The following is a 142,720-nucleotide window of genomic DNA, read 5'->3' on the forward strand; positions in this document are numbered from 1 at the left end:
CATCCTAAAGACAGCAAAAAGCCGGACACAACTTAAATTTCCACAATATCAGGAAAATAAATGTTTAATAAGGATAGTCAACTCTCAAATAGCACGTGTCCTGTACCATGAATACTTTTAATGTTTTACACCTATTAGATCCCTTAATCTTCTCATCAAGTCTAAAGGTAGGGAATAACCTCCATTTAATAACTGGAGAAACCAAAGCTCAGGAGATGAAGTCATTTTGCCCAAGGTCATAGAGGTAGGAAGAGGCCGAGCTGGAGTTTGAACCAAGGCAGTCTGGCACCAGGGCTGTGCTCTTAAATCCTACATCTGCGGGATGTGGAAGGAGCTGCCCTGAGAGGACCCATTTCTTCTGTCAGTATCTGGGACATTTCCAGAGAGTACATGACTTCCTGAAGCAGGTGGGAGGCAAGCCGACCCTAGGTGTGTTCTTGGGAATATGAGACAACATAACTCTGGACAGGACTCTCCTCGGATTCCTGGCCCTGGCTCTGGGACCAGAGGCAATGGACACTCCATCAAGGCCTGCTACAAGGTCAGAATAGGAAGGCCAGGGCCATAGCTACAGCCCTGGGATCTGAGGGAATCCACTGTTTAGTGATTCTTGGGATCACTCTAACTTCTCAAAGAACCTTTGCTTTAAAGTACTTCAAAAAATAGGGCCAGGGATGTGGCTCAGTGTCAGAGGGTTTGTTTAATATATGCAAGGCCCTGTGTTCAATCCATGGCAGCAGCATGCGTGCATGTGCGTGTACACACACACACACACACACACACACACACATATGCAAATACTTCAACAAAAAAAATAAATACTTCAGAAATATACAGATATATAAATATTGATGAGAAAACAAAATAGTTACAACTACAGGCTAAACATATGGAAAATCATCATACTTTTCTCTCTACCTTTGAGTGTTCGTTCCCTTAATCAAATTTTTAAAGTGCAAAGATTTTGTTATTTTTATTTACTAAGTCTTGGAACATTCTTGTTCTCCCAATCTTTGCAGTGCTTCTTGGACTTGCAGACTCCCAAAAGACAAGCTCTTATAGCTAGACAATTTAATTTAATTTTTAAATTGCTTTTATTTTTTAAATACATGACAGTGGAATGCATCACTATTCTCATTACACATGCAGAACACAATTTTTCATATCTCTATTTGTATATAAAGTATGTTCACACCAGTTCATGTCTTCATTCATGTACTTTGGATAATGATGTCCATCACATTCCACCATCATTGCTTACGCCTGCCCCCTCCTTTTTCCTCTCACACTTCTGCCCTATCTAGAATTCATATGTTCCTCCCATGCTCCCTCTCCCTACCCCACTATGAGTCAGTCACTTTAATCAAAGAAAACATTCACCATTTGTTGTTTTTTTGGATTGGCTAACTTCACTTAGCATTATCTTCTCTAACTCCATCCATTTACCTGCAAATGCCATGATTTTATTCTCTTTTATTGCTGAGTAATAAATATTCTATTGTGTATATATGCCACATTTTTTTTATCTATTCATCTACTGAAGGGCATCTAGGTTGGCTCCACAGTTTAGCTATTGTGAATTGTGCTGCTATAAACATTGATGTGGCTGTGTCCCTGTACTATGCTGTTTTTAAGTCCTTTGGGTATAGATCGAGGAGAGGGATAGCTGCGTCAAATGGTTAGACAACCTAATTTTACAAGCAGCCAATAAAGTATAGCCAATTAGTGGATGAGTGGGGGCCTGGACCCTCATGCAACATCCCAGCTACTGCTTCATTTTGGACTAAAGGAGTTATTTTTAAATGTCAACGAGTAACAGTGGCACACCCAGTTCAGTTCCTTTTTTGGTTTTTGGCTGGTTTAAGGCAGACATTGCCCATGGGTCATTGGGTTCTCATATAAGAAATCTGGTCAGGTGAAGTGGTGGACACCTGGAATAGGAGCTACTTGGGAGGCTGGGGCAGGAGGATTGCAAGCTGGAGGCCAAACTGGGCAATTTAGAGATACCTTGTCTCAACAAATAAAAAGGGCTGGGGATATATATCAGTGGTAGAGCACTCCTGGATGCAATCTCTGTACTACAAAAAAAGAAAAAAATTATTTAAGAAATCTTGATTATACCCAGAAAGTTTTATTCTCTTCAACATAACTACCAAGTACATGCAAATCCTTTAGATCTTAAAATAACCCCTTTGGGGTTTGGCAATACATGTCAGCTAAACAATAAATTTGTCAACGATCTTTCATTAATATTAATTATAAATAGCCAATGGCTCAGAGGACCTAAGCCCTACAGATGAGATTTTCCTAAATTTGAACTTCGTAGAATTCACAGGTGTTCAAAGTGATTCTTTTAAGAAGTCAGTCTAGCGACTTCATTAATAAATAGAGAAGAAATAAAACAGTTCCAGCCCTGAGAACATGCTGTGTTGGATTTTGGGTTGCTTAGCAGGCCAGGAATGACACTACTGGAATGTCACAGGACAGGGCATCCTTCAGGCACCCTTTGCCTGCCTGGAACTCAGGTTAGCTGACCCCCTTCTGCTCATCTGGCCTTTGTCCCTCAGCCTCTTTTTCTTCTCTCACATCCTAAAGTAAGTCAATTAGAATGGCACAGAGCTGCCAAAGACAAGCTTTACCTTCTTAGGATTTGAATTGGAGTTTTTCAGGGATGAAGCCGGCTGCCTCTTGCTCCAGCCTCAGGGAACCCATCACTGGGAGATGTGGCCAGACCCACTGAGGGGAACCAGCCCTGGGCACTGAGTGTGAAGATGGAGATTCTGCCCTTGCTATGTGAGATGGCCTGGGGCGCCTGGCAGTAATGTCAAAGTAAGTCCATTGTCCCTGACATTGCATCCTTAGAGGGCTGGAAGCCTTGAGGAGCCAGAGGGATATCCATGCCAGGCAGGTTCAAGGCAGGAAGCCGGGCCTGAGGAAGGGGATGAGCTCCAGGAGGCTGAAGGAGGCCACGGGCAGCTGGGAGGATGGAGATGCAGCAGGGCTTTTGCCTCTCACAGCAGGAACCAGAGGAAGCTGGTGATAAAGCTCTGGATCTCCTATGGAGGCAATTAATATTCAAGAGATAACCCTGAGCATGCTGGGGTTTTAAATGGGGCACCCCAGAGAGAGTCTGAAGAGCAATAGGCCTTTCCTGCAGAATTCCTTAGTAGATAGAGACCCGAAAGCCAAGCCGATGTTCTCACCACTGGGCCCTGGCTCACCCCACTGGTCCACCTCTCCCAGGCCTCCATCCTGCATCCTGTCCCATCACCATCAGCTCCATGGCATTTTCTTCTTCCTCACGTCTTTAGGTTTAGAAGTCTTAGGAGTTCACAAAGCTCTGCTGCAGCCAGTATCTTGTGCCGGTTTGTACCCCAAAATATACTTGTGATGACACTATCATCCCCCTAATAAAGATGGGGAGCCAATCATTTGTTCATTTATTCACTAAGTAAATGAACTTCAAGAATCTTTTAGGTGCACCCTGGCATGATGGTTCATACCTGTCATCCCAGCGGCTTGGGAGGCTGAGGCAGGAAGATCAAGAGTTCAAAGCCAGCCTCAGAACTTAGTGAGGCCCTAAACAACTTTGTGAACCCTGTCTCAAATTTTCTAAAATTATTTTTAAAAAGTGCTAGGGAGGAGGCTGGGGTTGTGGCTCAGCAGTAGAGCGCTCACTTAGCATGCAGAAGGCCTAGAGTTCAATCCTCAGCACCACATAAAAATAAATAAATAAAATAAAGGTTTTTAAAAAAAAGTACTAGATATGTGGTTCAGTGATTAAGCATCCCTGGGTTCAATCCCTAGTACCACCACCACTTTAAAAAAAAAAAAAGAAAAAGAAAAGAAAAAAAAATCTATTTGCTTCTACATGCTGTGCTGGAACTGAAGGACTAAGGCTCAGAATAACTGACTTGTTCAAAGTCACAGCCACACAGTACCAGCATCAGGAATCAAACCAAGCTCTTTCAACTAAGATTTACAGAAGAGGCCCGAACTCTCCCTTTAAGTGGTAGGAACCACTTGAACCAGCCTAGCAAGTAAGGTCACCCCTCTAAATGATACCCATAGCTCTTGTGCTCCTATGGCCTAGCATCCCAGGTAACTGGTCAGAAGGTACTACCACCCACCTGCAGGTCAACCAGGGTAAAATGGAGGAAGAAGGGTAGGAGATAATGGGAAGAATAAGAATACACCTTTCTGAGGCAAATATGAGACAAAAAGTTAAATGCTGTCCAGTGGTTGCCAGGGGCCAGAGGTGGGCTCTAGAGATCTTATTGGAATGCTAAAATGCTATAAAGCTAGTTATGTAGGTATTTACACAATGTAGTAAATGAATTAAAAATTGTACATTTAGAAGGAGTGAATCTTATGGTATGTAAATTATATTTCAATAAAGCTGTTAAAAAAATACAATAGACCTTTCTGGGCATTCAGGCCTCACCCCCACCCTGCCTACCACTTCAGCCCTGGTATCCCATGGCCTCCTCATTCCCTTCATCAGCAGAATGATCAGAGGGGGTTCCAGAAATTCCTGCCTCAATTGCTGACCAGCTCTAGGCCCTCAGGCTAGACCCACTTTCCTCAGCTAGGCCTCTAGGTAGTGACCTTCCAGCTTTCCTCCATAATCTGGGGAGTAGGGTAGGGAGTGAAATAAAAAAAAGGGTATACCAATATGGAGGGGGGAGAATTATAAGAAAGTAAAGGAAGGGCGAGGGAGTGCCACTAAGATATTGATGTCTACACATGTAATCTAAGAAATAACTAAGTAAAAGTAAAACCCACCAGTATTGGGTAAGTTCCAAAAGTAGACAAGTTCCTAAGATGTTTGATTTTTCTCCTTTGTTCTTTTTGCTTTTCATCTTTTAAAACATTAATTAATTAATGTATTTATTTATTATTTGGTGCTAGAAGGAGATAGTAACTGCTACAATGGGGGATTGAGAGAGTGGCTGGTGAAAGGGGACAAAGTGCCATTTTTGTTTTTCTCTCCATGTTAATCTAATGCCTGGTCCTCCCCCATGAAGCAGGATCACAGTTTCTGAGAGCCTTTGGGGCATGGAGAGCAAAGACTGACGACTGCCAAGAACTCAGTTCATGTTCTCATCAGATTCTTACAACTTGATGAGACAGATATTATTATTCCTATCTTAGATAAGCACATTGAGGCTCAGGTTTTTCACTAACTCCCCAATATCACAAGACAAAGCACTAATGAGGGTTTCTGTTCCTCCCAGGCCTGGTTTTTTTCCGCTGCTCCTCACTGCACTGTTCTCTCCCATCATCCTCCACTGCAAATTCGCAGATGTGTCATTGACTGGAGGTTAGGAAACACTGCTCTGGGCAGAGTCTCCAGGGGCTCAGCACAGTTAGTTCCTTCCTCTCCTGTTCCTATTATGGTACAAGAGCAAGAGTACTGATACCACCTGCCCTCACCACACACACACCAGCAGGCCTTTGTCATTTGTCCTATGGCCTGTCCCCTCCAACTTACCCCATCTCAAAAACACCCCAGGACCTCAGCTTCCTAAATCTCAGCCAGAATGTTATTTTACAAGGACACTCGCCAACCTTGAAAGGCAAGGTACCCTGAGGCAAGGAAATAAAATACTAGTTGAACAGCAGGAGTACAGCGCCATCTAGTGGTGCTGGAGCTGGATGCTCCCAGGCCGTGATATTCTCAGACAATCAATACCTCATTATTAACCATAATCACAACCTGATGTTTACTTTTGGAGAAATGTTCAGCAGCAAGGGATGCACATGCACTTTTCTGCATGTTTCCAAGGCCTTCGATCCTAAATGCCACAAATGACTATTAAACAGTGTCCTGCCCGTGAGCAAACAGGAGGGAGCTGAGATTGATTGTATATCTTTTTCATCTAAACTGCTCACCAAAAACAAAGCATCCATTGAAGCCACTGACCTTTCACTAACTGCTGGAAGGAAAATGCTTGATAAATAATAAATAGACCACTACTTGATGTTGCTTAGAATCATCTTTTAATTAAAAGAACTGAGCAATTAGAAGGTCAGGGGACTGATGTTTACTTAAGTTAAAGTCCAGGAAAAGCGTCAATCAAGGGTAAAAAACTACACTCGAAATGTAGTTTCATTGTCAGCTAGCAATGAAACTCTCTTTATTCATGGAAGAAAGGTGGAGATGGTGGTGACATTTTTAGGGGACATAACACCTTGTTTCCTGTTTCCTTCGCCCTCCCCTAGCAACCTTCTCATTATTGGGCCACAGTAACCACCTGCCTGGTTCAGCATCTCCACACAAACTGCCTCAGTGCAGGACTCATCCAATCAGAGACCTGCCTGCCACACTGAGGGCCACCCTAGGAGTGACATGAATGCCATTTCCTGTCTTTTCCACAGGAGGGCAGGTGCCCTTCCTCTGCCAGCCAAGGTGACCTCAAGCAAGTTGCTCTGAACCTGCTCAGAGCCTTCATCTCACTGAGCAGTCAGAGGCTGGAAACATGACTCACCAAGCCAGAGCCAGTCTTCCACCTTTGGTTATTCTGGAATAGAGCTCGGAACATAGTAAAGGCCCCACTTCCCTGCCCCACCCTGACCTGACTCACCTTTCCTTGTTCCTAGCTCCACAGTGCTCTGTGCTCTGGATGCCAGTTCACTTTCACTTTTATGTCTTACGTCCCAACCCGCATGGAATCAGCTGCCATCCCGGCTCTGAGTCAGGCAGCAGGCTTGGTATATAGCCTAGAGCTGAGGAGGATGCACGAGGCCCAAGGACTCCTGTGTGCCACATCTGGACCCTCAGGAGCAGAGGCAGGTACCAGTACTAACCTCAGATACTTTTATCATCCTTCTTGAATTTGTTTCAAAACAGGAAATCTGCTTTTAAGGGGGCAAGTCATCATTTATTTAAAAAGAAAGGCATCATTTTAACAAAATCAAATCCTCTGGATGCAAAGAGTACAACACAAAGAAAACCAAACTACATGGGCTGGGGTTGTGGCTCAGTGGCAGAGTGCTTGCCTAGCACATGTGAGGCACTGGGTTCTATCTTCAACACCACATAAAAATAAATAAAGTTATCAAAAAAGAAAGAAAACTATAAAAAGGGCCTGGGGATGTGGCTCAGCAGTAATGTTTACCTGCATGCACAAGACCCTAGGATCAAGCCCCAGTCCTGGAGGGAAATTTTTTCTTCTTTAATTGGGCTAGTTTTCTAAGGACCCCAAGCAAGAATCAAGTCTTCCCAACAAAAGCAAAGGCAGAACTCTGTGCAACCCAGTGGATCCAGAACCACTTAAACAAGCCTTGGTATTGGGATGATGGAAGATGTAGGAGTCATTTTCTTTTGCTATTTTTCTCCTTCCTGTCATTTAATTAAGAGCACTCACCTGGCCAGTCCCTATATCCTGTGTCTTTCCATCCTCCTTAGAGAGTTCAATCATTCTCCTTGCTCCAAACCTGACCCCCATATGGGAATTTCCTCCCTGTCTCCAGACACCTGTCCCACAGCCCGTCTGTCACTTGGACACTGCTGCATTATCACCTCCAACTTAGCAGAACTGAAGCTCTCTTCCTGAAACTCAGATTCCTCTTCCCTCTCTATTAGTGACACTGCTAGATTTCTAATCATTTGGGTTTGTAACTTGGAATAGCTGTCTCCTCCTCGGCCTCCCTGCCCACTCCCACAACTGCATTCTTTATCCCAACTGAACTCCTCTGATCCCACCTTATCCATCAAACCCATTTTCCACTACTCAAAATACTAATGTAAGCACCAGTTACACGTGATGGGTGAACTTCGTACCCCTTATCTCAACCCTCACAACACTAACTGGTCACCAACAAAGCAATCACTCTCCTTATTTCATAGGCTGAAGACTGACAGGGGCTACACCAGTAAAAACTGGATATCCACAAATACCCAGATTTTCTGACTTGTGCAAAATTCACTATAACCTGGATACACACTTCCTCTGCTTGGAAGAGGGTGTATTCCTAAAAGACTGGCTGAGAATCTCTGCCCCTATTTATGCTCTTGATATGGAATGAAGGCCACAGCACATCAGGCAGGAGTAGAGATAGCAGACCAGGTCTACTAAGGGAAGTGCCTATGAGTGCTGTCTGTGTGGGAGTTCAACAGGGACTTGACATTGGATACAAATAAGAGAAGGTTCTGAGCAGACACCAACTGAAACACCACTTAAGTTGCCCCCTGAAGACCTTGGTGGCAAGGAGAGTGCCTCTGGCAGAAGAGACAGTGCACACACTTCATCCCCGCCCACCCTTCCCGGCTTACATGCAGGACGCCTGGACTAGTGCAGGGCTGGTCTCTCGCCCAGGAGCCTCTGCAGTATATTTATATCATGATTCAAAAGGTTCTTGCTGTTCTCAAGTCACCCTTGTCTTCCCAACTTCATTTTCAGCTTTTTAAAGGCAAGAATGTCACACTTCCATTCCCTTCAAGAACACTGTAGGGACCAGATAATGGCTTTTGCCCAAACTGTGGAAAAGGTTCTCAAAGCTTCATACCTTTCACACATTTCCACCACTGAGACTCCACGGGAAGAAGGCAGTGTGTGACAGCAGCCTTCTTCCCCTCCAGAGGTTTGCTGCCAGTCAGCCTCTCACCCCTCTATAGGCCCAGGCCTGCCACATTGAGCCCATCTCATTTAACAAGATCAAAATGTGGGGTGAATGAGCATTCTCTTAAATTGCTGGTAAGGACAGAACTGAGCAGAGTTTCTACGAGAGAGATTACAAAAATTGAAGATGGGCTTTTCCTTGACCCCTGCACACTATACTATGCTGGCCCATTTCCAGCTCAGTAAAACAGAAACGATTATTCTCATCAATTGGGCACTGGCTGAATCACAAAACATCAGGGCAAAGGATCTCTAAGACATAGTAACTGCAAAAAATAACGTACAAAATAGTGTGCATAGTGACTCCATATATACACTCAAATATTTCTGCAAGGTCATGGTAGCCTGGGGTGAGGATGGGTGACTGAGCAATAGGGATGGGACTTTTTACCTTTAAATTCTATATCCTGATAATGTATAAGTTCTTAAAGAATTACATAACAACTTTTTTTTAAAAAAGTTTTCAGCTGGGTGCAGTAGTGCAAACCTGGAATCCCAGCAACTAGAGAGGCTGAGGCAGGAGGATTGCAAGTTCAAAGTCAGCCTCAGCAATGTAGTGACTACCCTAATCAACTTAGTGACACCCTGTCTCAAAATAAAATAAAATTTAAAAGGGTTGGGGATGTGGCTGAGTGGCTAAGCTCCTCTGAGTTCAATCAATCCCTGGTAGCAAAAGTCTTTATCATTGTGGTAAAGAAACTGCTTTTTCAAAAACCCCGAAACATGGGCTGGAGTTATAGCTCAGTGGTAGAGTGCTTGGTTAACACATGTGAGGCACTGGGTTCAATCCTCAGAACCACATAAAAATAAATAAAATAAAGGTATGGTGTCCATCTACAACTTAAAAATAAAAGCAAAAAAAAACCCAGAATCATGAGTTTTAGAGACATAGTATGACTTCCCCTACTCCCCCAAGTGTTACTACCTTGTTCACCTGCTTATTAGATCCTCTTCCCAAGGTCTGGCCAGATATTCAGTACTCAACTGCTCAGTCTTTGAATGAATGAAATTTACTCCCCCATCTAAAAGTGAAGTATTCCTTAAACACAAGGAATTGTAAAACAGTGACAAATGTTGTGGGGTGAGGGGAACCCAGCTGAGAATTGCTTTTGCCTCATGGACTCAATGGCCTTCATGCACTGAGCACCCGTGAGAGGTGCTGTGAGAGGCAGACCCTCTTTCAGCCTACCAGAAGACCACACACAGAACAATCGGGGGAAATGCTACACCGGTTTTAAATCAAGAAATTTTGGAAGCAACTTATTCACAAATAACAGAGGAATGTTTCATTTATTTAGTAAAATCCAGGGAAATGAGAAAGTCAATTCATATGTCCAGCCAGTGAGGATGAGGGAGGGAAGATGTTCATGGAGTACATCTGAATTAGATGTCCCCCACCACCCGGGCGATCCAGTGATCTCCAGAGACATCATTTAAATTCAGTCTTGAGTTGGGTGTAATCATTCATTTATTCACTCATTCAACAGACATTTTCCAAGCAGTCTACTATGTGCAGGCTTAAGCCAATTGTCTCCAACACACTTAATCCATGAAATTCAAGTTCTGACCTTTGTCTAAAGACAGGTCCTCACTCTCCCCACAAAGCACAGGTCAGCTCAGACTCTGGAGCTGAAGTTAACAGTTTTACGGCAAAAAGTACCAAGATTATCTGCCAACAGAAACAGCTGTCAAGGGAGCACGCTACGTGTGCAAGTAAAAACCTGAAGGATCCAGACAAGATTCATGTCAGAGAATCAAATGTAGCCAGCCACATGCTAACACACACCTCTGAGCAAACCTATTCAGAACAAGGCCTGTTCAAACAATCTTTATGAAGGTTTCTTCATGTTATTTACAAATTCAAAGTAAATTTACTTTATAAGCAGCCAGGGAATCCTTTATTTAGTAATGTCCTGAAAGTTCACAAAACTGCTTCTTTCAAACCATGATACTGAGCTTATAACAATCCGGAAAAAGGAACTAAAACAAGGCAAACACAGTGCCTTAGAGATCAAGAAACATTTACATAGTTCAACTGTTAAAAATAGCTCAGCACTCATCCAGTGAGCACAGTTGTCCGTCAATGTTCACAGTACACCAGTCCTTCAGGGAGAGGAGAGACCTTTAGACTGCACTTCAGGTGTCTCCAAATTCGGGTCCTGGGCAACGTCTTTCTGAGGCTGGTTTCCTTCCAATGCAGTTTGAGGTGTGACACTTGCATGTTCAGATTTCCAGGAAATGTGACTACCTTCCTGCTGCTTAAAAGACCAGATATAAGTAACGCAGATGTTATCATTTCCACTCAATTAACTGGCTAGAGCCATATGACTAGACACATTCTGAAAAATTTAGCACTAACAAATTCTGTAATGACAAATAGTAAATATGATAAAAATCGATACAGAATCATAATTTCAAGAGTCCTAATGACAACTCACTTGTTCTAAATGGCAGTCATTACCACAAAATTCCAGTACATTCAATCTAACAGTATTTGCTCTTAAGTTTTAGAATATGAGCCAAGGTTGCAAAAAAGAAAACAAACAAACTCTCCTTTAATTTCTGTCAAAGAGGAACAAAACCCATTTTAACACCAGCTTCTTTTTTTCAGTGCAGAGGGTAGAACCCCGGGTCTCACAAAGGTTGGGCAAGTGCTCCACCACTGAGCTACACCCCAGCCCAACAGTAACACTCTTATAATAAAGTACTCACAGTCTTTGTTTCTCCTACTCGTCTTAAAATGACACCTTCTGCCAATAAAGCCTTCCCCGTTTCCACAAATAATTTCTCTTCATCTATTTCTCCAAGCTTCTGCAGCTCAAGGTACTTCTCCACAAACCTGGAATCCCAAGCAACCACACCTGAGGTCTGTGTGCAGGGCACTCAGGATATGTGCTACACAGCACCAAGCACTACATCTTTTTCTAAAGTAAAGTTCAACAAAACTCCTCAGACTGATGACTAAATCCTTGTAGGGAGTAATTCACAGCTTGAAAATGGCTTACCGTTGACAGTTTGACTTGAAGTTTGGGTTGAACAGATCAAAAGCTTTTTGGCCAGACCCATAGGCAGAATAAAATTTCCTGGAAAATACGAACAATATGATATAAATCTCCAATTATAGATTGTGGACAGCAGGGCGGAAGGAATACAGAATAATTTCTAGGCCATGGGAAGTAAAGAGTTAATATCCCTCTCCCTTCTGCACCCCAATTTCCCAGTTCCTCTCTCAGGAAGCAATATGAACCAATTTCTTGCACATCCACCCAGAAATATCCCACACCAGCATCTATCATTCCCTGTCATAGTCACAATCCCAAAGAATGGGAGATCCTGCTCTATATCTTATTTTTTTTAATTGCAGTAAAGTTCACATAAAAATTTACTCAACTGAGCGACATTTAGTATAATCACTATGACCGCTTTCTAATTTCAAAACATTTTCATCATCCTCAAAAGAGACCCTGTAACCATTATGCAGTTATTCATTTCCCACTCCTAATGTCTTGTCTTATTAACAATTATCTCAAATCAGTACATACAGAATGTTTCCAGTTCTTTGCTGCTCTAGACAGTGCTACAAGAATTATCTGTATCTATAGTTCCTCCTTCACTGTGCACATAAGTCTGTGAATTAAATTTACACAAAAATGGTATTATTGGATCGAGATATATGCATTTGTAAATTAGCCTTCCAAACTGCCAAATGCTTTCCAAAGCAGCTGTACCAATTTACAGTCACACCAGTCGTGTAGGAGTGCCTGTCTCCCTGTATCCAAACCAAGCTATTATATTCCAACTTTTTGATCTTTGCCAACTTAATAGCTGAGAAATCATACCTCACTCTAGTTGTTTGTTGCAGTAGGGAAGACTGAACCCTGGGCTCTGTACTTCCTAGGAAGCACTCCACCACACTCCATCCTCCAGGCTTGCTCTTCATTCCTTCTCTATTTTTTCTCTCTCTCTCTTTCTAGACAGGGTCTTGTTAATTTACCCAGGCTGACCCCAAACTTGTGATTCTCCTGCCTTAGACTCTCAAGTAGCAGGAATTATTAGTTTTTGTTTTTGTTTTTTAGTGATCTTTTCAAGTGTAAAGGCAAATTGAATTTCCTTTTCTGTGAACTATCTATGCTCTTTTCTATTTAGTGGTTGCCGTGGACTGAATGTTTGTGTCCCCTAAAATTCCTAGGATAAAACCCTAATCCCCAAGGTTTAATGATGGGACCACTGAGAGGTTATCAGGCCACGGGTACAACCCGCATGACAGGATTAGTGCCCTTAGAGAAGAGGAGAGGGTTTGCTTCCTCACCCTGCTTGCCTCCATGTGAGGACAGCAAGAAGACCCTCTTCAAATTGGGAAGAGGGGTCCTACCGGAACTCTGATCTCAGACTTTCTAATCTCCAAAACTATGAGTAATAAATTTCAGTTGTCTACAAGCCACCCAGGCCACAGAATTTCTTATAGCAACCCAAACTAAAATAGTGGTCTTTTGCTTACTGGTCTATGAGCAAACCCTGTCGTTACGTAAATAGAAAATTAGTCCTTTGTCATGTGCTACTAAAATGTAGCCTGTAATGAGGTGCCCCTGGATTCAATCCCTAGTACAAAAAAAGAAAGGAAAGAAAAGCCTAGATCCCAATTAAGTAAAGACTTGATCAATCCATTTTCTTGCACTCAGGAATAATGATTAAGAATAAAGGATGTGTATTAACTTCAATTAGGCACAATCACCAATCTCAACATTTAAAATAAACTGTAGGTTTAAAACTGACGTCAGTGTTTGAGGGGAAGGGCTGTGTCAGTAAATTCTCAGTGAGTGGTGCAGTGCAGATCTATGTCCGGGAAAGCTGAATGTGGCCACAGAAGTGGCTTCTGATCCACTGTTCCAGGAGATGCTTCAGAGAGCTCACAAAACTCTGTTGGCTATTCTCCAAACAATTCTAATCTTGTTCCTTCACTCTTCCTCTTCAAGGATTTTCTTTTTTATTTACTTAGGTTATTTAGGTTTGAAGGGAAAGGAGAGGGAAGGAGGAATGGAGATTAATGAATAACACCTAATATGCACTTTGAAAGTAACTCTACTAGAGTGATTCTAATTAATCTATTATTTCATTCATTAATCTATTAATTTCTTCATCTGGGCAAAACTAATGAGCAACTTCCATGTCAAGTACTGGGCACTAATTACAAGGATAAATCAGATAGTAACTGGCCCATGGTAGTGCTTAATAAATGTGTATTGTTGCCAGGCACAGAAGCACATGCCTGTAATCCAGCGGCATGGGAAGCTGAGATGGGAGGACTGCAAGTTCAAAGCCAGCCTCAGCCTGAGCGAAGCACTAAGCAACTCAGTGAGATCCTGTTTCTAAATAAAATACGAAATAGGACTGGGGGTGTAGCTCAGTGGTTGAGTACCCCTGAGTTCAATCCCTGGTAGCCCACCCCTCACCTCCCACAAAACAAACCTAAATGTGTATTGTTGGATAAAGATGGTACTTGGCATGCAGAACTATTAAAGACAGGCTTCAGACTCTCACAGGGTCAATATGAATAAAGTACTCAGAATATTCTGGAAGACACTAACATGAGGAGGCAGCAGAGAGCAACCTCTAAGAGTATGACATCTGAATTGTTCTTTACTGAGAAAAAATAGAGGACTTTAAAGTCATTTTTAAGAGGGTTGATGACAAACCATTAACAAGTACATGTTATTTAAGCTATTCAAGCTGCAGGGGGAAGGTGATACTCTAGCTTCATTTGCTTTTAGTTACTTAGGTTATTTAGGGTTTTGGGGTTTTTTAAGTTTATTTTTTTTAAGATACACACAATATCTTTATTTTATTTTATTTATTTTTAATTGGTGCTGAGGATCAAACCCAGTGCCTAATATGTGCAAGGCAAGCGCTCTGCCACTGAGTATAACCCCAACCCCAGTTATTTAGGTTTGAGGGGAAAGGAGAGGAAAGGAGAAATGGAGATTAAAGAACAAATATTTTTACTACTTTCAACACCTAATTTGCACTTTGAAAGTAACTCAGAAAAAGATAATTGAATTTACTGAAAAAGATCTTCCTAAACACTCTAAAACTAACGGCAATGAGGCCAACAGAAAGAAAAAAATTGGTATATTTGAATACATAAAATATTCCAGTGCTCAGCACAATGTCTGGCACAATAGTTGGCACATAGAAAGCACCACAGAAAACATTCATGGAATAAAATAATCAATTTCTATGCACTAAAAAAAGCATTATGGATAACAAATGTTTGCAATATTTATCTTTGATTCTATAAAGAACTCTAATTGAAAGCTGAGTGTGGTTGCATGCACCTATGGTACCAGCTACTTGGGAGGCTGAGGCAGGAGGATCCCTTGAGCCTAAGAGTTAGAGGCCAGTCTGGGCAACAAAGCAAGACCTCACCTCAAAAACAAAATTAAAATGATAAAAAAAAAACCTCTTACTGATAAGTATTTACAATTATTGCTGGACATGGTAGATCATGACTATAATTCTAGCTACTCAGTAAGTTGAAAGAGAACAAGTTTGAAGCCAGCCTCAGCAAAAGAAGAATAAAATAAATAGACTAATAGTAATAATTATTACAACAGATTAAAAAAAAGATATTTCAAACAAAAATATAATGGCAAATTAACACCAAAGTGGGGAAACTTACTAATCAAGGAAACAAATTAAAATCTCTAGACAGTATTTTAAAAATAATCTAGATCAGAAAAAAACTTTTAAAAATAATTGTCAGTGCTGGCAGGTAGAAAGAAAAAACTCTCAGATACTACTAACTCTCCATCCTATAGAGTGAAAGTAGGACACCCTTTTTAAAACAAACTGGGTATTAGCAGCAAAAACTTTAAAATTTTCACAATGTTTGACCTAATCAACTCTAGTGGTAGAAACACACCTTAAGGAAACAATCAGTGTTATAAAGATATATATTAAAAAATACTGCTATTTATTATAGCTAATAATATATAAACACCATAAATATCCAACTCTAAGGAAATGTTTATAGAATATTCACAATAAGCTATGTTTTTGAAAATGTGTAATATAAGAAATCGCTCACAATATTAAGTAAAAGGACACAACTTATTTGTATCACATTACTGATTAAATATACAGACTCCACATACACAAAGAAAACACAAGGAAAGGGCTGGGGTTGTGGCTTAGTAGTAGAGAACTTGCGACATGTGTGAGGCACTGGGTTCAATTCTCAGCACCGCATATAAATAAATAAAGGTTCATTGACAACTAAAAAATATATTTAAAAAACACAAGGAAAGACCCAAATGTTCTTAATAACAACAATCATTTATTAAAGGCTTACTTTGTGTCAGGTAATGAACTAAAAAACTTTTATGCATTATCTTAATTCACCTTTTTACTCCAGAAGTACTACTATTATATTTTACTGTATGGAAACTGAAGCTTACGGGGATAATTTACCCAGGCCACATAGCTGAGTCAAGTAACAGGGCTTGCCTTCAAATCACTGTCTCTAGATGGTGGGATTTTGGGTAATTTGTGCTTTCTTTTTTATGCTTCTCTTTTGTCTTTAAATTTTCCATAATAAGCATGTTTTTACTTTTTTATTAAAAAGGAAACAGAGGCCAAGTAAATAAAACAAGTAAAAACTTTCTTTCAAATTTAGTGATGATTGTTTTAAATCCCTTGGACTTTTTTTTTTAATACATATATTTTCAGTTGTAGATGGACATAATATCTTTATTTTATTTGTTTATTTTTATGTGGTGCCAAGATAGAACCCAGTGCCTCGCCAAGCACTCTACCACTAAGTCACACCCCGGCCCCAATCCCTTGGACTTTTAAGCATCATTCTGAATGACTTCAAAGATCCCAACTACTAGATCCACAGACCACATATCCCCTATCTCCACTCCCGGAGAAGCAGACACAATGACCAACATGAGCTTGGAGTCAGAGATGTGATTCCCAGAGCTGCTGCCCTCCTGTATAACCACAGGAAGTTAACCTCCTTGACTCTCACAGTCCTCTTGGATAAAATGGAGATAAGAATACCCACCTTACAGGTATAGAGTGAGGCCTACAAGAAACTAATTGAAAAGAGTTTACCTGTGTCTGGAGCACAGCAAATTGGCACAAAACAGGCCGCTACAACTGCAATTGATCTGTCAGTTGCTAGGCTCCACTTCTAAGAACTTCTGTTTCTTCTCACCATAGGGAAGGGAGGGTTGCTGATGCCCTAATTTGACTTTGATATACAAGATCACCTCCACAACTAATTTTCGTTACCAGACTGCTACCTAAATCCTCCCTTTTTAACTTCTGGTGTGTTCTGATCACCACATAGGCTGCACACTCACGCTCTTATCCGATCCTCGTGGTACCAGATGTCCTGAATGGGAGCTTTGGCTTTGCCATATCGCAAGCGGGGTCTTTGGAAGACCGGCTCCCTCAACGGTGGGAAGGCCTCGTATACGTCATACCAGAGGGGCTTCTCCTTCAACACCCCAGCCCGAAGCAGATCCCGAGTCCTTAGAGAGGGAAGAGAATCAAGGTCAGTAGATTACAACAGCCTGCCAAAGACCTTGATCAGTCTAGCAATGCCTGAACACCAAAGGCACCAGGCAGTCCACAGCATGTAAGGTGGGAAGGACAAAGCAGCAGGTGTTCCCCACCTACAGGGAACTGCCACAGACCACATCAACCTAGCAACACCCAGGGGTTAAATCCCTTTCGCGCGTCCCACCGGGTCCATCACGGAAAATGCAAGGACGGTACAGTCAGGCCCATCAGCCTCGATCTTCCTCCCTTCCTCTTCCTAGAGACCTCTACTGGGAAGGGAGGCAGTTTATAAAGTCAGTTAAAAATACTCCGAACCAGGAGACAGCATTAGAGCTTCCCCTTACTTAGACTTTCTGTCTTCTCGTGTAGGGACTTTGCCCTGCTCAAGCCCATCCAAGGACGGGGATGGCCCACCGAGACCCGTGCAGAGGTCCGCATCCTCTGCCCACGCCCAGCTGCAAGTACGCACCGCGAAAAGACGCTTCCTACGGTTTCCAGCCGGCTCCCAGCCATGACCCGATCCTGGGAGAGAGTACGACTGGCCACTACCGGAACCGGAAGCGGCGCCTGCGCCGGCGACGGCAGATAAAGGGGACATAAGTTGCTGGCCGAAAAGAGGATCGAAAGCCTTCGCCACGGCCCCAACCGCGGGGCGGAGCCAGGCGGAAGCAAATGACGGTCCGAAGCTGCGCGCTCGGAGTTTTCACCGGATTCAGACAGGAGCACTCGATAGCCGAACCAAAAAGAGAGGGAGTGAACCAAAGACGAGTAGAAGTAATAAATGAGTGATCCAGGGAGGGATTAAGTATGGTGTTTGCTTTAGCTTTTCTGGCCTTCGGAGCCAGGTTTCCACCAGAAGTTCGGGCGCAGAGGGAATATGGTGGGGGAGAGTAGGAATGAGAAGCCCCCCAATGGAATAATAAAGAGACGAAATCACTAGCTCTAGGGCGGACTGAGCCCACTCTAGGTCAGAGGGACAGGCTTCGCAGAAAGAAACCCAGTCTGGGACGGGCAGTCACTTTCCTAGGTTACTTAGACCCCAGCCCTCATTCAGCGCACGGCACCTAAGCCCTTCCTCCCTGCAGTGCTGCCCGCGTCCGCAGTAACCGGGATGCTGCTTGCACGGGGTGTGTCCTCCGCTGGAGGCGTCACCGGCTTGCAATGGGAACCTGAAAAGTGAAAGTGTCAAGCATAACACATTCTGGGAAGGAAACTCGAAAATCCGGGGGAACTAACTTCTCCGTGTTAAACTGTCAACAAATATGTGGTCGGGTGTGTAGCTCAGTTATCAGACTTCAGTACTCCCTAGAAATTAAAGCATACTTAATCTGGATGTTTGTACAAAAATCATCATTACGGTATTTTTGTAGTGGCAAAAAAAAAAAAAGTCGTCAAATGGAAAGTAGATGGAAAACTTTGTTTCATAAATTGTATGGACACTTATGCAGCTATTGAAATAAAAAAGCTAGATCCGTATGTATTTATATTAATTCTTGTGGCTTATGATTAAATAAAAAAGGAAGTTGCAGAAACACGTGGGGTTTAGTGGGATTACAACCTGTTAGAGAAAAAAGAAAACATCTATCTGTGTGCTTGTGTTGTTTATATGAGGAGAGAAACTCTGAGAGGACACAACCAGGCTGTGAACATTGGGTGTCTTGGAACAAAATTGGAAGAGGGGGATAGAGACTTTTTCCTTTAGGAATGTCTTAGAGTTTGACTTGTAAAGAGTTTGAATTTATGTGTGAACTTTTTAATCCAATGAATGTCTTGAATCACACAACTCTCTCTCTCTCTCTCTCTCTCTCTCTCTCTCTCTCTCTCTCTCTCTCTCTCTCTCTCTCTCCCCCATTATCTTTGTCAGCAAGAAAGACCAATAAGTCATCCCAAAGTCCTCCCACTCTAAGGGAGGCCCCTGAGGGGAAGGCAGAGACTTTTTGTTGAGCAGTTACTACTTGGTTGTGTTATCTCACTGAATCCACAGTCCTACTCACAAGGTAACTATTGTCATCCTCATTATAGATGAGAAGCAAGGCTGCGGGAGGTTAAGTAATCTGTATGATAAGCAACTGATAGAAGCAAGATCCAGGGCCTGGGCCCTTTCCAGGATGCTACTTAAACTATCTTAATTCTAGACACTGGAGAACTGAGGGGGGTGGAACAAAACTGGCCCCAGAGTCAGGGGGTACAGTGACTAAGGGCTAGGTCCCAACTGAGAAGTGGACTTCACTGCTGCCTCGGGACCTGCAGAAAAAGCAAAGCTCTGGCCTCTGGGCCAATTGTGGAGGCTCCAGTCTCCTAATCCTAAGGAGGTCTAGGATATGTTGCTCTGGGGACAGCAAACATGCTCCTAGCTAAATATAGTTTTCCTGGGCCTCATAACTTTCTAATTCTGTCTAAGCCAGAGCTATCTGCCAGCCAGTAGTACAGACACACTTCCCTTCTCCCACCAGAGCTTGACCCTGGAGGCTAGCACAGTCTTTGCTGCTAAAGAATTAGAAGAGTTTATTTATTCCAAATTTGGGAAGGGGAGCCAAAGACCCAAACCCTCAATGGGAGAGAAATTACAAAGCAGGAATTTTCTCTCTGAATTATCCTGGGGTGATCTCTTCCTCTTTTGAGTCTTTGAGGTTACCCTTTCCAGCTTCATATTTAATGCTTCTGCAACTCAGAGAGCAGAATATTGGTGGGCAGAATGGGGAGACCAGGGGCCTGTGGGAGCATGACTGATTGGAATCCCTCTGATTTGGTTCATAAACTGTATGGACACTTATGCAACTTATGTAATACTCCTGAAGGTGTACCCAAGAAATGTTCACACATAATGCAGTGGGAAGTTGTTGGGCAGCTGGGGACAGAAAAAAATAGGCATTTGAAGCTTTCTGTCTTCTTGAGTAGGGACCATAGTCTCTCAAGGCTGAAAAAAGCTGGGGCACATAATGAGTGCCTGTGTGAGCAATAGGCTGATGATATTCCATAGATTACCTGATTGTTTTATTTTATTTTTTTGAGAAATGTTCCATTCTTCTCACAAGCATTTAAATGACTCTGTGCTGAGTCCTAGAGATATCAGCTGACCAATAAGAGAGTTGAAGAGGCAGAGACATAATTGATAAGTGGTGCACTGAATCACTTGTTGATTGTGTTAGGTTTTCCAGGGCTGCCATAACAAAGTATCACAGAACAGGTGGCTAAAACAGCACTAATGCATTTTTCACAATTCCAGAGGCTAGAAATCCAAGATCAAGGTGTCAGCAAGACTGGTTTCTTCTGAGGCCTTGCTCCTTGCCTTGTAGATCTCCCTGTGTCTGTTCATGGTCTTTCTTCTGTGAGCAAAAATATATCCTATGGGGAACCAGTCATGTTGTATTAAGTTTCACCGGTATGATCCTACTTCAACTTAATTATCTTTTTAAAGACCATATTTCCATATACAATCACATTTTGTGGTATTGGGGGTTAGCCCTTCAAAATATGAATGGGAGGTTAACCCCTAACATTGATTGGAAAGTGTTTGTGCTGAGCAGCCCACATTTGTCCTCAAATCCACACCCACCCTCTGCCATTCTTCACCTTGCTCTATGCCAGAGGAGGCTGACTTCTATGATAGCATCCTCTAACCCCTTGCTGTTGGACTGGGGATGTAGCTCAGATACAGTGCTTGCCTAGCGCACATGAGGCCCTGGGTTCAATCTTCAGTGCTGCAAAAAAAAAAAAGAAAAAGAAAAAGTGCTGATCCAACTGTTTGCTCCCTGCTTCCAGATGGACTCCAGTTGGTACTGCCAATGGGAGGAGCTGGCAGAGGGCTGGAAAGGTAGGAGGAGGATGCAGTCAGCCTGTATTCCCCCGACTCCCTCCCTGCACTGTCCAGGAACATAAAGTCTCAGCCCCTCTGGGTAGTTCTTTATGCAGAGCTCTCTCACATCAGGTACAGCTCATGCACTGTGCCCTCCATCATTAGCCATGGGGTCTCAGCCATCTCTCCCTTCTGGCTTCCCACATCTTTGTAAATAGCGCCCTATTTAAGTAGTGCATGCTAATTTATCAAACAAAAAGAAGAGCATCCCCAGTAGTGGAAAACCTTTGAGAAGTCAAAATTCCAGCATATTGAGGAAATCTTGGATACTGGTACTCACCTATCGTAGAGAGCTAGGATCCGGGAGCAATTAACTCATTGCTTTAAAAGGGAGGAAGCAATAGTATATACGTAATACATAGTGTAAAATTATGGGTCTGATTACAGGTCTGCTGAGTCCCGGGACAAAGAGGGCAAAAGAGGTAGAAGTGCCTTTTCTTTATATATAGATATAGATATATAGATATAGATATAGATGGACAGCATGCCTTTATTCTTTATTTATTTTTTTATGTGGTGCTGAGGATGGAACCCAGTGTCTCACACATGCTAGGCAAGTGCTCTGCCACTGAGCTACAGCCCCAGTCCAGAAGTGCCTTCTCTTTTCTCCAAGCTGTTGAGCTCCGCTCCCTCTCGTGGATGAGCACTCCCTGTGAGACACTCACTTCTACAGCCCTCTACATATTCAGCCAAGCTGCATGAATGCCCTGACCTGCTACCTCCTTCCCTAGGCTTCATTCCCCCACAACTCTGTTTCTTGTCTGAGTCTGTCTAACTGAGTCTCTTTGAAAATGCAAACTAGGGCCTTTATCTCTGCCTGCCTTAACCCAGCCTGCTGGTTGGCCTGGAGCTGGCTCTTAGAGTTGCCCATTGAACAGCAGGGATGCATCAAGCCAAGTTAGGACCAATGAGGATGCAATGATCCCAACTCTGACTTGGTGCCTGCCCACAGCTGGCTCACCCTCTTAGGTCCAGTTTTCCTTTAAGGGCTTCCCCAGATGCACTGCCAGAGAGAAAGCTGTGGTTGGGTGGAAATAGTCACCCACCCCACCTTGCACTGGATATCAAGGTCTGGGTCTTCTCCACTTCTCCCTGTCCTCTGTGCCTCACTGACAGATCTTTTTGACAATCCTCTAAGCCTCGGCCTTGCCGTCTGTAAAATGGAGATAATCATAGCACTCACATCTCTGAGCCTCAGAGAAAAGAAAGCCTTATTACAAGAAGACAGTGGGTTAACACCTGCAAAGTGCTTAGAACAGTGCCTGGTGTCTAATAACAGCTCAATAAATAGAAGGGATGATAACAATTCTGACTATGAGCAACAGTGTCCTACAGTTAAATCGCATATAACAATTTGCAAGGTATTTTTACTTGGCTGCACACTCTTTTCTTCACCAAACAGGGGCTTGCCTCCAAGGAGAATTCAGTTAAGAGCTCAACACTTTAAGTCAACACGTGCCCTGTAAGGTCTGTATCACCTTGGCTCCTTTCTGTATCCAAGGAACCAGCTGGGCATGGAGCAACCATCTGACCTTTTACTGTTAGAATTAAAAGTCAATTAGAATCACTCTGTGGTCTTTTGCATCCCACTAAGGATGAAACCCTCTAAGACAGATAATTTGGGGATGCTGTGGACCCCTTTTTTTTTCCTGCAGAAGTTAGATCTTTAGGGTGCATGTGAGCCCTCTTGATATCCTGCGAAACACAGAGTCTGATTCAATAGGTATGGAGTGAGGCCTGGAACTCATTTCTAACAAGCATCCAGGTTGACACCAGTGCTGCTAGTCTGCATAAGGATACCAATTCACCTAAGTTTGCATTGAAAGTTTTAAGAGACTTTTTTTCATTTTAGCATTGAAAGTTGTGCAACTGGACCACACTAGGTAGGCTGCTTACACCGAGTCTATAGTGAGCTTCACAACTACTCACTCCAGATTCCCTGGAATAATCCTCTTGACATGACAGTGACTCTTAGGGTTGAGGTGTAGCTCAATGGGATAGCACTTACCTGGTATGCCCGAAGACCTGAGTTTGGTCCCCAGAGCCATTAAGGAAAACAATAAGGTAAATAAAAAGTATTTTTAAAAAAGAATAGCAACGTTGGGAGCTGGGGATGTGGCTCAAGCAGTAGCGCGCTCGCCTGGCATGCGTGCGGCCTGGGTTCAATCCTCAGCACCACATACCAACAAAGATGTTGTGTCTGCTGAGAACTAAAAAATAAATATTAAAAATTCTCTCTCTCTCTCTCTCTCTCTCTCTCTCTCTCTCTCTCTCTCTCTCTTTGTCTCCTCTCTCACTCTCTCTTTATAAAAAAAAAAAAAAAAAAAGAATAGCAACGCTTTACTACCTAAAAATGATAGCCAACTCCAGGCTTCAGCCTTCCTGCCAGGGTAGACACTGGTTTTGTGGGGCCTAAATAATATTAGTCTTATTTAACCTCTTAAGTTTAAACAAATCTTTGTTTTGCAAATTTTACAAAACATGACCATGTGAACAAATTCCCTTCTGTTTGGCCTAAGGCTAAAGGGGTGCTCACATCTTCCTTCTGGAAAAACGGTTTTCTTTCATTGGCTAGTGACTGCCATTTCTGCAAAGTGACCTCCAGGTGGCAGTAGATTTACACAGCCGCTTTTAATCCCCACAGTCTCCAGAAATTTCCACCGTTCCCCAGCTGGCCCAGCCTGTTAATCCAACAAATTAATCTATGCTGTGATAATGGGCATAAGGAGTTCATGTGCTTCTCTCTCAATAGCATATTTTCCATTTAGTGGAAATGCTAAGAGATTGTTTTTCAAACCAGATAAAGAATGCTAATGGGGGAGTTCCAGGCACACTGTTGGATCACAGATCACTGTGGAGCTGTTTTTGAGCAGATGGATCCTTTTTCTGCTCCACAAATTGAATCCATGCCGGGCTTCTGGGTCTTATCACCTGCTCCCCACTTACCCGCAACATACAGCATAGTATTTGAACATCAATTTTGGAACTCAACTGCCTGGGTTCAAATCCAGGTACTAGAACTTACTGAAGATAGATGTTGAACCTGAACAGGACTTAAACATCTCTGAGCCTCAGTTGCCTGACTTGGGTGTATGAAAGGTAATACTGATTTAATATAATTGTTGTGGATATTATGAAAAAAAATAATAATGCATGTGAAACCCCCAAAGGATGATTGGCATGCCACAAACTCTCGCTAAGTTATTATCTTCATCATCCCATACCTTGCCTGCCTCCTTTTTCTTCACACCAAATTCTCCTGTTTTTTCTCTAATCCCTATCCCGTACTCCCAAATAAGGTGCTTCTAGAGAAACAAGGGAGGGTTAAGACCCCAGCATTGTAATAGCCAGGCCAGTTCTTCTGGGCATAGTGTTTTCCAGACCCATGATCTCCTTGGGGCTGAATCCTGGGGACACCAAAACCTATAAAGGACCAGCCTGCAGAGAACTTGGCTCAGAATTTTTGCAGAAGGTAAACACCTTGTGGCTACCAGGAGCCCAGTAATTCAGATGCATGTAGGGTGCAAAGGCAGGTCATAGGCAGTCATCTGGCCTAGACTGTCTACTCCTGCATCCTATTCCACACCTTTGAACCTAGTAATCTCTTTTTCCTTCTCTCCATCTGTGTGGTTACCATTACCTTCAGTCTCATCTATAGTAACAGGCAAAATGGCATATGTTCCTCAAACTTTTCAGTCACCTGAGATTTTACAACTGGATTCTCAGGCTAAATTCCAAATCAATTGGATCAAGAACTCTGGGAATGCAACCAGTGCATCCAAATGATTGTACTGTGCATAGAGGTCATCTGAAGAGTTGTTCAAATGCACATTTCTGGTTCAATAGGTCTGGGACAGAGTCAGAGATTCTGTCTCTCACAAGCTTCCAGGTAATACTGCTGCTGCTGGACCACAAACCAAATATGAGTAGCCAAGTTGTGGAACTGTAGTTCTCAGAATTGTTCATGTATCAGAATCATTGGGAGGACTCGTTACACTGCACCCAAGTTGCAGGTTCAGCAGATGTGGAGAAGGCCTGATAATAAGTGGTTTTTTGTTTTGTTTTTTGAGGTAGAGATTGAACCCAGGGGTGCTCTACCACTCACTACACACTCAGCTCTTTTTTCTTTCTTTCTTTTATCTCCCCACCCTCATTTTGAAACAAGGTCTCACTAAATTAGCTGAAGCTGCAGTTGAATTTGTGATCCTTCTGTCTCAGCCTTTTGAGTAGCTAGGATTATAGATATGCACCACCACAACCAGTGATTAACACACTCCCAGATGATGCTACACTTTGAGCAACAGAGGAATAGAAGGTGCTACACAAGCTCTGGCAAAAACAAAAACTTAAATTAAAAAAAAATAAAAAGGGTTAGAGGCATAGGTCAGTGGTAGAGCACTACTGGGTTCAATCCCTAATACCACAAAACACACACACTCCCTATCAGCTTTGGGATCAATCAAGCAAGCCCTTGGTCTCCTTTTCTGGCCTAATGCAGTACTAGCTCTGTAATCGTAAAGGAGTTACTTAAGCTTTCTAAATTGTTATTTCAACATCTGTAGCTGTTTGGGGCAAGCTCAATTGGGCTAATATAAACACCTAACAGAAGGGCTGGTCTTTCAGTCCTCAGATTTGAATTTCCTGGGGGAATTTATTTTTTAAAAAAAAATGAATTTAAAATAATCCCAAGTCATTGATTTAACTGCTCTGGGGTACTGAGCATTGGAATTTTTTAAAAAGCATTATATGTGGCCAGTACTAGGACTGGCCTAGTACTGCAGCCTAATCTGCTTTGGTGTTCATAAGGATCATGGCTGGGCTCCAGGCCCCTGGTATTTCTGACTCAGTAGGTCTGGAATTAGACTGAGATTTGGCATTTCTAACAAGATTCCAGGTGGTTCTGGGATATGCTCCGGGTATTACACTAGTCCATGGCAATCAGCAAACAATGTGCAAAATTAGATTGTCAGAGAATCTTGTTTTGCTTAGGACACAACACAGGCAGCACCACCAGTTGTCCCAGGTATGCTATTATTCAAGCCCACCTTGCATAGTGGGTCTAATGGGGTGCAGACAGATGCTCATGGGGAACTTCTTTGTAGGAAGGGCAGGAGGAACAGTTTGTTTGTCCTGGAACATGGCATCATGAGAAAGAGGAGCCACATTGGCCCAGGTGACCCAGAACTCGAGAACAAGATATGTGCGTGGAAGTTACAAAGAGGCCTTTGGCTCAACACAAGGAAGCATTTTTAACCTTGAGAACTGCCCTGTCTGAAAATGGCATCAGCTTCCTCTTTTGGCAACCAGGTTTCCTGTCCCTGTGTGGGAGGTATTCCAGCTGAACTGGGGAGCTGGGGTAAGCTAGAGATGCATAAACTGGAAGGCCCCTGCATTCCTTTTTAAGTCTGAGATTGCACTCCAGTCTGCGTCTCTGTTAATCCACAAACTTTCTATTTAGGAAGGTGACCCTCCGGAGCTTTCCCAGCAGACTAGCTTTCCCCATGGTGTTTCTGCCACTTATCAGCAAGCGGTTTGCTTTCCCAGGGGAAACCCGAAGGCTACAATGCTGGATAGAGCGGGCAGCAGGTGTCACCTCCTAAGCACTGTGGGGAAAGTGCTGGAGCCCTTTGGGCCCTAGATAATGGGGTTAATGGGGGCAGGTGAAGCAGGTGGGCTGCAGACGCGACACAGATCTCCAGAGGCCAACCCCTGTCCCCAAGGGAGAAGAGCGGATAAGGGGTGGGGGGGTCCAGCCTACGCAGCTGGCCACATCAGAGCACCAAGAGAACACGAAGTCTTTATTACAGGAATTCCTATGAAACCGCTCCAAGAAAAAAACCCACACATAGGAGGAGAAAAAAAACAACAAAGCAACACACACACACACACACACACACACACACACACACACACACACACACACGGAGTTGCGGCTTCCTTGCGTGCACTTGGCCCCCGCGTGGGGAGGGGTCAGGGTCATAGCCCAGACCTCTTCCTCGGCTGGCCGCTCAGGGTCAGACCCATCTGGGCATCCCGCTGACAGCAGGCGGACTGGGGAGGGTTGCTCTTCCTCCCCAAGAGAGGGCGGGCGGCCCCAGGCCAGGGCCCCTGGCACCGTGCGCTGCTTCCAAACTTGGTCACCCTCCGCGCGGTGCTGGCTGTTCTCGGGAGTTAGGGAAGCTCAGCGCCAGGAGTCGCGTAGCGGGCAGGCAGGACGAGGAGCTATCAAGCCCTCGCCATGCACACACTGTCTCTCGGTCCCTGGATGCCACCAGGGCCCAGCCAAAGATCAAAGCTCATTCCCAAACTTCCAAACCCGCGTCCCTCCTCCAATAACAGATGGCAACTCTGAAGTTCTAAGAGTCTCGTGCCTGCCCAGGCTTCCCAGCTCTCCGGAAAGGTCAGCGCGTTCCCATGTCCAGGGAGGGGCCAAAGAGACTCACGGCCTCTTTCCCCTTGGCAGTGGTTGGTGCCGGTTAAGCATTCGTAGAATCGGAGTTTCCTTCTTAGGTCACCTTCTGGACTTTAGCAAAGGGCACCCCGTGAGCCCTTCAGTCCTATAAGCTCCCACCCAGGCTGGCAGCCTCTTTGCCAACTTCATCCCTGCACATTGTCAAAGGGGGTTCACTCCTGACCACTCCCTCCCACCACTGCCACCCACCCTAAGAGTCCAGCTGGGAAGGCAGGGTCCCAGGGAGCCACCACTGTGGTGTGTGACTCCAGACTGGCTTTTATCTTCTGCCAAACTAAAGACTCTGCCCACCAAGAGTCCTCCAGCTCCGGGGGGAACCACCCTCCCCATCCCTGCTGGGTGAAGACAAGGCTGCGGGTGGTGAGGTGGGGGTGGGGGTGGGGACCCTGCCAGCCCTCAACAGAAGCAGCTTGATGAGCCAGGCCTGGGCAGGTGACAGATTCCTCCTTGTGGTGACCCAGCACTCCTCAGACGGTGCCTGAGTGACTGTCCAGGGCTCTCCTACACCAAACTCTGTACAAGAGTTGTATAGAGGATCAGGAAAAGGATGGGATGCAGGAGACCTTGGGAAGAAAGGGCATGAGTGCCCAAAGGGAGCAGGAGATGGGGATAAACCAGGCAGCCCGTGGCCTGGTAGGAGAAATGGGAAAGAGAGAGAGGCAGAAGCTCTACCTGCAGGCCAGAGAGCCTCTGGTAGGATTATCCTGCCCTTTCCCAAACTCCAACCTAGGCCACCTGCTGGGATTTTTTTTTTTTTTTTTTAAGGAAAGGTTGGTTCCTGCATTCCCCATTGCCCAGAGAAAAGCCTGGCCACAAAAGGGTCTGTGACCAGCTGCTGGCTTAAAGGGCCCCAGGTCCCTCCCCCAATAACAGATGGCAACTCCGAAGTTCTAAGTCCCATGAAAAGTGGCAGTGGCTGAGCTGGACTGTGGCCGGAGAACCACTGGGCCTCGGTATGCAAGCACCATCTGTCCGGCTGCAGCTGGGCCCTTCAGCTGGGTGCCGGTGTTGCTCTCGCTGTCCCCACCGGGTCAGAGCATCTCTGGCAAGGAGGAGCTGCTGGCATCTGGCAGGGAAAAAGGATGGATAAAGTTTCTTTCAAAGACGCCCCCTGGTCTTTCTTGGTCTCTAGTTCCTGAGGAGTGAGTCTGGGGTAGAAACAACCAAACACAGCAGCTCCTTTCTTTCTCCAGGGCCTCTGGATCGACCTGGAACTCTGCCTGGGGTCATTCCCGCACCCAAATTCCTAGAAATTGCACAACTTTAGCTAGTAATTGGGTGGAAATATGGGACAGGGAGGACAGAGCTGTTATGGGAAAGGCTCAGAGGTAGGAAACTGACTCATTGATACACTGGTAGCTCGGGTGAGCTAGACCATAGGGTCCTGGAGGGGCAGAAATGTAAACTGGAGTCAGAATTTGGTGGGCCCCAGACATTGGGCTGAGGAGGTGCCCAGAAGATCCACTCAAAGGCAAGGGAGAAATGGAACCAAAGGGATTTTTGGTGATGGGATGAAGAGAGGTGGAGCAGCAAAGAGACCAGGGCTGCTAAGTAGATGATGTGTCTAGCAGAGCAGTGATGGGAGGAACGGGGAAGAGAAATGGGATGGCCAGGTCAGGAGGAGAGACTCTAGCTTTCAGAGAGTTGACATCCAGGGCTGGAAAGATAATCAAGGGTGCAGCTGAGGATACAGAGCAGATCTGGAGGAGTAACTGTGCTGGAGATTCCGATTTTGAAGCCAACTGCACACAAGTATTGCTGATGCTGTAAAAGAGGACAGTGGTGCTGCCAGAGAGTGGGGAGGGAGAAGGCTGAAGAGGGTCAAGGACAGAGCAACAAGTGGGTATTTAGGGAGTGGGAGGAGCAACAGAAGCCTGGCAGGGAGGAATGAGAGCCAGGGCTCCCCAGGGTTACCAGAGCCCAGGGAAGGTTTCAGGAAGGACTGTGGGCACATAGTGTAGACGTGGACACACAGTGTAGATGTGTGCACACCAGAAGAATGCAGGACAGGATGGGGAAAGGGTGGAGGGGGCAGAAGTAAATGAATGCAGGATGAGGGGCTGAAAGAGGGGCAGATGTGCTCAAGTCCTGCAGGAGGGGTCTGCCTTCTCTGTTCATTCCCAGAGAGGCGCACAGGGAGACAGGAAAAACAGTCTGGGACCAGTGGCGGCAGCCACCACAGACCCCAGATCATCCAACCCAAGCAGGGGACTGGACATAGTTAGGGCAGAGGGGGGTGGCACCTAGATTTTCTTCAACTGTCTTCTAAGTGTGCCACGTGTGTCCTGGTCTATCTTCTCAACTGGGCTAGAAACTATTCGAGGTCAAAAGCTGATTTTGTTTTCCTAGCATCTGTCAAAAGCAGGTATGATTACCTTTTGTCAAATGAATAAAGAGCTAAATAAAAGAAATGCAAAAGATGGGTTTGTATGCAGAAGCCCATATCCCCTGCCACCACACGAGGGAAGAGACCCAGGATCTGCACTACCCAGCTACTTGAACCCAGCACCTCTGGACCCCTGGGAAGACAGGGGGTGTGGGGTGTGGTGGGTTCTGCCCTTGGGCAGTCCCAGGCGGCTGTGGCTCCAGGACTTACCTCTTACTGTCCTTCTCTCAGGGCTTCTTCCACCTTGGGCACCTCCTGCCGCTTTCCGCGGAAGTCTTCATCTAAAATGCAGAGGGACTGCCTCATCGTCCACCCTGCAGGCCTCACTCAGGATGTCCCCAGGATGCACAAGAGAGCGACCCTGACTCATTCTGCCCCCTCTGTCTGATGGGACCCGTGCTAATTCCCGGGTGGCCAGTGCTTGGGTCTGATGAAAGAGGCAACGGGACATCGGGGGTTGGTCTGACTCATCACTGAGCTCAGACTTTGGACAAGTTCTTTCCTCTTCTTTGGGCCTCACTTTCCTTATCCATAAAATGGGATGGGGAAGTTGGACTATCTAGATGACCTCTAAGGTCCTCTAGTCCTTCTTTCTAAGCCCCAATGGCATGGGGTTCAGCTATGTGCAGCCTGGTAGAGTCTGAGCAGGGTCCTCTGGCCCCTGTGGCATTTGGAAGGGACTTAGTAAAAGCTGAAAAGTCTGTGGGCCCTCAGACAAAAGCTGCCTAGTGCTCGGTTCTTCATGTGGGCAGTCCTGTCTGTTCCCTCACACTCTGGAAATACTGCCCAGAATATTCCAGTGCCTGGTGCTTTGTGCTATAGGTAGAGACAGGTGGAAGAGGGGCTGGATCCCCTTTCAGGGACTGTAACAAGGGGCAGGCATTGTGCACCACCCTTCTTTGGATCACCTGCCCACCAACTTTTGATGTGTCTGTCCCCTGGTTGGGTGCCCCCTCCCTGACATGGAACACCCAGGCTCCTCTTGTAGGGTCACCCAGCACAGGCAAGACAGAGCTTAAGGGTCCCCTCCCTGCCTCACCACAAGCATGGCCCTCCACGTCTTCCAGAAGATTAGCTGTTGATGCAGCAGCCCCCAGCCTGTCCAGCTGTTCAGGAACACAGTCCCAGAGATGACAAGTACTGCCACACCCCATCCCATCCCCAAACCCCAGAGGCTTATACCTATCTCTCCTACCCCACAACACCCCAATACTGCTAGTTCCTTTCTTGGGCATCAGCTGAGCAACCAGGCCCCAACCCTCTCATTTTGTTCCCATCTCTGGGAACAGGAGAGCAACTTTCTCTTTGCTCCCCTTTTGCTGTTTAGCTTTTAATATCCTGGGCCCTGTTTCACAAGAAAGGATGGGAGTTTAGGTAAAAATGTGGAAAAAAATTTTTCTTTTCCCCTAGTACTAGGGATTGAACCCAGGGACACTTCACCACTGTGCTACCTCCCTGCTCCTTTTAGACAAGGTCTATGTTAAGTTGCCCAGACTGAGCTTGAACTTGTGATCCTCCTGACTCAGCTTCCCAATTCATTGGGATTGCAGGTATGCGCCATCATGCCTGGCTTGAATTACTTAATTTCTACTCAAGGAACCAAAAGTGAGAAGGCAACTAAGATGAGGACACAGGAAGACTGTGGACCAGTTCAACTAGAGAAATTAGGAAAAGGTTTGCTCATTTCAAATGAACTCAGTGATTCAATTTTTCTCCCAAGGAGAACTTTCCACAGAGGGAAGCCCAAAGCCACTCCCCCACTCCCCACGTCTGGCCCCTGGTGTTCCAAGTGATGGGCAGCCAGCTGGCGGCCTGGCCCCCAGAGCTAAAGGGAGGCTACAAAGCCAGGGCCCACTCCTGGGGAGGGCAGAGCCTGGGGGAGTCCAGCTGGGGTCTCAATCAGGGCCTTTGGCATCCACCACACCACCCAGAGCCAGGCTGGAAGGATACGATGGATGCTTCGGCAAGTGCTTCCTCTTGGACTTCCTCATTTTGGTCTTCTCGGAGAAGGCCCGGGCCAGTTCAAACAGCTTCCTCCGGGTGGCTGGGGCAGAGAGACTTGTGAGCTGTCTTTTTCTCTTGGCATCCAGACCACCATATGGTCTCCCCCCAGGCCTGAGGGAGGCCAGGCAACACCAGCCCCCCTCCCTCCCACTGGGGTGGAAGCTGGAGAGAGGGAGGTGACAAGAATCCCAGACAGGAATGCCACCTCAGGAGCAAGGCTGCCATCCCAGGTCTGCCTGCAGGGGCAGCACAGGCCACCAAGAAACAGGCCCGGGCCAGCCAGCAGTCCAAGATCCGGGTATTCCTGCCCTGGCTTTGACAGACAGCCACGCATCTTGGCTTTCTTTTCTGCCCACGGCCCCTGCGCCTGCCTTTCCACCCTCCCCTAGCCATCACCAGAGTCAGTCCTGGAATTTCCATGACTAATCCGAGATTTTCCTTGAAATAGAGCCTAAAACAATCTTCATTCACACGGGTTGTGGGTCTTTATGGTGGGGAGGTGAGGGACATGGGGACATTCAAGATTGGCAGGACTTTGTGGAACAAGGTCTAAAGGCCTCCCACTGCCACAGAAAGTGGGCTTAGGAAGGGCCTCCCCGTGCCCCGCCCCCCCCCATCAGACCCAGCCAAGTGGCCGCAAGCCACAGAGAATGTGAACAGTGACACTGGGTGAGGGGATGCGCAGCACATTATTTTTCTGCAGACAGCTGGCTCAAGAGGATTTAAACTTAATTTGTCTCTAGACTCAGCTGTAGAGGGAAGTGAGGTAGGAAGGCTGAGAGAGCCAGGCTGCGATTAAAATGTCACTTCAGTTCACCAAGAGTCAGCAGCACTAAAAATTCTGGTGGGGGCTCCTCCCCCCCCCCCATTAGGCCACAGGGCCTGCCTCCAAAGAGCTGGAGATGGGAGGGGACGTGGGCTAGACTCACATTTTCCCATGTGCTTCAACTTGTCCCTGAATAAGGCATCTTCAGACACAGCAGGGTTGGCATCACTGGTTCCTGGAAGGAGGAGACATGCTGAGGGATGGGCCCCCTTGGGTTTCTCAGGTCCCACTGGAGAGGGAGAGCAAGCTGCTACCAAGGCCCTGCAGCTGTGGGTCAGGGCTATTGCAGCCCTATCTTTCCATTTTAGCAATGATACAGGTTTCTTCCTTGCCCAGGAGGGAGTTTAAAGCAAGGAGGATTTGGGGGGGGTTCTCCTTTCTCCTTGTAAGCCGTGTTTTTCTCCTCTGTGAAAATGGGGGTACTCATGGTCTGCTGTATGTATGGAGAGCCAGATGAAACAGGGTCCTGACTATCCACTTCTCTGACAAATTCCATACTGTGAAGTCATGTTGGAAGTTTGAAATGAGCAGTGGGGGATGTTTACCTATGGGGGTCACCCAGCATTGCAAACTGGGCTGCCACGGCACACAGTCAGCAGCTAACTGGGGGACTGCCTGAATCCTGACTTGGGTATGAGTCAAAGGAGGAAGAGCACAGCCCAGAGTGCCTGGGGAGATTCCTTTTGTCCTTCCAGAGTCAGCCTCTCCAGGATACCCTCACAGACACTTAGCAGAAATGTGAATAGGGTTTGGCCAAGTTGGGAACTCAGCTACCCCTCAGAGATGCCCACTCACTCAGGTACCTTTTGGGTCTCCCACAGTCCTTCTAAGCCACTGTTCTCCATCCTGCAACCTGGCTAATCCCAAGTCACCTTGCCTGCTAAGTCCCCTTTGAATCATCCTGATCCATCTCAGCAGCTCTGGTTTCTCTAGTTAATTCGGGATCAAGGACAAGAGGCTCCGTGAAAACTCCCAGATGCGCATCTGGTGGGGCCTAAGCTCCTAAACTGTTGCTTATGAATCAGTTCCGTGGGATTTTCTCTCTCCAAGCTGGGATCAGCTGAGCCCCACCCCCACCCCATTCCTGCACGCCCCACTCTACTGTGCCATGGAAGGTCTGTTCAGGCAAAAGCTGCTGAGGCTTTCTGTGAGGCAGGCAGTTTGTGGATGTGTGTGGAGCGGGGGTAGTGACTGACTAGGGGCCACTGTGTTCACAGGCACGGCATCTAGCTGTTGGGTGTGAAGGCAGGGCACTGGGCCTCCGCCCCACCTTCCTAGCTCCAGCTCAACCCTCTAGTCTGTGGATCCCGGCAGCACTGCTGCCCAGGCCCTCGTTCCCCTTAGCATCAGGCCTCCTGAGCAGTAGGGCCTGGCCCTCTTTGAGGCAATTCCTACTTCTCAACCACCTTATACTCCAAACTCAAAATTTTCTTCCTTCAACACCAAGGGCATATATTTCCCAAATACTTAATAAATGAATGAATGAACCCTTCCCAGGTTAACCTTGCCCTCCTTCTTGGCGTGCATTTGCTGTAATCAACAACATGTCCTAGCCTTGGTGGTTTGCTCCACCTATCTCTTGGACATACCTCCTTACAAGACCACAAGCTCCTCCAGGGCAGATACCAAGCCTTAGAATAAGGCTGAATGGGGTGGGGCAGCCTGGGGTTGTGTTTGCCTAGCATATGCGAGGACCTGGGTTCGATCCTCAGCACCACATTAAAAAATAAATAAAGGTATTGTGTCCAACTACAACTAAAAAATAAATATTTTTTTTTAAAAAAATAAGTTTGGATCTTTCCCACACCCACTTGCTACCAAGGGACATTATGTGGAGTAGCATGTCCTCTGGAAGACACGCTCCAAGAATTAATTGGGAGTTCAGACAACCCATGTCAGTCCCACAGCCCCTGGGTTAGTAAAGACCCAGGGCTGTTCAGTGAAGGGGACATCTCACTCCATGGCCCATGTGGAGGTGCAGCCAGAGTCACCCCTCCAGCCTGCTGAGGGGCCTCAGGTCCCTTCCTGGGTCTATTTCCTCATCCTCCCCCAAACTCCAAATATTCAAGGCAAAGTTGGGGTGTAAGTCCTCCCCACACACACACCCCCTCCAGGCTTCCCTCTCAGGAAGGCAAGGTTACCTGGGACTGAAGAGGGAAAGCCAAAGTCGTTTCCGACAGCCACGCTGCTGGATTTGGATTTCTGGGACTCATATTTCAATCGATCTGGAAAAGGAGCACATTCCTGTCAGGGCAGTTAGCTCCTGGGCTCTCCAAGGCATGCTGAGGCGACAGAGGCTGAACCCCCCAAATCACACACAAGTGCACACAAGAACACAAAATATGCAAGCACACAACATGTTCCCACTCTTAAAGAACCAGAGACAGTGGGTTGGGGTTGTAGCTCAGTGGTAGAGCCCTTGCCTGGTATGTGTGAGGCACTGGGTTTGATTCTCAGCACCACATATAAATAAATGAATAAAATAAAGGTCCATCAACACCTAAAAATATATTTAAAAAAAAAAAAGAACCAGTGATAAGCCAGGTGTGGTGGCACATACCTATCATCCCAGCTAATTGGGAGGCTGAGGCAGGAGAATTACAAATTGCCAGTAACTTAGTGAGACCCTGTCTCAAGATAAAATTAAAGGATTGAGGGGGTATCTCAGTGGTAAAGCATCCCTGGGCTCAGTACCACAAAAAGGAAAAAAAAAAAGAACTAGCAATAATAGAAACTGCGGTCGACAACCATTTGGAATGTGACAATGTCAGAATTCAAAGGTCCTTGAGATGGTAGAGTCCAATGCCCCTAATATGAAAGAAAAGGCCCTGAGGCCTCCACCAGCTTGGCTGAAGAGCCAGTGCTAGCCTTCAGAACCCGTGTTCTGACAGCACAACTTGCTCCTCCTTCACCGACATGGGTCAGTCACACACACAAGCATACACTCCCACACTGTGACCCTCACAAGACTACTTCCACAGCCCTTTCTTTATATATCACCCTAAACACCATGCTATCCTGAAAGGATAAGGCAGCCAGGCTGGGGAGCAGGGCACCCCACCCACCAAACACCCTAATGTGCTAACTAATGTCCTTCGTTCAGAGACCCTCCTACTCTGGCACCCATGGAACCAGTCACTCTGTTCCTGGGGCTCCAGACCCCTCATGTCTGCCCTGTGGCTGAGGCTTGGTGAGAAAGGCAGTGCTCTCGTCCCCGCTGCTGAATACAGAGCGGATGTGCAAGGGGAGGGAGAGGCCTACGTGGGCACACCCCTCTCCTCTGAGTCCCAAGGTTCCCCAGGCAGAATTCCGGCCTCCCCGACGATAACATGATGAAGGCCCTGCCTCATCAGCACAGAAAGCACCTGGCACCTTGGTCTCCATCCAAGCCCTTCCTGAGCCCCAAGGCTAAAGCCTTCGGTGCCTCGGCAGTGCCCACCTCTCTCCAGGGCGAGGAGGAAGTCACGGTTGCGCTGCAGCTCCTTCATGAACTCTTCATTCTGCAGGAAGAGCGCAATCCTCTCGTCTTCCAGGTACTGCTTCCAGCGGCTGTCCTGGGCCCCAGGCCCGGCCACGGAGGGAGGGCCTCCCTCTCCACTCACAGGCTTGGAGCCCCCGGGATTACCCTGAGGAGAGGGCGAACATGCTGAATGCCCACTGACACATGTCCTTTCCCAGGATCCTCCAGTCCCACACCTCCCAACGGGACCTAACGGTCAGTCAAAATCCACAGGATCAGGTCAGAGCCCTTTCTGCAATGGAAGCAGAATGGTTTAAAAATGACTTTTCCTCCTGACCTTGGACCACCTCGCTCCTTCATCCACAACCAGAGTAGTCCTGAAAAGGATCTGCTGTTCAACAGCCCACACAGGAACTCTCCAACTCAAACCTCTTCTGCACCATCCGCCTCAAGGTGAGACCCACCCACCACAGGGGCACCTTGAGACATGCCAACACCTGGGGAGAAGCTGCCCCTGGGCCTTTCCCAAGAAAGGGGAAGGAGATACCTTGGCCCTCTGCCATTGACTGCCAATGGCTGTAGCCAGAAAGCCTCGCAAGCTCTCTCCCTCCCTGGGTCAAGCAGGAAACCTCCTGGCCCAGACAGGAAGTGAGGCTTTTGGTCCAGAGTTCTTTTCCTACAAACCCAGGGCAACAGAAATATCTCAGTCTGGGCTTAAAAACTAGGAAGCAAAACTGGCCAGCACAAATTGTGTGGGCAAAGAGAGACACTGGACAGGCCGGGGGCATGGAGGGTGGGGACAGATCATTACCTGTATGCTATCCAGCTGCTGGGGCAAGATGCGGAGAAAGTCATCAGGGAGGTTGCCCAGCAGTGGTGGGTTCCAGTTCCGATAGCGCCTCTGGCTTGCGGAGGGTCCAGAGCAGAGTACGTCAATTCTGGAGAATGGGAGGTGAGGGAGCAGTGAGGCCTAGCGACAGGGGCCCTAGCCCACCATAACAGATCCTCAAGCAGGTGGGATCCTAATTAGAGATTCCAGCACCTTCCACTGCCTCCGAACAAAGCTGGTACTCTTTCTCTCATCAGTAACCTCAACTGACTCCCAGGCTATGGCTGGCAGTCATTTCTCTCCAATCACTCAGTGACTTCACAGTCCTAATGCAGATAGATATTGTGTGCATTAAGTGTGCTTCTGTGAATGGTTCCTAGAGAGGCAGGAGTTCTACCCTTCTGTGCTTATATCCCTAGCATCTAACACAGTGCCCAGCTCTGGGTAACAGGTATGGTCCAAATGAATAGATGCAAAACCCACCGTCAGCCCGGCTTGCCTGCTCCTTGGTTTGTTGGGGAGGGGAGACTCCAAAACCCTCAGGGGCTGGGGGGGGGAGCAGATCTGAGCTCCCATTCTGGCTCAGCTACAAGCCAGCAGGGTAGTCAAAACTCATGAGCTGGGTCTTGAACAACTTTCTGAGAAGTTGGAGATGTCAGTGGAAGATTCTTATTCCCAGGGGCGCTCAGGGGGCCACTATTCCTAAGCAAGGTGTGTGGCGGGAGGTCTGTGCCAGGGCAGAGGCCAGCGGAGAGGCAGGGGGCATGAGAGGGAGAGAGACGAGGCCAGCGGTCTCCCTGACCCCCAGCCTCCTGCTCTGACGCCCATGCCTGAGGGCAGCCTGGAGCCGGGCCAGGAGCTCCCCACAGCTCTTCGGCAGCCTGCAGCGTGGCAACCGCAGGACACGTGTTCTGCTGAATCAGGGAAATGACACACTGCGAAGGGCTCGCTCGCTCGCTGGGGCTGGGGCCTGGCTTTGATTTGGCCTCCAGCTCCAGGAATCCCGCCCGCCCCCTCACTGGAGGGGAGCTTTTCCGGGCTGCAGCTGACTGTGGAAATAACTTCCTTTCCTTTTCTATTTTGGGCGGGTGGCCGGCGGGGGCAGGGGAGGGCGGGGGCGGCAGCAGACAGATAACCAGCTGCTAAGTGCTCGGTGGAGCTCGGTGCGCTCAGCCGGGAGCCAAGGGAACCCTGAGCGGCCATCCACCCTCTCGCTGCACCGGTGGCGAGGGAAGCCTCGGGGAGGAACCCGCATCATAACCGGGACTCCCCTTGTTAGGCCAGGATTCCTTCTACATCACTCCACGACACCGTCGGCCCGGGGGCAGAAGCTCCATTTCCTTCCTGGGACACAGGTGCCCACCTCTAACTCAACCACACCTCCAAGTCATCCAGGAAGGCTGCAGGGGGAAAGCCCAGAGTTCTATCTGGACCCCCCCCTTCCCCAGCCCTTTGTTACTAAGATACCCAAATGGGGTGGGGGGCGTGGTCAAGGTGGAGGACCCCTGCATTGTTTTCCTTGTTGGGGTCCTGGAGGAAGGACAGACCAGCCCCCTCCTGGCCCTGGCCCTAGCAGAGATGAGGTCAGCCCACAACTGCTGGGTTGGGGAGGTGGGGGCATGGGCAGCCCAGGCAACGCCACTGTGGTCAGAAAGGAATGTCAGAAATGAGCTGAGAGGCAAATGAATAACTTCCAAGGCTGTAATTTCAGTGGAAAAACAACAGGCAGCAGCCTGTGTGGTGGGGTCCCCTGGGCTCCAGAGACTTGCAGACAGATGGAAGGAAGGACAAGCGAGGGGGAGGGGAAGGAGACTGAGGCCAGGGAAGATCTCCTGGTGCTGAACCTCTAGTCCCCAAAACTAGACACCCCCCACATATACATTCCAGGTTAACTCACAAAAAGTCAAACCTGGCTGAGAAGGATTGCCAAGACGCGTCTCCCTGGCAGGGTTTTGGATGAAGCTGTACACTGAGGTGCATAGTGCCTATGCCAGGGCAGAGACATCGTCCAGGCAAAACCAGGGTGCAGGGCTCTGGGCATTCCAGGCTTGCTCTCCTGGATGGCCCTGCCTCTCTGGGTCCAGCAAAGCAATATTCAGGGGCTGGGGATGTGGCTCAAGCGGTAGCGTGCTCGCCTGGCATGTGTGTGGCCCGGGTTCGATCCTCAGCACCACATAACAAAGATGTTGTGTCTGCTGAGAACTAAAAAATAAATATTAAAAATTCTCTATCTCTCTCTCTCTCTCTCTCTCTCTCCCCCCTCTCTCTTTAAAAAAAAAAAAAAAAAAAAAAGCAATATTCAAGCTCCCAAACTCCACCCCATCCACAGGCTCTTAGGTTCCCAGTGACAAGGTGGCAGAAGGGAGACAGACCATTTGCCTCTGAAAGTCTGATCTCCCTCAGAGCCAGGGGGAGATTCCTAAAACACAAAACAGGACCACACACCACTCTTCAGCTGAGACCCTTTCAGGGGCTCCCCACGGCTGCAGGTAAGACGAAGGCTCCTTAGAAGGCCAGGAGGCCCCTGAGACCTGCTGGCTGGCCTCTGCAGGCTCATCTAGCCATGTGAGACTTCCAGGAGTTCCCTCCACCCCTCTTCCCTGCCTCCAAGCCTGAGCTGTTTTCTTTTTCATCAGGCTAGGGCCAAAGTGAGTGGCCTCAGGTCATAGCTTGAATTGCAGTTCTTTCAGGCAGCCTTTCCACCCTGTTTCGGTGGCTCCCCTGGACTCTGCTCTCTTATGGGGTAAAGGGACAGACCCACCCAGATCCATCCACTGACTCCTTACCTCCCACCCCAGCACAGCCTGCAGTTTCTGGGTATCACTTGTGATAGACCCCATCTCTGCTCTTATCCCTAACTCAAAACACCAGCTATTCCCCACCCTATAACTTCCTACCACTCCATCAGTTCTCTAAGCTACAGTCAGAGAATTCTCATTAGGGAGGCAACAACGGCACACAGCAGTAAAGAGTAAGTAGCTTTGAAGTCAGAAAGAAATGATCAGGGCACAGTGGCACAAGTGGCACTGGTGGCAATCCCACCCAGCTACTGGGGAGGCTGAGACAGGTGGATTACAAATTCAAGGCCATCTTGGGCAACTTAGTGAAGCCCTGCCCCCAAATAAAATCAAATAGAACAATTTGAATCCCAACCTTGAGTCTTGGGGAAGTTTATTAAGTCTCTCTGAGGCTTAGTTTCCCTCTCTGTAAAATGGGGGTAATGACAGTGCCCACCTTCTACGTAGTTAGGTAAAAGGACGATACCTGTTCTTATTAGCTGTGCTTGTACAATAACACAAGTTCTCCACCACTGGTCTGGGGTTCCCAAGATCCCCAGACGGGAAGATCCACTGTGGCAAGTCGCCTTTCCTCCTCCCCCACTCCCACTCCCTGCATTATTCTAAGGAACAGCAGCCGGAGGTCCAAGAGACAACATCTGGGCTCCAGGAAGCCCACCACAAACATGGAGCCCAGAAAAACAGGGTCCTAGACCCATGGGACCCTGTTGGTAAGCCTACTGCATTTTAAGCTTCCAAATCACAAGCTCAAACCTGGAAGAAGTCTCCAGGGGCCCCGAAGACTACTCTCCTACCTCCAGTTATCAAACTGTCCGAGAAAGGGAGACATGCTCCTATAGCTTAAAAATCCCCACAACACCCCTACCCTGGAATGACAAGCCAACAGCCATTCTATCAGTGACTGATGACTAGTTGGGGGTGCTGTGTTGAGGAGGATGCTAAGGTTCTGTCTTGACTCAGCAGGAAAGTACATAGTAATTAATTAGTAATATTTCTATGAGCCAGGTGTGGTGGCACATGCCTCAGCTACTAGGGAGGCTGAGGCAGGTAAAAGTTGAGGCCAGCTTGGGCAACTTAGCAAGACTCTGCCTCAAATTAAATTAAAAAGGGCAGCACTTGCCTAGCATTCATGAGGCCCTAGTTCAATCCCCAGTATTGGGGGTGGGGGGAAGTAATATTTTCAAGGGCTCCAGAAGGGAAGTGTCAATATGTGATTCTTGTGTTCTCCCTTCCTACTCTGCATGTACCTTGAGAATATACTCCCAGAAAGCAGAGGTTAAGCCATACTTAACTGTGTCCCAAATAGTAGGGGACATGCTACCTAGCCTAGACTAGGAATTAAGTAAATGTTTGCTTATACAATCCTTATACTTGGAAAGTTCTCCTTGGTATCTAGCTACAATGTTTCTTGCCTGTCCTTGGTGGATTAATATACTGAGAGGTCCAGTCAAGCTTCCCTGTCCCTTCCCTGCTCCCCTGCACTCAGACAAGCTGGATTCTCACCGGGGAGGTGGAGTGGGGGGAGCGAGAGGGTAAGGCCTGTCGAACATGTGCATGTGGTAGGCCGGCGGGGAGTACACAGGCGGGGGCTCTTCATCGGAGCTATCAGGTTCCAAAGTCCTTTCCAAGATCTAAATCAGAGACAACAGAGAAAGAAATATTAATAATCCTTCCCTGAATTTAAATGGCATTCAGACAAAACCAAGAGTGGGTGAGGACTGCTAATAAGGAACTCTGTGTATTGCTGGTGGGAGCGTGAATTGATCCAACCACTTCTTTGGAAAACTGGCCTTATCTGCTAGAGCCGGACACACGGCTACCCCTGCCCCTACTATCCCAGGATCCTCAGCGGACATGAAAGTACATGTACCCAAAAGCCAGGTCAGAGGAGCACTAGCCATCCAAGTCAGGTTCAAGAACCGGAAAAACACACACAGGGTCAGAAGTTAGAGCAGCAAGAACTCTGTGAGGTGGCTAAGGAGGGGAAAGGGCACCAGGGGACTCCCAGGGGCACTTAACCACTGAGCCACAGTCACAGCCTGTTTTATTTTCTTCTTTCTTTCTTTTTTTATTTATTTCTTTTTCTTTCTTTCTTCTTATTCTTCTTCTTTTTTAATTTTGAGACAAGTTCTCAAAAGCTTGCTAAGTTGCTGAGGCTGGCTTTGAACTTAGTCCTCCTGCCTCAGTCTCTCAAGCCTCTGGGATTACAGGTATGTGCCACCACACCCCAAGTTGATGATGTTTCTTGATCTAGACTTCACAGAGTTGCTGCATGCTGGAACTTTGTATCCTCTTCTTCTTCTTAATTCTTCCTTTTTTTTTTTTTTGGTACCAGGGATTGAACTCAGGAGCACTCTGCCACTGAGCTACATCCCCAGTCCTTTTTTGTATTCTATTTAGAGACAGGGTCTCACTGAGTTGCTTAGTGCCTCACCATTACTGAGGCTGGCTTGGAACTCTTGATCTTCCTGTCTCAGCCTCCCGAGCCCCTGGGATTATAGGTGTGCACCACTGCACCCTGCCCTGTATCCTCTTCTTATGCATGTGCTGTGTGTCTTTTGATGAGAACATCATTCACATCCTTCTCAAAGTACTTCCACATCTGTTGTCTTAACCTCAGATTATGACACCCACTTTATAAATGAGAAAACTGAGGCCCAGGTTGACTAAATGACATAACAAAAGCTACCCATGGTTTTTAGAACTGAATCTTCAACTTGGATCATGGACTCCACAGCCAGAATCTGAACACCCAGGTTGAATTCCCAGGATGGACAGGGCCCAGATGCCTGCTCTCCCTAAGGCTGGGTTCTGTTACACAGACTGACCCAGACCTTATCCCGGATGTCCACAGAGGCATTTGGGGCAGATCCCTCAGCATACACCCCAACTGGCTACTCCTCAGCCTCCTGCTCCTCTCTCTTCCGCCTGCTAGCTCTTTTTCCATCTCCTCCAAGACCAAGGAAACTGGGAAGGGCTCTGAGGCTGTGAATCAGCCCAGAATCGCCAGGCCTCACATTTACCTCCAAGTGAGTTTGCAGAAATCACCCCTAAAGCGGCTTCTGTTTCTGCCTCTGCAGGTCTGGGCTGGGCTGCATTGGCTGGCATATCTCTGCTCTAGACCAGCCATGTTCTGCACTCGGAGCCTCACAGGGACACCTTGGCAGCCAGCATGCATATGTGAGCACGCACACACACTGCAGTGCTGTGCTCGCACACAGCCAGACTGACCCAAGGCGGCTTCCACCCTGGAATGCACTAGCGTTTCTTCTTTTGAGGCAGAAAGTATTTAAACAGATGCTTTTGCAGGAAAAGAAGAGTGTAGCTGCTCTGCAGGCCACTGCTTTGCTTACCCCAGATTTTCACAAGAAGGGAGAGAGAGACAGATAACAAACACTCAAGGGCTGTTCCTGTTCACTGACAAATCTCCGATGCCTGGCACAGGGTAATGGCTTCACAAGAGGACTTGCTGCTGCCATGCTCAGCTCACACAACCCATTTCTCAGACCCCTCTGCTCTGCGTGATCCAGCCTGGGGCTTGGCCGGGACTATCCTAGCTGAGACTGGTCTCATGAGATAGGTGAGGACAGGAGGAGGGCTCAGGGGAACTTTTCCCAGAAGAAGCCACTTGGGTTTCCTTTGGCTGTGGCCTGCAGCAGTCATCCCCCAGACGTAGGGAGCGCAGGCTCCTCCCGAGCCCCTCCAGCTCCACGGTGAGCTTCCTGGGGCAGCAGGCCCAGCCTTGCAGAGGCTCCTGGAGAGGAAATGGGGCTATGTGGAGCCCAGAGACAGTGGGCCCGGCAAGCTCCAGAAAGGCAGATCCCCAGCCCACAGAGAGGACTCCCCGTGCCTCCCCAGCCTCCCTTGCTGCTCTCCTCCAACCCCACTAGTCACAGGAGCTAGTTCTTCTGGCTCTGAAGGTGATGGGTTTTCAGCTCTGTGGCCTCCTGGCTTAAGTCACTGTGGGTGATGGATGCCTGCCAGGTGCTCTGGGGAGCAGGGTCTGGGCCATTTATCTGACAGGAGATATTTCTCTGTGGCAAGGATACCCCTCGGGCCAGCCCACCATCCATCAGCCCCCAGAAAGGGGGCTTTTTCCAGTCAGCAGTTATTGTCATTCCAGCTGCTGCTCATAAATTTTCTGCAGCACTTTCTGCTGGCTCAGGAGCTGCCTGCTGATGGGCCCAGGCAGGGCTCCAAAGGTAGGGGCTAGGGAAAGAGCCAAGGAAGGGCAGGGGTGCTGAGCAGGGGCTCCACGGAAGGGCAGGGGTCTTAGAAAACAAGTGAACACAGAGTGCAGGCAATTTGAGGGCTGGGGAAGCCATGCAGAGGCTCACCAGGGCGGTGCACTGTGGACGAGAAGGAAGCATCCTGCCTGCCTGCCTGTCAGGACAAATGGCGCTGTAGAAAGGGTTAGAGTTTGCAGGAAACTTTCCAGCTTACACTGAAAAAAAAATGTATCTGTGCACGCATGTGCATGGGAGCACACACACACACACACACCCCTCCTTTCCAGTAGCTAATCAAGGCAGATCAAAGGAGTGATCTCCCCTGGGAAAGAAATGATAGAAAGCTGGGCAAAGACAGCAGCAACGTTTGCTCATTCAACAAACATTCCCTGTGTGTTTGTTGTGTGCCATGGTGTTGCAGGTGATACGGGAATAAACATCACTGACTACACAATTTCTCCTTCACTGGAGAGAGAGAAACTTCAGGGGCACCCAATAAAAAAGGGGGAAGCAAGGAGAATGACCTGAAAGATGGAGGTGTTTGATGGGGAACAGGTGCCTGCAGGGCTCTTGAGGACTCTGAGGCCATATCTGGGTTGTAATAATGCTCCTCACAAAATGTGTGTGGATTAGAAGAGAAAATACCCCCAAAACATCCAGGATGGTGCCTGGCACAGATTCAGACTCAATAAAGAGTGGAGTTAAGTCCCATCTTACATGCCCCCCCCCCATGCCCCTGCAGCAGTGACCCTCTCGTGCCTTGCCCCTTCTGCAATGAGCACTACAGATCCTTTGGAGACTGGGTGGGAAGACAGATGTGCGCTGAACTCCCAAATGAGGCTGGAGAGGGCCAGACACTCCCAGCAGGTGGGCTTTGATGTATTGTGGTGGTCCTCTCTCCCCAGTCACTTCCCTGGACAGCCAGGAGCAGAGCTGCATGGGAATGGCTCACCACCACCTCTGTCACGCCTCCTCAGGGGGACTGAACTGGCAGATCTGAATGCCGTTCTCCCTCCAGGCTGCCTGTGCTCTAAGGATCCAGCTCCACTCTTCCTCAGCCTCAGAGACTTGTGGCCTCCACAGTGTCTCTCTCTCTCTCACTCTCTCTCTCGGATCCTGACATGGTCCTGGGGCCACTTCCTTAGCCAGTCATGCACTCTTTACCCATACATCCTTTCCGGGCTCTTCAGGCTTCCTCAAGGTATCAGATGGGGAGATCAGCCTCCCTCTGCCTGCGCTTGCACCTCTCCCCTGTAGCACTCACCACTCTGGGCAGTCAATGCCCCACTCTTGCCTCCAGTCCACTCGGGACTGTGAGTTCCAGGAGGGCAGAAACTTCCAGGGTCCTGGGAGGTTGACCCAGGGGTTTTACCACTGAGCTACAACTCCAGCCCTCTGTATTTTTTATCTTGAGACAGGGTCTGGCTAAGTGTCTTGGGTCCTTGCTAAGTTGCAGAGGCTGCTGGCCTCGAACTTGCAGTCCTCCTGGCCTCAGTCTCGGAGTCTCTGGGATTACAGGCATGAGCCACCACTCCTGGCCATGTTTGCATTTTTAAAATGAGCACATTGATTCTGATGACCAGGACCCCGAATCTAGTACTGTGTCTGGCACACCCTGGGCAGGTGCTCAGCGTTGACTGCTTGCAGGATTTCTGCCCAGAGAATAAGGCCCCTGCCTGACCAGACGATTCCCGGGGGAAATGGAGGGCTGCTTGCTGGGTAGAACTCAGGCAGGGGACTAACCCAGAACCTCCTAAGAGGTTCAACCAGGTGGTTGAGCTACAGGTGAGTTATGGCCGCGGCCCTACCTCGGGGGGAATGCTGTCCTCGGAGTCGGAGCTGTCCTCATAGGCGCTGCCGCCACCCCCCTCCAGGTTCATCTGCAGCAGCTGGTCAATGGTGGCGTCCACGGCGCCGCTGTTGGCGCGCAGCACGCACTCGATGATGTCGTAGTCCATGTTGGGGAACATGGTCTTGAAGTCGTCCATGGCCTGGTTGAACTCGAGGCGGCGCACCTGGCGGGCGGGCCGGCTGTTGTTGAGCTCCTGGGGGGCCGCGCCGCCGCCCCCGGCCCCCGCCCCGCGCGCCCCCGCCGCGCCGCCGCCGCCGCCACCGCCGCCACCGCCGCTGCTCCGGCGGAACAGGCTGGTCATCTTGCCGAGCCGCGTGGGGAGAATGTTTCCGAGCGGCCGCGAACCCCTGGCCGGTCCCCCTGCCGTCGGCCGCGGGCTGGCTCCTCGGCTGGGGCCGCTCACGCCTGCGCCTCCTCCGCCCCCCGGGCGTCCGTCTGTCCGGGATGGATGGACCGCCGGCTCCGGGTCAGGAGTCTACCGGCGCCGGGCCCCAGGCGGCCCTCGGGGAGCGGTCGTCGCGGGGAGGCGGCATGCGGGCCTGGGCCGTGCTGGGGCTGGACCGCAGGTCATCCACACCACCGGAGCATCCTGCCCCCGGCTCCACGGAGGGTCCCACCTGAAACGAGGGAGACAGTCAGGGTCAGGGGCAGGCAAACCTGAGCTCAGGGTGGTGGTGAACAGAGGCTATGAGAAAACGAGGGCAGGTTGGGACAACCTCTCTCCTGCTTTTGTGTTTTCTCTCCAGTGTGATTCTTAACAGCCACGGGACACAGGAGAGCTTCAGTTAGCAAGGACTTCCTTTGTGCCAGGTACCATCCTAGTGCTCTGTGTGGCCTAACTCATGACAACACTCGGAGGTAGTGAGGCAGACACTAGCATCCCAGTTTTGCAGATGGAAACTCCGAGGCATTGAATAAAAGGACTGGAAGCAGAGAAGCCAGGATTCCAACCAAAGTCATGTACCACCCCCGCCCCCACCACCCCACTCCCCCACCCCAAGCCACTAGTCTCAACCACTACACATACTGCCAAGGACCCCTGAGGACCCAGCTAGGCCAGGAGGGGCTTTGTATAGGTGCCTTGCCCCTCTAGTTACTAGCCCCAACTAGTTGCTGCTTTCTTCATCTTGCCACCTCACCACCATACATTATGGTCCCACCACCAGGGTGTGCCTTGTGCAGAGCCCCCAAAGAATCCTGAGAACTCCCAGCATCACCAAGAGCTTCCAGCCTGAGAGAGAAAATGTCATGTTCATCCTTAAAGACCCTGGGGCTGATGGGGAGCCTGCTCCCACTCTTGGAGGGATCATATCGGGCCCTAAAACTCAGCCCTTGCCTCTGAGAAATACCAGCCCAACAGAGGGAAGCACAGGGCTCCAGGCCAGTGTCCACCCCTGGATTCATTCTCCTCATCCCAATGTTACACTGACATGTTTCATTTATATCAGAGATGCAGATTTGTTTTTATGGAACACTGTGTCCCGATTTCTTACAAAAAAAATTTTTATAGAAGTATCTTCTCAAAGTTATCTTGAGGAACCAGGTTATGTCTTAAGTTCTATTACCAGTTACCCTGACCCAGCCAACCTGGCCTTTGGTCTCATGCCAGGAGAGTGCACCTGAGGACATGGATGGAGAGGGGGACTGAAAGTCAAGCACAAGTAGGGACCTAAGTCTGTAACCCAGCCCACTCAGGACCAGGCATGTAAATCTCTGCCAGTGTCACACCCTGTTAGTGCAGACAAGGGAGAGCAGAATGTGTCTACAAACGTCAAGTTCTGACTCTCCTTTTTTACCTCAAGATTTACAGTAATTTTGTTAATTGTAGAAAAGTGGCAGCTCTTTTAAGGGATTGTTCCATCAAAGGATATTCTTTTTATTTGTGTGTGTGTGTGTGTGTGTGTGTGTGTGTAACGAGGGATTGAACCCAGGAGTGCTTAACCACTGAGCCACATCCCTACCACCCCCCCTTTTTATAATTTATTTAGAGATGGGGTCTTGCTAAGTTGCTTAGAGCCTTACTAATTTGCTGAGACTGGCTCCTGCCTCAGCCTCCTGAGCCACTGGAATTACAGGTGTGCACCACTACATCTGGCCCAAGGATATTCTTAAATTTGATGAAACAGGTGCAAAGATCAAAGGGATCTTCCTTACCACTGTCTCAACATCACATGGCTGAAAGTGTGAGAAACACAAGACCAGAGGGGCGCAGGAAGAGCTTCTCCACCCCAGAGTCAGAAGACCCATGGATTCCCTGTTCCTTTAGGTCATTCCCTGTAAGTTTGTTGGGACCTCACACTCCACAGGTGGCTTCAAGTGCACCTTGCTGAAGTTCTTAAAACCTTAACACCTCTGCCTCCTTGGAGGGTTGGGAAATTGTCTAGGGCTCCTGTTCTGGTGTCTGCCTAGTCCCACAGAGATGGGTTGTATTTGAGAACAGAAAACTAGAGGCACATGGACACTAAGGTTAGGAGACTGAAGTCCTCTCCCACCGGGAGGAGACTTGTTAGTATAATCCTGTACCTATGTGTAGGTATTTGTTACTTGCATATACTACCCTGTGTATGAATCTATTTTACTAAACTCTGATCAAACCATAAATCCTACCATGCCTCTAATGTTTTCTACTTATTAGTGCACTGTGACCATCTTCCCATGTCAGAAAATACAGACCTACTTCATCATGCTTAATGCTTGAGTGGTGTTCTGTTAACTGGGTGAAGCTTGATTTATTATCCAACTCCCTCTCCCCAACCTCTTCCGAGGTGAACCAGTCACAGCCCAGGAATCCATCACCATTTCACAAGGGAAAAGAGAGATGCAAGCTCAAATGATCAGCCTAAGCATTCAGTTATGAAAATGCACACAGGAAGTCAGCCCAGTATGACATGGCTTCAGACACCCCAGCCTCTTGATATTCCCCACTCATCCCATCACATCAGAAAGTCAGGGGATGCTGCTGTGGTTTTGCCAAAATGCCCTCTTGGCAGACACTTTTGCCCTGCAGCCTCTAACACAGACCTCTGTGGGTCAGAAGGCCCTGAAGCCAATGCCTTGGTTATTATACATAGGGGTCACAGCATTATGTTAATGCCTCTGGAGTGAAGCCACTATCTCCCTGCTCCCTAGTAATTAGTAAGAAGGTTGGGGGACCCGACTCTCGCTTTGCTAAGGGAAGTACCCCAGAGGAGGCGGCCAGGATCTGGCCCACCCCCAGAAGAGGAAGAAAGAAAATGGTGAGGCCCACATTTTCTCCATTAACAGCCCCCTGGACAGTCCCTCAGGCTCTGGCCCCCTTAGTGTTGAGACTTCACTCTCATTGAAGCCCCTGAGAGGCACTCAAGAACTCTCCCATCAACAATGAGCAGGCACTGGTTCAGACCCAGGCTACGGTTCACGCAGCAGTGCCACTCCCCAGCAGCAGGGTTCGTATAAGTCTCCTGTCCTCTCGTGGCCCAGGACCTGTCTCCCTCATCTGCCTGCAGCCCTGAGGTGGCTTCAATGAGAGTGAAGCAGCACCGAGCATGGAATATGGCGAGATGCATTCTCGTCTCTGCCCGGGAGGCCGCTGAAGAGCCTGGAGCAGTTGGTGTGCTGGCCAAGATGCTCCCTGAGGCACATGTTTGCCGGCTGGAAGGGGGGTTCTTGGGGAGTCTTCCCCACCATCTAGATATGAACCCCTAGAATTCCTTCTGCTCTCTGCAAGGAAATGTGGCGGGGAGGCCTGGCTGGCCCGGGCAGCCAGAGACACCACGGTTCAGGCAGCCTCTTCTTTCACTCCGGGTGCAAAGCCTTGCGTGTGGGCCATGACCTGTAAACAGTTGACAGCAGTAACCCAGCCTCACACCCCCTCTCTGTGTTAAATGGCAAAGCCTCAGCCTGTCCATCAAAGGGCAGGTGTGTGGATGAGAGGAGAGAGGTCAGAAACAGCAATGGGAAACATAGGGAAACTGGGTTTGATTCTTAGAAATACCATCTCCACAGACCCCTGCAAGCACTCAGAGACTCCCCAAAGCAGGCTGCCTATGGTTAGCACCGAATAGGACTGTGAGCCCCCCCCCCAATTCTCAGAGGACTGTTCTATCTCCCCCTTGTTAAGCTTGAGCCACAGTTGGAGCCAGATCTGGAGGCAAGAGCTGAGTGTGTCTAGCCACCGGGAAAGGAGAAGGACTGTCCTTAAGGCCAGTGTCATCCATGCATGCAAGGCCCAGGATGCTCAAACAAGAAGCAATGTAAGCCAGGCCTGGTGGTGCACACTTACCTGTAATCCCCGAAATTTCGGAGGCTGAGGTAGGAGGATTGAAAGCTAGTGGCCAGCCTCAGCAATTTAGTGTGGTCCTAAACAACTTAGTGAGACCCTATCTCAAAATAAAAAGGGCTGGGATGTGCCTCAATAGTAAAGTGCCCCTTGGTTAAATCCCTAGTACCGAAAAAAGAAAAAAAAAATTAAATACATGGAAAAATTAAGGCATGCAGGTAACCTAGGTTTACAAGCTTGTGCCAGGCACTGTCAGTCTTTTTTTTTTTTTTGGTAGTGTAAGGGCTCCAACTAGGGCTTTATCACACTCTGCCACTGAGCCCCAGCCCCAGCCCCTGCATGGAATCTTCATTACAACTCCACGAGATAGGTGCTGTTGTCTCCACTTTAGGGCTGTGGAAACTGACTCAGATAAGCTAGATGATTTGCCCAAAGTCGCACGGCAAGTCTGTAGAGAGACCAGAATTAACAACCTACTTCCCAAGAGCGGAAAATGCCAGGTAAGGCTGGAAAGGCTAGGAGCCAAGAGCCTGAGAAAGGCAGCCATGTGTGCTCCAGGCTCAGGACACTCCAACAGAGGACAGACAGCACAGGGGAGGGCTACTGGCTCGGCCCCAGTCCTGGCTCTGTGACCTTGGGGAAACCATGCCACCTCTCTGAACCCCAGCTGCTGAGCACTGGCAGGGAATCAGAGGAGATAACCCCTGACTGGCTTCTGACAAAGGAAATGAATCAAACCTGCTGAGCCCGTTAGACCTCTCCACGGATGCATGGTTGTGGGTGACCTGAGGACCTGGAAGCAGAAACGTCACACCTGTCCTCCCCCATGTCCCAGGGAGCCAGTCTCCACCTCCCTGTGAAGGAATGCAGGCCTGGCAGGGGGCGGCACAGAGCCAATCTCCACTCCTAGTGTGGGTATCAGCCAAGCCTGAGTCACTCCCGGCCTGGCTCAGGGAGGTGGGCAGGCTGCCCCAGGGAGGCTCACCCGGCCTTGTCCAAGGTCAAACCGGGCAGCCTCTTCTTGCCTGAGGAAGGCCTTGGCATCAGGGCCGGGGTCAGGTCTGCATAGTGAGTTGGAGAGTCAGAGTCCTGGGTTCACCTCTGACCCTGGGAAGGCTGTGCAACTCACTTCACTGCTCTGAACCTCAGTGTCCTGGTTGGTTGAAACAGGGATAAAATCTACCTGGAAGGAATACTGTAACGGAATTTACCTGGGTGCCTAGAGCCTAGTAGGCTCTCAATGGGACAGGCTAGTGTGGCCCAGGCGTAGGCCTTGGACCATATGCCAGGCCACACCACTCTCAAGCGATCTCACCCAGCCCCGCGGCCTTAAGTACCATCTGCACTCTGCACACTGGCTCTCATGATCCTCTCACACTTCCTGACCTCTCCACCTCGACTCCTGCCTGCTGCTGTCACATGGATGTCCGTAGCAGATCCAACAAATGGGTCCATGGCACGTCACCTTGTCCTCTGACCCCAACCTGCCCCTCCCTGCCTTCTCCATCTTTGTTAGTGGCAACTCCGTGTGGCTTAGGCCAAAGCTTTGCAGTCATTGTGGAGTGTTCTCATTCTCTTATACCCTACACCCAATCCTGTCTTCTCTGACTTCAAAATGACTTCAGAACAGGCCGCTCCTTACCACCTCCATGGCTACTACCTCTTGCCTATCTCTCTGCCTCCCCCTTGCCTCCCTACAGACTGTTCACTGTGTGGCCATGTCACTCCTCAGCTCCAAAGCCCCCAGCGTTTCTTGTGTCCTCAGAATACAGACCAGCGCTTTAATGTGGCCAACCAGGACCCACAGGGTCCTGCTCCTGCCACCTCTTTGACCTTGCCATCAAATGTGCACAGACTGACCTTCCAGACTCTGTCCCGCTACCCTGCATCCTTGCCAGATCACCAGCGAGCCACTCATATTCCCATTCAGGGTCTCTGACCGCACTCTTCCCCCCATCTGCCGTGTCCTTCCCTCACAAATCCATGGGGCTCCCTCCCTGTTCCTTTTGGTTGCAGTCATATTATCAGGGAGGTAGCCCCCCCATCCCCCCAACCTCTGCCCTCCTTTGTCCTGTGTACTGGACCACCTCAGATGGTACATGTGCCATTGACCATCTCCTCCACTAGCTCCAAGCTCCACGAGGGCAGGTTGTGTGCTGTATTCACTGTGAGACCCCCCAGTACCTAGCACAGTACTGGGATGATCAACAGATGTTTGGTAAGCGGATTAGTAAAGATGGAGGCCTGCAATCACTATGGCTTTTCTTCTTTTCTGGCACCGCATTAAACTGCCACTGAATTACATCCAACGTGTGCGTGTGCAAATACACACAGGCCTTTTCATTTTTTGAGACAGGAGGCTGCCCCACTCCAGAGCTGACCTTGACTTCCATTCTGCCCCCTGGAGGAGCAGGGTCAACCTGAGAGGTGAGGGTTAGGATAGGAGGCCTCAAGAGGAGGTGAGGCAGGAAAGCCAGAGGTCTCAGTGGCCAGCATTTTCGGCCCCTTCTGTCCCCTCCCTCCCCAAAAAATCACCCTTCTGGAAGGAGGGATGGGATTGCCCCAGACAAGCTTTATTCCTTGTGCACCCTGGACTCCCTCTTGTGAACATCACTCAGGAATGCCCCTGGATCTTGTGGTCTGTCTCTAATTGCTAAGATCCCTGCCTGCAGAGGGACTCTTCTTGCCCAGGATCTGGGCCCAGCCCAGTGGCACCGCCAGGCCAGGCCACTAGGTGGTGTCTGGAGCACTGGCCCTGGCTGCTCTAGGGAAAGGGCACGCAGCAGCTTCTCTCCCAAGGACCCACGGATGTGCCCTGCCCCCACCCTGGGACGGCCCAAGGGAGCAAAGAATCTGCCAGTTGCCCCAGGAATCTCAGAAACCTGAGGTGGGAAATACGTAGCATTCTGCCACCACTTTCAACCCCTTGTCCTTGGCAGACCTGGCTGATCCACCCAGGTAGTGTCCCACGGAGCCTGCAGCCTCGGGACCCTTTGCAACAGGGCGTTCGAGGTGAGCCACTGGCCGGTGACTAGAACTGGCATGTGAGATGCAGCAGCTGCCAGCGCTGTCACTTCCATCCGGGAAACCTGGGCCCAGGCTTACTGGGTCTCATCAGGAGTCCAGGCTGCAAAAGCCAGCGGGGGCCAGAATGAGGTCATCTGACCCCTGGGAGGCTTGTGTAACCATGGTTAAGTCCCGGGGAACCTCAAGTGGGTAACGGCAGTGTGAAGGGAGAGGCTGCTGGACCCAGACAGCTGCATCCTCGACCAATTGTCACCTCCAACGTGATGGGGGTGGGGCGCAGGGCAGTCTGCAGAGCTTCTTGGCTTCTGAGCTAAAGAGGCTCCAAAAGGGGGAGAAAGGAAGGAGGGAAGAGCAAGGGACAGAGCACGGCTATCAGGATGCCTGCGTGTGTGTGTGTGTGTGTGTGTGTGTGTGTGTGTGTGTGTGCATGGAGGGGGTGGAGAGCAGAAGAGGACAGCCCTGACAGAGCCTCCTTGTCCTCCTGCCCCTGCACAGGCTTGTTTTCTTCCCAAGCTATTAATGTTGCTGCGGCTTCAAAAGCCGGGTGACCTTTAAATGCTGAGCCTCCTGCTCCTGCCCAAGGCGCGGAAACGGCTTAATGGAAACTCGGCCCAAATGGCCACAGCTGCTGGGGCTGCCACAAAGCCAGCCTCATTCCCGAGGCTCTCGGAGCTGCTGAGCAGCCACACCTGTGCCCACCCAGGAGTGGTCATTAAGGGCAGAGAGGACCCTCAACAGAGCCATTGGAGAAAGAGGATGGGCTGGGCGTGAGAGAAGGAAGAGGAAGAAAAACAGGAGAGACACAAATCTGTGTCTCTTGCTGTGTGACCCTGGATTGGCCCCTTACCTCTCTGGGCTAGGAAGCGGGATACAGAGAAGGAGGACATATGGCTTCCATGCAAGCCGGAGAGTGACACGGCCTGCAGGGGTGAGAGCCTGGGGGCAGTACCTGTCTTCCCAGGGCTACCACCTGTTCCAAAGTTGGCACCTGTGGACACCCCCACCCCCAACAAGTAGTCAGAGCTATCAGGCATTCTAATTGTCTTAACTTTCTTTATTCATTTTTTTAATCTTTAGAAAATCTGAAGAAGAAAAAAGAGGAAAAAAAATCTTTTGCTATTTTTTTTTTCTTTCTCCAGTATCAATGCTTGTGGCCAGGTCGGTAGCTAATGAGAGAAGTGGGGCAGGGACTGAGCAAAAGGATTCAAAGGAGGTTAATGTCCCTCTTCCATGGGAAGATGGGCCCTGGATCCTCAGTGGTGTGTGTGTGTGTGTGTGTGTGTGTGTGTGTGTGTGTCACTAGGGATTGAACCCAGGGGCTGAGCTACCACCCAGCTCCCCCCCACCACCTTTTTTTTTTTTTTCTTAATTTTGAGGCAGGGTCTCACTCAGTTGCCCAGGCTGCCCTCAAACTTGCAGTCTTCCTACTCCCCTCCTGAGTAGCTGGGATTACAGGTGTGGACCCCCGTGCCCAGCTAGGTCCTCAGTCCTAAGGACATTCGTCTCTGCTCCTTATGATGGTTGGCTGCCATAAAAGATGACATTAGGAAGCCAAGTCTGTCCTGGCCATAGTGGCGCATGTCTGTAATGCCAGGGACTCCGGAGGCTGAAGCAGGAGGATGGCAAGTTTGAGGCCAGCCTGGGCAACTTTGTGAGACCCTGTCTCAAAATTTAAAATAAAACAGACTGGGGGTATAGCTCAGTAGGAAGGCAGCCCTGGGCTCCATCCCCAGGCTCCAAAAAGGAGATGCCAACTCGGCTTTCCAGTTGAAAAGGTCCAAGATAAAGCTCATCAGACATAAATAATCTGTCCTTTGTTTGTCTCATCATGGAAAGATAATGGTAAGAATAGGAATAATGACAGTAGTTAGCACTGCCTGCTTCCTTAAGTGCCACTGTTCCCAGCACCTTATGCCTGCTGTCTTCCCCACCCTGAGAGGTTCACGTCACTCCAGCCCTTTCCAATGTATAGATAGAAATGCGAGGCACAGGGAGTGGAGTGACGTGTTCAAGTGGCCAAACTGAAATACGAACCCAGGCAGTCTGGTTCCAGATTCAACACTCTCCATCCATCAAGCTTGGGCAGCACTCTGCTCCCTGGAGCCAAGCACAGGGCCAGGCACACAGCAAGACTCAGGACCGTGTGCTGCACTAACTCCTAAAGGGTCTGAGTCATCCGTGGAGATGCTGGGGAACTGGGTGGGGAAGAGGGGAGGCCTAGGTACCTCCAGAGTTTGAGAGCACTCATGCTCAGGAAGCAGGAAAGGAGGAGTCTGCAGGTGACACCTCACCTACCAGGACGAAGAGAAACCTTGCAAAAACCAGTTTCTTTACAAAAACCTTTTTCTCCACCCCATGGAAGTTGTCCGGTTGCCTGAGCAACAAGCTGTTTAGTACCACAGCCTGGGCCAGTGGGGGACTGTTTCCACAATCCCTCTCTCCAGCAGCAGACACCAGCAGCTCAGCCAAGATGCCTGGGAGGAGACCGAACCTCCTTGCACAGAGGGGTGTTACTCCACTGCCTCTCCCCCCCAGGTGCGGCAGCTCTGGGGAGCCCTGCTGGCCTGGCAGGAACATATACATACCTGGGACCAAGTGGAATGGCCCAGACTGGAAGAAGAGGGCCACTGGTATCACTGGTGCAGGGCCAGGAAGCTGGGCTGGCTCCAGGTGTGAGCTCATGCTGGCCTAGGCCCAGCTTCTGAGGAAAGAGGGGCCTGCGACTCCTCCCTGGGTCTCCCCTTCAGGCAGGCAGGCGGAGGCCCTTCCGCAGGCTGGAGCTGCAGGGTCTGTGCCTGAGGTTGAAGTCCAGACAAGAGCAGGCAACATCTCTGGAACCCCGGGATAGGTGGGCAGTCAATGCCCCACAAATTAGAATCTGAGCCTGCTGGGGAATCCAGGCCAAGGAACCTAAGATTAGGAGGTGTGTTCAGGATGGGCAGAGGAGGGTGCTAGGAACAGAATTCCCAAGCCCTGCCCCACCCCCACTAACACACTGCACCTATCTACCCACTGATTCCTGAATTCCATTTCTGTGAAGTTTACCTATACATCTATTTGTACATATGCCCAATATGTCCATAAGGATGTGCCTTGCAACATTGTGACAGCAGAAGATTAGGAATGTTCTAAATGTCCACCAACAGGAGGCTGAAGAAATTATGGTACATTGTCATCCCCATATATACAATGGAATATTATTCAACAGTGAACAAAAATGAGGTATTTCAACATTTCTCCTTTGATCGAGACCTATGGGAATAATGCAAGGCACACTGAGTATAGTTACTATATGATAGTGCATTATGGGTTGTGTGTGTGTGTGTGTGTGTGTGTGTGTGTGCGCACACAGAAGAAGAAAAAATGTTTGAAAAGAATTCATAAGAAATGAGTAGTATAATTTTCCTCTAGGGAGAACTGAGCCATAAAAACAGATCAGGGAAATTTTCCCTGTAAATTTTTTATACCTTTTCAATTTTGGTTCATATCCATTTATTAATTTTAGAATAAAATATGCAAATAACCTAAAGAACATTAAAGTAATAGCACTGCCAGTGATTTTTATGGTTTTTTTTTGCATTTGTTATGGACATGAGTTACTTTTTCTTTTTTCTTTCTTTTGGTGATGGGGATTGATCCCAGGGCCTTGAACATAATAAGCATTACTTTACCCCTGAGCTATACCTCCAACCCCTTGAGTTATTTTTTCTTTTTTAAAAATAATATTTATTTTTTAGTTGTAGGTGGACACAATATCTTGATTTCATTTTTATGTGGTGCTGAGGTTTGAACCCAGTGCCTCACGTGTGCTAGGCAAGCACTTTCTGCCACTGAGCCACAGCCCCAGCCTCCCTTGAGTTATGTTTTTGGTAATAATTATAGCAAATACCCATGAGTACTTGTTCATGCTATGTACTTTCTAAGTACTTGGCATGCATTATCTCATCAAATTCCCACAGAAAGGAAACTAAGGCTCAGAGAGGTTAAATGACTTACATAAGATCACACAGTTGGTAGCAGAACTACAGTATGAATCTAAACAATCTGGCCCGGAGCCCATGTTTTTCTTAACATCCACCTTACACTGTCTCTCCAATTAAAACAAAACAACAAAGAAAGAAAAAAAAATCCTAATAAACCAAGTTGCAGAGCCTTCAGGGCTTACACCTGTGGCCACCCTTAGACTCCCCCACCCAGTCTGTCCTGCTGTGATTCCTTAGGCAGACTTTGTCCAGTCCTGCCTCAATAGAAACCAAGCACGTCCCGCACTCTGCATCTTCCACCCTGGCCAGGGACCTGCTTGCTCACGGGTAGGAATACAGGGGAGGAATAAAGGCCCAGGGGCAAGGGATGGCCCAGGTCGCAGCTTTTCAGGGGCAGAACATGGCCAGAGGCAGACACATCACAAGCCGGTGTCCACTTTTGAAGAGTGTCTGGGATAAGAGGCAGCAGAATGGCTACGAGCAGGCAGATGTCCTGATAGCTCAGAAGCCCCGATTTTGCAGCTAACTGGGTGAGACTGGAGTCTTTCTCAGCAAGTTTTCTTATCTGTAAAACACAGACACCTAGCCAGGCGTGCTGGTGTACACCTCTAGTCCCAGCAACTCAGGAGGCTGAGGCAGAAGGATCACAAGTTCAAAGCCAGCCTTAGCAATTTAGCAAAGCCCTAAGCAAATTGGTGAGGCCCTATCTCAAAAAGTAAATAAATAAAATAAAATAAACAGGGATACCTAAGCCCTCTCCAGTGGGGCTAGTGAGGGGATTCACTGTGGTGGATACATATAGCACCCCCACAACTGGGGGCAGCTGTTAGTAAGACTGGCATGGGCCCTTCAAGCCCTAAGGCCACACAATTCTCAGGAGTTGAGACTAGAACCAGGCCTACAAGTCCAATCAGGCCAGGGGATGTGATCTTGAATCCAGCCCTGCAGGGGGAGAGTCCAGAGCACAAAGCCCTCGGTGGAGGCTGGGGATCTGGGGCCCCTGAGGGAGAAGCAAGGAGCAGGGCCAATAGTCCCCTCTGTCCTTTGTCCTTTCCTGCTCATATCCTGCCCTCAGCAAAGTTTCCAAGGGGAGAAGTGATTGGAATATTACCCAGGGCGTGGGTTGCCCTCCTCTACTCCCACTGGGGAGACAGCCTGACACTTGGGGAGGGATTCCCAGGCCCCAGGCAGCAGGAGCACAGGCAGAGTGGCCCTCTCAGAAATCTGGCCTCTGGCAGCCCAGGAATGCAGGCTGGGGAGCTGAGGCTAGGAGGCGGGTGGCTGGCCATGGCTAAGCTTCAGAAGAGCAGGCAGCAGCTGTGACTGGGAGGGCCACCCCCTCAGGCAGCCAAGACACCATCAGAAATCCCACCCAGAGTGAGAAGGGCCTGCCCAGACAGCAGATGGGACTTTTCGGAGTCGCTTCCTTGGGGCCAGCTACTCCCCCAGCCATAGGCCGTCCCCTCCACTCCTCCTGATCCAAGTAGCAGCAGAGCTCCCCACAGCCAGGGGCACCCAGAGGCCAGCACCCAGTGAGCTCTCCGCCTTCCCTCACCCACACTCCCACGTGCCCACACATGCACTCTAAAGTTCTGCGGTTAGGAAGGCGAGAGAAACCACAGGTTCTCACTTCCAGAGAATGCAGGTGGCCAAGGGTCACCAAGCTCAGTGACTGCAAGCTGTGATTTGAACCCAGATCAGGAGACTCCTGAACCCAGGGCACCCTCCTTGTGAAGACGCACCCAGAGGCATGTCCCCACACGCAGCTCACATGCTCACCGGCTCCTGCTGGCTGCCACACACCAGCTCACTGGCAGCTGCTCGTCCCAGCCCCTCACAGCCACTGACACACCTCCAGCCCAGGCAATCCGTCCCTCTTCACCTGACTCTGAAGCTGTTTTGAAAATCATCACTCTCCTACACAAAACACACACACACACACACACACACACACACACACACACACACAAACGGTACACTGTGCTTCCCACAGCTGCCCTGCAAGTCTGGCCCTTCACTAGGTGGATGGCGGGGCCAGATGAGGCCCAGGACCCCTCCCTCTCTCTTCCCCATCTGTGATTGTGATGGTTTATACAGCACTGAGGTCAGGCTGACCTGACTTGCAGCAAAACAGGGCAGAGCCAGGCAGTGGCTCACACAGTGAAGGCTTGGCTTCCTGGCTGCCTGCAAGCCCAACTCCGGCAGGCATAAGCGGGCATGCAGGGAACCTCAGGCCAGCTGGGCTGAAGCCCTGGCCCTCCAATGTGACAGTCAGGAGGAAGGGGCAGGAGCTCCCAGCGGTCCCATAATGAGCTTCCTTCACCTCCCTCTGTACTTCTAGCAAATGGATATCAACAATCCTTGCTCAGTCTGATCACTGAAATCCTCTGGGAAGGCATGGACATAGAAGTGGGGGTGGGGCATTGGGGAAGTGGGTCAGGGCCAGAGAAAGCTACCACTGTGCTAGGCACAAGCCAGGCTAACACCTCTGCAGAAGGTCACTGAATCCCAATCCCTCAGGGCCAGAAGGTCCTGTTTACTCCTTTAGCTTCAGAATCAAACCCTTTCCTTCAAGTGAGGCCCACAGAAGTCCACTGGGACACATCACCAGCCCTTGGCCTTGCCCTTTTTATATTTTACAAGATCTTGCTAAATTGCTTGGGGCCTCACTAAGTTGCTGATGCTGGTCTTGAACTTGTGATCTCTCACTCTCTCACTCTCTCTGTGCTGAGGATTGAACCCATGGCCTTGTGCATACAAAGCAAGTACTCTACCAACTGAGCTATGTCCCCAGCCCCAATCCTGTTCTTATCTCTTAAACTGTCTTCCTATCTGCCTGTTCCCCTCACTGCTGCCTATGAGGCTTTAGGAAATGCAAATATGCTTTTCAGTGCTTCTAAGAAGCAAATGCTCTTTGCACTCTAGTGGCATATCAAAGGCTGGTGAAGACAGCTGTCATCAGACTCCCCTGAGGGGCTTGCTAGGAATGCACTCTCCACCCCACTGTTAAATCAGAATCTGTGGGGTTTGGCCAGGGAATCTGCATTTTAAAAGCTCCCCAGTTCATGATGGTGCATAGTAAATTATGAGGACAACTAATGCAGTTTGGAGACTGGGGACACTGGTTTTAGCTCCATCACTAACTAGCCAGCCTTTAGCCCTTGACCTTAGACAAGTCCATTTACCTCTTGGACTTTCAGATTCCCATCTGGAAAATGGGCAGGTCTAGATGAACTGCAACATTCCTTCCACACCTGACATATCTGTGTCTGCTCTGAATCCCTAAATGGTCCAGATGTGTAGGAACTGAGTTTCAGGGACTGTTAGGTCAACATAAAATTTGGCACTCATTACAAAGAGTTCCTGTCTAAACCAGGTGCAGCAGCACATACCTGTAATACCAGGAAGCTGAGGCAGGAGGATCACAACTTTGAGGCTAGCTTGGGCAACGGTGAGACCTTGTCTCAAAATAAAGTAAAAAGGGCTGGGGATGTAGATCAATGATAGAGCACATGCCTACCATGCACAAGGCCCTGGATTCAATTCCCAGAACCAGGGGGACAAAAGTTCTAGTCTGGGGTTTACTTAGGGAAATCTGCAAAAATACCTTATCTCTCGTTCCAGGACCCAAACAACTGGCTTTGGGTTATCCTTGCTCCCTTCCTCCTCCTCCCTGAACACCTATTTTCTTCATTCCAGCCACAGCCCTAAGCCAACCAGGATTCTGTAAACATTGGGTCTGTACACCTGGGCTTAGTCAACAGTCATCAAACAAAGGCACTGCCAAATCACCTCACAAGCCCAAACTTGCACCAGCTCCATCTCTCAGGGGAAGCAGCCAGCTTGGGATGTGCATATGGAGAGTTCCCGTCCCCCCAGCACAGGAGAAGCATGAGGGGCTAGGCTGGATAGAATGGCCCAAATCTACCAAAGGGTTGTGTTGTTATCCAGACTGAAGGGATATGAGAAGATGGCATGAGGAGCAGCCAGCAGATGCTTTCAGGAATCTTCTGGAAGCAGCTGGGCACTACTCAGTCCATGGTTCCTTTAATAATCACCGTTAAAACATGACATATTCAGCTTAAACATTTCTTGCTGGTGGCAAACGTAAGACTGACTGATTCCTTCAGGTCTGTGGACCCTTGACAGTGAAGTTGGAGAGATTATCAGACATGCAACCCAAACGCTTACCGTTGCCTATGATGAACCTGGGTATGCCAAATAACTAAAAGGGAAGGGCACACAGGAAAGACAAGAATGGGAACCCAGTTTCCACACTGGGAAACATCTGTGAATCGTAGCCAGGATCTGCTGATCCTTGTTGTTTAAGAAAAAGAAAATAGATCATCCTCTCCCTTTGACTATGCTGACTGCTCAACATGATTGCGCCGCACTTAACAGTATGCGATGCTGTTGGTAAGTTCATGAACTCTTTCCATCAGTCAGGCTCCAGGCAAGGCACTTTAGCTACATGGAATACTCACAACAGTCCTAGAAAGTAGAACTGCTATTTTGCAGACAGGGAAATCAAAGAACAGAAGAGTTCAATAACTTGCTCAAGGTCTTGTCTCATAGCCAGGAAGTGACTGGGTCAGGATTCTACCCCAAAGCCCACACTCTTATCCCCACTAACAGTAATGAATCTCTGTACTTCTGCAAGGGACAAAGAGGAAAACTTGCCCAGAAGGGCTAGGCACATGGGGTGAGCCTTGCAAAAGTCTGCCCTCCAGCCCTCCTGGAGCAGGAGAGAAGCAATTGCATTGAGCATGTGGCTCCAGTGGGTGGACCCAGGAGTGGGAAGATGAAAGAGAAATGGAGGCATCCAGCTCAGAACCAAGCAGGTCCTCCATGTCTTACATCTCTTCTGCCAGGTCTGGAGGGGACCTTGCCAGTCTCCATGGCTACTCCCAGCAGAACCTCCCTGTCCTGGTTTGAGCCCTCTTGTTATATTTCCAGTGCAACCACATAGGGGAACAGCTAGGGTGAGTCAGGCCAGGCAAGAGGAAGTGGCCACACTTGACAATCATTAACACGCAGGGCTGAGCTTGGGTCCTTTGTTCTTAAGCAATGACTGCAGCATTTCACTTTCAGGAAGGACCTGGGAGGGTGGGGCAGGCTCAGAATTGCACAACCAAAGCACAGGCTGAGACACACACAGGTCCCATGTTCAGGTTTGCTTAGACAGGCCACCTGCAGTAAGAGCACATGGCCCCTCCCACTCAGTAGGTCTAGAGAGCATGAGCAACCCTTCTTCACTGCTTTTTATTTTATTATGTATTTATTTGGGAGGGGGTTGCCCAGGAGGGCTCTACCACTGAGCTACACCCCAGCCCGTTGTTGTTGTTTTAATTTTTAAATTTTGAGATGGACTCACTAAGTTGCTTAGGGCCTTGCCAAACTGCTGAGGCTGGCCTTGAACTTGCTGTCTTCCTGCCTCAGCCTCCCACAAGTTGCTGGGATTTACAGGAGTGCACCACCATATTGGCTCCACTGATTTTTAAACCAGAGAGGGCTTCCAAAAGGGGATAAAGGGCTGGAGTTGTGGCTCAGTAACAGAGTGCATGCTTAGCATGCATGAGGCCCTGGGTTCGATCCTCAGCACCACGTAAAAATAAATAAATAAAATAAAGATATGGAAACCCAGTTTCCACACTGGGAAACATCTGTGAATCACAGCCAGGATCCAACGACAACTAAAAAATAAATATATTTTTAAAAAGGCAGGGGGTGGATTAAATCGGAGCTTTGGGGGCAAGTCTTCCAAGTTAGAGAGGCCAAGACAAGAGGGGCAGCAGCAGAAGAAGGGGACCAGGCCAGCAGACCCTGAGGGAGCTCTGCGTCTGAGAGCGATGGACGACATCCCCTGATCCCCCCAGCTCTGAAAAGCCTGCCTTCCTGCACCCTGCTACCCCAAAGCATGGCTTCTTCTAACCATGCAGGTGTCGTGCACCCTCACCCTGTGTCCCAGGTGAGAGAAACACTGGTGATAGTCCTCTGGGCACCCCGCAGCCCTGACACACTGTGGCTAGGGCAACTTGCCAGGGCTGCAGCTGTTCCCCGGAAGAGTCACATCTTGGCCCCCAGCAGAGGCCCAAAGGCTGTGAAACGAAGTAGTTCATTTTGGGGAAGAAAGGATGAAGGTTAGGGAGGTGAGAGGGAAGGAAGGGAATATGGTTACCAGGGCAGGAAAGCCCACCTGCAAGGAAAAACCTGTTTCTAAAAATGTAATACAAACAATCATAAAAATAGACTTTAAGCAAGCCCCATAAGCCCCTTGGACCCAGGACTGTATCTAGGTCCCAGGGTATATTAACTGCTCCCCCCACTGCCCACCCATGTCACAGGGGTCCACGGGAGGCTGAGATTTTACTCTGCTTCCCTCCTGCACCTCATTAGAGCTGAAACCCTGGGGCTCTCAAGGAAATTAGGAGAAATGGGACCCTTGCCCTTTGCCAATTACAAAGTAAACAGCTGTAGGGGACTGCCCTCCTTTGAGGGGGGCAGTCTTGTCACACTCTCAGATACCCCCAGCCCCCGGGACTTGGCCCCCCCCTTCCCTACACTCAGCTGGGTGGCAGCAGAGAGAGGTGGCAAGGAACTGGCCTGTTTAGGGAAGCTGTTACTCGGTGCTATGTGGGCTGCCTGGCAGCAGCAGGCCACCCACCAGGTCTAACTCACCCCCCTCAAAGCCGCTCTGTTTGTAAAGGGCTTTCGGGGACAGGAAGCAATAAACAGAGTCAAGCGGCCAAGATGCAGGGGCTGATTATGCAGTTGGTGGATTTTCCAGGCCTCCGTGTCCTCTCCCACCAGCTGCCTGGGGCTCTGCAGAAAAAGGTACTGGTGAAAGACCGGCTGTCCCTGGCTTCACAGGTGGCCCTCTGCCAGGCCTAACTGGGTCTTTCTGAGCGCAAGAGAGGACTGTGTGCTTTTGAGGGCCCCATGAGCTACCATGGAGAACACCCTGCCCGTGACACTCCTGGAGCCCAGCCTGCTAAGGTCTCCAGCTCCGCACACGCTGGCCTGCAGCTGGCTCTCCACCCTGCTCTAGTTCCTAGGTGGAGGGAGACTCCCCAAGTAACCAGGGGGGAGGGTGTGCCTGGCTGTGGCTTTCTCTTTGCTAAGGGCAGGTGGGTGGCCCTCCTTCACAAGGAGCTCAACACTCAGCCTAGTTTGGCTGCTTGGGGAGTGGAGAGCCGGTGGGGCAAAGCCGAGATTGTGGGAAGGTGGCTCTGGCCTACCCCACGAAAGGTCCTGCATTCCCCCCGATGAACTCTGACCCCGCAAAACGGTAGGTAACCCCACACGTGCAAAGCCATAAATACAAAGTGGTTTGGGAAATCAAAAAAAGGGGAAATCACTCACTTATCTCTCAATACCAGAAACTAATAACACAGGCTATCGCCACAGGCAGCTGCACCTTCAGGCACCGACACAGAATCACACAAAAACAACAAGTGGCAGTGCCAGCTATATACTACCCTACTTTTGTTAACATGTGTGGGTGTGTATGTGTGGTCTAGATGGGCAGAGAGGATATCTGGGTGGATATGCACCAAGCACTGAGCAACAGTTACCTAGAGGGAGGGTTGCAGGAGGAGGGGATTTTGCTGTTTACCTTCTATACCTCTGCATCCTTAATGATTTTACAATATATTTGCTTTATTTTTGTAGTTTAAGAACTTAAAAAAAAAAAAAAAGTACATTGCTGGTGGGAATATAAAATGGGCCAGGCATGGGGCACAAGACTGTAATCCCAAGGACAGAGAAGGTTGAGGTAGATGGATTGTAAATTCAAGGCCAGCCTCAGCAACTTAGTGAGACCCTGTTTCAAAATAATAAGAAAGGACTGGGGATATTGCTTAGCTGGGTTCAATCCCCACTACCCGCCCCACCCTTGCAAAAAGGAATTTAAAAATTATATAGTAGTAGTGAAGAAGTTCGGTCTTTCCTCAAAAAGTTAAACACAGAATTCCCACATGGTCCAGTAATTCCACTCATGTATACACACCCCAAAGAGTTGAAAGCAGGACTCGGATGATTACACACTGGCATTTATAGCAACACTGTTTTCAGCAGGCAGGAACAACCCAAGTGTCTATCAACAGCTGAGTGGTAAAGTGTGTATTCAGAATAATGAAGTATTACTCAGTCACAAGAAGGAGTAGAATTCTGATATATGCTCTAACGGGGATGAACCCTGAAAACATGCTGAGTTAAATAAGCCAGACATAAAAGGACAAATATTATAGGATTCCACTTATAAAAGATACCTAGAATAGGCAAATTCATAAAGATGAAAAGTGGAATAGAGGTTTCCAGGGACTGGTAGGCAGGGAATGCAGAATTATTGTTTAAGGGACACAGTTTCTCTTTGGGATGATGACCAAGTTTTGGAAATAGATAGTGGTGATGGTTGTACTGCAATGTAAATGCACTTAAAAATGGTTAAAATGGTAAATTTTACTACAAGAAAGAGAGGGAGGGAGGGAGGGAGGAAGGGAGGAAGAAGGGAGGGAGGAAGGAAGAAAGCAGGGATTAAGGGCAGGATGAGCCACTGATTGCAGAAGACACTGAATCATGGGCAGAAGGGGGCACTGCTTGGGAAATTCAGAGAGAGGCAATCAGCACACAGGAAATCCTGGTGCACACAGAGGGGCTCTGTCCCCATCTGCACGGAGTGGGCTGGGACACAATGGCTCCCCTGTTGTGGAGGACTGTTCACATGGCCTGCAGTCACACATGCCACGGGGCTGGGGAGGTGGCAGTGCAGGCATACTTTCTGGACATTTGGAAGGGCTGGGTCATGATAGATTGGGAAACAGCCTTTAAAAAGGTTCATATGCTGGAAAAAGAGGGCTGCATCTGAGCACCTCGGACAGAGGGAAGGGGAGGGGGCGCCTGGGGTGGGGAGGAAAGGTGGCTAGAGAGCGCCTGCCTGGCCAGACTCACACATGGAGCAAACACTGCAGAGCACTCCCAGCCCTAGGCAGTGGGGTGTGTGACCAGCAGGGGATACAAATGATCCTCAACTTTTATGGGGTCACATCCTGATAAACCCATTGTAAATTGAAAATATCATAAGTCAAAAATGCATTTAGAACCTTAGAGCTAGCCGGGTGCGGTGGCACACGCCTGTAATCCCAGCGGATTGGGAGGTTGTGACAGGAGGATTGCAAGTTCAAAGCAAGCGAGTTCAGCAATGGTGAGGTGCTGAGCAACTCAGTGAGTCCCTGTCTCTAAATAAAATACAAAATAGGGCTGGGGATGTGGCTCAGTGGTCGAGTGCCCCTAAGTTCAATCCCCAGTACCAAAAAAAAAAAAAAAAATTAGAACCTTAGAGCTTGGCCCAACCTACTTTAAACATGCTCGGAAAGTTGCATCAGCCCACAGGTGGGCAAAATTATCAACACAAAGTACATTTTGTACTAAAGAGTTGTGTGTCTCATGTAACTTATTAAATACCATACTAAAGGTGAAAAATGGAGCAGGTATGCTTTCACACCAACATGAATATGAAAAATCCTAACTTGAAACATCACAAGTCAGGGACCATCTGTCCTTCTGTGCATCTTCAGTCCTGCCACCTGCCTTGCTCAAAAGTACATACATCTACAAGACAAGAAAGAAAAGGCACCCTATCCCCCCTATACTTTTTTTTTTTCTTTTGCAGGACTGGGGATAGAGCCCATGGACACTCTACCACAGAGCTACAGCCCCAGCCTTTTTTATTTTTTGAGACAGGGTCTTGCTAATTTGCTGAAGCTGGCCTCAAACTTGTGATTCTCTTGCCTCAGCCTCCTGAGTCACTGGGGTTACAGGCATGCACCACCACACCCAGCCCACCCCCACATTTTTGCAGAAGGCCAAAATCCCTCTGACTTGGGAAAAGCTCTTCCTGAGGTTTTACCCTGCTTATCTCCACTCTGCAAGAACAAAGAGACAATTAGATCCAAAATAAGATCAAACTGCCAGCGTAGGCTGAGCACCCTCGTGGCTGGGCTTACACGATCGAGCCCGTCAGCCAGTTACCAGGCATCAAGGAACACTGCTTCTTCCTTTCTAGGAGGAACAAGCACAGGGGAGCCAAGGCACACCCCAGTGGGATGCCAGACTCTGAGGCCCAGGACCACTCGGGACAGACTTCTTGGAGCACAGTTTCCTGGGTTTCTCCATCACACACAGACAAAGAAAACCTGTGCAAGGGGCACGTTTGTGGTCAGAGGCAGCTCTACTTCACTCGAGATAAGAATATTTCAACAGAGGACTTTTTATAAAAGGACATTGTATCCAGGGACTTCCTGAAACACGCCAGATATTATTTGTGCCTGTGGGTGCGTGTGTGTGCACCCTCACACACCTATAAGAAAAGAACATGCAGTTCTGAAAGATCTTGACATGACACTATGACCTCCTCAGAGACCCACTTCTAGAACTGTACTGTCCAAATATGTAGCCACTAGCCACATGTGGCAATAAAAATTGAAGTTTTAATTAAAATTAAATAAGATTTAAAAATGCAGTTTCTTGGGCTGGAGTTGTGGCTCAGTGGCAGAGCTCGCCTAGCACGTGTGAGGCACTGGGTTCAATGCTCAGCACCACATAAAAATAAAATAGATTTTGTGTTCACCTACAACTAAATGCAGTTTCTTGGTCACACTACCACATTTCAAGTGCTCAACAGCCCTGGTGGCTAATGGCCACCATGATGAACAGTGCATATTTCAGAACATTTCCAACACTGCAGAAAGTTCTATCAGGACCGTTCTAGAAGCCAGAGGAGAGTCCTCCTCCTTAGTAAAACAAGGCCTTGGTTTTCTGTACCTGCAAGGGAGAAGACCAAGGAGGGTGGACAGCAATCCCCAATTAAGGACCCTCCCACCCGTCCATCCTCCTGGCCAGGCAGAGCTAGGGTGAGCTCTGTGCCTTTCACCACCCCTGACCTTAGCCTCATCCAGGATCAAAGCTTTGGCCTATTTATTGCAAGCCTGACACCCCAGGCAAAGGCGACCCACAGTCTAGCTGAGAGCCCTGATTTCAGAAAGGGCCTTCCAGATTGCCTTGTGGGAAGGGTGTTCTTAGCATCCCAAGGCTCCTCCACTGGGCACCCGTGTGCATAACCCTGGCACTGACCATTTGGGGTTTCTCCAGTTCAATGAATGGGAAGGATTTAGAGGAAAAGGGCCCACAGGAGATGGGGTAGGCAAGTTCTTATTAAAAATGAAAACACTGTTTAAAAGAACACAAGTCAGGCCAAGAAAGACGACCTGAAGAAGTTCTAACCACAAAGACCATGACTGGGTGTTTGGGCCTGTATCTATAAACTAACCAGAGAGATGGAGATAGATGGAAGTCCCTCCCGCCCCTCCATACACACCATCACCCCTGACTCTGTAGGTCTTCTTAAGAAAGTCCCCATTTGAATCAAAGCAGCATCACTCTCTCTCCCCAAAAGTTGACAAAAATGACCTGTGAGCCTGTTTTTGTCACAAACAACACATTTGAAGTTGCTGGCTGAGCAGACAACACACCAAGTTTGGGCACAAGGAAGAATAAAGACATTGAGGGCTGGGATTGTGGCTCAGTGGTAGAGCACTTGCCTTGCATGCAGGAGGCAGGAGGCCCTGGGTTCAATCCTCAGCACCACATAACAATAAAGAAAAAAAACAAAGGTATTGTGTCCATCTACAAAAAAAAACAAAGAAGAAGAATGAAGACTTTAAGGAGAGACCTGTGAACCTAGAGAATCCTGTAGCAGATTCCTTTTAAATTTCAAAATTTTTTACATTAAAAATTACATGCATAAAAAACACATAAGCTTAATAAATTATTAGGCAAACACCCTCTAACTGCCCATGTCAAGAAACAAGACTTTGACAGGCATGGTGGCACACAACTGTAATTCCCAGGGACTCAGAAGGTCTGTCAGAAGTTCAAGGTCAGCTTCAACAACTTAGCAAAACCCTATCTCAAAATTAAAAATTAAAAAAAAAAAGGGCTGGGGTGTAGCTCAGCAGTAGATAGCCCCTGAATTCAATTCCCAGAACTGCAAAAGAAAAAAGAAAAAAACAACTCTGCCAGCCACTCCCAAACCCCCTCACACCACAAACTGACTTTTGCAGAAATCACTTCCTTGCATTTCTTTATCACTCAAATGTACATCCCTGAACACACTGTACTTTACTCTTGCCTATTATTTGTTCTTAAATCTACAATTTCTCTTTCATCCTTTTTTTTTCCTTCATAATTTATGAGTTGTAGAGCCCGGGCTGTAGCTATCCGCCCAAGTCTATGGACCAAGCTTCCTCTCCTCTCTGAACCTGTTACCTGCCCTGCCCAACTCATGGGGCACCTATGACAACAAAAAGAGACAGCCTGAAGGCGCACAGGGAAGTATTTATGACACTTTGTTAAACAAAGAATGCAGGATGCAAATTGAAAAATAAACAAAGTATACACATGTACCTGTGTATGTATACACAGAGAAAAGGATATATTTAAATATATCTATATATACATATTTTTAATGATATACTTTAAAGCATATATAGATAAAAATACTAGGAAAGGTGACTAGAAAGAAATGTACCAATATATCAAAACTTGTCCTGGATGGTGGGATTCTGTATCACCCTGTTTCTCTTTCTTATGTTTTTCCACAATTAGAATATCATAATGTGATCATGAGGGGCCCAGTGGTTTCTAAACATTAAAAAAAAAAAGAGGGTTCTTAAAAACATGGCACCAGGTGGAATTTGTCTCCAGGCTTGCCCATTCTCCCTTCACAGTGCCCACTGGCTCTGCTCTGGTTTCCCACAGCCATCAAGAATCTAATCAAGACCCAGGGCATCCCAAGCTAACTTCCCTTGATGCCTACTAGCTGATCTGCCATCCTACATCCATCTTCTCTCTGCACGGGGTCACTTCCCAGCATCCCTTCCTTTGTGCCAGCAGACATCTGGTCACCAGGCACCTGCAGGGCCTATTAAACATGTACTGGAGAGCTCTCCTCTTAGAGCTCCTGGTTCCCCAGGTCTGCAGTGGAGCCCAAGAATGTGCATATCCAAGTTTTAAGGGCTGCTGCTGCCTCTGGTCCAGGGACCACACTTTGAGAAGTGAGCATCTGATTTTCACCTCTCCTTGGAATTCCTAAAGAAATCCTGCCTATCCTAGCTCAGGTTCCCCTTTTCCATGAGGCAGTCCCTGAAAACTTTGGCCATTATTAACCTCTTTCTGCCCTTCCTCCACCCCTAGCGCTGAAGGGTAGTCTGGTGGAAGGAGAGGGTAGTTAGGGGCATTGATGGGCAATGTAGCATTTTATCATCTGCTGTCTTTTGGGGTCAGCTCCCCTCCACATTATCAGCCTCTAAAAGCAGACTCTGGGGCAGACACTTCAGTGTCTCACATTATCCAGGAAGCATTGCTCATGTCCCGAGTGACATAAACCTCTCTCATTCACAGGCTCTCCAGTGACATCACGAACAGACTTCGAATAATTAAACTTACTGAGCACTGACTATATGTCAGGATGCATAAGACAAAATTCTCTTTTTAGGCCGGGTGCAGTGGCATATGCCTGTAATCCCAATAGCTCGGGAGGATGAGGCAGGAAGATGGCAAGTTCAAAGCCAGCTTCAGCAAGAGCAAGGTGCTAAGCAACTCACTGAGATCCTGTTTCTAAATAAAATACAAAATAGGGCTGGGTATGTGGCTCAATCCCAGTACACACACACAAAAAAAATTCTCTTTTCAGGCTGGGGGTGTAGCTCAATTGAACACTTGCCTAGTATTTTTCAAGGCCCTGGGTTCCATCCTCAACACCATGGTGGGAGGAAAAAAATAAAAGGAAAATTAAAATGGAAATAAGTAAAATTTAAAATACATTAAAAAAAACACCTCTTTTTAGCTGGCTATAATGGGATGCTAAGGCAGGAAGCTTGCAAGTTTAAGGCCAGCTTGGGCAACTTATGGTGACCTTCTCTCAATATAAAAGAAAAGGGCTGAGAGTATAGTTCAGTGGTAGAGCACTTGCCTAGCACATTCAAGGTCCCATTTTCAATCCTCAGTATAATAAAGACAAAAAAACAAACAAACAAAACTCTTTTCTTCCCAGAGCCCTAGAATTACAGAGCATAAATTACAGGAGAAACCTACTGAAAACACTCTATGAGGAATCCTTCCAACTGCAGCCAAATAGTCCGACCCTCTCGGCCAGAGACTGCGACAGACTCACAACTTGGCCCTATATGCAGGTGCTTGTGCCCACCAACAAGCACACACAGTAGCAGTCACACCCTCCTGTAACCATGGTGAGGGCTTGTCTGCTGGCCGTAGGCTCCATTGTTCCCCCAGCTAAGCCACTCAGGACTGGCCGGCAGGGTTTGTGGGCAGACATTGTTAGGAGAACAGATGTCTAGGCAGATGCTGTGACTGCACAGGCCTGGAATGCTCCGGAAGGAGGGGAGAAAACACTGCCTCCTAATGACAAGACGGTGACAGGTAGACCCAGGCCCCTTTTCATCATACATCTCGGAGTCCAGACACTTAGGCCTCTGCCCAACAAGACATTCCAAGTTCCAAGCAAGCCAAGTAGGCTCTAGGGTATTGTAGGCCACTCCTAGTTAAGAGACACTAGCCCAGAGGTAAGGTCTGTTAGGTAGCAGATACTTATCTGAGAAGGGACAGGGGCTGCAGGGGTTGTTGAGCACAGATGGAGCCCAGAGGCCAGCTGGGAGGAGAAGCAATGTCAACATTGAGACATTGCTCATTTCTGGCCCCCATCCCAAAGATGTTTCCAGGCAGGAAATAGCATCCTCCTCCTACAAGAAACCCAGTCCTCCAAGAATCAATGCATGGTTGAGTCCTGAGCCACTCCTCTTTCTGGTCACCACAGACCATTGACCCATCCCTGCAAATTTCCCTGCTCCTAAGCCATAATTCCCAGGTCCCAGCAGCCTCATCATAACCAACTGCAGTTCTATTTCAGGATTCACATTGCAGTCCTTTTCCTCCAAGAAGTCTTCCCTCATGTATATTTTTTTCCCCTTTTGTATGTGTGTTGAGAGGTATTGGGAATGGAACCCAGGGGAACTCTAGCATTGAGTGACATCTCCAGCCCCTTTTATTGTGAGACAGGGTCTCACTAAGTTGCTGAAGTTGGCCTTGAACTTGAGATCCTCCTGCTTCAGCCTCCCAAGTTGCTGGAATTACCATTGCACCTGGCTCACATGCACTTCTTGCTCATTCCCACATGGCCTTGGCCTGTCAGACCCTCTCTTCTCCACCATCCACACAGCAGCACTGATCGATCACATGATATCATAACTGCCCTAAGGACACTAAGGAGAGAGAGTAAAACCTGGAGTAAAATAGCTGCCTCCAAAGTCCTTATTTCCTGTGGCTTAGGGTCACAGTGACCCCATAACTTCACCCTTTGGATGAAACACAGATTCAGGTTGTTGTCCACAGGAGCAGGAGCAATCTCTCTCTCCTCAAGGCCCCTCTCCATGGGATCACAGGAAAACTATTGCATGGGTCTGGCGGGGCTGGGAATCAGCATTCCTAACCTGGCGCTCTGGGAGATCAATGTAGATACAGGGAAAGGGATAATGTTATGCAGGGCCTTGCAGGAGAGGACTTTTCTCTTCCAGGCCCAACACTCCCAGGGAAGGGAGAAGGGCCCAAGTCTCCTAGCTACAGGTTCCAAGACACCTGTCCACTGGGCCTCTCTGAGCCCAGGAATAGGCCAATGAGGATGATGTCCCACCAGCCCAGGGTGCTTTTCTCAGGAGAGGCTGTAAAGAGAAGCAGAAGTGATGAATGACATAAAAGTGGGCAGGAAATAAAATGTATTCAGACTCAACCAGAGTAATTGAAAATGAACCATATGCCAGGCACTTGGCAAGGTGCAGCCCCACAGTCTTTATTTGATTTTCACACCAACCCAGTGAGGCAGCTACTATTCTCCTTGTTTTACCAACAGGGAACTCAGGCATTGTTCTGCTGGAAGGAGAGAAGCTGAAAAGGCAGCCCTCAAACATTGGATGTGTTTGGCCAAGGCTGAGGGGAGGTTTAAACATCTTTGAGTAAAGCATGAAGGATACTTGTCCTTTATTAGCTATCTTCCTTAAAGACAGAACAAAATAAAATGGGATTTAGGTTCGATCCTAGAAAAACTTCTTGACTGTAAAGAGGTGTTTGAATTCACTTCCCAGGAAAGATCTGGGAAGCTGCAGCTCAATCAATTGGTCGTTCTGCGGGCAGGAGACTGGACAACTTGGCCTTTACCACCACAGGAACATCCGAGGTCTTTTGAGGCAACTTGGCTCCACCTCCAGTTTCAATTGAGGCGTTTGGATACAGTGCAAAATCCAAGGTCACACACATCCTTTGCTAAGTTTAACAAGCAGGTGGGCTGAGGATTCAGATATTAAAATAAAGTCTTTTTTTTTTTCAACAAATGAGCCGAGTTTGGAGGTTGCTGATTTAATCAATGAGGTTAATGTGAATGCATTAAAGTTAGTATGCTTTTCGCTAAAAGCCACCATTCACTTGTTGGACAATGTAGTTCATCAGAGCAGCAGTGACCGAGATGTCCAGGCAGGCAAGGAGCTCAGGCAGGAAACTGCCACCCCACCTTAGGAAGCCTTTGCTGCTTGGCTGCCCTCCCCACTCCTGAAGTACTGGAGGACCCCAGGGACATAAAGCAGATCTGCTGCTGCCCCCGGCTGCTCAGGCCAACTCTGTATAGGCCTGGAACAGAAGATTCCCTGGTAGATTATGATTATCCCAGGAAGGCTGTACATTCTGGGCAGTAGGAGAGGGCTGTCGTAAAGCAAGACGCTATCCTGAATGCTTCCTTTCCAACCCACAACTTACTGAATTAAACAGAATTTACTACTACTGATCATTGGATAATTGTAAGACAAAAACTGCAGATGTAGATTTTCCTTCAGGCAAAAGAATTTCCATCACCAAAGCCCTAGCTTCTCCAGAGATGTAAACCTCTTAGGAGAAGCCTAAGCCTGGAAAGGTCACAGGGCTTGCCCTCAAGGTCACGCCAAAGAAGCAGAACTGGTGCCAGTTCACTGACCCCTACCCAGCAACCCGCCCCAGGTGGCCAGCAGCTGCCTCTAAGAATACAGAGGGCTGAGAGGGGCTGAGAGAATTTATAAATCACTGCACACCCCACTCCATCTCCATGGCCTCCCGATGCTGAGGACAGACTATGCAGGGCAGGCCAGGTCAGGAGCCATGCTGCAGGGATGCCCAGCTGGAGTACTGACCCAGGCCTCCACAAGGCCTCCTGCTATCAGTTCCTGCGATGCCCCCACCTCCCCCTTTGATCCCAAAGAGAGGAGTGGTGGGAAGCAAAAAAAAAAAAAAAGTCCCCACTAGCATCGATTTACCCAAAGCAAAGGCAACACAAAGGCTGCACCTGTTTCCATGGAGACGCGATTGGCTAAGCAAAGGAACAAAACAGAGCAAGAAACACAAGCCCGTCACCACCTTCCGGGCCAGTGTGATCGATGTTGGCCAGCCAGAGCCCCGACAGGAAGGATGAAAGGTAATCAGCAGATCCCGGAAGCCACACCAGGAGCCCTTTCAGTTGTGGGGGGGGGAGGGGGGATGCAGAGGCCTCCCCCACTCCCAGGCCCGCTAACTCACCTGCCTGGGCCCCACTCTTGAGAAAGATCCTGGACAAAAATCCAAAGGGAGAGATTATTCGCTTCACAAAAGAATTCTTTGCTTGACAAAGGGATTCCTCCAAAGGACATCCCAGGGTGGGTGGAAGCCTTTGTCTCATCGCTACTTCTCTGAGGCTGAGGCTGAGGGAAGGGATAACTTCCAGGGGGAGGTTTGCATGAAAAGATGACAAAATACCTAAGGGGAAGGGATGGAAGGGTGAAGACAGGTCTCTGCTTATGAACTACCTGCTGGGAGAGACCCACAAGGAAACTGAGATGTGGCAGCTTTGAATCAGAGGGAGCAGAGTGCCCTGGGCCATTTGACAGAAAGGACACAGGAACAGAAAGAAAGAGTGGAGGAAGCTGGGCAGCAACAGGTGTCCAACAAGGGCCCTCAGGTGGCCACAGATCTCAGCAGGGTGCATGGACATTGGGCTGAGAGGAAATGTGGGGAGTATCCCTCATCTCCCCAGGGACCACAAGGAGGAGAGAGGCTTGAAATGTGCCCAGGGTGGAGGCCAGAAGAAGATGCCAACAGTGTGCTCAGCAGATGGCAGGGGCTCAAGGGCAGTCATAAGAGCCTGTTGGCTGGCTCTAGCTATTCATCAGGTGACATATATTAAGCCCTTCTTTGCACATGGAAAAGGGGACAAGGCTACACACCCTGCCCTTGGAGAATCTCTCCAGGACTTCACTCTACTGGGTTTTCCCCTTGCTATAATTCCTACAAGAGAACGAGGAAAAAAAAAAAAAAAACAAAAACAAGGATAACAGCATAATATTTACATAGCATAAATAACCATGTGTCCTTCATGCCCTCAGCCACTCCAGTTGGAAGAAACTACTACTCTTGCCTCATTTGCTGATGCAGAGACAGGCACAGGGAGCTAAGTAACTCAGTCGAGGTCATGGAACTGAAAAGTAGAAAAACCTGGCTTCAAATACAGGTCTGCCTGCCTTCGGAGCCCCTGACCACCAGCAGAACACCAGCCACATCGGCCCCCTACAGACACTGAGCATGCGAGAACACAAGGGGCATGCTCTGAAGCACAAGGAGACGCTGGGGCGCAGGTGGACGCTGAGGACCAGGTCTCCTAACCAACACCAAGGCATTTTCCCTTATGACGCCTCCCCCAGGAAGGCCAGCTGGCTTTCTTGATAGGGTACGTGACCAGCTCTGTGGTCATGAAGTCACTCTCCGGTTCTGGGCCTCAGTTTGCCCCTCTGCAACAAGAAGCCATCACTATAGCTTGAGCCCCCTACCACTATCTTCTCATTGAGAAGAGTAACATGGGACATGCATCCAGGATGTCACCAGGGAGCCAGCAGAAGGAGCACGTTCAGTACTGGGCTGCAGCAAATATTCCCGAAGACCCACAGGTTCTAAAATGAGCAGCGTAATGTTTACAGAGAAAACCCTGAGCACCTCTCCAGCCTCTGGTTGGATGGACTTCCCACCAGGGTACGTTTGGGGAACCCAGGGACTTCCAAAGTTGTTCCACTATGGATGGCTTCCAGGGAATCAATTTCTACCCATACTCTGTCCTAAAATTGATCTGCCGAGAACCGTCTGGGTCTGCCAGTTCTCTCTTCACAGCTGCCCTCTTAACCAATTCCCCAAAGAAAACTTTAGCCCAGTCACCCCAACTTTACCCTGGTTCCCTGCCCCGAGGTGAAAAAGCCACCAAAGAATTCCATCCTCTGGAGAGAATTCCAGTATGACAAAGAGAGATTCCTTAGGACACTGAGGAAGACCAGCCTGGTGTGGTGGGGCACTTGGGGCTGAGTCAGGAGGATCACATGTTTGAGGCCAGCCTGGGAAATCTAGCAAGACCCTGTCCCCAAATAAAAACTAAAAAAGGCTAGGAATTTAGTTCAGTGCTATGCATTTTCTTAACATGTGTGAGGTCCTGGGTTCAATTCCCAGTACGGGAGGAAAAAAAAAAAAAACACATACTAAAGAGGGACTGGCTTTATTTTTACCTTCAATTCATCAGTAATCTTCTTATTTTAGGGTTAGAATTAGGGAGCAAGAAAGTGAAACAGGGACACGTATGCAACACAATTCTTTGAATAAAAAAAAATGAAGTCAGACTTTTTCTGACCCAAAGGATGACTGGCTGGCTGGTCTCACAACGAGATCCAGTTTCGCCAGTTAGGAATCACAACAGACATTTTCCATCACTGCTGAGTTTGCAGCTCTAGGGCTTTAACAAAGTATATTTAAAGCAAATAGATGACATATAAAAACTCTGGAAATGGTCTACTTAAAATTATGATAAAAATTCTATGTCAGCTTAAAAATGTGTGAGAGGATCCAGTTTATCAAAATTCCTTGTGGCAGTGAAAAAGTTTTAAGCCTGTTGCTTTACTTCCACGGAGCCTTGTTCAAGGACTATTGCTCTCTCACAGACAGACCCACTGGGCCACAGCTGTAGAAAGTTCTCAAAAGAAGGCAGAAGCACACTGAAAAATCAAAAGTGAAACAAAACAACAACAAAAATCCCAATCAATAAATGGGCAAATGAAATAAGCAGACACTTCTCAAAAGAAGAAATACAAAATGGCCAACAAATATATTAAAAAAAATATTCAACACCTTTAGCATTCAGGGATCTGCAAATTAATACTACACTAAAAGTTGATCTCGTTCCAATTAGAATGGCAATCATCAAGAATACAAATTACAATAAATGCTGGTGAGGCTGTCGGGGGAAAGGAACACTTACACACTGTTGGTGGGGTTGTACATTCGTAGAACCACTGTGGAAATTAGTATGAGTACTACAGAGGTTCCTCGAAAGATGAGGAATGGAACCAACCATATGACCTGTTTATACCACTCCTTGGTATTGATCAAAAAGAACTGAAGGAGCGTGCTATAGTGATACATGCATACCTGTGTTCATAACAGCACAATTCACAGTAGCCAAGTCTGGAAACAGCCTAGGGGTCTGTCAACAGATAAATTGATAAATAAAATGTATATATACACACACACCACATACAATGGTGTTTTATTGAGTCATAAGGAAGGACAAAAATGTGTCATTTGCAGGAAAATGGATGGAATTTGAGAGTGTTATGTTAGGCAAAATAAAGCAGATTCAGAAAGTCAAGGGTCCTATGTGGAAGGTAGAGAGGAAAAAGAGAATAAAAAGAAAGCAGGAAAAAATAGAAATATTTTTTCATAAAAATAGAAGGAAGACCAGAAGAGTAGAGGAAGAAGACCAGGGGCAGGAAAGAGAGAAAAGGGAAGTACTGGGGAATGAAACTGACTGAATTATGTTACGTGCATGTAGGAACATGTCACAGTGAATCTCACTATTATGTATAATATATCAATAGAAATGAGGTTAAATGTTTATATTTATTTATTTATTAGTTTTAGGTGGACACAATATCTTTATTTTACATTTATGTGGTGCTGAGGATCAAACCTAGTGTCTTGTGCATGCTAGACGAGCACTCTACCACTGAGCCCCAGCCCCAGCCCAGGTTAAACGTTTTTAATTAAAGAGAGAGAGAAAGCATACAATAAGTACTAGATCTAGATCTAGATCCTGGGTATGAATTTGCTTCTGCTGCTTCTTAGCTGTGTTGATCTGAGTGAGTCCTCCAACCTCCTTGAGCCTCAGCTTCCCCATAAGTACACAAGTATAATACAAGCCATGTTTAAATTCTGATGATGCCGGGTGCAGTGGTGCACACCTGTGGTCCCAGGGACTCCGGAGGCTGAAGCAGAATTGCTATGTTTGAGGCCAGCTTTAGCAACTTATCCAGACCTTATCTCAAAATAAAAATAAAAAGGGCTAAGGGTGTAGCCTTGTGGTAGAAAGCCCCTGGGTTCAATTCCCAGTACTGAAAAACAAAAAAAAAAGCCCCATCCTGGAGATGACGATGACATTAAGTGAATAATAGAGGAGTGCATCAGCACAACAGCCCCAAATAGGTAGCCAAAAGCAAGGGTTCTCTGGTTTGGGCCACTTTATGTCATTGGTCTGGCGGTGATATTAACAAGGGTCTTTACTGTGCACTCACCGTGTGCCAGGCATGGAGTGAGTGCTTCAAGGCCCCAGTGCATTTTGTTTTCCCCCCCACCGTCCTGAGTCAGGTGCCCTTCTGATTCCCGATTCACCAGCACAGAGAGCTTGTGTACTTACTTAGCTCACTCGGCTCTCAACTAAGAGCCCATGGGTCTGTTTGTTTCTAAACCCCAAGCTCTACAAGCCTCTCTACTCGTGGCGCAGCCCTTCAACCAACAGCACACACATCAACTCATTAGCAAAGCAGGATCCCAGGACCTTGTCCAAACATATTGAATCAGTAGCTGCATTTTAGCAAAATCTATGAGGGATTCATATGCACATCCACGTTTGAGAATTGCTGCTCCAAACCATCAGTCCGGCAGGCTAACCATCCTGGTTTTATCTTGCTGAAGGTAATATTAGAATATTTGCTTTCTCCATGCACACAAACACAGCTGGCAATTAGAGCAAGCAAGATGGTTAGGGATTATAATAATCCATCAGTAACACACGCCAAATGTATTCTTTAAAAAGGGTTAGGAAGATTCACACAAAACTGTCCTCATTGGTTTTCTCTGAGGAGTGATATGGAATGGAGGATGGAGGGAATTAAAAGGAGCTTTATATTATTTGAAAATTTTCATAAAAAGATGTGGCTGTATATTGGTGATACAATTTAAAAGAAAAGTATGCTTTTATTTTATTTTATTTATTTTGGGGTACCAGGGATTGACCCCAGGGGCACTCAACCCCTGAAACACATCCCCAGTCCTATTTTTTAAATTTTATTTTGAAACAGGGTTTCACTAAGTTACTTAGGGCCTTGCTAATTTGCTAACGCTGGCTTTGAACTTGCGATCCTCCTGCCGCAGCCTCCCGAGCTGCTGGGATTACAGGTGTGTGAGAAAGCATGTTTTAAAACACAAGTAAGATCACTGGAAATGGATCGTATGAGCTCTGTCTACCCAAGGGGGTGTTGCCAGTATCTAGCCCTAGTCCCTAGAAGGCCAAAGTAGTCAACAAGGAGGTATCAGTAAAACAAAAGCAGAGCTGTGCCTGGAGCTGGGAGACCCCAATTCAAGTCCAGGCTCTGCCCTTAATTTGCTGTGGAACCTCAAGGCTCTTACCCTGAGCCCATGTTTCCTCTGTTGTAGGAGAGGGGTCACCCGTCACCACCCTCGGCCCCACAGCGTGGGCACAGGAGCGAACAACACAGTGAAGTACATAAAAGGCCCTTGTGAACTGCTCGGTGCTGTACAATGCCAAGTGCTTTCATGAAAAAGAAGAGATGAAAAAAAGCAGTGAGACATTTACCCTCACTCATTCCATTCCCTAACACGGATATTCCATGACTTTATAAGGAAGACATACAGAGTAACCTGGATTTAGATTCCGTGGGAGCCTCAGGCTGATTTCCAAATCCTTATTCCAACTAAGAAGTTAGGTTTGGAAATAGTTCAAAACATGAAAAGAAAGGTCTATTTCTCAATGTCTGGCCTGTTGTCTTTGTGCTTCCCGCCTGGTCTTTCTGCAGGCTCACGGGTCCTCAGGAATTCCATTTGAGGGTTCTGGGTACCTCCTGCTGTACTCCACGTTGCTTTCTGTAACTCCTGACAGGTCACCATCTCCAGCACTGCCTCCCAGTTGCCTCTAGGTCCGTTCACTTCTGGCCAATGCCTCGATTCCCACTTTTAATATTAGAATTCAGATTTGCTCATGTGGGGGTGGGTGCAGAAGGATAGAGACTTGCTTGAACCCATAGAGTTAACTTAAAATAAATAGAGTTGGTTCGGGTTCTCTGGCTCCAAAGTCCATAATCTCTGTATAGCCTTGGGAAATACCTCCTTCCCTTCAGACTGCTCTGTCATTTGTCTGCAACTAGTCTGTCACTGATCTCACCCCTCCACTCCTCATTCTAAGAGACATGACTCTGAGGACTAAAAGCTGCTGTACTTTTCCTCGGACTGAACAATCCTAAGACTACATTGTCTGGAGGTATCATTGCAACTGATTCAGGAAAGAATCCCCAGCCAGATTTTCCGAGGAGAACCAGACCCATCTCAACCATCATGAGCATCATTATAGGAAAGTAATGCCAAATGAAGCCTTGGGGCAGACAATTCCAGCCCCACTAACTATGCCTCCTTAGACAACTCAGTTCACCTCCTGGGCCAGTTTTCTCATGCAAAGACAGGGAGAGCACTAGTACCTCTCACGTTTGGAATGCAGACAACACACTAGGAAAAAGTTCTTTGTGCACAGTAGGAGCTCAATAAAGAGCAACTATTACCATCATGATCATCCATATTTGAACCACCCACCCAAAACAGGGGTCTAAATCAGTTCTCCAGCCCAAGTGCACATTAGAACCACCTAGGGAATTCTTTTTTTCTCTTTTCAAAACCAAAGCCAGGTGGGCTGGGGTACTGGCTCAGCGGTAGAGAACTTGCCTATCATATGTGAGGCACTGGGTTCGATTCTCAGCATTGCATATAAATAAATGAATAAAATTAAGCTCCATCAACAACTATATATATTCCTAAGGAACTAGCATTTTTTTTTAATTGGACTAGGGATTGAACCCAGGAGCACTTAACCACTGAGCCACATCCCCTGGCTTTTAAAAATTTTTTATTTGAGACAGAATCTTGCTAAGGTGCTTAGGGCCTCACCAAGTTGCTGAGGCTGGCCTCCACCACTTGTAAATCTCTTATCTCAGCCTCCAAAGGTTGAGATTACAGGTGTGCACCACCACTCCTGTTGGAGACAGTACTTTTTTTTTTTTTTTAGAGAGAGAGAGAAATTTTTAATATTTATTTTTTAGTTTTCAGTGGACACAACATCTTTATTTTTATGTGGTGCTAAGGATCGAACCCAGCGTCCCACGCATGCTAGGCGAGCACGTTACTGCTTGAGCCACATCCCCAGCCCCGAGGTGGTACATTTTTAGGAAACTCTCCAGGTGATTCTAATGTGCACCAGCAGCTGAAAACTGTGGTCTAAATCAGCACCCCTCACCCTTTAATGTGCACATGAATTTTCTAGGGATCATCCCAGAATGCAGGTTCTGATTCAGTAGGTTTGGTATGAAGCCCTGAGAGTCAGCATTTCCAACTAACACCCAGGTGATGTTAATGGCACTGGTCTCTGGCCTCAGGGAGAATGGTGCCCAAAACTCCAGGTTGTAGGAGGGTGGCTGGAAAGGTTACAGGATTCTTCTTCCTGCACAGTCTCAAAGGCCAGCTCTGTCAAGCCAAATTGCAGTGCCTGGAAGTCAACTCTGTGACCTCAGACTGGGGCACAAAGACCCAGAACCAAAGCCTGTCCCCAGGTAACTCTCTTTGGTTTCTTGCTGGCTTTTTGGCCATAAGTGTAGCCACAAAGACACACTAGCAAAGTAGGAACTGCATTCATGCAAGTGCCTTTTGAAGATCTCCAAGGGAGAAGTCGGAGGAAAGGGCCCTAGTTACTTTCACTCTCTTGAGCAGGTTGTAGGAGATCATGGCCTGACTTGGCAGGATGTCCCAGCCAGAAGGAGTTGGAACAATAGCAACTCTGGCCAGCCAGACTCCTCTGATCAGTCAAGCAGGAAAGCTTCCTGCCTGGACCTGGCTTGGTAAAGTCACTCTGGGGAAACATGAACAGGGAGGGATCTGGGTGGGCCCTGCCTTTGAGGTTAGTACATTTTGTGACACTGACTGGGCACCTACTGTATGCCAGGCATTTTAAAACAATAACTTCATGGCGGGTACCGTGGTGCATGCCTGTATGCCCAGCAGCTCGGGAGGCTGAGGCAGGAGGATCACACATTCAAAGCCAGCCTCAGCAAAAGCGAGGCACTAAACAACTCAGTGAGACCCTGTCTTAAATAAAATACAAAATAGGGCTGGGGGTGTGGATCAGTGGTCGAGTGACCCTGTATTCAATCCCTGGTACCAAAAAAAAAAAAAGAATTTCATTCGCCAGGCATGGTGCTGCACACCTGTAACCCCAGCTACTTGGGAAGCTGAGGCAAGAGAATTTCAATTTCTGAGGCCAGCCTGGGCAATGTAGCAAGATCCTATCTCAAAATAAAATAAAATAAAAAGGTCTGAGGTTATTATACCTCAGTGGTAGAGCATTTAGCATGCATGAGGCCCTGAGTTCAATCCCTGATACCAAAAAAAAAAAAAAAAAAAACAAAGAAGAAGAGGAAGAAATACTTTCATTTGATCTTCACATCAACTTTGCAATTCAGGGATTGCTGTTTTCATTGTACACTGAAAACTGAGGAAACTGGTTGTATGACGTCGGAGACAGACATTCAACAGGTACATGACAAGGGAACACACACAGGTCAGAGTTAGGATCACAATCTAATCCTGTCCAATTCCTGCTGCTGGAAATTCTTAAATCCCTCAGTGACTCAATTTACCCTTTCACTGGGATAGAGAAAAAAGGGGGAAAGTGTTAAATCAACAGAACTGGCAGTGGCTTTAGGTCTCCAAAAATAAAGAATAAGGCTTATTATAATTATTAATCATTACCATCATCAAGTATAATTAAGAGATGCTGAGACAAAAGGTGAGTTGTCTATCCAGTGTTTAGGGAGGCTAGGCCAGACCCTGGCCCCAGGCCGCTTCCAGCAGACCAGTCCCTCTCGAAAGCTGGACACCACCTGAGGCCTTCAGGGTGAACACCAGTCTTTGGGAGAAAAGTCTGTCTGTGGGATTAATCAGAAGCCAAGCAATCCAACAGCTCAAGGAAGGAAGTGGCGTGAGTCAAAGCAGCACGCTCCTGGCACCTGAGCCACCACCTAGGCCCAACACTAGGAAAGCGACTCAGTCAATGTGCTGCTGGGCCCCGGGAGCCAATCTCAACCTGCATTCCATTCCTCCACCTCTGCAAAAGCCACAGGAGGCTTCCTGAAGCAGTCAGAGGGCACTCAAATGAGTGTCCCCTCTAAGGAGTACAGAGCTGAGGGCAAAGAGGCCATGCTTGGAACCTCTGTCCCATGATGGCCCCAGACCTATCTGTACCATAGCCCGGTCTTTCTTCCTAGTGCCTTAGCAAGAAGGGGTCTTGGCAGAGGCCCCAGTCCTGGATTAATGTTACACCTGTAGAACCCAACAAGTGGCTCCTGACTTTCATGCTCCATAAAGTTCTGAGGCTTAAAATGGAGAAGTGTGTGATTGTAAGAGCCTGGGGGGAGACAAGAGTAAAGAATGGAGGAAATGGTTTACATTTAGCATAATTTTTTTCTTAAAAAATAAACTATTTAATTTTAAATACTCATGTAGTATTACATGAAAAAAAAAAAGCTAGATTCAAAGTATGTAATCACAACTAGTTTCTTTTTTTGGTCAGTGCTAGGGATTGAACCCAAGGGTACTCTACCACTGAGCCACACCCCCAGTCCTAGTTTGTAATTTATTTAGAGACAGGGTCTCACTAAGTTGCTTAGTGCCTCCCTTTGCTGAGGCTGACTTTGAAATCACTATTCTCCTGCCTCAGCCTCCCAAGCTGCTGGGATTATAGGCGTGTGCCACTGTGCCCAACTATTTTTTTTTTCCCCTCAATTTTGAGACAGGGTTTTGCTAAATTGCCCAGGCTGCCTTGAATTTGTGATCCTCCTGCCTCTGTCATGTGAGTTGCTAGGATTAGAGGCGGGTGCCTCCACATCCAATTCACAACAGGTTTTTGAAATCTATGTACATTTGAAGAAAACAAAAAATGAAGGGAAATACAACCAAATGCTACAGCAGCAGAATTTTAATGATCACAGTGACCCATCTTTATTGGAAATGAAGCGTTTTCCAGTTTTTCTTTAATGAGCAGGTAAACTACCCAGGGGTAAGAACAACGTATCCTGGAGGAGTCAGGATGGAGACCTGTTGAGGTGCCCCAAACCCTCAGGAAGCCCTTAGCCGGGGAAGCACAGCTGCAGTCCAAAGGCCCGGGAACCCTGTTGTGGTGGGTCAAGGCCCTGGGGTGCCTTCCCCAGAGGCCCAAATTCTCCAGGGAACAAAACAAAAAGCCCATTTGCCTTTCAAGTGCTCTAAAAGAGTTTGGCAAGACACCAAAAAGAAACAGCGCAGTCAGGTGCTCTGCCCCAGGCAGAGGCAGAAAACAGCTACCCTGCAGGGTCCAGCTTCCCTCAGAGACCCCCAGTACATGAGGATTCCTGCCTGTGCTGCTGCTGCCACCCCCCAGTACAGGGCCATAAAAGAGAACAGCTTCGCCATATGGGGCCCTGGAGCCTCTTGAGGACGACAGCATGAGGGAGAATGGCAGGTCCCCACCCCGTGCACATGTGAGGAAGGAAGGGGGTTAACAGACAGGAGCCGCAGCAGCTGTCTCCAAAGAACACTAATTACCGGGGCTGTGCCGCCTGAGCCAGGCCTGGGACTGCCAGCAGAGGCCCCAGAGCTGGGGGCACTCATAGGCCACCTGTGCTTGGCTGCCTGCGGCTGGCCCTGGGGTGGCAGGAGGTCTGGCTGGGGCTCAGGGCCCCTCGTGCTTCCCCATGTGGGCAGGGAAGCCCCAGGTCCAGCTTCCTGTCCTCATCAGAGGGTTAAGAGGCCTGTTCTGGGGGCCGGGGCTGGGAGGCCTGGAACACGGGGATAGCTAGAGAATTTCCTTCCCTGGAGACAATAAAGACCTCAGCATCTGGAACAGCTCAGCCCTGGAATAGGAAAAAGGGAGGCCGCAGCCCCTGGAAGCCGGAGAAGCAGGCAGGGTCCAGTGGCAAGGCAACAAGGCAGTTCTCTAGCCTCCCTCACCACATCACCCAAGGTGCCCCTCCCTCCTGGCTGGCCTCTTGTGGTGGCATTCTGGCTGAGACACAGGACTGAAAAAGGCCACCCTTACAATGCCAAGGAGACAAGCGCAGTAAAGCGCTGGCCCGGGAGGCAGAACTGCTGGGTCCTGTGCCTGTTCAATCCCCCTCTCCCTGAAACAGGGTTAGTGACTCCCGTCCCCAACTGCTGCACCAACCTGCTCACAGATCCACGTGTGGCTCCGTATGGGATGGCATTGTGAAAAACCAGTCAACTGGGGCCGGAGTTGTGGCTCAGTGGCAGAGCGCTTGCCTGGCACGTGCGAGGCACTGGGTTTGATCCTCAGCACCACATAAAAATGAGTTAATAAAGTGAAGATAGTAAGAAAAAACTTTAATAAAAAAATCAATTCTAAAAATAATGGAAGGTGATTCCTGGATATCATTATAACTTGGGAAGTTTTGTTTCCTCTTAGGACAATACACAAATTAGAAGCAAAACCAGATGAGCGCAACTGTTATTTTTCCAAAGCACTCAAGCAAACACCCTGAAACAGGGTTGATGGGGTTGCTTCAGGAACCCAAGAGATGGGCTCAGAGGCTGCCGCCTCGCTGGGCCTCCTGGGCCAGGGGGCAAAGGAAAACACACAACCAAAGAAACCAGGGAAGAAGTGAGGTGGTTAGAGCCCCACATCCTGGGAATGAGGCTGGGATGAAAGAGAGGCACAGCTGGGGGAAACGGCCCAGAGAACAGACCGGCAATTGTTCCTGGGACGGCTGGCCCTCGATGCACCAGGGGCTGGCATGAGCTTTGTGCGTTAATGTAATTAAGGGCCCTGTGGGGGCCAATGTTTGGAATCTTTTAACTCCCGCCATTCTCACAGCACAGCGGAGAGAGCAGAACACGGCACTGTAAGAGGTGGCGATGGGTTTCCAGGCAGCTCAGCTAAAAGAGGGCAGCAAGGGGCAGGCAGGCCTGGGCAGTGGGAGGCCAACCCCCATTGCAGGATGCCCGAGAGGCACTTTCTCCTCTTGTGCATGGTCCCCAAGGCCCCTGCCCCTCAGCCTAAGCCTTGCCACTGCCATAGCCCCAGTTAACATTCTCCTCAATAATTGGGGTTGCAGAGAGTCTGAAAGCCCAGGGAGCAAGAGTCAGAGTTAATTAAGGGAAGGAAAAATGTCTCTGCTCTTCTTTGAAGCTCCCCTCCTTCCCACACCTCCTGGCTTGGGCATCTAGTTTCAGAAAGCTCCCAAGGCGAGGTTCTCCATGTCTGGAGCAGAAAGAAACAACAGCACATGGACTTGCTGGACAGAGCAAGAGGTCAAGAGGGCTTCTAGAAACCTTGCTTTCTGGAACCCCAAATTTCCCAGAGGCATGGCAAGGAGTCCACCCCCTGCCCATTCAAAGGAGAGCCTCATCTTCACCTACAGTCCAGGTACCTGTTGCTCAGCAACAAAAGCAGGATGAGTTCCTGCTACCAAGGTGGGATTCCCCCCGATGGCACGGGGGCATTCTGTAGGCTAAACAACAATAAATGACACAATGTAAGCATTTTACAAACATAATCTCATCTAAACTCCTAACTACCCTATGTATTAGGTATAGTTGTTACCCCACTTTACAGATGAGGAACCTGGGGCTTAGAGAGGATAATTAACGTACAGTACCCAAGGTCAACAAGCCAGCAAGCAGCAGAGGAAGGATACAAAGCCCAGTACCCTGACTCCATAGCCGGTACACATATCCCCTGTCCTCTCCTGAGGGCCTCTCTGTCACTGGACAGCAGAAACAAGCCTCATGGAGCTTGCAGCCTGGTACGAGGTTCTTAGCTGAGGGTCTGTGAGGTTTCTGGGAGACTTGCGGCACCCCTGTGAAATCGAATGCACAATTTCATGTTTGTGTGTGCCCGCGTTAAGGTGGGAAGAGCTTCGAAGTTCTCTGTAGACTATCAAAAAGGGTCTGGGCTAGAAAAAGGGTTAAGAACCAAGGGTCAATTTTTAAGTATCCCCAATGTCTTGCTAAGTTGATTCTAGAACACAGATCTTCTGACTTGAGTTGAACCCTCTACTTTTTCACTTTACCTATTTCCTCTCCTAACAAGAGAGCAGTCTGAATTCCTCTAGAAAGGGAAGGCATACTAGCCTTTGAGAATTTGGGGCAACTGACTTTGAAAACCCACCAAGCCTGATAGTATATCCAGGAGGTATACTGGGTGGCAGGAGGGAAAAAGTTAACAGCCAGGTCCTGTGGAATTAAAGGATTTCCTACTTCTTTCCAACACTTAAAACCAAGTTCCAACATTGTTACCAATTCTGGTCCTGGGTTTTTCTTAGATCTACATAGAGAAAAAATTTATTCTGAAGCCCCCAAACTATCAGAAATTAGCAGAGAGGAACAAGTTTCTGTTCTAAACTAATTTGCTACCGTTTTAAAGATCACAGGATATCCTTTAGCTGAAGCTATCTTTCTCATTTTCAGATGTTCCAAGACAGTACACAATCACAATGATGCTGCTGCCAACATTTGATCCCCAGCATTGTCAAGCACAAATTCTGTGTGCTGGGCTCCAATGCTCTACTCACCCTACCCTAGGGGGCAGAGGCATTATTATCTCCAATTTCAAGATGACCAAATTAAGGAGCAGAGAGGCTAAACAGCCGCCCAAGTATACACAGCGAGTACATGGCAGTGCCAGGATTCAAATCTGCATCTATTTGACCCCAAAGATAGGGTTCTCAACCAGGGCCATTAAAAGTGCATCTGTAAACCACCCACAAATGGTTAGTTGTTGGTCCTTGGCAAAATTAGCTTAGGAAAAGAAAGTAGGGAAGAATTCAAAAACCTTTCTAGCAAGTTGGCTGTAGCACAACATCCAAGCACATGACCTGCAGACTTGCCTCCCTGGTAGGATATACAGTAATTCAGATGTTGTCAGACTCACATGAACTGCTCATTGGTCCCTCAACAAATTGGGGGGAGGGGAGATGTTTTTCAACTCAGTCTAAAGCCAGAGGCATGTAAGATGCTCAGACGAGCCCTCAGCTGTCCTTCAGCTTCCAAAGGATTCTACTATGCACATGAATCACCTTGTTAAAATGCATTCCTATTCCATGCCCCCACCCCACTCCTCTCCACCCAACCACATCCTTCCTTATCTCCAAATTCTGCTGGAAACACATCCCCAGAAGGTCTGGTCCAGGCACAAGAGCAGGGGTTTCCCATCTTGGCCATTATAGATATTTTGAGTCAGATGGTTCTCTGTTGGGGGTGGAGGGCTGTCCTGTACCTTGGCAAATACTGAACAGCATCCCTGGCCTCTACCCACAAATGCCAATAGCATCACTACTCCCAGCTCTGACAACCAGAACCTACTCAGACACTGTCAATGTCTCCTTGGAGGCAAGATTGTCCCTGTTTGTGATCCACTGCACTAGAGGGGATGGTTCTTCACCTTGGGGCACATTAGAAGCACCTGGGGGCACCTATAATCTTAGGTATGCCTGGCCCCACCCCACACAGGCAGAATCAGCTATTCTAATAGGCAGCAAGGGAAGACCACTGCAGGGAAATACTCTCTGGAGATTTTAGACCTCTGTCTGATCCAAGCTTCTACAAGTAAACAGAAATGCCTGTCACTTTAGATACTCTAATGCTCTTCTAACGTGTTGGTTGGCTCCTCTGTTAGACCAGATCTCTCCAGATGCAGGAACTGTACCTGATTTTCCCTCCCCCACAACCCCCATTCCCACACAAAACCCAATGTAGTGCCTGCCTCTTGTTTTTGCACATCAAAAAAAGTTCATAAATGCCTTCCACCCAAATTGCAGATGAAGAAACCACTTTAAATAGCACCAACTCACTCAGATGCAGCACGTTACAAGGAAGAATTACAAAGGGAGGAAGAGACAGGAGAGATGGTGCTAGAGAAACCAGCCACCTGATTTGGGTCTGAATGTCCAACCCCTGATTGAGACTGTTCATGCTGTCCTTGGGGTGGGCATGGCTGGAGTCCCCACCTCTGCTTACCTGGCCTCTGGATGCTCATGTTTATGAGTCACCACCCCTCTGACCAGAATGGAGGGCATGAGGCTGGGGTCATTAGCAGTGAACTCCAGTCTAGCAGACCAGATGCTACCTTCCTCAGGCTGACTTAAGGATTAGTGAACACAGGCCCCAGCCAGCTCCTTTCTGGGTCCTGCTTCTGGGCTGGGATCTTTTCCCATACCTCCCTCAAGGGTCCCCAGGAGCCACGGGGACCTGACTGGAGAGGTCAGCCCAGCGTTCAGACACACAGTCACCCTACCTGGAGGCTGCCCCTGCCCACCACCCCTTCAGACAAGACTAAAGAGAAATGGGAGCATCAAAGCAGGGTATCTTGGTGCGGACATGGCTCTTCCCCCAGAAGTCGCAGTGCACTCATTAGTCGCTCATTCACCAGGAGACAGAGAACACCTCACATGTGATCTAGGCACTCGGAGAGAGGACATGCCCTCCTAACTGACTGCCACATTCGGGCACCTTAAAGACAAAAGGTTGAGCAGGGGAATTCAGGGACCAAGTTTCCCCAGAGACAGCAATGACTCTCCAAGTACCCACGATCAGCTTTCGCTGGCTAATCCAGAAGAATGCAAATTGCCACTGTGGTCACCTTACATTTAATGAATGGGTTAGTGTTCTTTCTGGGATGTTACTTATTTGGTATTCAGTGCCAACAGGATGAGCAGTGCTTAAAGCTCTGCTTCAGGTGGCCCTGGCCAGCTTGCCGAAGTCATGCAGGGCAGAGGGCCTTCCACTCAGCGGTGGTCAGAGTTGACAATGATCTTTCTTCCCTCCCCTCAATTACACACACACTCACAGCCTGTTGCCTAGAGACGGACGCATTCCTGGTGCTTACTCTTCTTTTCACTCCTCAGAAGCAGGAGCTCTGGAAACAGGGGCCTCCAGGAAATATGCCTGGGGCCAGGGGGAAGGGGGAAGCCCGCTCCAGCCCTGCTGCCCTCCCTGTCCTCCCTGTCCTCCCCAGGTTTGAAAGCCCCAGTAGGCTGGAACTGAAAGGCTCCCACAGGGAACAAGGCCCCCTTTGAAAGCCTGTGTTTACCCCAGCTGCCTGCAGCCAGGGGTTGCTATGGCCACAGTCCACCTTTGCCAGCCAAGCCTAGGCAGACTGGGGCCTGACCAGTGTCAGCACCCACGCACCCCACCTTGAACCCCTTCTAATGGACTCTACTAACCCCACAACACCCCCTGTCCTGGACCCTCACTACTGCTGGAAGCTCCCCAGGCTGAAAACATAAGCCTGGAGAGTAAAAGGGACCTGCCGGAGAAAGTCCAGGGCTGCCTCCCTCCAGGGTCCCTGAGAGAAAGACCAGGCAACTCAAGTAGCCGGGCTGGGGAGGAGATGCTGGCCAGGTCCGCACATGCCTCCCCAGGAACCACCCTGCCCCCTGGGCAGCCATTGGCCCAGCTGCTGATGGGAATGACTTATTTATGTAATTCATTATCACTGTGTCCTGGAGCCAAGAGGGATCTGGCAGAGGCAAGACCTCAGCCGCTGAGGGAGGAAAGGGAGGGACTCTCCTCCCCGCCTCAGCCTGAACCAGGCAGCCCAGCCGCTGCTGCTGCTGCTGCTGCTGCTGGAAACTGCTGGGCCCTCCCTGCCCAGGGACAAAGGTGGGAAGCCGAGGTCTGGCAGTGTGGGCTCCACTGGGCTCCTGAGCCAGAAGGCCCCTGAACAGAGGCCCTCCTTGGCTCCCCAGATCTCCCTAGGCCCTTCCCCCTAAGGAGGCAGAGAGCAGAGGCTCTGAATAATTCAGCCCTCAACTGCTCGGTGGTCAGAAGGGCTTCTTCATTTATTTTTTAACTCTGGGCTCTGCAGTTGCAGGACCGGAAACACTCTAATCCCAAACCTGAGGCCTGGTGGGAGAGCCAGCACCCAGGATCTTGCAGAGTCATCCCTAAAGGCTCTAACCAAGGGGCAGGGAAGCAGATGGGGGGGGGGAGAGATGGTCAGCACTGGCTCCTGGCTCAGAGGCTGTGTCTCCACCTGAGTGTGGACAGCTCTGAAAGAACTGGATTAATAGGAAGACCTGAGAAGCAGTGTGGACAAGGCCCAAATCCCTCCATTGGCAGGCTCTCCATGCCTCCCTGCTCCCCTTCCAGCTTCCTGTCCTCTCTCAGGGCTTCTTCTTGTACCTCCAACCCCAAATAGACCTCCAAGTGTATTTTCACTTGTGAAGGGCCTGAGCGCTGACCACCTGCCTATAGAGATCCCTGGAGTTGGCATGGCCTCGGTTTCTATTAATAATATTACTTAATATTTTGCCGGGAACTCATTCACGTAATCCTCACAACACCTTATCTGAGGTCGGAAAGGAAACTGAGACTCAGGGAGTTAAGAAATCTGCCCTGGTCACACAGCTGACAGGCAAAGAACAAGGATTCAAACCCAGCCATCCCACCCCAGCCTCCACGCCCGCACCCGCATTTGTTTGGACATAGGCTGCCCGCACAGAGTCTGCAAAGGACAGAACTAACTAACCCAGAGAGGAGGCTTGCTCATAGGTACACAGCCAGTTGGGTCAGTGTGGGGACAAGGACTGAAGTGCTAAATCCGGGTTAACATCCCTTCCACGTCACACAGGTTCAACCATAGAAGCATTTGTATTCGTGTAGGTGAGAGATACACACTTACTCCCTCTTTTATGATGTTATGCTCTAACAGCCCATAAACCTAGCTGAACCCTTGGCAACAGCTGGGCTGGCCTAACCACTCCCTCCCATACCCATTTCCTGACCTTCCAACAAACAACTCCTCTATCTCCACCAAGAGTTTTATATTCTGGTTTACACCATTATAATCCCTCCTACGCCCTTTTAGGGCAGTGCAATCTCCAAATTTCCTAACAAGAGGTCCCACACCACCATACCAGTTCATATGTAAGCAGCTCCTTACAGTGTTCAAAACTTCTAGAGACGTTATCCAACCAACCCAACAACCCTTGGACCAGCTAAGCATGGCCAGGTTTCTGAGGTGTCTGACCAGCTCACATCCTTTCTGTGAGGACTGGCTCCACCCCCATTCACAGAGGAAGACCCTCAGTGTCATGGGGGTACTATAGGACCATGTTTCCTAGCCATAGCTAATTGAACCAGCAGTAGAAGCTGACCCAATCTAGCCAATCAGATACTCTCCCCGGAAATTCAAATCAAAGTTCAGACACTTATTTTGTCTCTGATGGTTACTAGAAAGAGGATGGATCTACTTGGGAGCCAAGGGACCATGACATCTGACACATGTCCACAAAAGCCATGGCATCCTGCAGGTGCATCAGAGGCACCGAGAGCAGCTGCCTTCATCCCAAGCACCCAGGAGGCCAGCTGCATTTCCTGTCCTTGATTCTTCAATTCCCCCATGGCTTCAAGTAGCTGGTTTCTGTTCCTTACACCCAGTCAAGCCTGAACAGAGATGGCTGGTCTTACTATCCCCATGTACAAAGGAGGAAAGAGACTCCAGAAATGGAGTATGTGAATATCGCATGACCAATGTGCGATCACAGAGCAGTTATAAAGCCTGCCCTTCAGGGCCACCTCTTGCCTCCTTCCTCGGGCCAAAGGGAGGGGCAGGTATTCCCTTCCTGTCTGGGATGCTCCAGTGTGATAAGGCCAGGAACGAGAAACACAGAAATCCTCTCCTTTGCAACTGTGAAGACAGCCCTCTGCTCCTCTACAGGAGCATGTCCTAGCTTCCCTCGAATCAAGGTCCATGCCATGTGGCTAGTTCTGGCCAGTGAAGTGAGAGCGGCAGGTAGTGTCCTGCCAAGGCAGTTCAAATCCAGGATGCTGCTCTTCCCTTCCTGCAGTCCCCTTGAAGACTCCATATTCCAGGAGGACTGACAACAGATGGAGAACTGCCTCAGCCCTTCAGAACTCCCGTGAGCTGAAGACAAACCTTGACTGTGTCGGGCCCCCAGGAAGCAGGGTTTTGAGTGCTCCTGTGGCACAGTCTGGCCTCTCTTTTTGAGGGAAGCACAAAAATGACCCTCACATGCCCTTCAGCACATCCTGGTCTGCAGGATGCTGCATTCAATTGACTAATGTTCACCTGTGTAGCAAGTATTTCTGGAGCATCAGTGCCAGATGTCAGAATGGGTACAGCCAAGGGCACAGTACTAGGGGGAAAAAAACAAAAACACCCCAATAGCTACCCTGAGGACGCTCCCCTCTGTGTTGACCCATAGGCCCCACTGGGGACTCAAAGAAATAGTTCTCAAGTGCAAATGCAGAGCTTCCATAGGACCCCTAGCTGACAGAGTCCTGAGATATGCCAAGTTACAGGAGGCAAAGACAGCGTGTCCCAAGGACTCCAGGAAGGTGGCAGCCAAGAGCAGTTCACACCAGGCTTTCCCACCCTGGACTCCACCTCTCCCAGCCTCATGGCTGTGGCTGCAAAGTGTTTCCCTGGCCCTGGGCACAGGTCAGAGGGGGAAGACATCAAGGAGAAGTTGTCAAGAGAGTATGAGGCTGTAGAAAATGCGAACAGCGAAAGACACGCTGCATCTGCCTCCACCCTCCTCTGCAACAGAAGGAAATTCTTCTTCTGGGATCATCTCCCTGCTTAATTTTTAAGTGGAAAGGTCCTCAACTTCTGAATTTTCCCCCCATCAACCCACATAGCTGAGAATTGACCAGAGAAGTCATCACTTTGTCAAGTGTCTAGCTACATAGTCTCCTTTTCTTATGCCAAAAGCTAGTTAAGAAGAGGAAAAGTTAGGCAGGCAGGGTCACTGTAGACAGTTGTGCAGGCTGTTGGCTGCACAAGGTGCCCCTCCAGAGGAGCCAACAGAGCAGGAATCCAGCCCACACTCTGCTTACCAGGCTGTGGGCCCTGGAGGAAGGGACCTTCTTCTAATTCACCCCACGTGGTCTGCTCGGGCTTCTCCATAAGGAGTGAAGAAGCTCGGGGATGGGTACATAGAAATTTACTATATTAGACCCTCTACTTTTGTGTAGGTCTGAAATTTATCTCAACAAAAGTTTAAAACAACAACAACAAGCGATCCCATCCAGTAAGTGGATATGTTACTTGGACAAGTTACTCAGGCTCAGTTCCCAGATCCCCAAAGATAATAATCCCTGGCTCTTCGAGCGGGTGTAGAGACTAAATTAAATTACATAAATAAAATGCTTGATACAGAATTTGTCCTCTTCCAAAAGGGAGCTAATAACCGTAGCTGCTGCTGATGGTCGGGGCAGGAAGAAAACAGGCAAACAGGAGGAAAGGGATACTGTCAAGAAAAGTAAGCAGACATGCATGACCAGAAATCAGAGTCTGAAAAAAGGACCATCTTATTAACGTTCCTAATGGAGCCTGGGGCCCAGGTTGGGCTGAGATTTCTCCTGCACGCACTCCCTCCTGGGCAGTATTCAAGTCCCTTGGGGAGCCCCAGCCTCGGCTCAGAATCCACGCTAAGGTCACTGGCCTATAGAAAGGTCAGCAAAGGTTGTGCTCCCATCCTCCCAGCAAACCTGAGGTGGGCTGGCCAGGCTGGAAGGCCCATGGCTGGAGTCCTGGAAGAGAACCAGATGTCCCCACAGATGTCACAAAGAGGACCCTGGGTATGAGTGATCATTCACATCCAAGAAAGTCCAGAACTATTTTCAATTGTTTAGTCTTATGGGCTAAGTTTTTATGCTAATGTCTTCAACATGACCATGGCTGAGGATGAATTTCACCAGCAGGCTACTTTTAAAGATGCATCCCCTCTGTGTATCCCTTTAAGGCCTAAGGTCCCAGAACCTCACCAGGATGAAGAGGGCTGAGAGCGGCAGTGACGGAAGCTGGAAACCCTTCTGAAAGCCCCTGGAGGGACCCCACCCTTGGTACAAGCCACCAGGAACCTGGTACCCACCCTAAGAGGCAGGTATAGAAGGCTCTGGCTTCAGTCAAATGCCCTGTCACTTGGCTGGCTCTCTCTCTCTCTCTCTCTCTCTCTCTCTCTCTCTTTCAGGATGAAAACTAATAGGATGATTCATTCTCTTATTAAATCAACTCCTTAGAAAAAGGGAAGTCACCCAAGTTCCCAACCTTCTGTAGAATACAAGCTACTTCATGGCTCACCCCCCACATGGACTTAACAGAAACGCCACTAGAATCCCACCCTTCACCTTTCCCCTCCTGTCTCAAGCATTCACTATCTTTGGCCATTTTTTATGTTCCCACCAATGCTGCCGCTGGGGTCAAGTCATGGTTTAAAGACACGTTTCCAGGGGCTGGGGATGTGGCTCAAATGGTAGCGCGCTCGCCTAGTATGCATGAGGCACTGGGTTCGGTTCTCAGCATCACATAAAAATAAAGATATTGTGTCCACCTAAAACTAATATATATATATATTATATATTTTTTTTTAAAAAAAAAAGATAGGTTTCCAATAAAAATGGGATAGGAGGGAAGGGGATGTGCAGCTTTGAAAGCCACAGGCATGCAATCCCTCCCAGCAGATAGTAAAAACCCACCCAGAAAATGTCCTCTGTCCCTGCTGAATCTCCTCAGCTCTGTCCCAAACTTAGAAACAGCTGTTTCACTATAACTCCAAAATAAGCTCTCAGATGCTCTGTCTCCTCGTTCCAACACTGTGATCTGTACACTTAATCTGCCTGCAGGCTCAGTTTATCCCTCCCTCAGCTTGTCCAGTAAGAAGAATAACAGTCACAGAAGAATCGCAACACTACAGTGTTACAGAGCACTCTGGTGAACACACAGACCTAGTTGCCGAATTTTTGAGTTCAAAGCCCACTTCCTCAGCTAACTAGTGGTATGACCTTAGGCAAGTTCACTTAATCTCTGGGTGCCTCAGTCTCCTCCTGTGTAAAGTGGTGGTAATACTATCTCCTAGAAAGTTGATTAACTCCATTAATATTCCTACATGCTTAGGCAACTGACTGGCGTGCAATAAGCATGCAATAAATATCAGCTGTTATTACTAGACTGTTAAAACAACCCTGTGCAGTTGGGATCATGATTTGCAGCTCTATTTAACAGACATGTTCAAAAGTCCCTTGCTGTAAAGGGGTAAAACCATAGACTAGCCTCAAGAAAAGTACAAATTAACAAGTTAAGTGACCTGCCCACACAGCAGAGCTAAGACTAGATCTCTGGTCATGGACTTTAATTTGCACGCTCACAAATTTCACACTATAACACGCTCCCTCCTTCAGGCATGGAAACTTGAGCCGTCCCATGGATCTGCATCCAAAACTGCTTTCAATTCCACATCCCCTAAAGAGAGTCAGAATCTCAAGGGAATGATGCAGGATTTGCCAAACAAAAGTAATTTCCCTTCTTTTTCATATTCCCAAGAAAACACTCCAAAACATCCTCAGGGAAAGGGTGCCACCCCATCAAAGGTGTCTAAGACTGCTCAAGACCAGGGATTACATCGGCTCCAACACTGTTTCAGTCTAAAACAGCTCCCTTGGGAGGCTCCTGGGCTGTCAGCAATTTTACAAAAGGTCAATGCAAATCATTTGGGAACACATTTGAGTAGGCATGGTCTAAGACTGGTGGACTTCTGCCAAGCCCATATATATTTTTTAAAGCATCTGCACTGTCTTCACCCTTGATACATTGCAGCCAAGTTACAGGAATATTTCCATTACACTCAAAAGTCTGCTTTGCCATTGCTACTCATGGAAATGGATGTTTCCAATTTGAGAACTCCTCCTCAACAAAAACATCTAGAAACACCCAGACTTTCCAGCAGAGACAACTAATGTGGCACTTAGAAGACCTCTAAATGCTAGTGAATGATATATGTGGAAGCAAATGATTTGGTAAACATATACCCTCATGTCCAGAGACTAAGTATACCTAAAAAAGGGCTTACTCCCGTTTCTTCTAGTTCTTTTATGAGCATTCATTAGAAGTCTTCTGCACAAACACTTTCATAAAGCTCTTCATATGTTTCATAACTAAGGTAAAATCACTTTATGGTCATGCAGGAGAGAACTAGGATTAAAAAAAGTTTAGCACCATAAGGGGCTGGGGTTGTGGTTCAGCTGTACAGTGCTTACCCCGGACTTGTGAGGCACTGGGTTTGATCCTCAGCACCACATAAAAATAAATAAACAAAATAAAGGTATATTAAAAAAAAAACATTGAAATTCTTAAAAAAAAAAATTAGCACTACAGCCCAGGCTCTATCACTAAGTAGCCATGCAATTTCATGAAAAAAAAAATTTAAAGTAATGATAATAACATTAACATTGAGAACTTACAATATACACAACTAGCAGAGGCTGAATTCAAACACAGGGAGTCTGATTCTGTGCTCTTAACCACATACCATGCGTCTTTTCAAGGTGCTTAATGACCCGGGACCACAAATTCCTCTAGGAGCAGACTGAAAAAAATCTTCAAAATCCTTTCAGGCTTTAAAATTCGGGGTTCCTCTCCTTTAGAAGTAAAATAAATTTATGACTTCAAAACATCCAATGCAATGATGCTCTAGTTCTGCTAAGATGGAATGAAACATCTGTGTATGCCTCACCCAGAACCAGTCAGGGGAGGAAAACCACTGATTTTCTGGGGTAATGATGCCCTGTGAAGCAACCCGACTGGCCCCAACCAGGAAAAATGACAGCTTGAAGTTCTTTGAGGGTGCACCAACATGCAAAGGTCTGCAAGTTCACAACGACCGGTTCTCAAACTTTCATTTTTTTTTTTTTTTTAAGGAAAGCCAAATGCAAGAAAATGCTGCTCATTTTGGTGGCCAGTCTATAAGATGCCAGCACAAAATGTATTTGGTCTTGTGCCAGGTGCAGTTTGCTTTCCTTTCCCGTCTACAGCTGCTCTTGGAAAATCTACCCTCTCCCAGGTAATCTGTGTATTAAGACTTCCCTGTGACCTCCTAGCCACGGCTCAGTAGTCCTGTAATCACGTGGGGTTTTGTCCTAGGCACACCTGATATCCTCATACGCTCCACCACCCAGCCTAGCCTCCGAGGCTCACTCAATCGCTGCCTTCCCCAGCTCCATCTGGGATTCGCCTCCTTCCTCTCCCTGCTCAGCACAGGAGTTCCCTCTCCACCCACCTTGCCACTTGCCCACACAGCCCGCAGTGAAACTCTCTCCCAGCTCATCCCTCCCCTGGCTCTCATCAGCTCTCAGCTCCTGGTACAAGCTGAAACTGAAACTAATCTCAGACCTGAACAAAGTGAAGCCATTTCCTGAGCCGGATCACCCTACATGACCACAGAGCATCTTCATCTCAGCAGAGCTCCAAATCCAGCTTTGGAAAAATACAAAGGTTGGCAGGCTCCCTCCTAAAACCAAATGCCTCCTTAATGAATGGGGTGTCGTAGGGCTAGAGGAGGAAGCAAGAGCTTTTGCCATGGTGGTTTCTGCTACTTCTCTTTAATTTGCACAAGTCAATTTAAATTCATCCTGGGAGCTAGAGTTCACCACCCGGTATTTTAAATTCCTTGTCCAGCATGTGTTCATATTTGATTCAATCTTAATCAGAGTCCCTTCTGAGAGCAAGCTTGCTCTCTTCTGAGACCTCTGGAGCCATCTTATCGAATGCAGTTGAGATGGTCGTACATTTTCCCCCCTAAATTTTGAAGCCTTTTTACTTTTGTGCTTGGAACAACAACAACAACAAAAGAAAAAGCCATTATTAATGTACATGTCAGCCCTTGATGATCTTTAAAAGAATTATGAATCTTAAGAAAGAATGGTAATCTTACCCTTGCCCCTCTGCATAGCTGTTCGCCCCTCTCCTTGTTGCTGAAGGTATTACAAAATGATTTCACAGTTGATTTAAGCAAAAAAAAAAAAAAAAAGAATAGGAAGGGTAAGTGCATTGGCCTAGCAAGCATATGGTCAAAGAGAAATACCTTGGATTATCTGCTGTTTATTCATTCATTCAACAAAGTTTACTGGGTTTACTGCCTATAGGTCCTGTAGGTGATGGGCCAGAAGGTGCTGGTCCACCTGGGAACGCCATTCACAGAAATGTCTTCTGAGAGGGAATGGATGCTTTTTGAAGCTAAAACCCAGAGAAATGTTCAACTACTTCCAGTTCTCCTGTCTCTCTTCTACCAAGGTTTGGATCTCATCCTGGAAAGCTGTGGGTCCCTCCTGTGAGTACCCCCACTGGCTGGGATTCACTCAGGGCCAGAGCCCCAGCTGCTGAGAAGATGATGGGCCACCCAATGTTCCTGTGCTTTTTTTTTTTTTTTTTTTTTGGTCACTTCATGGTCAAATGAGGGCTTGGGCCAGATGTAAGCCACCTTCTAGTCCAAAACTTCATGTCCTTTTATCCCTCATCACTGAGCTGACACGCACCTCTAGGGGCCTCTACTTCATCTTCCTGACTCCAGAGGAAACAAACCTCTTAAGCCACAAAGATAAACGAAACTCGTTCCATTTCCAAAGACCTTCGTGGGGAGGCCATTCCCCTCTGCTCCTATGAGTCACTTGTCTTACATCTCACATCCTCTCTGGAACGTCCTCCTCAGATCTTCAATTTGAGTCCCTCCTCCGCAGTTTAAATGCATTTGCCTCGGGTTCTTCTTCTAGGGCGCAGAGAGACAAGAGTGAATCACTGCCTTCTGAGTGGCAACCCTGAAGAGACTTCTGTTTCTTCAGCGCAGGAGGTGACAGTGACAACTCAGCTATTAAGAACCACAAAGGCATGGAGGAAGCTGACCACACTGCCCAGTTCCTGCCTCACCCAGCCAAGGTTGCTGCAGGATCAAGAAAACCTGACCTCCTCTGAGGCCCACGCATGGGCCACTCCACTTTACTCGGAGTTCATGGAGCAGGAGAGTTATGTCCTCCTGTGGCCAAAGAACCTAGAAGACAGAAGCCATCTTACTCACCCAGTTCAAGTGCCCCCTTCTTCAGGAGCCTTCCTTGCTCCAGTTCCTCTTCAAAGTAGCCCATTCTTCAGGGCTTCATTGGGTTTTTTTCTTCTTTGTGGCACTGGGAATTAAACCCAAGATGTCCACACAGGCTAAGCAAGTGCACTACCACTGAGCCACATCCCCAGCCCCAGGGCTTCATCTTGTCACAGCACTTGCCATGATGATTGGAACTCTAGGCTAAATTGTTTGTCTTGCTTCTGAACTACAGGCCTCTTCAGGGTGACCTTTGTGCCCTGGGTCAGACATCAGCAGAGTGCCCAGCACTTGGTCAGTGGCTCAACAGACTGTATTCAGCGGAACCCTCCAGTCCTGTTCCTGAACCCTGAACACACCTAACACTGCCCCCATCGGCAGCACAGTTGGCTAACAGAGCACAGCCCCCCATTTCCAGAGACACCACAGTTTGGCAAAGGCCTCTTCAAGAACGTCTGAAAGGGTGTGAGCCTAAAGCAGGCCACTTGAATTCCAAATTCTGCCTCTGCCACCTTCTACCTCCATGACCTGCGGCAAGTTATTTAACCTCTTGATGTCTCTTAGGTTTCTGTTTCTTCATCTGACAAATGGATGTACCTCAGAGGGTCTTGTGAGGCTTAAATGAGCTAATCCATGGAAGCACTAGGGACAGGGTCCATCCACAGCAGTGATCTGACCTCTCTTTGAGTGTTGGAATTAGGTTTCCCAAGCCCAGTCTCCCATGGAAACCCCTCACCACCCGCTTCCACTAGACTGTATATTGGGTCTCCCCCATCCCCTCACTAGGCACCCTGTCCCTCTGGACCAACGTCAGCATTATTCCCATGCACCCTAGTCTCCAAGAAAGGGGAGGAGAGTTGGTTCCACAGGAGGGCTACAACTGCTGAGTCATTGCACTCCTAAAGATGCTTAGCTCTCAGCCCTGACATTTCAACACCTGCCCCCTGCATACACCACCTCATTCAAGAGCCTCTCCCCACCTCCTCCCATCGCTCCAAAGCCAGCCTCAGCTACTACAGTATCTTGTTTGTTTTGGTTGGGTTGTGTGTGTGTATGTGTGATACTGGGAATTGAACCCAGCGGTACTCTACCACTGAGCTACATCACCAGCCCTTTTTATTTTTATTTACTATTTATTTGTTTGCAGTACTGGGATTGAACACAGGGGCACTGTACCACTAAGCTACACCCCCAGCATTTTGTATATTTTGTTTAAAGAAGTGGTCCCACTAAGTTACCCAAGCTGGCCCTAAACTTTAGATCCTCCTGCCTCAGCTTCCTGAGTAGCTGGGATTACAGGTGTGGGGCACTGCACCTGGCTTTATTTTTTAATTTTGATATTGGGTCCATGCTACTACATCTATATGGTTTTGACCAAAGGTTTTCTTTAATAACAAATCTCCGAACTTTTGCACCACATGCAAAAATAATAATAATAATAATAATAATAATAACAATAGCTTCTAACAAATGACAGCTTACTTTTCAGATCTCTTTCAACTCCTTCTAAGCATGAATACTTCCAACATGAGGCACTTACAAAGATTTAGAGTAAGATAAAGAGCTGGGATTCTACCTGGGGAGCCCTAACTTCAGATCCTATGCCCTAAACTACTAAGCTGTGGGGCTGACGAGAGCTCAGTGGTAGAACACACACAGACCCTGAGTTTAATCCCCAACACACACACACACACACACACACACACACACACACACAAACGGAAACCAAAAAACCACTAAAGCCTGATGGAAATGGGCACAAAATGGCTAGATTGCTTCCTTGGTGTGCAGGTTAGACCACTAGAGTTAGATCTTTCATATCCCACCAAAAATTCCTTAAAAACCTTTGGTGCTGTCATAATAGAAATGCAGTGATCACATTGTATGAGAAAGGATTTATGTTTATAAGCATTGTTATTGCATTTATTATTTATGACCTGTTTTAAAGATAAGAACTTTAAAGGCATCATTAAGAGTCCATTATATTGTTCTGACACATCCAAGAGGTTGGAAGCAGGCAGATAGGGGAGGAGAGTGAGCCAACACAGAGGTCACCAACTCACAGCAGCAAGAGCCACAGAAGTCACACACTGGGGAAGATGAATTCGCAGTGGTTGCCATCTTAAGTGCTACTAAGATGACTTCCAAATCCAAAGTCAGGACCACTGGACAGCCCTTGCCAGTGCCCTTTTTTATTTATTTATTTTGAACCCAGAGGTTCTTTAACACTGAGCTACATCCCCAGCCCTTTTTCTTTTCTTTTTTCTTTATTTATTTTATATTTTTGGTACGAGGGATTGAACTCAGTGGCACTCAACCATTAAGCCACATCCCCAGCCTATTTTGTATTTTATTTAGAGACAGTGTCTCACTGAGTTGCTCAGGGCCTCAGAATTGCTGAGGCTGGCTTTGAACTCGTGATCCTCCTGTCTCAGCCTCCAGGGCCACTGGGATTACAGGCATGAGCCACCGTGCCCGGCTTTATTTTCTTATTTTGAGACAGGGTCTTGCTAAGTTGCTTAGGGCCTTGCTAAGTCACCAAGGCTGGTCTCAAGCTTGCAGTGCTCCTGCCTCAGCCCCCCAAGTCACTGGAATTACAGGAATGTGCCACCATGCCTTCTCCAGGGTCCTTTAAGGCTCTTACTTCCCATAAGTGTAGGAGACAGCAGACCAGAGACACCCCCTCCTTCAGGTCACTTTGTATAGTCAGAAGTGATCCCAGTCTGAAGCCCAGTTTCCTGTGCCCAAGGGTTCTAAAAACTCCCAGCTCTGTTGTTTAGTGCCAGAAAGAGTAACTGTAGAATAGGCTCAAGGAAGAAACTGGAGTGAGTGGTCCATATGCCAAACACTGTGTTCAATAGTTCAACAGAGAAGTCCCCATGAGCTGCTGTAGTCGGGGGGATGGGAGGGACTTGAGATGAAGGAGGGCTTATCAATACCAAGGCAGAAAAGTTACACAAAGCAGACCCTCCTAAAGGCTCTTCTAGATCCCAAGCAAGTGCAGACTCCACAAACACCTGTGCCACAGTCTAGGGCCTAGTGAGCTGTGGGTAAGAAAGAAAAGGAAGGCCAGGCCTTCGGGCTGCACTGTCTCTGGCTTCTACTTGCCTTATAAAATCCTGAGGGATGGAAGGAAGCCTATTCTTGGGCAATTCTGCCCCAAGGTCTCCTTAAGAAAGTCTTTCACTTTTTTTTTTTTTTTTTTTTGGTACCAGGGGCACTTAACCACTGAGCCACATTCCCAGAATATTTAAAAAATATTTTGTTTAGAGACAGAGTCTCAATAAGTTGCTCAGGGCCTCACTAAGTTGCTGAGGCTGGCTTTGAACTCAAAATCCTCTTTCCTGCCTCAGTCTCCTGAGCTGCTGAGATCACAGGCATGCATTACCACTGGCTGACAGTCTTTGACACTTAGCACTCTCCACCTAGGCACCTCAACACCATTTCCCCAAGATGTGAAGGGGCTCCTAGAGGGCCTAGCTCCTGCACCTAGTTAAAACCCCAGTATACCCACCCCACACTAGTGCATTTATTTTGCTCTAATTTAGTAGCCCAATTGCCCCAGCCCAGGGCCTCCACACCACAAAGACAGCAAACTCAGCCCCTGGAGAACGATCACCTCAGCTGTCCCCATCCTCTAGCTAGCTGTAGGGAGCTGGGAGCCAAACCAGAACCTCCAGGTCCCCAAAGTCCAAAGTTGCATGGCAAGGTCATGAGAAAAGACCTCACAAGAGGTATACTTTTTGCACCCTGGGATTATTCACTTCCAGCAGCAGGAGGGAACTGTTTCAAATGGACTAGGCTAGACCACAAACTCTAGAGTAAGGATCTAATCAGAATCCTGCATGTGTGCATGATTTGGGGATAAGAGGGTAGAACATTCACCAGATTCTCAACAAGACCCATGACCCTAACTTTCTAGCTTTAATTCCTCCCTTCCCCGTAGTCATTTCACCATATCTGGGCTATCCTAGCTGTCCAGGATCTGTTCCCCTGCCTCCTGCTCCTTCCAGTGGCAGAAAGTAGACAGAGAAGTTCAAACCCAACCCCTCTGCAGACATCCTCCAGCTTCCTGTTGGATGAGAGATGATCCCATACCCGAGATATCACTCTCCATTCAAAGGGAGGTCCCAATTCACACTTGTTCCAGCAGGGGCCAAGCAGAGAGATGAGATGACTTCCTCCATCAGAGAATTCCCACTCACCTCCTTCAGGCACCAGGCTAACTCCACCAAGCTATAAAGAAATGGTCTGTGAGGCCCAGATCATCCTTTCTCCTGGGTCAGGTGGCTGCAAGTTAACCAAGGGAAAGGCTTATCCCCAACTCTCTGTTGCTGCCTGAGGAGCAGGTAGGGCGTGGGATGGATGGTCTTCTATCCAGTATCACCTCTGAGACGTCTTATTCTAAACTCCCAGTTAGTCCCTTCAATCTCTACTGCCACCAAAGGAAGGAAAATCTAAAACCTCCCTCCCCTTAAAACAAATTCCTTCCTGGAATTTAGCTCCTTTCTTGGAGTTAAAACTTTTTAAAAGAGGAAATGAAATGGCTAAGCCAATGCTGGGTGCATGGCAACAATGCACAAGAGAAAATGAAGAGGACAGAAGGAATCAAGGCAACCGCCAACCCCCTGGAGCGTAGCGCCCTGAGCACTTAAGAGCCAGAGGGGCGGGATGGGGGGCAGCAGGGGCGGGGACAGCGCATTCTGAACTTTCCCTAGCCCGGTCTCCGGGAGATGCAGCTCCCAGGGGACGGGGTGGGACCAGAAACGGCTAAGCCGACCTGTGACATCGGCGGGAGCAGGAAGCGAGTCTCCCCTCCCCCTAAAAGGAGCTCTGCTCCCAGCCGGCACCCCAGCCTACAGTCGCCGCCCTGCCTGCACCCCCAGGCCGGGACAAAACGCGGAGGGGCGCCCACACAAAAGGGGGAGCGGCGGGAGAGGGGACTCAGGCGGCGCCGGCTCCGGGAGGCCTCCGTTTCCTCCCCCGCGGCGCCGGCCGGCGACCACCCCTCTGATAGCGCGCCGAGCTCCCAGCCCCAGGTGCCCGCACGCCCCCCGCGATCAGGGCCCGGGATGAGGTGGGGTTCGGGAAGGAGAGGCGGGCGGGGACCTGCCACACGCGACTGGCGCGGCGCGGGCTCCGGGGAAGCCGCGGCGACAGCACGGGGAATCAAACTCGCGACGGCCGGGCCCTCGCGGCGGCGCCTAGGCATTGGGTCCGCGAGAAGGTGGGGCCGCCGGGCCGGGACCGGGATTGCGCGGGGCGCCCGGTGGGGTCCACGCCCAGGCCCGGGCGGAAGCCGGCGAGAACGAAGGAGGGTCTTACCGAGCAGCCGCCGCGCGCCTCCGCTGCCCGCGGGCCGGTGGGGCCGGGCGCGCCGGCGGGCGGGGGAGGGGCGGCGATCCCGCGGCGGCGGCGGCGGCGGCGGCGGCGGCGGCGGGCCGGGCTCCGCGGCGCGGCTGGGCGCGGGGAGGCGGAGAATGCGAGGCGAGGCCAGCTTCCTAGCGGCGGGCGGCGAGAAATGCAGCTGTCCCTGCGCGGCTGCCGGCGGGGCCACAAGTGGGGCCGTGCAGGGAGGAGCGGGGCTGCAAGGGGGGCGGGAGCCAGGGTGAGGTGCCCCCAGACCCTCCCGGGTGCCCGACCCCTCTCCAGAGAAGAGGGAAGCAGAAATGGGGGTCCCCAAACCAGCGCGGTTGCGGGAGGCTGGGGGTACCGGGTGAAGATCAGGACAATCCCCTCCGTGTCCACCCCACACCAGCTGCATGATTCCCTGGCTCGCAGGGAGCCTCAGTCTCCCGGTTAGAGCGGGGTGCGGAGCGCACTACCCCTCCCCGTAAGGGAGCAGCGCGTGGAGGTGGTGGGGAGGGGAGACACACAACCTCGGAAACTTGGATGGGGGGAGCCTAGGAGCAGAGCTGATCCATGAGATTGGAGGTGTAGCCCAGAAACCCCAGTAAGGGTGCAGCATGTGGACGCAAACCTGGGGCTGGGGACAGGAGGAGTGTGGGGGAGGGACGGCTCCCTGGGAGTTAGGGCCCTGGCAAGGAAAACAAACCGCTGAGGTCAGAGGAGATGGTGGGGTGGGGCAGGAAATCAAAGCTATTCCGCATTCACACTGTCGGGTACCACTTGCCATCAACCTCTCTCTTCTCTGGCGCCCACCTCCTCACTTAAGGGACTTTTGAGCCCTAGAAAGATTTGTTTAATAAACGGGAAAACTACTTTGGCTGTTCTTTTTCCACGTGCTTTGGTTTCCAACTCCAGTTTAGTGGTGGTAGGATGGGGCAGGGGGTGACTACCAAGCAAGAGGAACTACTTAGGAATCTGAGGAGGGTGAAGGCCAGATCAATTCCAGCTCTGTCTCCTAACAATTTTCAAAGGATTAGGACCCTTCTGGGAAAGCCTGTCTTAGAGACCCACTTGCCCCTCTAGGCAGGGACTCAGAGGAATAGCTCCCTCTCCTCTCCTCTAAAGCCTTGCAAACTGCTAGCCTTCCTGAGAAGAATCAACATACTCAGCCACAGAATCATCTGATGGTAAAAAACCACAAACCAAAGTACCACAGACACCAATGTATTTCCATCATTTGCATGTCAAGGGTAAATTTCAGCAAGTTGGGAACCTGGAGAAACAGGGAGAGACCTCAGAGGCCCAATATTAGGTTAGCATGTTGAGCTGAGCTCCAGGACCAGGTTCTCATACCCCTCTGAGAATCTCCTGCGTTCCTTTGCTGGTGCTCCTTCACTTGGATGTGTATTCAATTTCTGGGAACCTCAAAAGTCCAGGAGATGATCCCTAGACCCCAGATTAGAGATTCTTATTCTAGAGGGAGTGACCCATGCCTCTCTGCTGACTCCTGACTCCTCTCCTGTCTTGTGTGCAGTTCATCTGCCACTTTTCTGCTTACTGGTAAGATCCCCCCGGGGTTCATCCCTGTCACTTTGGCATTTCAAGACTGCAAAAATGCATCTGTGAACTTGGAGATTTCCCTGTTTGCACCTGCCACTGAATTGCTCATAAAATGTACAAATATCATTATAGTCATCAATAAAACCAGTCTCTGTGATAGACACTCTTGCTTGTGTAAGTTTATGGGTATTATCTCTTGTAATCACCACGAGTGTATTACCACTTGTGTAACCTCTCCCACCTCCAACGGCTGCCTCTGAGCCCCCAGGGTTCCAGGCCTGATCTCCCTCCCACACTCCAGCCCCTCATGCCAACTGGCACAGCTTCTCCACCTGAGAATCCTTTGGACACCAGGAATTGAAGGAAGCTAAAAGCACACTTACAGCTATTCTGTCCCAAGCCTCCTTCTTGTCTCAGTGCCACTCTGGCTCAGAAGTGGGAAGCCTCAACCTTTTACCCCACCCCTTCCTGGACATTCTGTCGGTTTCCAAGTCCTGTTTATCAGTCCCTCCTTTCCCTCCACTTCCGTCTATCCCCCAGCTCCTGCCTGGTTCAGGTCCCTACCATCTGTGCTCTTCTCAGAGGGTGAGACGTCCCTATTGCTTTCTAGCCAAACCTCCTGTCTGCCTCAGAAGACTCTTATTTCTTGTTCTTCCTGTTTCAGACCTACCAACATTCGAGGAGGCCTTGCTGTCAAACTACTGCCCTGTTGCTATCTTCCTTGTTCATCAATAGACCCTCCAAGATGTGCCCACTTATATGCTCCCCGTTTCCTCAGCTTCCTACAATTGGGCCTTCTTCCCCATCATTCCAGGGGCAGCTCTCAATGGGAGGCACTGGCACCTCACTGTTTTAACTCATGGGCCTTTTGCTTGTCCATACTTCTTGGCCCCTTCATGGCCCCAGATCCTATTAATGCCTCTAAGAAATTACTCCCACCCCCATGGCCTCCTAGTTGCTTGGTTTTTCTACCTACTCTTTCATTTCTTTAGCTCTTTTTTTTTTAAAGAGAGAGTGAGAGAGGAGAGAGAGAGAGAGAGACAGAGAGAAAGAGAGAGAATTTTTAATATTTATTTTTTAGTTCTTGGCGGACACAACATCTTTGTTGGTATGTGGTGCTGAGGATCGAACCCGGGCCGCACGCATGCCAGGCAAGCGCGCTACCGCTTGAGCCACATCCCCAGCCCCAGCTCTCCAGGTCTCAGTCTTCTGTCTTATAAACCCCTCTTCCCAGGTTGTGCTCACAGAGGTTAATAGCATGGAGCAGGTACCAAGCTCTGACAGCTTTTCCTGTATGCTACAAGACCTTAGGACAGTTACTTAACTCTCTCTGTGCCTCAGACTCCTCTTCTGTATTTGGGCTAACACTAATACTTAACCTCAAAAAATTGTGGTAAGAATAAAACAATCCACACATGTGAAGAGCACAAAACAGCACCTGTCCTGTAACATAACTGCTGGTATTGTTGTGTGTGTGTGTGTGTGTGTGCGTGGTGCTGGGGATTGAACCCAGGGCCTTGTGCATGCAAGGCAAGTACTCTACCAACTCAGCTATATCCCCAGCCCTGGTATTGTTATTAATAATTATACATCTGCCCTCAGGTAGAATGTACTGATGATCCCTCTCTGCATCCCATTCCCTTTCTCAAGTCCCCAGTCTAGAATTTGAACATTCCAGCCATTGGAAATGCTGTCCCACAGCGACCTCATTTTTAGCGTGACAAGCCTGGAACTCATCATCTCCACACCCTCCTTTGCCAGAATCTCCGTCCTGGATGCGGACACTTGCCATTCACCTGAGCTCCTGACCTACATGCTGCCTTCCCCATCTCCCACATGCAAACTCCACAGTAAACACAGGGCTTTCTAATTTCTGATTTTTTTTTTCTGGAATCCACCCCCTATTCGTTCCCACATCCTGTCCTATTTCAGGCCCTGTCACCAGGGTCCCGCCTGTCAACTCATCCTCTTCACCATTAGTAGCTGTTTTTCTTAGCCAGATGTGGCGGCTCATGCCTGTAATCCCAGCTACCTGAGAATCTGAGGCAGGAGGACTGCAAGTTCAAAGCCACCTCAGCAACTTAGTGAGGCCCTAAGCAACTTTATAAGACCCTGTCTCAAAATAAAAAATAAAAAGGGCTAAGAATGTGGGCTGGGGTTGTGGCTCAGAGGTAGAGCACTCACCTACTCTGCGTGAGGCACTGGGTTCGATCTTCAGCACCACGTAAAAATAAAGATATTGTGTCCGCCTATAACTAAAAAGTAAATATTTTTTAAAAAGGGATAACGATGTGGCTCAGTGCTTAAGCACCCTTGGGTTCAATCCCCAGTACCAGATAGATAAATGATAGATAGATAGATAGATAGATAGATAGATAGATAGATAGATAGATAGATGGATGGATGATGTTGAGGGCCACAGCCCAGTCAGGATAAGGCATGGCATTTTGCCAGAAGGGAGTGGTTGAGAGGTGACGCCAGCGATCCATTGAGATGATGATGGTTAAATTAAGCTGTGTATTCAGTTGTATATAGACCTTTGCTGTCCGGCAATTGGGCGGCTCTTGCTGCCTCCGGGGTGCCCGCTACTTTGGAGTTCCCGTTGAGTTCTCACGGGGTTCGGGGGAGTGGGCGCAGAGCCGGTGGAGGGTGAGAGGGTTTCCAGGGAGCGTGTGTGGAGTGCCCGTGAGAGTTTGGGAATAATGAGTTGCTGTTTGAACCTACAAGTGCTTCGTGGCGGCTCAGTTATTTGTGCCCAGCCAGACTGCGACAAGATAGATAGATAGATAGATAGATAGATAGATAGATAGATAGATAGATAGATAGATGTTGGATGACTCCCCATTGCTTGGAAAATAAAATTAAAACTCTATTATAGTTTGGATCTGGAATGTCCCCCCAAGGCCCTATGTGTTAAAAGCTTGGTGCCTGAGGAGGTGAGGCCTAGAGGGAGATCTTCAGGTCACTGAGAACATGCGATGAACAGCCCCCTTTTCTTCCTGTCTTTCACTTTCATCCAGTTTTGCTCTGCAATGTACTCCCTGCCAAGACGTGTTGCCTTGCCACAGGCTCAAAAGCAATGGGGGGGACTGGGGTTGTGGCTCCACGGTAAAGCGCTTGCCTTGCACTTGCAAGACCCTGAGTTCAATCCTCAGCACCACATAAAAATATATGAATAAAATAAAGGTATTGTGTCCAGCTACAACTAAAAAAATAAATATTTTTTTAAAAAAATTTTTAAAAGCAATGGGGCCAATTGATCATGAACAGGAATCTCTGAAACATGAGTCTAAAAAAACCCTTATAAATTGATTATCTCAGTTATTTGTTACAGTATCAGAAAGCTGACTCTTTTGATTTTTAATATGCTTTTTAGTTGGCAGTGGATCTTTATTTTTATTTTTTATGTGGTGCTGAGGATCGAACCCAGTGCCTCACACATACTACTAGGCAAGTGCTCTACCACTGAGCCACAACTCCAGCCCAAACACAAACTCTTTACAGGGTCGTTCCTAGCCAGTCCCTCACCTAACTCCCAGCTCCTTTCCTTTCCTGTCCTCATCCTGCCCACACACCCACGCTCTAGAACCCACTAAGAACACTGTGGATTTCCATAGAGTAAACAGGAAGGTGAAAGGAGCCTTTTGTTGAGTCTGGGCCTCTGCTAAGCTCAGAGGATTGGGAATGAACATCATTATCCACTGTGAAGATGAGGATGTTGGAAAACTGTTAGGCTCAGGATTATAAAGGGTGGGCTGAGCAGGACCATAGGGAAGATAGGACATTTCCCTTCCAGATTTCCCCAGCTCTGGGCAAATGCCGGGGCATGAATGGTGCAGATTTGGAACCGACCACATTGACCCTGCCACCATGAGAGCCATTTCTCCTAGCACCCAGGTAAGGCAGCTTAACAAGGCCCGAGGTAGAAAAGCAAAATGTAAACACCAGAGCATGTGGATAATCCTGTCCCTTTCTCCATCTTGACTGATTTAACCAAGAAACTCAGGAAACTTTTAAAGAAGCAGTAACATCATTAGGGGATTTGAAAGAACACCCTGGTGAAACATGGAAGCAGTGGGGATGGTGGGGGTAGGGGGTGGGGCGATGGAGGGACAGTTCCTTTGGGGGATAATAATTAAGTGGATGCTTGGGGTTTGCAATCCCATGGCCACCAGAAGGGGTCTCTTGCCCTTCTGCACTGAGGCTACCACCTTGTTCTCTACAAGGCATTAGAGGGGTTGAGATTTTCAGAGATAAATGGAATCCCATGTGACCAGTAACACTGGCTTCCCTGGGGACAGTGCCTCGTGACTGTGATGCATACCTGTGATCCCAGCAACTCAAGAAGCTGAGGCAGGGCTGGGGATGTGGCTTAAGCGGTAGCGTGCCCGCCTGGCATGCACCAAGCCCCGGGTTTGATCCTCAGCACCACATACAAAAAAAACAAAAAAAGATGTTGTGTCCGCCGAAAACTAAAAAATAAGTATTAAATATTCTCTCTCTCTCTCTCTCTCTCTCTCTCTCAAAAAAAAAAATAAAAAAAGGGGGGGGTGCTGGGGTTGTGGCTCAGTGGTTGAGCATTCGCCTAGCACATGTGAGGCCCTGGGTTCAATCCTCAGCACCACATAAAAATAAAATAAAGGAATTGTATCCATCTACAACTAAAAAATGTATTTAAAAAAAAAAAAACCTGAGGCAGAAGCGGGAGGATTATAAGTTTGAGACCAGTTTCAGCCACTTAGCAAACCCTGCCTCAAAATAAAAAATAAAAAGGGCTGGGTTTGTGGATCAGTGGTAAAGCACACCTGGGTTCAATCCCAATTACACAAAAAGATAAAATAAAAAATCAGTTTCAAAGCATATTTAATGTCTGTAAAAACAATCACAATATAATATTATGGGAAAGGAAAGCTACAAAAGAGCCTATGTAATATAATCCTATTTATTTTTATTTAGTTAGTTATAAACATAGAAAAGACATGTTTATAGAAGATATGCCAAAATGTTAACAATTGTTGAATGAGGATTTTATGTATAACTTTTATTTTGTTATTAATATTTTTCTGGATTTTACAAATTTCCTAAGTTGGACATAAATTTCTTTATAATCACATGTGCATCTACATTCAGTCTTCAAAATTGTTGACTAGAAGAACGAAGATTAAACATAAGTAACTTTCTTCCTTAATTATGTTTAACAGACTTTCAATCCAGTTCCATGGCTTTTTCTTTTCCGTATTGGGAATTGAACCCACAAGCGTTCCACCTCTGAGCTGCATTCCCAGCCCTTTTTATTTTGATACAGGACCTTACTGAGTTGCTGAGGCTGGCCTGAAACTTGAGATCCTCCTGCCTCAGCCTCCTGAGTCACTGGGATTACAGGCATGCGCGACGGCTCCTGGATTCTTATTAAACATTTTTATTCACCTTCCCTGTGCTTACACTAAGATCCCAAAGACAAAAATAGGCAGCACCTTCACACCCACTACCACCAAGCCTAAGGGGAAAGTAGATGTGAAGCAGCTGGAAAATAATACAAGGTAGCATGGGATGCTTGCTAAAAAGTGACTCGTGGAGCTCTGGGGCTCCACAGAGAGGAAGTGGTTAGTTCTGGTAGGGGAGGAGCCACAGAGGGCACCTTAGAAGAGCTGGCATGTGAGCTGAACCTTGAACAGTGTGAAAATGATTCAAATGAGGGAGAAGAGTGTTCCCCTCCAGAGCACAGCTTAAGCAAAGGCAAGTGGGTAGGGATTTGAATGTAAGTGAGTGACTATCTTCTGTGGCCAGAATGGTGGGGTAGATGGCAATTACAGGGTAGGTGGAGGCTAGCAGCTAGGTAAGCCTGGAAAGATAAGGAAGGCAAGACAGTGAACTCTTTAGAACAAAGGGAAGAACTGCAACAGGTGGGGGGGGGAGGCATCGAGGGCTTTTTAAGGACAGTAATCACAAATTGACGGTCAAATGTACTTTAATTTCCCAAACAATACCAAGAACTGAGGCATGAAGAACCCCAGCCACTCAATGGAGCAGTTTGTGGGTAAAGATGGCCTGGAGTTAAGTATTTGCTACAAACACTTTCAGAGGCTTGAGGCAGGCTTGCTGGTCCATGGTTAAGAGCTTCAGTCTAGCCGGCAACAGCGGATGCCTCTTTCGTTCTGAACTCCCTCTAAACTCCCAGAACATAAAGTAGTGTCTAAGTGCCTGGACCTTAGAGCCAATAAGACCATGGTACAAATAAATCCCTGTTGCACCAGTTCCTAACTCAGTGACCTACCGTGGGATCATTACTTAATCTCTCTGAATCTCATTTTCCTTATCTCTAAAATGGCAAAGAGAATATTGACTGGGCTCTCACTAGATTTAAAATGATAATAGTAGATGATAAAGTTTCTTGAACATTTACAATGTATCTGGCTCTGTTTTAAGGACTTCTGCATGTTTTACTCATTTGATCTTCAGAAAAACCCTAAGAGCCAGGCTTTAGAGATTCGGATAAATTGAGTCACACAGGGGTCAACTAAGTGGCCTAAGGTCCCACAATAAGTATGGAGCAAGTCATAAACCTTACCCTGCCTCAGCCTCTTGAGTAGCTGGTATACAGGAATGTGCCCCTACACCTGGCTGGTGCCTGTTTTCCTTATTGTCCTTCTTTTAGTTCTGAGGAATCTTTGAGATCAAGAGTCCAGAAGTTCAGACCCTCAGAGGAGGTTGGGAGTGGGGAAGGATGAATATTCCTGAGTGGGACTTGGGGGAGCAGATTCCATAAGTACTGTGGTGTCCTGGGGAGGGGTCCTTTTGGCTTGGAGAGGAGCTCTCTACTGGGTCACTACTGGCCAGGGAAAGAAGAAGGGGGTCTCTGGGCACTAGTGGAAACAGCAAAAAGTCCTACTCTGGTGAAATAACTTCACTCTGGTTCTAAAATATAGTTTCAAAATGGTAAGTGAAGAATCCTGAGGGCTGAGCAACAGCTTTGAGCTTTTCATTTATCAGGTCTCTCTCTCTCTCTCTCTCCTCCCCCCCCCCCCCCCCTCTCTCTCTCTCTCTCTCTCTCTCTCTCTCTCTCTCTCTCTCTCTCTCTCTCTCTCTCTCGGCACCAAGGATTGAACTCAGGGGCACTTGACCACTAAGCCACATCCCCAGCCATGTTTTGTGTTTTATTTAGAGACAGGGTCTCACTGAGTTGCTTAGCTCCTTGCTTTTGCTGAGGCTGCTTTGAACTCACCATCCTCCAGCCTCAATCTCCGAAACCTCTGGGATTACAGACGTTTGCCACCGTGCCCAGCTCAGGTGTCTCTTTAAAAGAGAAAACAGGGCTGGGGTTGTGGCTCAGTGGTAGAGTGCTCACCTAGCATGCACAAGGCACTAGGTTCAATCCTCAGCACCACATAAATGTAAAATAAAGATATTGTGTCCACCTAAGACTTAAAAAAAAATATTTTTTTAAAAGAGAGAAAACAGATCCCCCTTCCTTGTGTTCCTTAGGGCAAGAGGACCCTGTGGCTATGGCAGGACTGAGTGTCTGGGGGCCAGATCCTCAGCCTTGAACCATCCACTTGAACTTGAAGGTCTTGCTCCCTTTGGGACAGGAGGAGATAGAGCCCAGGGCTCAGTTCAGCTCTTTCCCTAGCCAGGCAAATGTTACATTAGTGTGGCAGGTCAGGGAACAAGCAGAGTTGGGGACAGTAGCATAGATGGACCTACCTTCCACTGTGGGGCTGGTTCACAGAGGCTGGACTGAGATTTAAAGAAGCAGGAGGATTTAAGCATTCATTTATGCGTGGTTTCATGGATTATCATTTTTCTTCAACAGTTTAACATTTATTATTATTATTTATTTCAGTGCTTAGATTGTGGTGGATTGGGCTATTTGCTGTCTCTTGATGTTCTGATATGTTCCTGTCTTCTTTTTATCTTTTAATATTTTATTAGTTGTAGTTGGACCAATGCCCTTATTTTATTTATTTTTATGTGATTCTGAGGATCGAACCCAGCACCTCGACATGCTAGGTGAGCGCTCTATCACTAAGCCACAACCCCAGCCCCTGTTTCTATCTTCTTTAAGCTCCTCCTTACTTTATTTTTGATCATCATGGTAAAGATTGAATCAGAACATTAATGGATGCTACTTCTCAGGAAAAATCTTTTTTTTTTTTTTTTTTTTGGCAGGGGTGGGTACCGGGGATTGAACTCAGGGGCATTCAATCACTGAGCCACATCCCCAGCCCTATTTTGCATTTTATTTAGAGACAGGGTCTCACTGAGTTATTTAACACCTTGCTTTTGCTGAGACTGGCTTTGAACTCGAGATTCTCCTGTCTCAGCCTCCCGCTACTGGGATACAGGCATGCACCACCACACCTGGCCCAGGGGAAATCTTAATGAAGAATAGGATATTTGGAAGCTCTTAGTGACTCCCTTCAGATTGCTGATTAGTTATGTGTAGGGGGAGGCTTTCATATGGTGGGGAAATTAGACAACACTTTGATTAGATGGTCCAAATTCATGTCATATGAGGGAGACAGGGACATCACATGCCTCCAGATGGGATATCCTGGGGACACATTGCTATGCAGTATTCCAGCTAATGCAATAATAATGCATAACTTCATGAGGAAATGTCAGACAAACACAAAATGAGGAATGTTTCTAGTAAAAAAATAAGGCAGGGATATCTTTAAAATTCTTCAGATATAGAAATGTTCCAGAATTAAGAAGACTAAAGAAACATGACAATGACATGTGGTACCGGGCCCTAGAATTGATCTTATACTTGAGGAGAAAAGAAATGTTGATAAAATTGGATTATGGATGGTAGATTAAATACAATAAATATAAATATATAAAATTAATAAATGGGCTATGTAAGAGTATTTCCCCATTTTTTAAACTTTTTTTTAGTTGTTGATAGACCTTTATTTTATTTATTTATATGTGGTGCTGAGAATCGAACCCAGTGCCTCACACATGCCAGACAAGTGCGATACCACTGAGCCCCGGTCCCAACCCACAAGTATTTCCCTATTTTTAGTGAGGATTGAATCAGAACATTAATGGATGCTACTTCTCAGGAGAAATCTTTTTTTTGGGGGGGGGGTTGTAGCTCAGTGGCTCAGTCTAGCATGCACGAGGCACTGGGTCCAATCCTCAGCACCACATAAATGTAAAATAAAGATATTGTGTTTTTATTTTTAGTAAACCCACAGGAAAGTATTTAGGGGAGGGACTATAGATACAGAACTCTGAAATAGTCCTGAAAAAAATTAGGTTTATAGAGCCCACAAGTGATTAAGCAAGGGATAAAGTGTCAACTCATTAAATCTGGATAAAGGGTACATATGTGTTCACTGTAGTATTTTCAATTTTGCAAACTTTTGTAAATTTGGAAACATTTCCAAATAAAAACAATTTTCCTTCCCTAATGTTCACTTTGTGTTTTCTCTGCCTAAGCCTCGCCATCAGCTTTTTCCTCTAAGGGAGATCCTAGTTAACCTAGCATTTAACCACATTTTGGAAGTAGATGAAGGCCAGCCAATGATGCCCACCTGTAATCCCAGCAACTTGGGAACCCGAGGCAGGAGGATCCCAAGTTTGAGGCCAGCCTCAGTATCTTAGCAAGGCCCTAAGCAACTTTAGTGAGACCCTTTCTCAAAATAAAAAAAATAAAAAGGGCTGGAGATGTAACTCAGTGACAAAGTGCCCCCTAGGTTCCATCCCCGGAAAATTAATAAATAAAATGTAGTAAGTGATAGGTGACTGAGAAGAAAAAGCATTCCTAACACGTGGAACAGTGTGATCAAAGGCAAGAAATGTGACATAAGTATAGATAGTAGAAAGGACTGGTGATGACAAAAGAAGGGCCACCCTAGCGAACCACTGACCTCCCAGGATAAGCCATAGTCTTGCCTGGGTGTGCAAAACGCAGCCCTCCACAGTTTCCCAGAGGCCTCTTCCAGATCCCTTGCACATATGGGATTTGGAGGTAGGATGCAATAAACGGACAGATTCAGTCATCCTTGAGGGAACCAACTTTGCATTTGACAGCACATGATCTGCGAAAACAATGGAACTGAATCTTGCCTATTTACATAGAATGAGTACAACTATTGTCGGAGCGCAGAAGGTAGACACAGTAGTAAAGCTGTGAATGAGCAGCCTGACCGACATCCGACCAATCAGAACCCAGGAGATACCAGCCAATCCCAGCTCGGCGATGCTCCAGTCGGGGCGGGGGCCGACGCGCCCAAGAGTTGTTTGTCTGCCCTCCCTACCCCACCCCTGCCCTGGGCCCAAGCCCTGGCTCCAAGATCTAGGGAGAAGGAGGCTGAGAGGATGCCCAGAAGCTGGCAAAAGGAGGTTAGGCCCCCAAAGTGGAGGGCAGCGAATGCTAAGCCTGCATGATCCAGCCATGACAACACCCGTATTTGTCTTGCGCTCTGTGGGACTCCTCCCTCAGACCCTGAGTCCAAGACGCCCTGTGAGAGCAGATGCAATTATGAGGACAGCTTCTGGAGCGACCTGGTCTAGAAGGATGTCAGGCCTCTTCTCCAAACAACCTTGGTAGGTGGTGGTGCCCTCCCCTTTCTTCTTGGAAATGAAAGAAGAGGTTTGCAGCTAGCTATTCGGAAGAACTAAATCCCTGATTATCAGGAGGATGAAATTGCAGCTATACAGGAGCCTTCTCTGGAAGCAGTTAATATGGGGAAGAGAAGTGCAATGGAACACTTCTCCAAGCAGGATGTACCATCCCCAGATAGGCACGTGTCTTCCAGCTTGGTGGTTCTTCCAGGGTTTAACCGAAAACCTCCCTGTCACATCTAGATCCAGCCTTCCATTAGCTACTTCTCAGATGTTTCCCGTCAAATTTTCTCATTTCTGTAATGAAGCTTTTGTTTCTATACCAGGTTAAAAAAAAAAAAAAAACACCAAATTTCTGAGGTGAGGAAGCAACGGAAGATGGCAGTCAGCTCATTTGCAGGTCTTTCAAAGGATGACTTTGAGCAAACCAATGTTGCCATGACTGAGACAGGAAAGAACGAAGACCACGTGGAGACGGGAAGCATTAGATTTGAGGGTTTATATTCTATATCAGGCTCCGTGCTAGACATTTTGTATGAATTGAATCAAAACTATACTAGGTTAGAGTTATTGATGTCCTTATTTTACAGCTGAGGAAAGAGACCGGAGAGGTTACATACCTTGCCCAAGGTCACACAGCTCCAAGTAGCTCATCTTAGATTTGCTATACCTGGCCCTGTCAGATTCTAAGCTTCTGCTCTTGATCACAACCCTATATTGTGATCCCCCACCCCTTCATTCCATCCCTCTGCTCTGGATCCTCTGGAGGGCCTCCTCACTTACTTTGAAACTTACTCCTGTTTCTAGCCTTGGCTTGATTCCTTGTTGTATTTCAGATCTCCTAGACATTGGGACTTATCCACAAAGGGCAAAATCACCAAAAAAAAAAAAAAAAAAAATCTCACTCTGCCATGCCTTACTAATTTGGAACAGATTTAAGCCTGGCAAAACTTTTGGAACCTACAGTCCAAAAGTGTGTTGGAGGGTTGGTTGTGGGGAGGGTATTCTAGGCCCATGGGACAGTAGAAGCTGTTGTTTTGCCTCTTTTCTCCTTCTCTTCCCAAAGACCCACCCCATTCTTCTCCCTTAGAGGTCCCTGATGACAAAACCCCTGGGGCAGAAAAAGTGACAGAAGTCCCTTTATTGGAGAGGGCTCCCTTGGAATCAGGGCCTGGACTCTTGTGAGATTCCAGGAAGGAATGGGTCCTCCTCCTCCTGTAGCAGGAAGTGGCTTGTAGGTTCCAACACCTGGATTCCCTCCTCATTACTTGAATCTTGCCTGTTTCTTCAGCTACTGATTTTATCTTTTATCTGGCCAAGAAAAGCACACCTTCTTTTCTGCCTATTGACAGTAGTTGAAATGATCACAGCTGGCTTGGACTAGCAGAATAATCAGATCCAGCTCAGGGAGAGGTGCCTGGGGAAAGAAGGGAGGTGAGGGAGGGGTGATGTCACAGTTAGCCCCAGGATATTGTCTTCAAAATCTCTCTCTCCTCTTCCTTAGCCTCTTTGTAATCTCCAAGATTTCCTTGTCCCCTTCCCTCACATATACAAGACTGATTTCCCTCTAGCTCTTTTCCCACCACTAACAAAGGTAAGAATTTCTTGGTTTTGAAGCAAGGTCCTTAGGGATCCAAGTCAGATCTTTAGATCTGGTTGAAGGCTCTGGGGGCCCTGACTACCCCTAAGATTTACAAAAGCCTAGATTCCCATTTCAATCTCTTGGAAGCTAGCTAGCTCTGTTCTCAATGAGCATTCTCTAGAATTGGCACATCTGCCCCAGTCTTGAACCTGAACACTGCCTGCCAGCCTGAACTACAGGACCATTTCTGAAAGGGTATGTCCCTTCTATTCCCCCTTAGTCTTCTCAAACTACCCAGCCATCATGCCAAAGCAATAGCTTGCTGACAGAACAGAATGTTTTCCTCAAATGTCCATCTTTAGCCTGGGTTGACACAGCCAAAATGCAGTTGGACTTCACTTTGAGGAAATTCCAAAAATGAGAATTTACAAAACACCCCACATTTTTGTTCCTGCTAATAACTTATGGCTAAGTTACATACACTAGAAAGGATTCATTCCAATATGAGTAGTGGTTTTAAGTTCTTACTTTTTTATACTCTTCCATGGGATATTTAGGGGTTGGAAGGCAGGATATTAATTTAACATAGTGATGAAGAAAATGTCTAAAATTATTTGTGCAAGTCAGTGGTGATATAGGATCTGAAGTATGTGAATTCATTCCTTTACCATGGCAGGACAGTTTTTGTAAAGCGATATATATAAATAAATCCTCATGGTCCAAAGTGAACGTCTGTGTCAAGTGCCTGTCTTGGGAAAAGGAAGACTAACGAGCCAACCCCTAGTGGGTAAATTCAGGGAGAAGGCTTGATTGACCACACAAAGATCTGAAGTAAAGCCCTTGACCCTCCATCCCTTTTTTGGGAACTAAATGGGTCTTACATTGCCCAAAGGTGGCCACCAAGAGAAGCTGGAATCTGGACTACTGCCCAAACTCAGTTAGCATTCAGCCCTGCCTGGATCATTGTACACTGACCTGCCTACCCCATGGGTTTAAGGGGAGATGATCCAGTTACCTGTTAGGTACAGGCCAGCAGTAGACAGATGTAGAGATCCATATGGGAACAAATGATAACTCTTTCAGGCTATAAAGCTCTTCAAAGAGGAAATGCGGAGAATAGTGTATTAGGGTAGGAGAAAGGTAGGAAGGGAAAGTGATTTCCAATCCACCAACAGATTGGACTTTCTGTCCAGTGATTCTTAAGGATACTGAAATAAAAACTTCCACTATCCCCTCTACCTCTCAAACCATGTCTCTCCACAGAGGACCAAACAACAGGGCCCTTTTGCAAAGAGCAGAGACACCTGGATAGCTGGGACTGGAAAGATTAACTGCAATTAGAGTGAAATAAAACTTCCCCTGTTCACAAGAGAAAAACAGGACAAATACTTTACCTCCAGCTATATTCACTGAGTCAATAGAGACTAAAGCAATTATCACCTTAAGTTTGGGAAGCCTCAATTCTATATAAAACAGATGGAGGTGTGTAATACTTTCTCAATAAATGAAGTGTCAGAACCATCTTGATTCACTGTCTAGTGATACTGTCATTTGTGTATTGGTCATACCTCCATTGACAGCTGCTTTGGTAGCAGCAACCATGTCTTAATCACTTTTACAATACCCTTAGTGCCCACTATAGTCCAGCACGTTGTTGGTCCTCAGTGGAGATGCTTGGCAGGAGTATTTTCCCTCTGTAGTCAGTCTAATGCCTTTTCACCCTTTGTCTTCTGTGGTATGGAGATACCAACCAGCCCAATATGGTCCCTCCCTCCCTTTCAGCCCAATACTGAGAAGTATACACTTGGAGAAGTAGTGCTTCAAAAATTTCTATATCATCGAAAATTGATGAAGCTTCTGAGGTATTAAGCAATCCATCATAACATTTGTGACTGGTTAACTTTAATTTGTCAAAATAAATCTGCAGTATTTTGCATGTTAGTAATACAGTGCTGGTATTGACAGGTAAAATCATCATCTGCTTACATAGAAACCTTCATTTAGGAGCACACCTTAGGAGGGAATGGATACACAATACAAGGCAAATGCAGGCCAAGCAGCGAGCCCTAGAGCATAACAAGTTGGATGTCGGATTTGAGGATTATCTAATACAACTGTTTAGCTGCCAATCTGATAAAGGGGAAGCTCTCAACCAGGTTATAACCAGAAGGGAAAAACACACTCTGCCTTTCGGAAGAGTGGTGGCCGTCGTGCCTTCAACACCTGGCTGAATCAGTTCCTCAGCATCACAACTCATTTCCAGTTCCAAGACACAGGAGAGTTTCACCACATAACTGGTTTGGCCCCCTTTGCAGTGGCCCGCCCTCACTCCAATCCTGCCATCAACTTGCTCCCTCCCAAAAGAAGACACGACGTGGTTTTATTATTGCAGACAAGCTTCATAAGTGAATAAAGAATGCATACAAAATAGCATTTTAACTGAAGTCATACAATGAAGTCTCACTCCTGTTTATTATACAATGAATTGATAAAACAATCATTTCTAGTATATATCTTTTTTTTTTCTTTTTTAAGAACTAATACTTTCAGGATACTGACAACCACACTCTAGCCTGGGGGTAGAGCCCATCACATCTGCCCCCCATTGAGAATTGCTCCTTGGGCCACTATGGAGGAAGCCTGGGCTGTCTAAATCATGGAGAATTATGACTGCCAGTATACCAGAAAGAAATAACTGGACCCAGGCAGAGCCAAGAACCCAGTCTTGGGTGGTCTGGACGCCAGAAAATGTGGGCTTCCTCCAAACGTGGTCCTTGCCCTCCCAATCCAGGCCTTGGAAGGGCCATTCCTGGGCCTTCCCTACATGAGTCCTTCCAGTAGTCCACACATAATGCTCTACATATTAAAAACAAACCATTTTTGTACTGTGGATAAGAACAATTGTAACAAAGTCATAGCTACATATTTTTCTCTACATTTTGTTTATTGAGACAAACTAATTAAAAGGCACAAACATAGGGTATGTTTACATGGACATTATAACAAACATATACATTAAAAGTGTAGGAATGTGTTGCCTTCCTGCTAAACAGAAAGTTCCTAAGCTTTTATATATACAAAAGTTGTACAATTTAATGTCCTAAAGTACAAAAGATCATTTATAAAATTATTTTACACTAGGTACTATTTATTTATTTATTTTTTACTATGTAGTTCAACCCCCTAGAACTGTTTTGTATAATGACATACAGATACCTATCCCTGATATAGGAAGTCTGCCTCAGACACAAGGTATTTTTTATGCTTGAACTGACACAGTGGGGTATAAACGGAAGCCATCCAGTTTGATAGTCAGTCCTGCAAACATTCTGCAGGATCAACACAACTAATTTCCATTTGTCTTAACTGCAAGATTAAAAATGAAAAAAAAAAATCATTGCAACTAAAAAAAAAAAATCACAGCATCTTGGTTTTAGTTAACTCTTTTTAAACACAATGCTTTACAAACATTAATGTGTGGCATGATGGTGTAAAGAGTATCTGTTTCCCTAGCTTTTGGTTTCTACCTTATGTACAGAGATAAAATGTCCTGCTAAAAAATAAAAGCACATGTCTCAACGTGCACAATCATTGCTGGGTTTCTACAGAGAGTACAGACAGCCGTCTCCCTGAAAACACCACAAAGCTGATACAAGTGTTTTATCAAAGAAAAAAAAGTGATGTCCATATTTACAAAGTTGAACAAATCTGCACAATACTTGATTAAACGGAAGGAGGAAAAAAAAGATATACTCTGCTTGTTCTGAAGGGGCATACTACCTAGTTAGTGGTTAGAATAAAAACTGTATACAATTTAATATAAGACATAAACTCTAGTGAGCATCTAACACATCTGTCCCTGTTGTAACATCAACAGGCTCTGATTGGGAGAGAGAGGGGCATATTACATCCCAGTGCCTCCAGCGTCTTCCAATTTAAAGCAATATATTTAAACTGTTCCAAAGTACACCTTGGCTCCTGAACAGGAGTCCCACTGGCCTCTGTTTGTTAGGACCTGTGGGTCCTTACACTTGACTTCTCCTGTCAATTGTGGCCTTTCTTACCAAAACACAATTTGTATATATTTTTAAAGTTTTTTTTTTTTAAAAAGTCAACTACAATGCTATATTCCATCAGGATTAATATGCTGAGCAATATTTACATCTCCAAATATCAGGTCACAATCCCTATTATATGTTGAAGTTAGAATGATAAATTATCATATGCTTTGCATATCAGAGCTGGTATCACCTTTCCCATAGGGAATGCTGCCTGAAATTAACATATTCCCAAAGGTAAAATGCATATTCTCTGAAATGCATTTTATTATGATAATGCATGTATTTACTCATAAAAACAATAAACAGACAATTCTACACTAGCTCTCAATCTGTGGATTTAGAATTTTAAGTTAAAAATCAGCCATCCACCTTGTATAGGGAGAAGTTTCTGCTAGTGTTTAGAAAAAAATGATTTCTTGGGATTAGAAACAGTAATGCTGTTTTTTGTTTGTTTTGTTTTTGAATTTTGATGGGTTTTGTTTTTTTATGATTGGTTTTAATTTGGGCATTTCATCTTGCCAAGTACTATTCTTTTTAAGCAATGCTGTCAGCTAAAAGGAATTTCTGATTAAACTAAAGTGGTCCAGTGATAAAGTTACATATACACCCTACTTTGAACAATCCCAGCCAAATTGGAGGAAAATGCTACTACAGTCTTATTAACTAATGTAATAAAATTCCCCAATTTCATGGTCTGCTTTTTGCTTTAATCAACTAAGAGTAAGTTGCTGGTAAATATTTACTTTAACCCATATTTTGATATTATAATACTGTTTACCAAGGCGGTGAAGTAGGCAAAGCTTGGGGCAAGAAAGGCATGCTTTCTACAGGCCTCATTGCTATATTCAGAGGGGCAGCTAATGTCATGGGTGTGGGCAGGTTCATTGGAGATGTGATCGTGACAGGGTGTGCTATATTCACTGGGGCAGTGACAGGGGTGGGGAGATTGACAGGGGTAGTGAGTGTTAAAGGAGAGGTCATGGATAATGGACTCGTTATAGTTACAGGGTGCCCTATGTTCATTGGGCTGGTTATATTAACTGCACTTGAAACATTTACTGGACTTCTCATGCTCATTGCAGCTGCCACTGTGACTGGGTTTGACATAGTCCCAGAAGACACAGAGGATGTTATATTGAATGGAGTAGTAAGAGTCACAGGTGTCGTAGCAGCCGTGGAGGTTTGGCACAGGTTAGCAGCTTCTAAAATGAGAAGACAAAAGGGGATTTAGACTCTCAAAAAAATGAATAAAATTCACAAATAGTTTCTGAATTACTTATTTTAATTAAAAGGACAAACATTTAATAAATCAAATTACAGTTTTCTATCAGTGGTCAACAGGAAGACAGGTTCCCTCTGAATACAACCCTGGGAACCAGGAATCCCAATATGCAAATCTTTTCTCTGGTGCTATACCTCCTATAAAGACTAAGGCAACTTGTTTACCTTTGGACTTTTGGTTTAAAATTCAGATTTACTTACCTACCTCATAGTGATGTTGGGAGGATCACTTAACTTCTGTTAAGGCATTCTGGGGGGCAAAGATACCAAGTAGAGCTAAATGTTCTCACTACCTCTTCATGCAGTTCTTCTGAATTTTAAAGACTTTCTGGGTCCAGCCAACCACCAGCAGACCAAGCAAAAAGAGATTATTTACACAGAGCTGGGCCAATGGTTACACAATAATAGATAATCTGAAAAATTTTCTCATAAAGCACACTAATTAGCAGAGAAAGGTGTATATACTTGATGGTATATTAAAGCCTTCTCAGGAGTAATGCTATATTCTGTTAAGGTTTTAAAAATGTATAACTAAGGAATGGTTATGCAAGCTATTTTAGTATCATCTATTTATTTGAGTCATAGAAAAATTGTTCTAGTTAAATAACCTTGTAGTTTCTGATGTTTCTTATTTTTAATAAAGACTACAATAGGTTTGTGTTCTCCTTCTCACACACACTTCCTATTCTTTATCTGATGTTGACAAAATCACCTACTTTATGCCCAGTTATCTTTTGATGGCACATATAACACACACCACCAAGCATACCAAGAAAGAAAACCAGGCAAGAAGACCATAAAGAGTTGGGGGATACTTGTTATCCAGCAATGCCTTAGCACTTCTTTTTTTTTTTTTTAATTTTTTTTAATATTTAGTTTTTTAAGTTTTCGGCGGACACAACATCTTTGTTTGTATGTGGTGCTGAGGATCAAACCTGGGCCGCACGCATGCCAGGCGAGCGCGCTACCGCTTGAGCCACATCCCCAGCCCCACCTTAGCACTTCTTTAAAAAAACTTCCCTTAAAGGTGACACCCCTAGCCTACCTCTCAAAAATTCAGCACCACCAGCTGATGTGCCATAAAACAGCAATGAGGACAGAGTGGTGGACTGGTGGTGATTTGGCTCTCAAAAATGAGAAGTGCATTCAAAACTAAAGATGGAGGTCTGTTCGTGGTCACTTGGGGTTCAAATCACCTCAGGTGCCCCCCCCCAAACTCCCCTCCAGCCCTTTATTGATCAATATAACTTTGATATACTTCAAATTCCATGCCAGGAATTCCTAAACCTGGCTGATGATCAAAGTCATCTATCTAGGGAGCTTAAAAAAAAAAAGTATCCCTAGGAAGTTCAATAGTGAAATTGAGATTAAAACCTGGGAAATCTCTGAAGCTCCATCAGTGATGATCTGATTTTCATTTAGGTGTGGGAACTCATATTACTTTTCTTGGGTCTAATATTTAAAAGGTCATTGCTGATTCAAATTTGTGTTTTCAGTTCAGGAATCTCCTCTCCCCCCAAAAGCAGCACTTACTAACATGGATATAGAAGTTTCTAACATCAGTGGTCTTTTCCAGAGACATTCATGGTACAAAAGGGAGCACAATAGCATTTTGTTCCACAGAGGTCAGAGAGATGAACTAAACAATCAAATCTTATTGTGCAAAAGCAAACTGAAATACAATACCAAACAGAAGAGTGTAGAAAGAGAGAGAATGGGAGAGAAAGATAACTCACTTTTGAGGTAATGGAGGCATCACTAAGGATAGTTTTCTCCAAAGCAGGAATTTTCACGTTGTGTGCTATCCCCAACCTCCAGTGTTTTCTTTTTGATCTAACGGTGTCTTTTTTTTTTTTTCAGTGCTAGGGATATCAAATCCACAACCTTGCAAATGCTCAACCACTGACCTAAACCTCTGGCCTTAACACTATCCTTTTACTAAGACTTAAAACACTAATTTCTACTACTTCTCTAATATCCTTTCAACACACTCTATATTTATCATAGCACTACATTTTTTGGCTCCCACTGCCAGTTCCTATCTTCCTCCCCATTTTCCACCCATTTTCATACCACAAAACATTGTATCAAAATGACAAATCTTCCTTTAGAAGATAGGAACAAGAGGCACTCCTCCAATGCCAGTAGATATATGAAGAATGATGCTATTCCTTTTATCTTTATTTAAGTACAGTATGTTTAGAGGGAGCTGATGAAGGGAACACAATATTTGAAAGTAGAATATAGAAGGAAAAAAAAAACCTACACAGCAAAGGAATTATATACAGGTGATCCTATATTCAGGGGATTCCTTAGATCTTAAAGCAGTAAGTCTTGCAGGAAAAAAACAAGGAATTTAGTAATGGCCTATGGCTCATAGTGGGGATGACAAAATGATTTACTTGAAATAACTTATACAATAGTCCAGAAGTCAAACCTGTAAATATTAAATTGAAAACTGATCCTCCAACTGATTCTTTAAGATATATGTAGAGAAAATGAATCAATCTTAACTTTTAACATTTACAGCAATGTCTCTACAGAAATGCAAAGAAGTTAAGCTAAGGCTAGCCCCAGTAATAGATGGAAGGAGATTAAGGGTGAGACATGGAGAAAGACATCAGCATTATAGATTCTGAATCATGTAACAAAGAATACAATGCAGAAAGAACACTAAAATGCAGAAAACAACATAGTTACAAGAACTTTCTTTCTAAAATATTCCCATCTATAAAGATGGGAATATTTTAGAAAGAAAAAAAAAGGAGCTCAATTTTCTAGTAATAAATGTTTGTCTGTAAACTGTTGCCAATAGGCGGTATTTACATGTTTCCATAAAGCTAGATATCCTGAACTGTGATTTTTCTTTTGATTACTTGGCATACTAAATGAAAAGATTTCTCAAGCCATACTTAGAACACTAGGATGCCTCATCTTACCTTTCTTTCTTGCTTTGACAGCTTCTTCCCACAGTCTCAGTGTCTCTACCTGCTTCCCTGGCCAGCTTGTCACATGTTGTTGTTGCTGCTGCTGCTGCTGCTGCTGTTGCTGTTGCTGCTGCTGCTTCTGATTGCTGGTCTCTTCACTCATGCATGCTATTCCAAAGACAAACCCCAAACACTATATTTACCTTGAAAAAGTGTGACCATTTTTCCAAAATCTAAAGTACTTTGACTCCTTATGCCTTTGTGACCTCTATCATTTAATAGCACTTACCATAGTTCATCTTTTCTTCTATTGGTTTCTGTATTTATCAAAATAAACAAATTGATTAAAAAAATCTAGAGAACTAGGAAAAACCTATACAAAGGAGAAAAGAATTCTTTGCTATATTTAAAAGCAAGTGTTTTATGTCTTAGGGCTATGGATGTAGTTCAGTGGAAGAGTGCTTGCCTCACAAGCATGAGGCCCCTGGGTTCAATCCCCAGTAACTCAAAAACAAAGCAAGCAAGCAAGCAAGCAAGCAAGCAAGCAAGCAAAATACAGTATGGTAAATAAAGAAACTGTCCTTTAAAAAAAAAGTGTCTTGGGCTGGGGATGTGGCTCAAGCAGTAGCGCACTCGCCTGGCATGCGTGCAGCCTGGGTTCGATCCTCAGCACTACATACAAACAAAGATGTTGTGTCCGCCGAAAACTAAAAAATAAATATTAAAATTCTCTCTCTCTCTCCCTCTCTCTTAAAAAAAAAAAAGTGTCTTTAAAAATGGAGGTTGAGGGGGCTGGGATTATGACTCAACAGAAGCACTTGAGTAGCATGTGTGAGGCACTGGGTTCAAGTCTCAACACAGCTTATAAATAAATAAAATAAAGGTTCATTGACAACTTAAAAAAAAAAAAGTGGGGGGGGAGCCTCAGTGGCCCATGCCTGTAATCCCAGCAGCTTGGGAGGCTAAGACAGGAGAATAACAAGTTCAAAGCCAGCCTCAGCAACAAGGTGCTAAGCAACTCAATGAGATCCTGTCTCTAAATAAAATATAAAATAGGACTGGGGATATGGCTCAGTGGTCAAGTACCCCCGAGTTCAAGCCCGGTACAGAAAAAAAAAAAAAAAAAGACAGAGGTTGGGTAATATTAGCATAGATTCACCAACAGTTGTTCATTAAAATATCCAATATATTTGCTTACTTGACATACACTAAAAGTAAATTTTTGTAAAGTACAAGATGCTAGATAATAAATACAATGTACTTACAAATAAATAAAGATGGAAGAGATTTAAAACACAAGATTTCTTTCCCATTCCCTTTGGCTACCTATTTTATTGTTGAGAATTTGCTATTTCTGTTGCATAAAATACATTTACAATAAAATGAAAAATTAGGAAAATACTTTCTTCTAGTGATTACAATAATTTTTTTTAAAAGTCTGGGTAAATGCAAGTATTAAATTTTATCCGCATATTTCTGGAATAGTTTATCTTCAATTCTGAAATTAAGGTGAGCAAAGCATTTACACTTTCAAATGGATATGATATTCCATTTCTCTACAAATTTGAATTTGAAAAGCAAACTTATTAACATAGTTTTCATATTTAAGGTTATCATTAAAGACATTTTATTAATATGATCTGGAGTTAGGAGATGCTGATACTCAAGAATCTTAATGATAAATAAAAACAAAATTGTCTAGTATTCAACATAGCTTCCAAGTGGGTTTCTCCTGCCTCAGTTCTAATACACTAGAACTTTTTATTCAAACTCTTTAGAAGAAAGGACACACTGAAAAGGTGTTGTGGAGAAATTTTGCTCTTCTGGTATGGTTGTTATTAGTAGACAAGCGTGGGGGGCTTATCAATGGTGTTTGCATACATGCATGTAAAGCACAGTTGCCACACTAACATACTCTCCACTGACACATGTTTGCACATTTTAGTGATAGGAGGAAACATGTAAGATGAACATTAATAGAGTCCTGAGAACATAGTGAAAATACCTTTGATATATTTTTCAAAATTTAGATTTCATCACTCTGAAATGCAAAAGTCAATCTGAAGCAACACCTACTTTTACTGATGCCCTGTTTACATGTATTACAGTTGATACTTTGGCTCTGTCCATGCGTCTTTAAGTGGCTGGTGATGTATGCTGCACTCAGGAGCTTCCCACAGATATTACATGATACCTTGCCTTCGTGGCGCACCATGTGTGTCCGTAGTCTGTCTTTGGTGGCAAAGGCAGCAGTGCATGTCTGCATGAGGGAGGAAAACTTTTTTTAAATATAGACTATCCTGTTCTACTCATTTTAAAGTACGTTATATTCTATGCATTACTCTACCCATGTCAGCCAGCAAGCTGACTGAATTAGTTGAATTTTAATTGCATGTGTTACTTAGAATCATAATCATACTAAAATACTTGGTGAATTCTAGACTATTCCATTTTGGTAGAAGAAAATATATCAACACAGAGTAGAGAAAGGATGTGAGAACCAGAATCAGTTAAACCTGGATTTAAATTAAGCTTCACCATTCACTAACCACTGTAATGTTGAACAAGTTAGTTAACCTATCCAAATCTGTAGATTTGGATTACAAAACTATTACAGGATTTAAAAGCCTGGCACACATAGCAGGTATTCACTCAATGACATTAGCCTCCTTCCTCCAACCAGATATTTCTTAGAATTCAAATCATTTACTTAAAAAAAATCAGTCATTTGGGCTGGGGTCATGGCTCAGTGGGAGAGTGCATGCCTAGCATGTGTGAGGCACTGGGTTCGATTCTCAGCACCATACATAAATAAATAAAATAAAGGTCCATCAACAACTAAAAAAATATTTTTAAAAAATTTAGTCATTAACAAACATAACTAAAGCAGACTTTCTAACAACAAATTAGGATTTGTTTAGATTAGTGATATTTAAAATAGTCAATTTAACAAAGTTCTTAACCTTTTGATTATCATAACTTATGTCAAATAAAATTGTTAATCTGAAGAGATTTCAACCAACTAGAAAATGTTCCAATTTGGTAACATAAGACAAAAATCTAGTCAATAATCACATTTGGAAGAAAAATTCTTATTTTCTCCTATTACAGTTAAAACAACCTTGACCATCAGTCCAAAAATCAATTTAAAACCTTTTATAAAATTCATTTTAATTATACAACAACTTTTGCAAGATTACAACTTTCACCCTCTTATACCAAAACCGCTGTTTCACAAGAAAAGGGAAATATAACTTAACAAAAACAACACTTACATTTTTCAATGATCTTGCTTTATAGAAACAGAAGCTGTCATTTATATTTTATAAAACTAGAATTCAAATGGACCACATTTACTTAAGTCAGTGATTTTACACCTTTTCAAGAACGGCGAGATTTGACTGACTCAGACTTTCTGGATAATGTGCATTAAGTGCTACACTAAGGATAAGTCATTTTAACTCTTACTTGGCATTTGAAGGGTCTTTCTGTTGAATGGACATGTTTTACGTGACAGCTTAAGTGGTCAGGCCTGTGAAAGAGAGAGTTTCAATAGAAGATGTAATGGAATACACACAGAGAAATGTTATTTATGTGATGCTTACGTGCTTGAGATTGAGGGGGAGCATTTTAAAGAAAGTAGCAGAATTACAAACTCCACCTCCCCCCAGTGCAATCCTCCTTACCTCTCTTACCATAAATAAAAAAAGTCTTAGTTGTTTACCTGTTAATTTTCTCCTAGCCAACATCAAATCATATTAGGTCTTGATTCTTTACAATCACAAAATACCCAAAGTTTTAGTCCTAATTTACCAGGAATGGCTACTACCATATTAACTCTAAAAATTTTTTAAAAATGCAATTAGTGAAATGTTAGTGCCCACAGAAAAATGGGAAAACATTCTACAAGTTTTATTAAGAGTATCCAAGGTCATCCCAACTTCCAGGAAATAAGTTTCCTTGATTTGCACAGTAAACCTCATGTCTAGTTGCTCAGCTAAATTGGAAGCTTTTGTAACGATAAGAAGTACCCACATGCTAAATGAAGGCCTGAATCTGAGGGACTTCTTAAATGAAATAACAAACTAATCACCATGACACCACTTGTCAACCGCACCAAACTGGAATCAGACCTGGAGGCGTAATATTTATCTATCATCAATCTCCTCTAATAACACAGGCCTGCCCACATCTATTCTCATATACATCTCCTAGATCACACAGAGACAAAACTGAAGTTCACAGATAATCATAATGAAAAAAAAGGAAAACAAAAACAAAGCAAAACGCAGTACCTCGAGAATCCTTTCCCACAAACACTGCAAGTATAGGGTTTGGTGATGCCTCCTTCATGAGACCTCACATGGTAAGTCATCCGGTCCTTCCTCTTGAAGCGCTGATTACAAATAGGACACTCGAAGGGCTTTTCGTCCGAATGAGAGAGCTTGTGCCGATTGAGGTGATACACATCTCTAAAAGCCTTCCCACACATCTCACAAGCATGGTTCTTCTTGACAGGCTTACTGGGTTTCTTAACAGACTGGGTCACAGGCATAGCTGTGGTGCTGGCACTGCTACTGGGGTTGGTGCCCGAGGAAGATGTAGTGACTGTAGACAAGATGCCTGCAATGGTGGAGACCAACGAAGTTCGGCTGCTGTCCCCTGCGATGGTGGAAATAAGGGGAACCACCGTGGTGGGGGTTTTCTTTGACCGGGACACCAACTTGATCCCTGTGTGGCAGGACTGATGGCGCCTCAGGTGATAGCTGTCCCTGAAAGCTTTACTGCAGTAAGTGCACACAAATGAAGTTTTGGGTTTTTCTTTTTTAATCCCAATGGCATCCTTTAATGTTTCTGGTGCAGCCTGAGGTTTCTGAGTTATTGGTATTGGAAGCAAAGGTTTCTGATCAGGGGGCTCCACAGCAGAGCTCAGGAGGGGCAACAAGCTGTTCTGTGCTGCCTGCTGTTGGTGATGGGAGGCTTCATGGGCCTAAAACCAAACATTTACACTTGAGAAACTCAGGCTCTCACAATGACCTTCAAAATTCAACATGTTCCAGACAATAGAGACCAGAAGAAACAATAGAAGAGCCCATGACTCTCTGCAGCAGAGATCCAGCAATCACCTCAGAGCTCCAAATACAAAGAGTTGAAAATCACTGTGCAGACACAAAACTTTTGCAACTAAGTTGCTGACAGTGATCTTGCTTTCAAATAGCTAGCTGAATTACAAACTACTCTGGTTCATAAGGGGCACAACAGCTGATGAAAACAGTTTGCATTTGTCTGAAATCAAGTTTAAATAACTTGTCAAAAAAATTATACCCCAGACTTAAGTATTTAACAGCAGTACCTTACTGCAGCAACACACAAACACACACTCATACACAATGACATAATCATCTACTTGCCTATTACCCAGTAAAGGAAAAAACACCATGTTCCTCCCTTTCCATCAGCAGAAAACGTTTAAGTGACTGAGTTATTGATATTGGAAGTAATGGTTTCTGATCAGGGGGCTCCACAGCAGAGCTCAGGAGGAGCAGCAAGCTGTTCTGTGCTGCCTGCTGTTGGTGATGGGAGGCTTCATGGGCCTAAAACCAAACATTTACACTTTGCTGTTGCTAAGTGGTGAAAGAAACCTAGCTCCTAAAATACATATGCTAGTTATTAGTTTTAAAGTTTTCACTTTATTAAAAGATTTGGTTGAAATGACATCTGCTATCAACCTGGAAGGCATCTGTGAAGGTAGCCCATGGCAAAACACCTGTCACTTGTTTCTCAGGTCATTTAATCTTCCACTAGAGTCTGTATCCTTTAGCAACACTAGCTGTTCAAACCCTAACTCAAAAACAGATTAGTAAAACAAAGCAAAAAAAAAAAAGAAAAGAAAAACTGTAAACACTTAAGTTCCTTTCACGTCCATCTTCTTCCAGCAGTTGTAGGTTTAGATAAAGTTTTATATATTTGCTGTATACTGTGCTTTTCCACTCCAAAACTGGGGGCTGGACCACTGTCTGGAAATTTTCTTTAGCTGCACTGAAACCAAAATTTCATCGTGGATCAGGTTCTTGGTATCTGAAGTTACTCTCTTGGTTTTGATTCTTTCAAACTTCTCCACACCTCCATATAGACACAGATTTAGAAAATAATGGGGAAAAAAAATCTGAACTAGTTCTTTAACAATATTATTTTGAAGCCCTTGAGAGTAAGCCCAAGACCCCATACTTGAGTTTTGTAATCCTAAAAGAACACGGACACTCAGAGGTAAGAGTTCCAAGTATTTTACACATACAATGTGCTAGGAAGGGCCCATCCCATCATCTTAGATACTTTAGACTGTTATTTACCCTTTTCACTCTATAATCACTTGATCAGCTAACCTCATTAAAGAAGGAAAGAAACAAGGAAACACACTTACACACAGCTCCTCCCCTGATGGATAAGAACATCTACCATACTCCATGTTTACTTAATGGCAGCACAACAGCTTAGCCTGGAATTATTCTTCCCAAATGATAAGGAGGTGTGGTAACCAGAGTTATCAATTTCAATTTAACAATTCTGATTTAAATAAACTTTGGGCCCTGGAAGCACTCTCAGAAACTGATTACTTATGAGTATCTTTCTAGACTTAAGGCTTATATTGAATTACAGTCCACTTTTAATCTAATTTGTGGAGCTCCTATAACTGTTGGGGGTCTACCTACTAGGTGACATTAGTAAAACTACTGAATTTGGACTCTAGTATTATTTCTTTTCCAACCTGGTTGTAGGATAACCAAGTTTCAATACAATATGCAAATGGTTAATAGTTGAAGACAGCTCAAGATATACAGTTTCAAAAGGTGACAGATCAGAAGGTAGGGAATGAAAATCTTTTGGACACAGTTCAAACTTATAACATTTTGAGGCATTTTTCAATTCTAAATAACCATTAGTACAATAGAGTACTAAAAGCATTTACTGCCATTTTACCAATTCAGATGTCTATAGCAACATAAAGTATTTTTACAGCATTGCTGAAGTTTACTCTCACACAAAGGTCCTATCAGGTCCCTGCTTCTTGGGTGAAATGCTGTAGAACCACTACTGGAATCATTTTCTGAGGATTCCTTGGATTCCCACGCTTCTACATGTAGCCTTCTTAGAGGGGAACTGGGTTTTCCCGACTTGCCATATCTACCACCCTGGGTGATGCTTATTTTTAAAATATAACTTCTAGGGAGGTTTTCATATGACTAGCATCATTGACTCAAAGTTTTAATTTTATCTCCTCTTTCAAATGCAAGGATTTTTTAGCCTTGCCCAAGCTTTTCTTTTTCTGGGGCTTGCAAAAAACAAAACAGAAATGTTATTTCATCACCCACGGTGGTAGATATGGCACCATGAAATCTCCAGTGCCAGAGGGTAAAGATTTTGTACTGAAACAAATTAGCATGAGTGAGTCACATCTTGAATGTCCTGTTAGGAGAACCATCCATCAAACATTTTAACAGCAATGGCTTTCACTTTCCAAGTTATCTGGAAAGCAAGCAGGTATTAAATTGCTTTAAAGTATAAATTCAACAGGATGCTCCAGGAAACAAACAAGAGACCCTAATTCTCCATTTCCCCAGTGAAAGTTACTTAAAAATCAGAATTGATTAAGGTTTATTCATATCTTTTTATAGGAAAGTTTGAGATATTTTTACCCACTTAACTGTTCTCAGCTCTAAATTGTTATTCAACAATTTTCACTGTGCACATCGCCAAACCCAGGATCAAATATAAGCTTTCACATTTCTCCATCAGGTGGAGAAATGATTTTAAGTAATATAAAAAAAAAATCAAGTAATACAAAACCTTATTTAAAAGTTGATCAAGAGGGCTGGGGGTTGTGGCTCAGAGGTAGAACACTAGCCTAGCATGCATAAAGTACTGGGTTTGATCCTCAGCACCACACAAAGTAAAATAAAGACATTGTGTCCACCTATAACTAAAAAAAATATTTTAAAAATTGATTAAGAAATACTAGTCATTTGCTTTGTCCAGGAAAAGAATTATAATTTTTTAAAAGTGTTATAAAAGATATTTTTAAAAGATTTTCAAAAATGAGTTATGTATAGGTTATCCTTTTGCATAAAGAACTTGGTTTTTTTTCCCCAATGTCCAGTAATTTTATAGTCACAGGTTTAATACAGTTTTAACCACGTGAAAATTACTTCTAAGGCCCATCAATCCTTTATTTTAAAATGACCATCTGAACTTTTTCTAGAGAAGGCATCTGACACCTTTACCAATCTGGATGCCAGCTAGTTAATACACTCTTTTTCAATGCATTTTTAGATTGATTTATCACATTAATATCAAGTTCATCAAAACACAATAAAACAATATTAAAATCAGAGGGAAAGCTCATGAATTCCATAATTTTGAGTATTTTTCAATTTTAAGAAGCCCCAAAATATTTGACAATTACTTAAAAATCAAATTGCCCACATTTGAAATATACATCCTAAAACAATAAACCAGGTCTACACAAAAGGTGATTTGAATTCTCCAATTCCCTATATTAACTCCACTGGGATGGCATCGGAGGCTAGACGGATAATTTGAAAATTCTGCATCCGTTCCTGGTTAGTTTCAAAAGGCCTCGCGCCAAAGATTCGCGTTGGGGATTTCACGAAGTATTCAAACAAGGAAAATAACTGAGAGAGGCGGGAAGGACGCACTTAAAAGTGTCGAGCTTCCTAACCTCCTCCGGTTCTGAAGTTTCTTGGTTCTGAAGTTTCTCCGTTGAGCTCATCTCCACTGTCCACTAAATGCTTCGTTTGAAAATAGAAACGAAGCAGAAAAAAAAGTTCCAGCCTAGATCTTCCAAACAGGGGTTCCCTACCTAAAGTGGGAGGGTTAGAGGATGGTCAACATATCGGCAACAACCGCTTTTAAGTTTCTTGCAAAAAGCGAAGACCAACACCCCAATGAGTGACTCATCTAGGGGCTTTGTAAGCGGACTTTGTTTGCGCTCTCCGCTTTCGGTCTCCCCACTTGGCTGGAGGAAACGTTCGAGCCGGCCGCGAGAAAAGCGCTCCGGGAAAGGTCGGGCCTCCAGGAGTCCCGGCCCCCGCCGCTCCCCCGCGCCCCCGCCCCGCCCGGCCCGGCCCGGCTGGGGGATTCCCCGAGCTGAATGGGACGGCGGGAGAGATGGACAGAGGGAGAGGGTGCCAGCTGCCACGGCTCGGCTGGGGCTTAGGAAAGAAAAAGGAAACCCAGTGAAAAAGTTTGGGGAGGGGAGACACAAGCACAACACCCCCTTCTAAGTGGGTAAACACAAGGGGGGCGGCGGGAAGGGGGAGTGGCGGGGAACCCAGGGAAACCCGCTATTCCGCAGGATGTAGGAGGAGGTCAGAAAGTCAACACACACGCACACACACAAAAAGAGAGAAGAGGGAGGGAAAGAGAAAGTGCGAGCGAAAGATGGATGAAGTGTGTCGGGAGGAGGAGACTCAGAGTAGGACCCGGGGACCCCCTCACCCCACGGTGCGCGGCCCGGGCCAGGCGCGCAGTGACCGAGGGCCCGCGCTATCCAGTGGCCCGGCGCCCTTCTTTCTCTGGGCCGCGGGGTGGTGACAGCCACCGGCCTCCTCCCTTCCCCTTCAGAGCGGGAGGGAAGGGTGTGTGTATGTGTGTGCGTGTGTGCTAGGGGGGGGGCCCGGGGTTCACCCCGAGGCCTGTTCTCTCCCCCGCACCCCGTGAGGCCGCCTCCTTTCACCTCAACAGCCGGGCTCCGCCGGGGCGGGCAGGCGGAAAAACAAAGGGGGATTAAGGCCGGGCCGGAGAGCGGAGCCGGGAGGGAGGGGAGGAGGAGCGCCCGCCCGCCCGCCCGCCAGCCCGGGGCCCGGCCCCCCTGTCCCCCCCGGCCCCCCCGGGGGGGCCCCCAGTACCTGGAACAGGAACGCGGTCCAGTTGGCCTCCATGGCTGCGGTGGCCGACCCCCCTCCTCCCCACTCCCCCCGCTCGGGGAGCCTCCTCAGCCGGAGGAGGCGACAACAAAGCGGCGGCGGCGGCGGCGGCAGCGGCAGCGGCGGCTCCTCAACATGGCAGCGCCGAGCGCGGCCACTTCCGGTAACCTCCGGGACGCACCACCGCGGCGGCGAGCGCGGGCGGGGGGGGAGCCCCGGCCCGGCCGCCGCCGCCCCCAGTTGCCCGGACCCCTTCTGAGCGTCCCCGCTGCCGACTCACTGCCTCGGAGCTCAGCCAGTGCCCGCCGGCGGTGGGGTCAGGGCCCCCGCGGGGGGGCTGGGGTGGGGCCGGGGGCGGGGATGGGGCGCGGCGTCCCCCCCCGCGGGGGTGTGTGGTGCTGCGGTCCGTGGCTCAGGCAGCTGGAGCAGGGGGAGCTCAGGAGAGAAGATGGAGGACGCCAGGGTCTGGCGCTGGCCCACTGGGCACAGCTGGGCCGTCTCGCGTGACTCGGACACGGTGCCCAGCAGCGTCACGTCCCTACCAGACCCTCAGGAGAGGGCACGAGCCACAGCGGTCACCTGGCTCTTTAGCCACTAGTGCATAGTCCCTACCTACAAAGTGGGGGATGCCCCTGCGCCTTCCAGTTTCTTCCCTGTCATTTCATTCCTGGCCGGATAAGCCCTTGGCGCTCTCATTATGATATGCCATCGCCTTCTGAATGGCCTCCCAATTCAAGCAGGGAATCCCACTGGGGTGCAGTCTCAGATCCTCCCAGTGTGGAGGGAAACACTTCCCACGCGTACAGATGTCATTACTGGGTTATTCTTGGGTGAAGGGCTGAGCTTTCCCATCCTCCCTCCTTTCACTCCAGATGATGTGAAATTCTACCCGAAAGCCCCTCCTCTCCACCAAAAATAAAAAAATAAAAAATGTGAGAAAGTCAGCCATGAAATTATTTGTTTTTTTAGTACATTCTGCTTCCTTCTTCATCCCCAGCCCGCAAAAAAAAAAAAAAAAAAAAAAAAGGAACTTTTGGTTGGACAACGTCTAGAGATGTTACACTGAGGTGACCCCAACCTCTGTCTGCAGTTCCAAGTCTTCTGTGTAGGCGTCACTGCTGCTGGAACTTTGTAGATGAAGTCTGTATGATGATGTCCTGAACGTTTTCTATCCTTTCCTCACATAAAGGTAGCTATTGAGACAAGCTATTATTAAACAAGTGTCTCCAGTCCAAATCTGTAGTGGGGGAATGAGGGGGCACAGCCTATTGTCAGTGGTATTTTTATAAAGGGCTTTAAAATTTAAAAATTCATCATATGGGCACATTATTTCAAGGCTTCAACATCTTTCAAAACCAACTGACTCTTATCCCCTCCAGACACTTCTAATGAAGGTCACCATCTCTAACTTTCCCCAATACATATATAATACAAACAGTATGGTTGCAGAATTCTATGGTACTAGAGGTATAGTAATTTGCCAGTCTGTTTCTTTTCCATCGACTAGGCAAGTATATCCCTCCTCCCACTCTGTTCCTTCCATCAGTCATCAGAATGAAGGGGCTGGAAAACGTTGTTCTGGTATCCATTTAGAGCTGATTGCCCATTGGATACTGCCTGGAGGCCTTGGGGATGAATGAGAAGTTCTGCAGTTTGCAACAGTGGCAGAATCAGGTAACACACCAGGGAACCGGCCAGCCTAAGACAGGAGGGGACAGAAAATGACGATGGTTTCCGATACATTCCTCAGCTCAACTGTTCTAGTTAGTGGTCCACATGCCTCCTATAAGTGGCCTCTGGGACTTCTATAAATGTCCATTAGTATATTATAGAAAGCCTAGATTTGTATATACATGTGAGGTAAGGAGGGAAATAAGATGCAAACCTAAAGAATGAACAAGGTAGAAACTCTTGTGTTCTTGCTTTGACCTTGGTTACTACATGTCCGTTTTCATTTAGTGTACAGCTTCTTCCCTGCCCTAACATTAACTTCAAGGTCTGTAATGTATCTCCTCCGTTCTTCTCCCCTACATGACCTCTTATTCTTAACTCCTGTCTTTCCAAGTATGGTGAAAACAAATCTTCAGGATTAGGAAAACTAGTACTTAATAAATACCATTCTTCTAATGGCAATTCGGTAGACTCCCTTGAACTTCTTACCTTGGCATCAAGAAACCCCCTCCCCAATCTAGCAATCTTTCTCACAGCACCTCCGCAGGAGTTTCCCCACGAACAGGAAGTAGAGGCCAAGCAAACATAGTCCAATTCTTATTACTGAAGAATTGAGATTCTTGAGGAAAATGGCTAATTTTATCTCTTAAGACAAAATCAGAATTCCTGATAGTTGCCCAAACTCTTCCCCTAAAAAGAAAAGTTAACAAACTTTTAAAGTCAGATGAAAATTTTAACATTGGAATATTTTCCAGAGAAAAATACCTCAAAGTTTAGAACAAGGGGCTGGGGATGTGGCTCAAGCGGTAGCGCGCTCGCCTGGCATGCGTGCTGCCCAGGTTCGATCCTCAGCACCACATACAAAGATGTTGTGTCTGCCAAAAACTAAAAAATAAATATTAAAAAATTCTCTCTCACTCTCTCTTAAAAAAAAACAAGAAAGAAAAAAAAGTTTAGAACAAGTACTTATGATCTTCCTGCCTTTTGCCTCTGAGTCACTGAGATACAGGTCTGTGCCACAGTGCCAGGCTTTAAGTTCTAAACTAAAACTCTATTGTTTCTAACAAGTTCATATACTCAAAACTCCAAAAATGAGACAAAGTCACAGAAACACATTTATCACTAACTATTCTTGACTGGCAAAAGTCAATGCTAAACCTGTCAGTTTCATCCTTAAAGCATTTGTGCAAAAATACTAACTTCCATTTTATAACTCTTGAATGACAGATTATCCAACAAAGAGCAAGCAAAATAGCATAGGCCACAAGCAAGAAAAAAAAAAAAAAGACAAGTAAAAAATATACCAAGTAAGAAATTTAATGCAACTGGAAAACACACATTTCTCCTTTGGACACCTGTTCCTCACTGCCCTCAAATGCCCCAGCCCTGGGGTAATGGCTAAACTTGAAAAACAATTGATATTTAAACAGCTACATAAACTTGGTTGGCCTGAACCAAACTACAAAGCTTAGCCTCCGTTATAATGTGCTAATAGTCAAAAACATAAGCCAAATCCTTACATCTTCTGGGTTTGCTTTGTACCTGATGCACAGGTGGTAAGGAGTAGCTATAGCTATAGCCTATAACCCAAATACATTAAAAGAGGAATACAGCTGGGCATGCCTATAATCCCAGTGACTTGGAGGGATAAAGCAGAAAAACTGCCAAGTTTGAGGTCAGCCTTAATTTAGCAAGGCCCTAAGCAATTTAAAGAGCCTCTCTCAAAATTAAAAAAAAAAAAAAAAAGGCTGGAGACATGAGTCAGTGGTTAAGCACCACTGGGTTGAATCCCACATTTAAAATAATACTTTTATACATATATATGGTACTAAATAGCATTGTATCACCCATCTGCATTATCAGAAAAACTGTAAATGTTATTCATGCACCTAAAAAAAAAAAAAAAAAAAAGAAAGAAAAAAAAAAACCACCTGTCATGTCTGTTCCAACGTTCTTATAAAGAACAGGAGCAGGGCAAAATCGTAACTAGTGAATACTCTTTACCCAAACTCCAACAAACATTTCTCATCAGTTTCTTCTCTACTGGGTCAATATGATATTCAGTTGGGGGTGTGTCTCTGTGTGTGTGTGTGTGTGTGTGTGGTGTCCCTCTGTTCTCGTGACAAGAAGGGAACAAGAATAATGACGTAGGTGTTAAGTAGTTTCCCTAGGTAAAGAAAGTGAGCAGCAGTGACCTAAAACACTGATATGACATCATACAACTAGCCAGACAGACTGTTTGGGGAAGCCTGTTCCATTCTGGAAAACAATGCCGACAGATGGCAACACAAGCTAAAACAGCGTTAAGATCTGGCTAAGTTTACAAATCAGAGAATTAGCTCTTTTCTTGACCTTGAGTCTCTGAACCAGCAGTTGCCTAAAAATCTACATTTGGTCAACTGGTCCAGGCATAGAAAACATGAAGGAGCTAGGTGAGCTAGTTATTAAAAATCCTACTTAAGGACAAAAGCTGTACTCAACATTTTTCTTTTTAAGTCATAAATAATAAATGCATCAAGTTTACCTACTGCTCTCCACAAATACTTTATCACCTGCCTGAGCACTGGCAGCAAGAATTAGATCTGAACAAACAAAACCAGAATTCCAGGAGGGCAGGATGATTTTGACCCAATGAACAATTTACTAAGGTAGATGGAGAAGAATCCAGAATTTCCTTTGAAGTACCTTTGGTCTCTTTAACAAGGCTTTACTCAAATAGCTTGCAGAAGTTAATTAGCTCTCTACCCCTAGGACCTGACCCTGCCCTCTACTTTTTTTTTGTTTGTTTTACTGACCTTACATGAGTCTCACACCCTCCTCAGCTTCCAGCTGTTTCCTCTATTTCTCCAGCTTCCTCTTTCTCCCCACCTCTCCTTTCACTTTCTCTCCCCTTTCATTCAGGAATGAATGCTCAGAGAACAGATGGCAAGTAGTCAACTCAAGCCAGTGAGAACAGTTCCTGTGCATCAGGTACAAAGCAAGTCCAGAAAACACTTTGAGGGTTGGAATAAATTCTAAGAAAGGCACAATACTCATTTCTCACATATGAAAGGATATTTCTGGACCAATTTGTTAAGCCAGATAAACAAGATGGAAAGAAAAAAAAATCCTTTATAGATATTTAAGAGTAGTTTGTATCAGAACTTGTCCATAGTCTCCTACATAATATATTTTAGTGAAACTGAAAAGCCTGAGAAAGTCCATTGTTTTTTTACCCAAGTTTATTTGGTG

At 46.9% G+C, this 142,720-nt stretch overlaps 3 protein-coding genes and 1 long non-coding RNA gene across 9 annotated transcripts; all 4 read right to left on the reverse strand.

Moving 5' to 3' along the window:
* Window positions 1-9,884: 9,884 nt before the first annotated feature.
* On the reverse strand, window positions 9,885-17,816 carry Mrps23 (mitochondrial ribosomal protein S23). 2 transcript variants are annotated; one of them, XM_078042296.1, is made up of 5 exons: window positions 17,662-17,816; window positions 16,991-17,161; window positions 11,630-11,707; window positions 11,337-11,463; window positions 9,885-10,879 (listed from the first exon to the last, which is right to left on the reverse strand). In XM_078042296.1, exons 1-5 carry the CDS (start codon window positions 17,703-17,705, stop codon window positions 10,730-10,732), a joined length of 570 nt encoding a protein of 189 aa, XP_077898422.1. In that variant the 5' UTR covers window positions 17,706-17,816; the 3' UTR covers window positions 9,885-10,729. The 2 variants fall into 2 exon arrangements, with proteins under 2 accessions (XP_077898422.1, XP_077898421.1); XM_078042295.1 differs by having other exon boundaries at window positions 9,885-10,882.
* A 9,010-nt stretch (window positions 17,817-26,826) lies between these two features.
* Cuedc1 (CUE domain containing 1) lies at window positions 26,827-105,943 on the reverse strand. Of its 4 annotated transcripts, XM_078042298.1 has the most exons (12): window positions 105,865-105,883; window positions 68,770-68,854; window positions 45,861-46,521; window positions 41,327-41,454; window positions 37,008-37,134; window positions 36,176-36,362; window positions 34,878-34,961; window positions 32,840-32,911; window positions 31,857-31,950; window positions 30,946-31,004; window positions 30,117-30,187; window positions 26,827-28,586 (listed from the first exon to the last, which is right to left on the reverse strand). In XM_078042298.1, the coding sequence occupies exons 3-11, from the start codon at window positions 46,203-46,205 to the stop codon at window positions 30,120-30,122; spliced, it is 1,164 nt and encodes a 387-aa protein (XP_077898424.1). In that variant the 5' UTR covers window positions 46,206-46,521; window positions 68,770-68,854; window positions 105,865-105,883; the 3' UTR covers window positions 26,827-28,586; window positions 30,117-30,119. The 4 variants fall into 4 exon arrangements, with proteins under 4 accessions (XP_077898424.1, XP_077898423.1, XP_077898426.1 ...); XM_078042297.1 differs by lacking the exon at window positions 68,770-68,854 and having other exon boundaries at window positions 105,865-105,943; XM_078042300.1 differs by lacking the exons at window positions 68,770-68,854; window positions 105,865-105,883 and adding an exon at window positions 58,952-59,089.
* A 15,547-nt stretch (window positions 105,944-121,490) lies between these two features.
* Window positions 121,491-138,110, reverse strand: Vezf1 (vascular endothelial zinc finger 1). Of its 2 annotated transcripts, none has more exons than XM_078042301.1 (6): window positions 137,801-138,110; window positions 132,170-132,864; window positions 131,343-131,406; window positions 129,951-130,152; window positions 127,887-128,042; window positions 121,491-124,868 (listed from the first exon to the last, which is right to left on the reverse strand). In XM_078042301.1, the coding sequence occupies exons 1-6, from the start codon at window positions 137,831-137,833 to the stop codon at window positions 124,441-124,443; spliced, it is 1,578 nt and encodes a 525-aa protein (XP_077898427.1). In that variant the 5' UTR covers window positions 137,834-138,110; the 3' UTR covers window positions 121,491-124,440. The 2 variants fall into 2 exon arrangements, with proteins under 2 accessions (XP_077898427.1, XP_077898428.1); XM_078042302.1 differs by having other exon boundaries at window positions 129,951-130,134; window positions 137,801-138,103.
* Window positions 133,366-137,384, reverse strand: LOC144376081 (uncharacterized). The gene is made up of 2 exons (XR_013436146.1): window positions 136,589-137,384; window positions 133,366-133,468 (listed from the first exon to the last, which is right to left on the reverse strand). It is a non-coding gene; the product is annotated as an uncharacterized LOC144376081 (long non-coding RNA).
* Window positions 138,111-142,720: the final 4,610 nt, after the last annotated feature.

Source organism: Ictidomys tridecemlineatus, chromosome 3, assembly GCF_052094955.1.
Source record: "Ictidomys tridecemlineatus isolate mIctTri1 chromosome 3, mIctTri1.hap1, whole genome shotgun sequence".
In the NCBI taxonomy this organism is placed as follows: domain Eukaryota; kingdom Metazoa; phylum Chordata; class Mammalia; order Rodentia; family Sciuridae; genus Ictidomys; species Ictidomys tridecemlineatus.

Bases quoted from the DNA above. Each gene is read 5' to 3' on its own strand.
- Cuedc1 (XM_078042297.1), bottom strand. From the start codon at position 46,205: ATGACCAGCCTGTTCCGCCGGAGCAGCGGCGGTGGCGGCGGTGGCGGC. The intron at 31,951-32,839 runs GTGAGTCTAGCC...TCTCTGCCCCAG, and splicing joins GTTGAAGCACATGGGAAAAT to CCACCCGGAGGAAGCTGTTT. The intron at 31,005-31,856 runs GTATCCTTCCAG...ACAGCTGGACAG, and splicing joins CACTTGCCGAAGCATCCATC to GCTGGGGGCTGCTGCATCAA.
- Mrps23 (XM_078042295.1), bottom strand. From the start codon at position 17,705: ATGGCTGGGAGCCGGCTGGAAACCGTAGGAAGCGTCTTTTCGCG. The intron at 11,708-16,990 runs GTGAGTGTGCAG...CGTATTTTCCAG, and splicing joins CACGAGGATCGGATAAGAGC to GAAATTTTATTCTGCCTATG. The intron at 10,883-11,336 runs GTGAGTACTTTA...TGGTCTTTTAAG, and splicing joins GAGTAGGAGAAACAAAGACT to CAGCAGGAAGGTAGTCACAT.
- Vezf1 (XM_078042301.1), bottom strand. From the start codon at position 137,833: ATGGAGGCCAACTGGACCGCGTTCCTGTTCCAG. The intron at 132,865-137,800 runs GTACTGGGGGCC...GTTTGGTTTTAG, and splicing joins GGACCGCGTTCCTGTTCCAG to GCCCATGAAGCCTCCCATCA. The intron at 131,407-132,169 runs GTACTGCGTTTT...TCTCTTTCACAG, and splicing joins TGTGGGAAAGGATTCTCGAG to GCCTGACCACTTAAGCTGTC.